This window comes from Girardinichthys multiradiatus, chromosome 21 (assembly GCF_021462225.1).
Source record: "Girardinichthys multiradiatus isolate DD_20200921_A chromosome 21, DD_fGirMul_XY1, whole genome shotgun sequence".
NCBI classification, from domain to species: domain Eukaryota; kingdom Metazoa; phylum Chordata; class Actinopteri; order Cyprinodontiformes; family Goodeidae; genus Girardinichthys; species Girardinichthys multiradiatus.
This window is the reverse complement of record NC_061813.1, coordinates 42,436,792-42,580,970: the sequence shown is the minus strand read 5'-3', so window position 1 is coordinate 42,580,970 and position 144,179 is coordinate 42,436,792. Positions and strand designations below refer to the sequence as shown.

The following is a 144,179-nucleotide window of genomic DNA, read 5'->3' as shown; positions in this document are numbered from 1 at the left end:
AAAGTGGTTCACCGGGCTAGACCACCAGGCAGAACAGGACAAGATGTTTTAACTTACAGGAGACCCCATAACAATTGGGGTGGACAGCCAGATCAACCTTCACGTCAGCAGCGTGATTTGGGAAATCGGTGTAGACCACCAGACAGGACAGAACAAGAGGTTCCTACTCACTGGAGACACCAAAACAATTGGGTGGGCCAGATGGATCGAACATCACGTCAGCACCCTAATGTGGTGCTGCGGGATAGACCACAAAGCAGACCAGATGAAGCTGCTTCCACTTATTGGAGAACCAGAAATGACTGGGGAAGAACAGGGGGGCGACAGATAGATCGACAGCCTGAGCAGCAGCCAATGGATCCGGTAAAGGGTGAATTGGTGCGAAAGCTTTGCACTTTCATCAGACTGGTGCACCACCTCCAGAATGTGACCCCTACAGAGGGGAAGAAGGGTCCGCGGATGATTGCCCGCATGGTTGAAAACTTGACCACTATGATTATGCCAGCCCTACCAACTTCGGAAACATTGGAAAGAATCAAGGACAATGCTGAGAATTGGGGACATGACACCCTTCTAATTCTGAGCAAGCATTATTCTGACAGGATTAAGGACATTGAAGCGGAGTTTTCTAGGCAGACAGACTTGGACTGGAAAGAAGCCTTTCAGGTAGCGGTGAGCAGGGCTCTTAGAGACCTACCTCACATTTCAGAGGAGGCCATTGAGTATGTGAAGGCTTTCATGACTCTAGGTGGTGCTGATACAGGTAAAGTAGAAAGGGGTGTAGGACCATCACCAGAGGATGAGCGGGGAGATGACAGGGCCTCAACTAGCCCTGAACAGACTCAGGAAACTCAGCAAACTGACCCTCAGCCCCTGCCCCAGATTGTTTCTGCTCAGGTGCATGTTTCCAGGGTGCACCTTCAGGATGCTGGGACAATGACAGAACGAGTTTCAGATTGGTCACCTGTGCCACCGCAGGAACATCAGGAAGAGATGCTTGGGGGCCAGAATGATGGTCAGGAGAGTAGGGAGCCAGTTCCCTTACAGCAGAGAATTCATCGTTTGAGAGGGAACACAAATGGCTGTGTGGTTTCTGATGACAACATGTTGTTGGTTGAAAACTCTGATTCAGATTCGCAGCATGATGTAAATGAAGCTCAAGACCCACAACGCAGAGTATTGGAGACGGACAATGGGGTCAGAGGGGACAAAACACTCATTTTAACTCCGCATAGAGATGCAACGGTACAGGGGGCGGACACAGATCCTCAAATTGGGGATTACTCCACCTCTTATAATGAAAATCCTCCTCCTGGTCCAAGTATTACACAGAACCTGACCTCGACACCCATACAGTGCTTTAGAGTTAGAAAACATCAGAATTCAGAACGGAAGATGATAGAATGGGGATTACGTGTGGACAGAAAATGGTTAATCCTGGGAGACTCAAACCTATCACGGCTCCCGGGTTACATGATCCCAGACCTACAGATTGATAGTTATCCAGGTGCTAACTTTCGACATGCTGAAGCCCTGATGAAGAAAGCAATTTGTCACATTGTGGTGGAAAAAGTAGTGTTGGCATTTGGCTTGAACAACAGAGGCCAGAATGCAAAGGAAACGGCAATTAGGCAAATGTTGTCAGCGGTGAGGGCAGCAAAGAGACGTTTTCCGTATTCTGAGATTTGGATTCCTCTTTTAAATTTCTCCCCTGGTCTTAGGAGGGAGGAGCTGGTTACCCTGAAGACCATGAATGCTTACATTTCCAGGAATCTGCCATTTATCCCTAAACTTGAGGATGAACTATTTGGGACTGAGGGGGATAAGATTCACTGGACACCGGCAACCGCTAAAGCCATGCTTAAACATTGGATCTCGTATTTAAACTTGAGTCCCCCTTAAGCCTGTTTCAGGAGGGGCAGAGAGGGATTCAGCCCTTTATTTCACAGAATGTCGTTAATTTGACACAAAACTTTACCCTTACGAGGGCCCAATTTAGTTTGTTAAATAGAGGACTTACCTTTGTCCCTATGATTGATATTCATAAAAATCAAAAAACACAACTTCAATATGACCTTCAAAACTATCACAGAAAAGTAAAATTGGCTGTTTACTTCAAACATTCAAAACAAATGAAACCTCCATTTTTGGGATCATCAAATTGGGTACCACCACCAGATAAATTGCCACCGGAGGTGAATCTCCTAGTTGATAAAGATTTTCAGACTTTAAATCAATATTTTCGGATTAGGAGAAAGCCTCCTAATTTAGCGACGGAGGAAGTCAGAGCTCTTAGAGAGCTAATTCATAACCAAAATATTGAAATAAAACCAGCCGACAAGGGAAGTTCTGTCGTTATTTTGTCCCGAGAACAGTATGTTTACGAGGTTCATAGACAATTAAGTGATCAGACCTATTATAAAAAATTACAAGAACCAATTTTTTTGCAAACAATACCCATGGTCACTCGTATTTTGGATAGTTTATGCGATCAGAAATTTATTAGTAAAAAACAAAGACAATATTTAAAAGGGGAAGATCAACCTAGGCCTAGGAGGTTTTATATTCTCCCAAAAATCCATAAGGAACCGGAAAAGTGGACCATTCCTTTTCAAATCCCACCTGGGAGACCTATTGTTTCTGACTGCGGTAGCGAGACCTACCAGACAGCGGAATTCATAGAATTTTATTTGAATCCTTTATCTATAAGGCATCCATCTTATCTGAAGGACACATATCATTTTATTGAAATAGTTAAATCCCTGTTGATCCCTAAGGACTCGTTATTTTTTACTATCGATATAGATAGTTTGTATACCAATATTGATATCTCAGCAGGATTACAGGCTGTTAGGGAAATCTTTTTGAGATACCCAGACAAAAATAGACCAGATAAAGAAATTCTGGAATTATTGGAGATTAATCTTAGGAGAAATGATTTTGAGTTTAATGGGGAATTTTATTTACAAATTAAAGGAACGGCTATGGGGAAACGTTTTGCCCCTTCGTATGCGAACATATTTATGGCCAAGTGGGAGGCAAAGGCCCTAGAACAATGTCAAAAGAAGCCTCTTTACTATTTTCGTTTTTTGGACGACATTTGGGGAATTTGGAGTTATTCCTTGTCAGACTTTGATGATTTTATTAAGATTTTGAATTCATCTGACGAATCAATTAAGTGTAAATTCTCAGTTCACGATAACAGAATAGATTTTTTGGACACCACAGTGTATAAAGGTCATCAGTTTGAACAAGATAATAAATTGGACATTAAGGTTTATTTTAAAAGCACGGATACACATGCCTTATTATTTAAGAGCAGTTTTCACCCTAGGCATACATACCGTGGATTGGTTAAATCTCAGCTGATAAGATTTCAGCGTATCTGTACAAGGACAGAAGACTTCTGGGAAGCAGTCAGGACTTTGTTTAGTGCTTTAAGAAAGAGAGGATACTCGAGGCAATTTTTAAGACATTGTTTGAAAACCTTTCGTGATCAAAAAGTGCCAGAACCAAAGGAGAAGATCCCATTGATCACTATATTTTCCTTGCCTAGCACAACAATAAACAAAAAAATTAAGGACAATTTTGATTTGTTTATGTCAAATACTGGGGTTCTCCCAAATAGCACAGTTATTTCGGCATATAGAAGACACAAGAATCTGAAAGATTATTTAGTTAGAGCTAAGTTGACAGTTAGGAAATTTGTCAAACCGACGGTCTTGTCAGGAAATTTCTGTTCACTTAAGTTTGTTAAAAACAGACTAAAAAATACTGTTTTTGCTGTTCATCAAGCCTTCACGGAACATTCCAGAAATTGTGTTTATATAATTTTTTGTATTAAATGTGGAAAACAATATGTCGGTGAGACTAAAAATTCACTTGCAGTCCGAATGGTTCAACATAGATATAACATTAGAAACAAGAAAGAAACACAAACTCCGTTGGTGAATCATTTTATTTTGCATGGTCTTCAGTCTCTCAGAGTTGCTGGACTTCAAAGGAATTTCCTTTGGACAGATATGGAACGGAAAAAGTTTGAGAGGATGTGGATCTATCGACTGGACACAAAGGAACCTGATGGGTTGAATATTAAGTACAATTGAGTTTTGTTAGGGACTTCCTGTTTACCTAACATTATTCCATTTTTATTCCTTTATTGTTTTACTTATCCCTAACCTATTTCTTTTTTAACCATAACCTCTCATCGGATATATGATATTCCTTCCATGATACTCAACCCTAATTGATGGCTGACCCTAAATTTAATTTTTATCCTGACCCTGATACTTTTACCTAACCCTAAGATCTCATTTATTTTATGCCTAACCCTAATTTAAAAAAAATGTTTTCTACCTAACTAAAATAATTTATCCTGACCCAGATACTTTTACCTAACCCTAACAAGTTAGTTACTCTATGCCTAACCCTAATTTCTTCTATTTTATCTATAAACCCCTGACCCACATACCTCACCCTAATTCTAAAATGATGCTAAAACAAATTTTATCCTAACCCAAACACTTTTACCTAATCCTAAAATCTTAGTTTTGATACGCCTAAACCTAAATTTTTGATTTCTCTATAAATTATTCCTCAAACTCCAAGATTCACTTTTAAAATTCATAACACTTAAAAAAAATTTTAAAAAATATTTAAAAACAACTCTTAACATTCATATTGTTGATGATAAATAGTTAAAACGAATAAATGCTATCTAAAAAAATTATTTAAAAATAATTATTTTTAAGGAATAGCATTGAACAATTTACATAAAAATTTAAGGTTAATAAATTTATCCTATTATTTCATAGGGATAAGAACAATTAAAATGATAACATACACAATAATGGAAAATTTATGGGAGGGGACTAAAATTGTAAAGCAAAAGAAAGCAGAAGGAAAACAGAAACCTAAATAGAGAAAATAAGGGGAGGGTATAAATAGAGCTACAAGACTGAGAACGGCATTTCACAATTTCACAGCATTGGAGCAACATCATTGAGACTGCAGACCTGCTTTTTTCGTGTTTTTGGTGTGCTATAGCCTGAAGAAGGCTCTTTCGAGAGCCGAAACGTCGCACAAGCACACCTTTGATTTATACCTTTTTAAAAAAAAATTCACAAAACAATTTTTTAAGTTTTTTTTGTTTACTTTTTGTTAAAAACCATTTGTATTCATTTTGTTTTACTAATCTCATCAATTTAATTTGTTTTATTAGTTATAATATAACATTTAACTATCACCCTTATGGGTGACTTTATGGATGAGGACGGGTGGACTACGGTTCGCTACGGAAGACGCCAGCGTCGTCCAAGGCAAGCCTGGAACCAAGGGCCTAGGGTGCCCCAGGGGATGGACCGTGCACCGACCTTCTCTTACGGGAGAAGGAGTCAGTCCCCTTCCCCTAACCCTAACCCCCCTAACCCTAACCCTAACCCTAACCCTAACCCTAACCCTAACCCTAACCCTAACCCACCCTTCTTCATAGTGGAGATCAATATCAAAGACAAACACTACAAACTTAATTTTCACATATCTTATAGAGCTCTTCGAGCCCGATCCAACCCTGCTACTCCCAACTCTCTAACACGCTCACTTCAAGAGTTACGGACAAAGGTCACCAAAGGTCAAGTCACCTCAAAACACCTACTTCACCTCTTTTAAACCCAAAACACTCATCTATCACCTCACATGACCCTTTTTACTAAACCTAAGGTCACAGGACTGCTGGCAAACTACCACTAACACTTGGACACTCCCACTCACTTCAGGACACACCCACTCACCCACCCACTCACACTTGGAACCACCCACTCACACACTTGCACTAACCCACTCACACTTGGACACACCAACCCACACTTGGACACTCACAATCACGCACAGGAACGCCTACTGGCCCTCACACACGCCCACAACCGCTTTTCCCACACTTTACCACACTCTAAACACTTGGGACAAAAAGCGACCGATCCTCACACCTCTCAGAAATAGGCCATGTAGGGTGTCTATCTACTCGCCACGAGGAACTGAGCATCTGGGCAAACTCCCAGCCCTGTCGGACCATCCTACGGAGACTTATGTCCTCAGCGACCGATCCTTTTTGCCCAATTTTGGACTATCTCGGGAACCGTAAGTGCTATCGACATGGGGTCTTCACTGGGACGTCCGGAACCCCCCAAAACCCCCCCCCTAGACACTGGTTCCATCCCTCTACCACTTTCCGTTCACGAGTTATTTGCCGACTGACCGATCCTCAGGTGGTGTTCTTGCCTTAACCTAACCCTAACCCTAACCCTAACCCTAACCCTAACCCTAACCCTAACCCTAACCCTAACCCTAACCCCTAACCCTAACCCTAACCCTAACCCTAACCCCTAACCCTAACCCTAACCCCCCTAACCCTAACCCTAACCCTAACCCTAACCCCCTAACCCTAACCCTAACCCTAACCCTAACCCTAACCCTAACCCCCTAACCCTAACCCCTAACCCTAACCCTAACCCTAACCCTAACCCTAACCCTAACCCCTAACCCCTAACCCTAACCCTAACCCCTAACCCTAACCCTAACCCTTCCATGATACTCAACCCTAATTGATGGCTGACCCTAAATTTAATTTTTATCCTGACCCTGATACTTTTACCTAACCCTAAGATCTCATTTATTTTATGCCTAACCCTAATTTAAAAAAAATGTTTTCTACCTAACTAAAATAATTTATCCTGACCCAGATACTTTTACCTAACCCTAACAAGTTAGTTACTCTATGCCTAACCCTAATTTCTTCTATTTTATCTATAAACCCCTGACCCACATACCTCACCCTAATTCTAAAATGATGCTAAAACAAATTTTATCCTAACCCAAACACTTTTACCTAATCCTAAAATCTTAGTTTTGATACGCCTAAACCTAAATTTTTGATTTCTCTATAAATTATTCCTCAAACTCCAAGATTCACTTTTAAAATTCATAACACTTAAAAAAAATTTTAAAAAATATTTAAAAACAACTCTTAACATTCATATTGTTGATGATAAAATAGTTAAAACGAATAAATGCTATCTAAAAAAATTATTTAAAAATAATTATTTTTAAGGAATAGCATTGAACAATTTACATAAAAATTTAAGGTTAATAAATTTATCCTATTATTTCATAGGGATAAGAACAATTAAAATGATAACATACACAATAATGGAAAATTTATGGGAGGGGACTAAAATTGTAAAGCAAAAGAAAGCAGAAGGAAAACAGAAACCTAAATAGAGAAAATAAGGGGAGGGTATAAATAGAGCTACAAGACTGAGAACGGCATTTCACAATTTCACAGCATTGGAGCAACATCATTGAGACTGCAGACCTGCTTTTTTTCGTGTTTTTGGTGTGCTATAGCCTGAAGAAGGCTCTTTCGAGAGCCGAAACGTCGCACAAGCACACCTTTGATTTATACCTTTTTAAAAAAAATTCACAAAACAATTTTTTAAGTTTTTTTTGTTTACTTTTTGTTAAAAACCATTTGTATTCATTTTGTTTTACTAATCTCATCAATTTAATTTGTTTTATTAGTTATAATATAACATTTAACTATCACCCTTATGGGTGACTTTATGGATGAGGACGGGTGGACTACGGTTCGCTACGGAAGACGCCAGCGTCGTCCAAGGCAAGCCTGGAACCAAGGGCCTAGGGTGCCCCAGGGGATGGACCGTGCACCGACCTTCTCTTACGGGAGAAGGAGTCAGTCCCCTTCCCCTAACCGGCCTGTGCCTCCTCAGGGAGCCCGGGGCCAAAAATTTGGTCCTCCACCTAGATCCTATGCTGATGTGGTTCGCAAGGTTAGACCTAGAGGTGAACTTGGACCAACTGGTCCCACTTACTGGAGACCCAGAAATAATCAGAGAAGGCCGCTTGACAACACATCTCGCAGGCAGCAAAATATGGTCCCCCTGGAAAGAGCTGAAGAAGAACCAAGACAAGATTCTTCCACCTATTGGAGACCCAGAAACAATGGGGATAGGCAGCCGGGCCAAGCATGGCGTCGGCAATATGATGTGATTTACCAGGAGGGAGTTCGAAGTGAGCCAAGACAAACTGCTTCCACTTACTGGAGACCCCGAAATAATTGGGGTGGGCAGCTGGATCAACCAGCACGTGAGCAGCCTAAAGTGGTTCACCGGGCTAGACCACCAGGCAGAACAGGACAAGATGTTTTAACTTACAGGAGACCCCATAACAATTGGGGTGGACAGCCAGATCAACCTTCACGTCAGCAGCGTGATTTGGGAAATCGGTGTAGACCACCAGACAGGACAGAACAAGAGGTTCCTACTCACTGGAGACACCAAAACAATTGGGTGGGCCAGATGGATCGAACATCACGTCAGCACCCTAATGTGGTGCTGCGGGATAGACCACAAAGCAGACCAGATGAAGCTGCTTCCACTTATTGGAGAACCAGAAATGACTGGGGAAGAACAGGGGGGCGACAGATAGATCGACAGCCTGAGCAGCAGCCAATGGATCCGGTAAAGGGTGAATTGGTGCGAAAGCTTTGCACTTTCATCAGACTGGTGCACCACCTCCAGAATGTGACCCCTACAGAGGGGAAGAAGGGTCCGCGGATGATTGCCCGCATGGTTGAAAACTTGACCACTATGATTATGCCAGCCCTACCAACTTCGGAAACATTGGAAAGAATCAAGGACAATGCTGAGAATTGGGGACATGACACCCTTCTAATTCTGAGCAAGCATTATTCTGACAGGATTAAGGACATTGAAGCGGAGTTTTCTAGGCAGACAGACTTGGACTGGAAAGAAGCCTTTCAGGTAGCGGTGAGCAGGGCTCTTAGAGACCTACCTCACATTTCAGAGGAGGCCATTGAGTATGTGAAGGCTTTCATGACTCTAGGTGGTGCTGATACAGGTAAAGTAGAAAGGGGTGTAGGACCATCACCAGAGGATGAGCGGGGAGATGACAGGGCCTCAACTAGCCCTGAACAGACTCAGGAAACTCAGCAAACTGACCCTCAGCCCCTGCCCCAGATTGTTTCTGCTCAGGTGCATGTTTCCAGGGTGCACCTTCAGGATGCTGGGACAATGACAGAACGAGTTTCAGATTGGTCACCTGTGCCACCGCAGGAACATCAGGAAGAGATGCTTGGGGGCCAGAATGATGGTCAGGAGAGTAGGGAGCCAGTTCCCTTACAGCAGAGAATTCATCGTTTGAGAGGGAACACAAATGGCTGTGTGGTTTCTGATGACAACATGTTGTTGGTTGAAAACTCTGATTCAGATTCGCAGCATGATGTAAATGAAGCTCAAGACCCACAACGCAGAGTATTGGAGACGGACAATGGGGTCAGAGGGGACAAAACACTCATTTTAACTCCGCATAGAGATGCAACGGTACAGGGGGCGGACACAGATCCTCAAATTGGGGATTACTCCACCTCTTATAATGAAAATCCTCCTCCTGGTCCAAGTATTACACAGAACCTGACCTCGACACCCATACAGTGCTTTAGAGTTAGAAAACATCAGAATTCAGAACGGAAGATGATAGAATGGGGATTACGTGTGGACAGAAAATGGTTAATCCTGGGAGACTCAAACCTATCACGGCTCCCGGGTTACATGATCCCAGACCTACAGATTGATAGTTATCCAGGTGCTAACTTTCGACATGCTGAAGCCCTGATGAAGAAAGCAATTTGTCACATTGTGGTGGAAAAAGTAGTGTTGGCATTTGGCTTGAACAACAGAGGCCAGAATGCAAAGGAAACGGCAATTAGGCAAATGTTGTCAGCGGTGAGGGCAGCAAAGAGACGTTTTCCGTATTCTGAGATTTGGATTCCTCTTTTAAATTTCTCCCCTGGTCTTAGGAGGGAGGAGCTGGTTACCCTGAAGACCATGAATGCTTACATTTCCAGGAATCTGCCATTTATCCCTAAACTTGAGGATGAACTATTTGGGACTGAGGGGGATAAGATTCACTGGACACCGGCAACCGCTAAAGCCATGCTTAAACATTGGATCTCGTATTTAAACTTGAGTCCCCCTTAAGCCTGTTTCAGGAGGGGCAGAGAGGGATTCAGCCCTTTATTTCACAGAATGTCGTTAATTTGACACAAAACTTTACCCTTACGAGGGCCCAATTTAGTTTGTTAAATAGAGGACTTACCTTTGTCCCTATGATTGATATTCATAAAAATCAAAAAACACAACTTCAATATGACCTTCAAAACTATCACAGAAAAGTAAAATTGGCTGTTTACTTCAAACATTCAAAACAAATGAAACCTCCATTTTTGGGATCATCAAATTGGGTACCACCACCAGATAAATTGCCACCGGAGGTGAATCTCCTAGTTGATAAAGATTTTCAGACTTTAAATCAATATTTTCGGATTAGGAGAAAGCCTCCTAATTTAGCGACGGAGGAAGTCAGAGCTCTTAGAGAGCTAATTCATAACCAAAATATTGAAATAAAACCAGCCGACAAGGGAAGTTCTGTCGTTATTTTGTCCCGAGAACAGTATGTTTACGAGGTTCATAGACAATTAAGTGATCAGACCTATTATAAAAAATTACAAGAACCAATTTTTTTGCAAACAATACCCATGGTCACTCGTATTTTGGATAGTTTATGCGATCAGAAATTTATTAGTAAAAAACAAAGACAATATTTAAAAGGGGAAGATCAACCTAGGCCTAGGAGGTTTTATATTCTCCCAAAAATCCATAAGGAACCGGAAAAGTGGACCATTCCTTTTCAAATCCCACCTGGGAGACCTATTGTTTCTGACTGCGGTAGCGAGACCTACCAGACAGCGGAATTCATAGAATTTTATTTGAATCCTTTATCTATAAGGCATCCATCTTATCTGAAGGACACATATCATTTTATTGAAATAGTTAAATCCCTGTTGATCCCTAAGGACTCGTTATTTTTTACTATCGATATAGATAGTTTGTATACCAATATTGATATCTCAGCAGGATTACAGGCTGTTAGGGAAATCTTTTTGAGATACCCAGACAAAAATAGACCAGATAAAGAAATTCTGGAATTATTGGAGATTAATCTTAGGAGAAATGATTTTGAGTTTAATGGGGAATTTTATTTACAAATTAAAGGAACGGCTATGGGGAAACGTTTTGCCCCTTCGTATGCGAACATATTTATGGCCAAGTGGGAGGCAAAGGCCCTAGAACAATGTCAAAAGAAGCCTCTTTACTATTTTCGTTTTTTGGACGACATTTGGGGAATTTGGAGTTATTCCTTGTCAGACTTTGATGATTTTATTAAGATTTTGAATTCATCTGACGAATCAATTAAGTGTAAATTCTCAGTTCACGATAACAGAATAGATTTTTTGGACACCACAGTGTATAAAGGTCATCAGTTTGAACAAGATAATAAATTGGACATTAAGGTTTATTTTAAAAGCACGGATACACATGCCTTATTATTTAAGAGCAGTTTTCACCCTAGGCATACATACCGTGGATTGGTTAAATCTCAGCTGATAAGATTTCAGCGTATCTGTACAAGGACAGAAGACTTCTGGGAAGCAGTCAGGACTTTGTTTAGTGCTTTAAGAAAGAGAGGATACTCGAGGCAATTTTTAAGACATTGTTTGAAAACCTTTCGTGATCAAAAAGTGCCAGAACCAAAGGAGAAGATCCCATTGATCACTATATTTTCCTTGCCTAGCACAACAATAAACAAAAAAATTAAGGACAATTTTGATTTGTTTATGTCAAATACTGGGGTTCTCCCAAATAGCACAGTTATTTCGGCATATAGAAGACACAAGAATCTGAAAGATTATTTAGTTAGAGCTAAGTTGACAGTTAGGAAATTTGTCAAACCGACGGTCTTGTCAGGAAATTTCTGTTCACTTAAGTTTGTTAAAAACAGACTAAAAAATACTGTTTTTGCTGTTCATCAAGCCTTCACGGAACATTCCAGAAATTGTGTTTATATAATTTTTTGTATTAAATGTGGAAAACAATATGTCGGTGAGACTAAAAATTCACTTGCAGTCCGAATGGTTCAACATAGATATAACATTAGAAACAAGAAAGAAACACAAACTCCGTTGGTGAATCATTTTATTTTGCATGGTCTTCAGTCTCTCAGAGTTGCTGGACTTCAAAGGAATTTCCTTTGGACAGATATGGAACGGAAAAAGTTTGAGAGGATGTGGATCTATCGACTGGACACAAAGGAACCTGATGGGTTGAATATTAAGTACAATTGAGTTTTGTTAGGGACTTCCTGTTTACCTAACATTATTCCATTTTTATTCCTTTATTGTTTTACTTATCCCTAACCTATTTCTTTTTTAACCATAACCTCTCATCGGATATATGATATTCCTTCCATGATACTCAACCCTAATTGATGGCTGACCCTAAATTTAATTTTTATCCTGACCCTGATACTTTTACCTAACCCTAAGATCTCATTTATTTTATGCCTAACCCTAATTTAAAAAAAATGTTTTCTACCTAACTAAAATAATTTATCCTGACCCAGATACTTTTACCTAACCCTAACAAGTTAGTTACTCTATGCCTAACCCTAATTTCTTCTATTTTATCTATAAACCCCTGACCCACATACCTCACCCTAATTCTAAAATGATGCTAAAACAAATTTTATCCTAACCCAAACACTTTTACCTAATCCTAAAATCTTAGTTTTGATACGCCTAAACCTAAATTTTTGATTTCTCTATAAATTATTCCTCAAACTCCAAGATTCACTTTTAAAATTCATAACACTTAAAAAAATTTTAAAAAATATTTAAAAACAACTCTTAACATTCATATTGTTGATGATAAAATAGTTAAAACGAATAAATGCTATCTAAAAAAATTATTTAAAAATAATTATTTTTAAGGAATAGCATTGAACAATTTACATAAAAATTTAAGGTTAATAAATTTATCCTATTATTTCATAGGGATAAGAACAATTAAAATGATAACATACACAATAATGGAAAATTTATGGGAGGGGACTAAAATTGTAAAGCAAAAGAAAGCAGAAGGAAAACAGAAACCTAAATAGAGAAAATAAGGGGAGGGTATAAATAGAGCTACAAGACTGAGAACGGCATTTCACAATTTCACAGCATTGGAGCAACATCATTGAGACTGCAGACCTGCTTTTTTCGTGTTTTTGGTGTGCTATAGCCTGAAGAAGGCTCTTTCGAGAGCCGAAACGTCGCACAAGCACACCTTTGATTTATACCTTTTTAAAAAAAAATTCACAAAACAATTTTTTAAGTTTTTTTTGTTTACTTTTTGTTAAAAACCATTTGTATTCATTTTGTTTTACTAATCTCATCAATTTAATTTGTTTTATTAGTTATAATATAACATTTAACTATCACCCTTATGGGTGACTTTATGGATGAGGACGGGTGGACTACGGTTCGCTACGGAAGACGCCAGCGTCGTCCAAGGCAAGCCTGGAACCAAGGGCCTAGGGTGCCCCAGGGGATGGACCGTGCACCGACCTTCTCTTACGGGAGAAGGAGTCAGTCCCCTTCCCCTAACCCTAACCCCCCTAACCCTAACCCTAACCCTAACCCTAACCCTAACCCTAACCCTAACCCTAACCCACCCTTCTTCATAGTGGAGATCAATATCAAAGACAAACACTACAAACTTAATTTTCACATATCTTATAGAGCTCTTCGAGCCCGATCCAACCCTGCTACTCCCAACTCTCTAACACGCTCACTTCAAGAGTTACGGACAAAGGTCACCAAAGGTCAAGTCACCTCAAAACACCTACTTCACCTCTTTTAAACCCAAAACACTCATCTATCACCTCACATGACCCTTTTTACTAAACCTAAGGTCACAGGACTGCTGGCAAACTACCACTAACACTTGGACACTCCCACTCACTTCAGGACACACCCACTCACCCACCCACTCACACTTGGAACCACCCACTCACACACTTGCACTAACCCACTCACACTTGGACACACCAACCCACACTTGGACACTCACAATCACGCACAGGAACGCCTACTGGCCCTCACACACGCCCACAACCGCTTTTCCCACACTTTACCACACTCTAAACACTTGGGACAAAAAGCGACCGATCCTCACACCTCTCAGAAATAGGCCATGTAGGGTGTCTATCTACTCGCCACGAGGAACTGAGCATCTGGGCAAACTCCCAGCCCTGTCGGACCATCCTACGGAGACTTATGTCCTCAGCGACCGATCCTTTTTGCCCAATTTTGGACTATCTCGGGAACCGTAAGTGCTATCGACATGGGGTCTTCACTGGGACGTCCGGAACCCCCCAAAACCCCCCCCCTAGACACTGGTTCCATCCCTCTACCACTTTCCGTTCACGAGTTATTTGCCGACTGACCGATCCTCAGGTGGTGTTCTTGCCTTAACCTAACCCTAACCCTAACCCTGACACACCCACTCACCCACTCACACTTTCACTCATTATGGACCATTTCAGGAAGGGCTTTCTACCCACCCATGTCAGGTGTCCTTTTACTCAGGGGGACCCCCTGAGCACCAGGAACCACCTCCCAACTCCATAGCACCTTCCTACCCACAGATACAACAACACAAAGGGGCCCCATAATAAAGTACTTATGTCTCCAAATGGAGTCATGTTTGTACTCAAACAACTCGGCATCCCATGACAAATACAACCACCATGTCCTTGCCTGAATCCCACCTTTCTATCCCAAGTTATGCCCAATCTACAGGTTCTAAAAGGCCTACGGAAACCAACAAAATATATGTCATTCGGACTCACCTACGGTACCCCAATATACTACTTTCATACCTCTACCCCTTACTATAAGCAAATGAAAAATTAAAAGACACTCAAATTTCCACAACTTTCACCCCTTCTAGCAGCAAAGTGGAACCACTTGCACACACCATTCCACTGCAGCCACACTCAGGGAGACAAGGCCTTTCCATACATGCCTCACTTGTCATCCTACCACCTACCGTGCCAAAGTTCACAACCCTCACACACTCCCACAACAGCCTCTCAGGTCCTTCGCACCCAACACCCTTCCTCATAGTGGAGATCAATATCAAAGACAAACACTACAAACTTCATTTTCACATATCTTATAGAGCTCTTCGAGCCCGATCCAACCCTGCTACTCCCAACTCTCTAACACGCTCACTTCAAGAGTTACGGACAAAGGTCACCAAAGGTCAAGTCACCTCAAAACACCTACTTCACCTCTTTTAAACCCAAAACACTCATCTATCACCTCACATGACCCTTTTTACTAAACCTAAGGTCACAGGACTGCTGGCAAACTACCACTAACACTTGGACACTCCCACTCACTTCAGGACACACCCACTCACCCACCCACTCACACTTGGAACCACCCACTCACACACTTGCACTAACCCACTCACACTTGGACACACCAACCCACACTTGGACACTCACAATCACGCACAGGAACGCCTACTGGCCCTCACACACGCCCACAACCGCTTTTCCCACACTTTACCACACTCTAAACACTTGGGACAAAAAGCGACCGATCCTCCCACCTCTCAGAAATAGGCCATGTAGGGTGTCTATCTACTCGCCACGAGGAACTGAGCATCTGGGCAAACTCCCAGCCCTATCGGACCATCCTACGGAGACTTATGTCCTCAGCGACCGATCCTTTTTGCCCAATTTTGGACTATCTCGGGAACCGTAAGTGCTATCGACATGGGGTCTTCACTGGGACGTCCGGAACCCCCCAAAACCCCCCCCTAGACACTGGTTCCATCCCTCTACCACTTTCCGTTCACGAGTTATTTGCCGACTGACCGATCCTCAGGTGGTGTTCTTGCCTTAACCTAACCCTAACCCTAACCCTAACCCCCTAACCCCTAACCCTAACCCTAACCCTAACCCCCTAACCCTAACCCTAACCCTAACCCTAACCCTAACCCTAACCCTAACCCCTGGGACTCTATGGCAGCTATATGAAGGGAGTCACCTAGAGACGCCAAACTTCCTGGGGACCTGGCAGCCCCCCAGGGGAGTATACACACCAACTTTGGTCCATATGAGCATCATAGTTTTTGAGTTATTCTAAGTGAGCAATTTTTCAAATCAATGGGAGTCTATGGCAGCTATATGAAGGGAGTCACCTAGAGACGCCAAACTTCCTGGAGACCTGCGGGGGGCCCAGGGGAGTATACACACCAACTTTGGTCCATATGAGCATCATAGTTTTTGAGTTATTCTAAGTGAGCAATTTTTCAAATGAATGGGAGTCTATGGCAGCTATATGAAGGGAGTCACCTAGAGACGCCAAACTTTCTGGAGACCTGCGGGGGGCCCAGGGGAGTATACACACCAACTTTGGTCCATATGAGCATCATAGTTTTTGAGTTATTCTAAGTGAGCAATTTTTCAAATGAATGGGAGTCTATGGCAGCTATATGAAGGGAGTCACCTAGAGACGCCAAACTTTCTGGAGACCTGCGGGGGGCCCAGGGGAGTATACACACCAAGTTTGGTCCATATGAGCATCATAGTTTTTGAGTTATTCTTAGTGAGCAATTTTTCAAATGAATGGGAGTCTATGGCAGCTATGTCAAAGGAAGGTGCTACATCCACCAAATTCACAGGGTCCCTGGGGGCCCCCTAGAGGGTGCTACAGCCCAAGTTTCAGCTCTCTACCACCTTTAGTTTTTCAGTTATTCTTAGTGAGCAAAACCATTTTTTGGTTTTTATCCTATAACCTAACCCTAACCCTAACCCTAACCCTAACCCTAACCCTAACCCTAACCCTAACCCTAACCCTAACCCCTAACCCTAACCCTAACCCCTAACCCTAACCCTAACCCTTCCATGATACTCAACCCTAATTGATGGCTGACCCTAAATTTAATTTTTATCCTGACCCTGATACTTTTACCTAACCCTAAGATCTCATTTATTTTATGCCTAACCCTAATTTAAAAAAAATGTTTTCTACCTAACTAAAATAATTTATCCTGACCCAGATACTTTTACCTAACCCTAACAAGTTAGTTACTCTATGCCTAACCCTAATTTCTTCTATTTTATCTATAAACCCCTGACCCACATACCTCACCCTAATTCTAAAATGATGCTAAAACAAATTTTATCCTAACCCAAACACTTTTACCTAATCCTAAAATCTTAGTTTTGATACGCCTAAACCTAAATTTTTGATTTCTCTATAAATTATTCCTCAAACTCCAAGATTCACTTTTAAAATTCATAACACTTAAAAAAAATTTTAAAAAATATTTAAAAACAACTCTTAACATTCATATTGTTGATGATAAAATAGTTAAAACGAATAAATGCTATCTAAAAAAATTATTTAAAAATAATTATTTTTAAGGAATAGCATTGAACAATTTACATAAAAATTTAAGGTTAATAAATTTATCCTATTATTTCATAGGGATAAGAACAATTAAAATGATAACATACACAATAATGGAAAATTTATGGGAGGGGACTAAAATTGTAAAGCAAAAGAAAGCAGAAGGAAAACAGAAACCTAAATAGAGAAAATAAGGGGAGGGTATAAATAGAGCTACAAGACTGAGAACGGCATTTCACAATTTCACAGCATTGGAGCAACATCATTGAGACTGCAGACCTGCTTTTTTTCGTGTTTTTGGTGTGCTATAGCCTGAAGAAGGCTCTTTCGAGAGCCGAAACGTCGCACAAGCACACCTTTGATTTATACCTTTTTAAAAAAAATTCACAAAACAATTTTTTAAGTTTTTTTTGTTTACTTTTTGTTAAAAACCATTTGTATTCATTTTGTTTTACTAATCTCATCAATTTAATTTGTTTTATTAGTTATAATATAACATTTAACTATCACCCTTATGGGTGACTTTATGGATGAGGACGGGTGGACTACGGTTCGCTACGGAAGACGCCAGCGTCGTCCAAGGCAAGCCTGGAACCAAGGGCCTAGGGTGCCCCAGGGGATGGACCGTGCACCGACCTTCTCTTACGGGAGAAGGAGTCAGTCCCCTTCCCCTAACCGGCCTGTGCCTCCTCAGGGAGCCCGGGGCCAAAAATTTGGTCCTCCACCTAGATCCTATGCTGATGTGGTTCGCAAGGTTAGACCTAGAGGTGAACTTGGACCAACTGGTCCCACTTACTGGAGACCCAGAAATAATCAGAGAAGGCCGCTTGACAACACATCTCGCAGGCAGCAAAATATGGTCCCCCTGGAAAGAGCTGAAGAAGAACCAAGACAAGATTCTTCCACCTATTGGAGACCCAGAAACAATGGGGATAGGCAGCCGGGCCAAGCATGGCGTCGGCAATATGATGTGATTTACCAGGAGGGAGTTCGAAGTGAGCCAAGACAAACTGCTTCCACTTACTGGAGACCCCGAAATAATTGGGGTGGGCAGCTGGATCAACCAGCACGTGAGCAGCCTAAAGTGGTTCACCGGGCTAGACCACCAGGCAGAACAGGACAAGATGTTTTAACTTACAGGAGACCCCATAACAATTGGGGTGGACAGCCAGATCAACCTTCACGTCAGCAGCGTGATTTGGGAAATCGGTGTAGACCACCAGACAGGACAGAACAAGAGGTTCCTACTCACTGGAGACACCAAAACAATTGGGTGGGCCAGATGGATCGAACATCACGTCAGCACCCTAATGTGGTGCTGCGGGATAGACCACAAAGCAGACCAGATGAAGCTGCTTCCACTTATTGGAGAACCAGAAATGACTGGGGAAGAACAGGGGGGCGACAGATAGATCGACAGCCTGAGCAGCAGCCAATGGATCCGGTAAAGGGTGAATTGGTGCGAAAGCTTTGCACTTTCATCAGACTGGTGCACCACCTCCAGAATGTGACCCCTACAGAGGGGAAGAAGGGTCCGCGGATGATTGCCCGCATGGTTGAAAACTTGACCACTATGATTATGCCAGCCCTACCAACTTCGGAAACATTGGAAAGAATCAAGGACAATGCTGAGAATTGGGGACATGACACCCTTCTAATTCTGAGCAAGCATTATTCTGACAGGATTAAGGACATTGAAGCGGAGTTTTCTAGGCAGACAGACTTGGACTGGAAAGAAGCCTTTCAGGTAGCGGTGAGCAGGGCTCTTAGAGACCTACCTCACATTTCAGAGGAGGCCATTGAGTATGTGAAGGCTTTCATGACTCTAGGTGGTGCTGATACAGGTAAAGTAGAAAGGGGTGTAGGACCATCACCAGAGGATGAGCGGGGAGATGACAGGGCCTCAACTAGCCCTGAACAGACTCAGGAAACTCAGCAAACTGACCCTCAGCCCCTGCCCCAGATTGTTTCTGCTCAGGTGCATGTTTCCAGGGTGCACCTTCAGGATGCTGGGACAATGACAGAACGAGTTTCAGATTGGTCACCTGTGCCACCGCAGGAACATCAGGAAGAGATGCTTGGGGGCCAGAATGATGGTCAGGAGAGTAGGGAGCCAGTTCCCTTACAGCAGAGAATTCATCGTTTGAGAGGGAACACAAATGGCTGTGTGGTTTCTGATGACAACATGTTGTTGGTTGAAAACTCTGATTCAGATTCGCAGCATGATGTAAATGAAGCTCAAGACCCACAACGCAGAGTATTGGAGACGGACAATGGGGTCAGAGGGGACAAAACACTCATTTTAACTCCGCATAGAGATGCAACGGTACAGGGGGCGGACACAGATCCTCAAATTGGGGATTACTCCACCTCTTATAATGAAAATCCTCCTCCTGGTCCAAGTATTACACAGAACCTGACCTCGACACCCATACAGTGCTTTAGAGTTAGAAAACATCAGAATTCAGAACGGAAGATGATAGAATGGGGATTACGTGTGGACAGAAAATGGTTAATCCTGGGAGACTCAAACCTATCACGGCTCCCGGGTTACATGATCCCAGACCTACAGATTGATAGTTATCCAGGTGCTAACTTTCGACATGCTGAAGCCCTGATGAAGAAAGCAATTTGTCACATTGTGGTGGAAAAAGTAGTGTTGGCATTTGGCTTGAACAACAGAGGCCAGAATGCAAAGGAAACGGCAATTAGGCAAATGTTGTCAGCGGTGAGGGCAGCAAAGAGACGTTTTCCGTATTCTGAGATTTGGATTCCTCTTTTAAATTTCTCCCCTGGTCTTAGGAGGGAGGAGCTGGTTACCCTGAAGACCATGAATGCTTACATTTCCAGGAATCTGCCATTTATCCCTAAACTTGAGGATGAACTATTTGGGACTGAGGGGGATAAGATTCACTGGACACCGGCAACCGCTAAAGCCATGCTTAAACATTGGATCTCGTATTTAAACTTGAGTCCCCCTTAAGCCTGTTTCAGGAGGGGCAGAGAGGGATTCAGCCCTTTATTTCACAGAATGTCGTTAATTTGACACAAAACTTTACCCTTACGAGGGCCCAATTTAGTTTGTTAAATAGAGGACTTACCTTTGTCCCTATGATTGATATTCATAAAAATCAAAAAACACAACTTCAATATGACCTTCAAAACTATCACAGAAAAGTAAAATTGGCTGTTTACTTCAAACATTCAAAACAAATGAAACCTCCATTTTTGGGATCATCAAATTGGGTACCACCACCAGATAAATTGCCACCGGAGGTGAATCTCCTAGTTGATAAAGATTTTCAGACTTTAAATCAATATTTTCGGATTAGGAGAAAGCCTCCTAATTTAGCGACGGAGGAAGTCAGAGCTCTTAGAGAGCTAATTCATAACCAAAATATTGAAATAAAACCAGCCGACAAGGGAAGTTCTGTCGTTATTTTGTCCCGAGAACAGTATGTTTACGAGGTTCATAGACAATTAAGTGATCAGACCTATTATAAAAAATTACAAGAACCAATTTTTTTGCAAACAATACCCATGGTCACTCGTATTTTGGATAGTTTATGCGATCAGAAATTTATTAGTAAAAAACAAAGACAATATTTAAAAGGGGAAGATCAACCTAGGCCTAGGAGGTTTTATATTCTCCCAAAAATCCATAAGGAACCGGAAAAGTGGACCATTCCTTTTCAAATCCCACCTGGGAGACCTATTGTTTCTGACTGCGGTAGCGAGACCTACCAGACAGCGGAATTCATAGAATTTTATTTGAATCCTTTATCTATAAGGCATCCATCTTATCTGAAGGACACATATCATTTTATTGAAATAGTTAAATCCCTGTTGATCCCTAAGGACTCGTTATTTTTTACTATCGATATAGATAGTTTGTATACCAATATTGATATCTCAGCAGGATTACAGGCTGTTAGGGAAATCTTTTTGAGATACCCAGACAAAAATAGACCAGATAAAGAAATTCTGGAATTATTGGAGATTAATCTTAGGAGAAATGATTTTGAGTTTAATGGGGAATTTTATTTACAAATTAAAGGAACGGCTATGGGGAAACGTTTTGCCCCTTCGTATGCGAACATATTTATGGCCAAGTGGGAGGCAAAGGCCCTAGAACAATGTCAAAAGAAGCCTCTTTACTATTTTCGTTTTTTGGACGACATTTGGGGAATTTGGAGTTATTCCTTGTCAGACTTTGATGATTTTATTAAGATTTTGAATTCATCTGACGAATCAATTAAGTGTAAATTCTCAGTTCACGATAACAGAATAGATTTTTTGGACACCACAGTGTATAAAGGTCATCAGTTTGAACAAGATAATAAATTGGACATTAAGGTTTATTTTAAAAGCACGGATACACATGCCTTATTATTTAAGAGCAGTTTTCACCCTAGGCATACATACCGTGGATTGGTTAAATCTCAGCTGATAAGATTTCAGCGTATCTGTACAAGGACAGAAGACTTCTGGGAAGCAGTCAGGACTTTGTTTAGTGCTTTAAGAAAGAGAGGATACTCGAGGCAATTTTTAAGACATTGTTTGAAAACCTTTCGTGATCAAAAAGTGCCAGAACCAAAGGAGAAGATCCCATTGATCACTATATTTTCCTTGCCTAGCACAACAATAAACAAAAAAATTAAGGACAATTTTGATTTGTTTATGTCAAATACTGGGGTTCTCCCAAATAGCACAGTTATTTCGGCATATAGAAGACACAAGAATCTGAAAGATTATTTAGTTAGAGCTAAGTTGACAGTTAGGAAATTTGTCAAACCGACGGTCTTGTCAGGAAATTTCTGTTCACTTAAGTTTGTTAAAAACAGACTAAAAAATACTGTTTTTGCTGTTCATCAAGCCTTCACGGAACATTCCAGAAATTGTGTTTATATAATTTTTTGTATTAAATGTGGAAAACAATATGTCGGTGAGACTAAAAATTCACTTGCAGTCCGAATGGTTCAACATAGATATAACATTAGAAACAAGAAAGAAACACAAACTCCGTTGGTGAATCATTTTATTTTGCATGGTCTTCAGTCTCTCAGAGTTGCTGGACTTCAAAGGAATTTCCTTTGGACAGATATGGAACGGAAAAAGTTTGAGAGGATGTGGATCTATCGACTGGACACAAAGGAACCTGATGGGTTGAATATTAAGTACAATTGAGTTTTGTTAGGGACTTCCTGTTTACCTAACATTATTCCATTTTTATTCCTTTATTGTTTTACTTATCCCTAACCTATTTCTTTTTTAACCATAACCTCTCATCGGATATATGATATTCCTTCCATGATACTCAACCCTAATTGATGGCTGACCCTAAATTTAATTTTTATCCTGACCCTGATACTTTTACCTAACCCTAAGATCTCATTTATTTTATGCCTAACCCTAATTTAAAAAAAATGTTTTCTACCTAACTAAAATAATTTATCCTGACCCAGATACTTTTACCTAACCCTAACAAGTTAGTTACTCTATGCCTAACCCTAATTTCTTCTATTTTATCTATAAACCCCTGACCCACATACCTCACCCTAATTCTAAAATGATGCTAAAACAAATTTTATCCTAACCCAAACACTTTTACCTAATCCTAAAATCTTAGTTTTGATACGCCTAAACCTAAATTTTTGATTTCTCTATAAATTATTCCTCAAACTCCAAGATTCACTTTTAAAATTCATAACACTTAAAAAAAATTTTAAAAAATATTTAAAAACAACTCTTAACATTCATATTGTTGATGATAAAATAGTTAAAACGAATAAATGCTATCTAAAAAAATTATTTAAAAATAATTATTTTTAAGGAATAGCATTGAACAATTTACATAAAAATTTAAGGTTAATAAATTTATCCTATTATTTCATAGGGATAAGAACAATTAAAATGATAACATACACAATAATGGAAAATTTATGGGAGGGGACTAAAATTGTAAAGCAAAAGAAAGCAGAAGGAAAACAGAAACCTAAATAGAGAAAATAAGGGGAGGGTATAAATAGAGCTACAAGACTGAGAACGGCATTTCACAATTTCACAGCATTGGAGCAACATCATTGAGACTGCAGACCTGCTTTTTTCGTGTTTTTGGTGTGCTATAGCCTGAAGAAGGCTCTTTCGAGAGCCGAAACGTCGCACAAGCACACCTTTGATTTATACCTTTTTAAAAAAAAATTCACAAAACAATTTTTTAAGTTTTTTTTGTTTACTTTTTGTTAAAAACCATTTGTATTCATTTTGTTTTACTAATCTCATCAATTTAATTTGTTTTATTAGTTATAATATAACATTTAACTATCACCCTTATGGGTGACTTTATGGATGAGGACGGGTGGACTACGGTTCGCTACGGAAGACGCCAGCGTCGTCCAAGGCAAGCCTGGAACCAAGGGCCTAGGGTGCCCCAGGGGATGGACCGTGCACCGACCTTCTCTTACGGGAGAAGGAGTCAGTCCCCTTCCCCTAACCCTAACCCCCCTAACCCTAACCCTAACCCTAACCCTAACCCTAACCCTAACCCTAACCCTAACCCACCCTTCTTCATAGTGGAGATCAATATCAAAGACAAACACTACAAACTTAATTTTCACATATCTTATAGAGCTCTTCGAGCCCGATCCAACCCTGCTACTCCCAACTCTCTAACACGCTCACTTCAAGAGTTACGGACAAAGGTCACCAAAGGTCAAGTCACCTCAAAACACCTACTTCACCTCTTTTAAACCCAAAACACTCATCTATCACCTCACATGACCCTTTTTACTAAACCTAAGGTCACAGGACTGCTGGCAAACTACCACTAACACTTGGACACTCCCACTCACTTCAGGACACACCCACTCACCCACCCACTCACACTTGGAACCACCCACTCACACACTTGCACTAACCCACTCACACTTGGACACACCAACCCACACTTGGACACTCACAATCACGCACAGGAACGCCTACTGGCCCTCACACACGCCCACAACCGCTTTTCCCACACTTTACCACACTCTAAACACTTGGGACAAAAAGCGACCGATCCTCACACCTCTCAGAAATAGGCCATGTAGGGTGTCTATCTACTCGCCACGAGGAACTGAGCATCTGGGCAAACTCCCAGCCCTGTCGGACCATCCTACGGAGACTTATGTCCTCAGCGACCGATCCTTTTTGCCCAATTTTGGACTATCTCGGGAACCGTAAGTGCTATCGACATGGGGTCTTCACTGGGACGTCCGGAACCCCCCAAAACCCCCCCCCTAGACACTGGTTCCATCCCTCTACCACTTTCCGTTCACGAGTTATTTGCCGACTGACCGATCCTCAGGTGGTGTTCTTGCCTTAACCTAACCCTAACCCTAACCCTGACACACCCACTCACCCACTCACACTTTCACTCATTATGGACCATTTCAGGAAGGGCTTTCTACCCACCCATGTCAGGTGTCCTTTTACTCAGGGGGACCCCCTGAGCACCAGGAACCACCTCCCAGCTCCATAGCACCTTCCTACCCACAGATACAACAACACAAAGGGGCCCCATAATAAAGTACTTATGTCTCCAAATGGAGTCATGTTTGTACTCAAACAACTCGGCATCCCATGACAAATACAACCACCATGTCCTTGCCTGAATCCCACCTTTCTATCCCAAGTTATGCCCAATCTACAGGTTCTAAAAGGCCTACGGAAACCAACAAAATATATGTCATTCGGACTCACCTACGGTACCCCAATATACTACTTTCATACCTCTACCCCTTACTATAAGCAAATGAAAAATTAAAAGACACTCAAATTTCCACAACTTTCACCCCTTCTAGCAGCAAAGTGGAACCACTTGCACACACCATTCCACTGCAGCCACACTCAGGGAGACAAGGCCTTTCCATACATGCCTCACTTGTCATCCTACCACCTACCGTGCCAAAGTTCACAACCCTCACACACTCCCACAACAGCCTCTCAGGTCCTTCGCACCCAACACCCTTCCTCATAGTGGAGATCAATATCAAAGACAAACACTACAAACTTCATTTTCACATATCTTATAGAGCTCTTCGAGCCCGATCCAACCCTGCTACTCCCAACTCTCTAACACGCTCACTTCAAGAGTTACGGACAAAGGTCACCAAAGGTCAAGTCACCTCAAAACACCTACTTCACCTCTTTTAAACCCAAAACACTCATCTATCACCTCACATGACCCTTTTTACTAAACCTAAGGTCACAGGACTGCTGGCAAACTACCACTAACACTTGGACACTCCCACTCACTTCAGGACACACCCACTCACCCACCCACTCACACTTGGAACCACCCACTCACACACTTGCACTAACCCACTCACACTTGGACACACCAACCCACACTTGGACACTCACAATCACGCACAGGAACGCCTACTGGCCCTCACACACGCCCACAACCGCTTTTCCCACACTTTACCACACTCTAAACACTTGGGACAAAAAGCGACCGATCCTCCCACCTCTCAGAAATAGGCCATGTAGGGTGTCTATCTACTCGCCACGAGGAACTGAGCATCTGGGCAAACTCCCAGCCCTATCGGACCATCCTACGGAGACTTATGTCCTCAGCGACCGATCCTTTTTGCCCAATTTTGGACTATCTCGGGAACCGTAAGTGCTATCGACATGGGGTCTTCACTGGGACGTCCGGAACCCCCCAAAACCCCCCCCTAGACACTGGTTCCATCCCTCTACCACTTTCCGTTCACGAGTTATTTGCCGACTGACCGATCCTCAGGTGGTGTTCTTGCCTTAACCTAACCCTAACCTAACCCTAACCCTAACCCTAACCCTAACCCTAACCCTAACCCTAACCCCTAACCCTAACCCTAACCCTAACCCTAACCCCCTAACCCTAACCCTTTCCGTTCACGAGTTATTTGCCGACTGACCGATCCTCAGGTGGTGTTCTTGCCTTAACCTAACCCTAACCCTACACTAAATAGTTTGTCTTAACCCTAGCCCAACAACCCTGCACCACTCAAACCTTAACGCCTAACCCACTAGACTTCCCTAACCCTAAGTCTATCCACTTTGTGCCAAACCAATCCTGGATTTTACCCTAAAGAATACTAACTTTAATTTCAATCATGGCAACCTGACCACAATTCTGAAAGCAAATATAATGGCAATATTGACCCTAACCCTAAGCCCCGCCCCTTTCCGGGACCCCGCCTTCATTTTCTATAACAACTCGTGCCCTCACTCACTAGTGCAAGCACAAAAAGCAGGTCAATTTTAGCAAGTCCCATTGCTGGGAATGCTCTTGGCCACGCCCACTTTTGTGATCCCACCCCCAATTGCCTTAACTCGCCCACAGAGCGTCAAAGTATGGGGAGGAACAGTTATGGCCAATCCCATGCTGGGAGGACCCAAATCAATCCCTTCAGGGACTTGCAGAAGCCCAACTCCAGTGGGAATACATATAAATGCAATAGCCATCTCTCTCATGGTTTCTATATACCCAGAATGCCTTGGGAGTTTTAACACCGTTTTTGGGCATTTTCACCACTTTTAATCCTTTTTAACCCCCTACAACCATATATTGGCGTGTTCGTCTAATCAAGGGCTTTCCGTTGACATACATATATCCCACCTATAAACCACCTTACAAAACAGTCGAACCAAAAACAAACAGAAATTTCCCATGATGCCGCTGGACTCCATATAATTATAGAATGCAACCATGAGTGAGAGTACTCTATCCCGGAGAGATCTAAAACATTTTCTAATGCCGACCTTCCAGGGAATCGGGAAGATACCTTTTGAGGTAAGCTTCCTCACATGATTATTACTTATCATGTGACTTGATCCTGGGGTCGTGCGGTGTATGGGGCACAGGATCAAGCTTAGCACTCCAGGGGTTGTGCGTTGTATGGAACACTGGAGATGCTGATTCCCTCTACTTGATCCTGGGGTCGTGCGGTGTATGGGGCACAGGATCAAGCCTAGCACTCCAGGGGTTGTGCGTTGTATGGAACACTGGAGTTGCTCGTCCCGGCAAGTGTCCTTCCCGGAGGACGGACGGACCGTTGCGGCTTGCTGCGGCCGGTCTGGTTCGTTCTCTTGGGGGACACCAGGGCACGGGGGGCCGTAACGACCTAGAGAGGCTTGCTTCTCTGGGGGGGCCCCTCAATCCCCTGAGATGAGACCATTTCTCAACCTTACTTGGGCAGGCCGGAGTAACCTCACGGTGTCAACAACCGGCCTGTTTACCGAACGGTTCTGGGTAAGGAGGTAAGTATGCGGCCCTCCTGCGTTCCACTCTGGAACAGCACGCAGGATGTGGTGGTCCAGGGCGTCAGGACCTTAAACGTGGCCCAGTCTTCTATGAGGGTTAGCCTCGCTCATGCACGGTCCATTTTGCACCTCACACGTCCAATCCAATCCGTCCTCTAAACTGTTGTTCCACTTCAGGGTTCCAGGGTTCCTGGAGAAATCCAGGTCCCCGTTACCTATGGCATTGGGATGGTGGCGGCTTGCTGCTGCCATTTCGGTTAGCCTCTAGGTGATAACCCTCACATTGGTGGTTCAACAATTGGGCTCCTTCAAATTGTCATCTCCCTCCAAATTTACATCCCCTAACCCAGCTTAGAGGGTTAGGCCGTGGATGCACTGGACAACCATTCCCTTTGTTTATTCAGATTATTTAAATTTTTACTAACTCACTCAGATAACGTTTTTCAAAGCTCGAGCTTTAGTATATTGTTTATTTTCTATATTAAATTTTACTCCCTGCAGTATCTCATTTTAATTCCAAAATTAGAAGGTCCTATTGAACAATTTTAAACAAAAACCAATTGGTCTTCATGACACACACCAAGGCTTGATCAACCTTGGCTGGGCCTTCCTCGGGTAGGGTGTCTAGTGATAATGGCCGAAACACCCAATGATCCCGGGGTCCACTACTGATGATGTGTCTCAAATTTCTATTTTTAGTTCAAATTTTACTTTAATTTTAGTTTTACATTTAATTATCCCTTTTAACTTACAATCTCTAAGATCAGAATTAAATTTATATTGCTGTTTCATTCGATTTTTAAGCCAAATTCTTAACGTTCCCATTAGCTTAACTTTAAGTTTTTATTCCCTCCCGAACAATTTACCTACAACCTCCTGCATTGGGGTTGTGGGCGGGGGTGTGGGGACATGGGTAGAGTGGTGGTGGGGGTCCTGGGTCGGTTTGATTTGTCATTTGGGGAAGAAACTCGCCGTGGCTCCATTCTGTGACCGGTTGTCCTTGGACTACTGGGGGTTCCTAGCCGGATTGAATTGCGGCGTGGGGGGTTCATCCGAGCCCCTTGCTTAGCTTCTTTCCGGTATTGGGTTTTCATGGTGGCTCGGGGATGCCGGCCAGTTTGGTTGCCTGCGGTGGGATTGAAACTTGTTGTGGCTTCATTCCGTGGCCGGATTTCCTTTGTCTGCTATGGGATTCTTGCCGGTCTGTGTGCGGTGCGGAGAGTCTGTTAGGACCCTTTGTTAGCTGCATTCCGGTACTGTTTTCCTTTGGTGGATGAGGGATCCCGGCCGGGGTTGTTGCTATACGACGGGCGGAGACCTATCGCTGCCACTTTCCGATGTTGGGTTTCCTTCGGTGGCTGGGGGATCCTTGCCGGCTTGGGTGTAGCCAAGGGGGCTTAATCGAGCCCCCTGTTGGCCCCATTCCGGTACGGGGTTTATCCAGCGGCTGTGGTTCCCAACTGGTTTGCTTGGCTTTGCGGCGGGTGGAGGCCCCTCCTGGCTTCATCCGATTCCTGGAATTACCTGCACGATCTTTGCCTGGTTCCTGGGCCCTTGCTCGCTCCCTGATGTGGTATTAGGATTGTGTTATTGTGTACCTTCCACCTGGGTCTAACATACGGAGATGAGCTCTTGAGTGACATGCGTCGGCCCGTGCCTTGCCTTTGACTCCCTACACCAAACTTTTTCGGTCATTAGACTGAATTAGGGGGATGTCATCGTGACACTAAACTCACCCTAACCCTCTAACCCTCACTACTAACCCTAAAATACAAGATAGTTGCCCAAACCTAAGGTGGTAAACCCCTAGCACTGGGACCTCACTTTGGACCCCTCTTTTACAGAATAATTTTAATTTTTCTGATATATCGGTGGGTGTTTTGAGACCATTTTTTTTTCAGATTTATCCTGGGAAGACAACACACTTGATTTAATCTGTCCTAGGTTCAAATAACCTCACTCTTCTATACTGTTTGTATTTGCAGGTCCACAGTTTGAAGTTAAAAAAATATATATTTTAATATGAGTGTTGTTACCAACTTTTACCAGTAGATGGCGGCATTGGATTATTTTTGGACCGATATCCTCTTTAACACAAGGGGAGCTCCTCAAGTGTTGTTGGATAAGGAGTGCGATGTCTGTTTTCACTCACAGACCTTTTTCTTTTTAATGTATTGTTATTATATAACTCACATTCTACGTGTGTGCGTATATATATACATATATTTGGGAACACTGTGCATCTAATTTTTCCATATATTTCACGGCCATATGACCACTGTATGAACAATTAGTGACTTAAACTCAATACTGTAGGTTTTCCTGTAGTACTCTTGGATTTCTTTTGTATATATGGAGTCTGTAGTATGGGAATGCTGACTGGAATGGAGACCCTGCTGTGTGTAAACGTTTAGTTTGCATTTATTAAGTGCCGGGCGCTCAGATGGACAGCAGAGGGAGCATGGACTGTGAAGCATTAACCACTCCCTAAGCGCAAGCAGCCTGAAGAAGGTTCTTTATGAACCGAAACGTCGCGAACGCTTGCTGTTTTGTATGCTTGTAAATTTTGTTAATAGTTTTTCATTAAAAGTGCCAATTGGCAAAAGTTTAAGTTCCGGTTTTACTTCTTTTTATTTTTTAGTATTTTAACACTAGCTACCTGCTTAGCATAGTCAGTTTGCACCTGTTTTCAAACACCTAACCATCATCACCATGACGTGGCGAGACTACGGAGGAGAAGAGGACGGCTGGACAAGGGTGTCATACCACAGAGGCCGCCAACGCAACTGGACACGACCGGAGGAGAACCACAACGCAAACAGGTGGGGACAGGGAAACCGAAGCCGATCCTGGCGAGCATCCCCCCAATATGAACGCAGATCATATGCGTCAGTTACCCGGTCACGAGTCACTACAGACCGGCCATCGCAGTATGTTAGGAACCGCAGCAGAGGCACCGGTAATCAGCAGCGACAGCCCCGCCCCTCCCTCCGGGCGCAACAGTTCCGTACAACAAACGCGCCATCTCAACGGCACGTACGACCACACCCGACCCAACGCTCCAACATGCCACATAAACCACCGCAGTCTGATGACCCGAACTTTGGTGACAAAGTCAGATCCTGGCACAGACTAATTAAAGCTCAACATCACCTTGAGAATGTATCTGATCTTTATAATGATCCGCCAGCCATCCAACGGATCACTGCACACTTAGCTGAAGTAATAAAACCAGCCCATTCTAATGACACAACCAGACTCTTAATAGACGGCAATGCCAGAAATTGGGCTCATAACACTATGATCATCCTCAGAGAACATTATGATGACACCATTAAACTTGAAAAACATAGATTGCTACAGTTTGGTGAGGAAGATCTTCTGGCTCCATTTGAAATAGCCACAAAATGGGCCAGACGAGCATTGGGCAAAAGACTTAAAACTGAGACATTGGAGCGGGCCCAACTTAGATTGCTGGAGGAGACTCCCTCCACCCCGGGCTCGTCCTCATCCTCTTCCTCCTCCTCATCATCCCCCTCGGCACCTGCCATTCGAAGGCCCCAGCCTGCAGAAGGAGGAGAAAACTCAGAGACAACATCACACTCCACTCCTGAACGCACACAACCAACGCCACCTCCCCCCTCTTCCCATCCCGTCATGACAACCACTGCCACCATAACGGAGCCACTCAGCAGCGGTTGGTCTCCCTCATCACAAGAGGACGACATTGTGGCTTTACCACCATCTCCACGGGCGACACCACCGGCTTTCGACGGCCCAGCTCGGCAGCAGAGCCCCCTTCCTCCACGGGAGCAGAGAACAAGAGTCATCAATCAAAGGAGTAAACCACTGGTCCCGATGACATCACTGGGAACTCCCCTCCCTCCTGCAGCTCGTGCCCAACCCGGCACAGCACCTCTCACCTCTCGGGACAGAGCAATGCTGATCTTCGCAGACCTCCTAGAAGAAGAGGCAAGGAGAGATCCGGCCTCAACCTCTCCTCCACAAGTTTCAGTCCGCTCTGGTCCAGACCTTCTGGGGCCGGCTCGGAGGCCACGTGTAATGAAAATGGGACCCATCCTTCGCCGCAGACTGGAGGCCAGCACTCAGAGGCGTCTCCCCTTCCGGCTCAAGCCCAGAAGGGCGACCTCCACACTCAGCTCATCCACCACTACACCTTCTGATCAGGTAAACGCTCCTGCAAGACACATGAACACTTTTTATAAATCACGTGATTGGGCACTCAGCCTGAAACATAAATATGCTATCTTGGGCGACTCTAATGTGTCCAAGTTCCCAGTCCTGGACCACCCCGAGCTGCAGGTGGACAGCTACCCCGGAGCCAAGTGGAAGCACGTCACCCGACTGTTCCAAAAAGCACCGCGAATGGAGCAGGTGGAGAGACTGATCCTTTCCTTTGGCATCAACGACAGATCCCAGAGAGACAAAAAGCTGGTTGTGGGGCAGATGATGGCGGCCCTTTTGACAGCCAAAAATAAATGCCCAAATGCTGAGATCTTTGTTCCCAGAATTAACTTTTCCTCCTCCCTTCCTTATAGAGAGCAGGTAATTCTTACACACCTTAACCACCACATTGCTCACATGGCCAACCACATCCCTGAACTGCAGCAGAAGGACTTTAAGCTGACCAAGGACCATGTCCACTGGACTAGGGCTACGGCGGTACGCATTCTGCAATCCTGGTGTGAGTGGTTAAAATAAAGAGCCCTAAGAGCCTGCAACAAAAGGATGGGCATGGTATTGTAAATAACAATGTTTGTAACTTATCTAAAAACTTTATTCTTTCCGATGCACAGTGTTCCCTATTAAATAGAGGCTTAACTTTTATCCCCACACAGGGTTATAATAATTATAATAAAATTAGATTTCAAACCAGATATGACATTCAAAAATACCATAGAAGAATTAAGCTAGCCATTTACTATCAGGGGGATGTGGATAATGAAGTTAATAAGAATAATACCAAACCTTTCATGCCTGAATCGGACTGGTCTCCTCCAATGGGCACTCTCCCTCCTGAGGTTGGTCAACTGATTGATAAAGACCTCCGTTATTTTGACAAAAAATTCAGGATTAAGGACACCCAACATAACCTAAGTTTAGAAGAAACTAAAGCACTTAAAGAACTTATAGAAAATAAACATATTGTTATTAAACCAGCTGATAAAGGCAGTTCTATTGTCATCATGGACAGAGAACAATACATATGGGAAGGTAATAGACAATTATTAGATACCACATATTATACTAAACTAAATGAACCTATTTTTTATGAGACTATCCCCATAGTAATGAAAATAATAGACAATCTATATAAGAAAAAATTCATTAATGCTAAACAGAGGAATTATATTAGGGGCTCCTCAGAACCCAGAGCCAGACGGTTCTACTTATTGCCAAAAATTCACAAGGAGCCTGCAAAATGGAGCAAGCCACATGAAATCCCTCCTGGAAGGCCCATAGTGTCTGACTGTAGCAGCGAGACCTACGGCACAGCAGAATTTATTGAATATTATCTAAACCCACTATCTATAAAACATACCAGTTATATCAAAGACACTTATGACTTTGTTGAAAAAATCAAGCAAGTCCACTTACCTGAGGAGTCCTTTTTATTTACTATGGACATCGATAGTCTATACACCAATATAGATATTACAGAGGGCATCAATTCAATAAAAAACATATTTCACAAATACCCGGATAGTCGAAGGCCTGATAAGGAACTACTCCAATTGCTCGAGATCAATTTAAAGAGGAATGATTTTGAATTTAACGGCCAGTTTTACCTCCAAATTAAAGGTACAGCTATGGGGAAGAAATTTGCTCCATCCTATGCCAATATCTTTATGGCAGAGTGGGAAACAGAAGCTCTAAATAAATGTAAAAAAAAAACCTTATATTATTATAGATACCTGGATGACATCTGGGGGGTCTGGACCCATTCCGGGGAGGATTTCCAGGAATTCCTTCAAACATTAAACACACATAATGCATCCATCAAGCTCAAGTCCACCACCAGCGTCACAGCAGTGGACGTCCTGGACACCACCACTTACAAAGGCTTACACTTCAGCACCACACACAGATTGGACGTTAAAGTCTATTTCAAACCCACAGATACACATGCTCTACTATTCAAGACCAGTTATCATCCGAAACACACATGTGCAGGCCTCATCAAATCACAATTACTTCGCTTCCACAGAATCTGCACTCAGACAGCAGACTTTCAAGAGGCCACTAGGACGCTGTTTCAAGCCCTATCCCATAGGGGATACTCCAGGTCTTTCTTAAGGAAGTGTAAGGCATCCTTCTTAGAGTCCAGACCCCTTGATATATCCCCTATGCTTCCCCTTATAACCACTTATTCCACCTCGGCAGGCCAACTCATTTATAATATAAAGCAACACTTCAATAAATTCCAATTGGATACCTCCCTCCTAAAGAATTACAGAATTATTGCAGCATACAGGAGGAACAAAAACTTAAAAGACTTCCTGGTAAATGCTGAGATAAAACCACTACAGAAACCCAAGGTCAAAGGTCAAGGGGACTTCTTTAAACAACTACAATGGGTACAAAACCAATTCAATAATACTATTTATGAAACCAATTGCAGAGGGAATCCCAAAACTAAGAATTGTATCTATTTAATTACCTGTAAAACTTGTGGTATCTGTTATGTTGGGGAGACGGGTAACACTATCCTAACCCGCTTTACCCAGCACAGATACAATATTATAAAAAATAAGAACGTACACATACCATTGGTACAACATTTTATAGCCCATGGGTGGGAAGCCTTAACAGCCACCGTCCTGCAGTCCAACCCTACCTGGTCCGCAGCCCAGCGCAGGAGGGCTGAAAGGATTTGGATCTCCAGATTAGAGACCACTATTCCAGGCGGACTCAATGAGAGGTAGAGCACACGGGGGGATTCCCAGTAGGAGTGCCTGTGCACAACACTTTTCTATTTCAGAATCCCTAACCCTAACCCTACAACAACAGTGTCTTCAGTCAGAGGGTTCTTCAGATCTGATGTTAGACGGACACTACAGCATGCACCACAGCATCAGCATCTACAACGGCTCTGAAGAAACCTGCAGAATATGAGCTACAACAACATTTAAATTCCCTTTGGGATTAAGAAAGTATTTTTGAATTTGAATTATAAATGAGGTCTGTAGGTTGTTTTATGTAAGTCTGTGAAGGACGTTCTTCTCATTCTGAAGTTCAGTTGCCAGTCTGTCACTCCAGTTGTCAAAGATATGCTGCTACCTTTTCTTTCTGCTCTAGGTAGAGGAGGACGCTTTTACTCTGTCTCCCGCATCGTCCCATATCTGCCCTGCTTCAGCTCTGTGTCTTGTCTTCTTTTTGCATATCTTCCAAATTCTTAGTTATGGATTTGGTCAGCTGGTCTCTCAATGCAATTGATCAAATTTTCTCGAGGAGAAGATGGTGAAGGAGAGCCCAACTTGTCCGGACGGGACGTCTTTCTCTGGATACACAATGGACTCCTGGCAGAAGTGGAGGATTGTGTGGTTGTCAATGATGTCAGTTGAGGATGTGGAAGATATGTATATAATTGGATGTTTGATATCAGGATTTCTGCTTTTTGGAGTCAGCGGTTACCTGGCATATCGAGAAATTTAGAGAATGTCAGCAGCTGTTCTGGCTATTGTAAGGCTGCCTGGCATGTATGATGGGATCTTCAGAGCGATCAACACTCAGACTGAGATGTTACGTGAGCTGAATCGCAGACTGGATGTGATCCTTAGGATCGCAGGCAGGTTGTGGTTCCTGGACTCAGGGGTGAAATGGGATAAATCTTGGAGAAAGTTGTTCGCTCAGATCTGGTGAAAGACCAGGAATTTGGCTGTTTGGATTCACCTTTGAGAAGAACCAGCGAGACTCTCAAGGCTGACAGAAAATTAAGAGTCAGCCTAACCCAAATAATTATTGTTTTTCTGAATCTGGCTCCCCTGCACGGCCTTGATGGCTGGTTATCTTCAACTTCTGGAAGTTATGTAAACATGACGCTCTGCTCCCTCTGCCCCCTCCCTTCACTGAGGACATCTGTGGACCTGCTCAGAACTTTGTGGCTGTTTGATGAACATTCCAAGGAACCATCAAGGACAATGGCCTCTGGGACAGTGCTTCATGGACTTACTTGCACACAATCACTTGCACACACACACATGCTCAAGATAAACATATGCACCCCCTCACACCACCTTCACCGTTCCCAGCATGATGTTGTTTTGTCAACTTGTTGCTACTTTGTGCTGAGGTTTTTTTTACAATCTCAAACTGTATCCTGCTAAGGATAAAGTGTGAAATATATTTTTTTTCCCTTTTCTTACCTAATGTGGCCTCTTTTCTCATCTAACTAAATGTGTGATTTCATTACTTTTCATAGATTTTCAGATTTCTCAAGATTACCAGCGAAAGCCAAATATTAGTATTTGAAATTTGACTATAGCTGTTTTTACACCAATGACCAGAGATTTTTAGATTTCTTAAAAGGATTGTATTACAACTATATCATACCAGTGACAGCCAAACATTATTAGCATTTAAAAAGTTTGGACTAAAAATTTTTTATATCAGTGACCCAACTTATTTGAATGATGGGACCACAGTTGCCTCATACCACCGACCTCAAGGATTAATATGATAATTTTTCTTCTAGCACCGGATGAATTTCTTACCACAGAGGACTTAATGAGCTAAATACCTCTATTAGAAAGGTTGGATCAGAACCAGCTCTTACCAGTAAACCTCCAAGGATTATTAATGTCATTTGATTTGTTTTTCTGTGTTTGATTTTCTGTATCATTGTAATGTTTTTCATCATGTGCAGCGCTTTGAGTGCCTTGTTGCTGAAAAGCTCTTTATAAACTTGACTAAATAAATTATTCTTATCCCCTTTGATGTCTGTAGACAGTACAAATCACCTGGACTTTGTTTTTCAAGTGTCTGCCCGTTTTGTTCTGGAAAGTGTTTAGAACAGACAAATGAAGATTAAGGACATTAGGAGCTTCTTCGCATCATTTCATCTTATTGAATAGTTCACTGATAAAAATGACACAAAGCTGGTTTAAGATGTAAAATATTTTATTTTTTGTAAATGATTCTAAATTAGACTCACCATATTTTCCAAAAACATCACTCTGTTTACATCCATTTATTTAAAAAAACAAAACCAAGACTTCATGTTGTTTTCCTGTACACAGCAGAGCCTAAATAAAACTTCGTATATACACGGCAGCAGGACCAGGAAAGGATCAGAGCAGATGCCTGCAGCCCAAACCCTGGGTGAAGTAACACAGACTGCCCACAAACAGGTGGGGAAGAGGGGGGTGAGTGATCTCTGAACTTTGTGTCTGGCTTTTTACTTATGGTACAGATATTTACACGCTGCCACATTGGACCCCAAATGCATCGCAGTTTTAGAAAATAGCTTTATTCAGTAATAAATACAAAAAGAAGATCTCTTATTTAACAGGAGAGGCAGGGGAGGACCAAGCAGTTGAATCAGGTAGGTCTGTGATTTTTTGTCATTTTGTGTTTTAGTGCAACTTGAAGGACGACACATAAGCTTTATTTCAGTGGCGTTTACACTCACATTTACAGCTTTGCTCATGTTTACAAGCAATTTATACTGAGGACCAGCCTCTTAGTAAGCACCAACCCCCATCTATCAATCAGTACTGACTCCACCCACAACATAGCCATTGTCCTATTTGTAAATTAATTAAAAAGTATAATCTTTATTTCCTCTGATCTAAATTATCCATTTTATTACCATGATGACGATGTAATATTAGCTCCACCCACAGAGAGAACCTCCATGCACTTAGTTCATCCACTTGCGGCAGTTCACAGCTCCACAGTGACACGGGATCTTGTGCTGGTCGTCCTCCAGGTCAAACTTGTAGTCATAGCACAGCTGTGAGGGGTGGAGTCAACATGGTGAGCCAATCACATACAGAGACTGATAGATAAATGGACTGATTATTTCACTGATTGTACCTCCTCTCCTCTCTGGATGCGTCTGCAGGAGCTAATGATGATCTTGTTCTCCTTCTCCACCGTTACCACTTCAGTGATGCAGTTCGGAGCACATGAGTGGTTAATGTACCTGTCAATCACAGAGCAGGTATTGCCTCCAGGATCTGACTGCACAGTTAACATCATCACATTTCCAGCTGCAGCTACTCTTACCTTGCCGGTCCCCCGGTGATGGTGGCGTCGATTACATAGTCGTTGTCGATGCGGAACATGTACACGCCTCGGTTCTATAAACACAACAAAAAAATTTAATCAAAAGGAGAAAGCTGCAGTCTGGATTAAAACCATCTTCCAACCATAGGGCTGTGATCATTTCACAGCATTTCCACTGCAAAGATGCATTATTATCACTTCGGTCAGAAGACGGTTGTAACCTTCACAGATATTTGCAGCAGCATTTTTTTCTTCAAACAGCTGTTCTGCCTGTTTTATTATTATTTCTCAGAGATTAAACGGTTTTAAACTCTAAAATATCACTTCAAAGAATTCCCTACCGCTGTCGGTGTAGACGGCTATAAACCGACAGTGATTTAAAAACTATTACAGTCACATTTCAGAATCAAAATCAGCTTTATTGCCAGGTTCATACGTACAACAAACAAGGAATTTGACTCCAGTACACTTTGCTCTCTGGGTTTCTTTTTTGTTTTTTTGTGTTATAATATATATTCTGCATATATCCTTATGTCCATAAATACATATATACAATATACACATATTCAAAGGTACATTTGCAACATCTGTTGCTGTTGTTTTGTTCTCTATTAAATGTTCATCAGAGAAACAGCCTGGGGGAAGAAACTGTCTCTGTGGCGGCTGGTTTTAGTGAACAGTGCTCTGTAGCGCCACCTGAAGGTAAAGCTCTGAACAGTTTATGTGCAGGGTGTGTGGGGTCTGCAGAGATGTTAGCAGCTCTTTTCTTGACCCTTGACCTGTATACGTCCTGGATGGAGGGAAGGTCAGCTCTGATTATTCTCTCTGCAGTCCTGATTATTCGTTGCAGTCTGGACCTGTCCTGTTTGGTGGATGATCCAAACCACACTGAGATGGATGAAGACAGGACAGACTGAATGATGGCAGTGTAGAAGATGACCAGCAGCTCCTGTGGAAGGTTGAACTTCTTGAGTTGCCTCAGGAAGTACAGTCTCTACTGGGCCTTCTTTCGAACAGTGTCTATGTGTGAAGACCATCTCAGGTCCTCAGAGATGGTGGTTCTTAAGAACCTGAAGTGGTCCACGGCCGATACGGTGTTGTTGAGGATGGTGAGGGGGGTGTATGGGGGTGTTGTTCTCCGAAAGTCCACCACCATTTCCACAGTCTTGAGTGGGTTCAGTTCCAGGTAGTTCTAACCCCACCAGTGGACCAGCCGATCCACCTCCTGTCTGTATGCAGACTCATCACTGTCCTGGATCAGTCCAATGACAGTGGTGTCATCGGCAAACTTCAGGAGTTTCACGGACGAGTCCGATGAGGTGCAGTCATTTGTGTACAGAGAGAAGAGGAGTGGGGATAGAACACACTCCTTTCCCTGTGCAGATTCCTGAGGTGTGGAGTAAACCATGGCTTGTTATTCCCAAAGGTGCAGAAGGTCTTGGTCTGCACACACATGTCCTCACAGAAACTGATGTATGATGTCACCACATCAGTTAGTTGGTTTAAGTCAGTGGCTGAAGTTTCAAAAACAGTCCAGTCTGTGCATTCAAAGCAGGCCTGTAGCATCTGCTTTGATTCCTCAGTCCACTTCTTAACAGTGTGAACCTTGGGTTTAGAAGCTCTTAGTCTCTGTCTGTAGGTTGGGATGAGGTGGATTAGAGAATGACCCGAAAAACCCAGAGCAAAAAACATGATTTTTAGACTTTAGAATTTTGACCTGTTATCACAGTTATCTAGACAAAAATCAACCCTGTTCCACTCCTCAAAGGTGTCCATCCTCAACACTCATTCCAAAGGTTCCTGGTCAATGAAAAAATTCCCTTCTCGCCCCTTTTCTCAGTAATATTCCACCTTGGTTATCAAGGTGGAAATTTTCTCAAGACAGACACAGAGATGAGGTGTGGCTCATTGGGCTCCACTTCTAATCCTCCCCACTGGTTTAACTACAGCCCACTTTAATATTTTTATAGTTCATGCAAAATTCACCATGAAATTTCAGTCATATTAATTAAAGGTGATTTAACAAAGATGCATCTGTTGGGAAATTAACATGCAGTGTAAACTTTTAACACACAACATCAAACAAGCATTTCAAAATGGTAAGAGTAAAACAGTCAAATACTGCTGATTCTACTACTTAACCAAAGGTATTGATCTGAATCCTGGACCTGATTAGGGATGTCTCAATCTGATATTGATATTGGAAATCAGATAACAGTCAAAAAATGCGCATGGGATAATATTGGCCTGCGTTTAAATCTCCGTTGATAGAAGCACTCCGCTCCATAATTTAGTCCGCTCCAGCATTTCTATCCCACAATAATTATATCCTGCAAGCAGAGCCCATGTGATCACAACAATGGCGTCTGCTAACAGAGTAGTAGACGCTACGCCACTTGAGTAGGAGCGATGTCGGCAATGTGGCGGTACTTTTCGTCAAAGTCCAAAAAAGAGTGCAAAACCTCCCATGGTTTCCAGTGGTGGCACAAAACCGGGGAAGTTTAAACCACCAACCTCATTGCTCATTTGAAGCAGCATCCCAAAAGTCATCATGAGGATTTTTCCAAAGACCACGGAGGTAAAGAAATAAACCCCTGGCTCCCTCAAACAGCCAACGCTGTGCCAAACATTTGTAAAGCGTGAAAAACTCACACAGGATGGCAAAAATGCATTGTGACAGACAAGATAGCCCAGTTTATTGTGCTTGATGACCAGCTCCTGATCATCAAAACGTATCCTCAGTTGTTCCCACCATATAACAGCACCAGGCTGGCACGGAGTTCAAAAATAGTGAAGTGACCTTAAATGTTTTTTTTTGCACTTTGAAAGTATAATTTGTCTTTTATTGGATTTAATGAAGGTTTTTTTAGGGTCTTCTAATTTGTTATTTTTTATTTCATTCAATGGGGGGTTTTCACATGACATTGTGGTCATGTGACAGCACCTCGGGGTCGCCATCTTGCATGGCCGCTGCAGCCCGTTTTCCTTGTTTTAGCTGTTCAGTGACAGAAAATTCCAGACCATTTAACTATGGGAAAAACTTGTTTAATTGTGGGCTGTGCAGCGCCTGGTGGTCAAGACCAGCGTTCAGTCTATCGTCTGCCAGCCATGATAGAAAATCCGGGTGAGAAAACAAAATCACTGAGTACACGTCGAATACTGTGGCTGAATCGGATATCCAGGGCGCATTTGGACGGCCTGATCCTCACTCACAGCCGAGTGTGCAGTGCAGATTTTGTGACAGGTAAATAAATAATGTTCGTGTACATTTATTGTAATAATTTTCTAGAAAGTAGTCTGCCAAGACCGTGAGCTGATCAGTTGATTCTGAGCTGGCAGCACTCAGCGCTGCGACCAAGTTCAGTAAGCTGCACTCTCAAGCCTTGACCAGCCAGATGTAGGCTGCAATATACCTTTACTGATAGACTGTAAATATATTAACTAGTAATATAACTATTATGTAATTATCCTATAAAAGGCAATATTGAACTTACCATAGATTTTGGCCTATGTTGTGGCTATGAAAAATAGTTGTGCGGCCAATCGTCCGGATTTGCGCTAAACAAACCAATAGGCAGTATATATGGATCCACCTTGTTGATAATCACAATTTTCTTGAGGTACGACTAGATACTTATCTATGGTCGAAAAAGCATGCAATGTAGCATAGTGGTGAAAAGCCTGAAGCGATACGGAAATGCCCAAGGTGGCGGATCGAAGTGAGGCTGTGACTTCAGTGACGTCAGTGAAAGCCTCCATCGTTGAATATTCTTATGTTGAAAGTTTATTTAGCCAATGGGTTAATAATAAATGGCTCAGTTGTTGACTATTGTTCTTTCAGGTTAATATCACTAGATCATCACTTTTTTAGCATTCAACACTACAAAATAAGTAATAAAAGTATGAATTATTCATGCTGATATTGTATCGGGTTAATATCGGTCTTGGCCAATACCATATAAACCATAACCCTATACATACCAAAACTGCAATATCGGTATCGTATTGAAAGTGAAAAAGTTGTGTTGGCACACCCCAACACCTGATCAGCACGTCTGCTCTCAATCGCTAATCCATCAACTAATACCTGGACTGGCTGACCAGTTGCCTCCATCACCATCAAATCTGGACTTGGTGGAGTTCCAGTGTTTGCTCTGATGTAGCTGACTGTGAGCCAATCAATGACCTCCTAAGAGCAAGACCAGCTGACCCCGACACCACTGGCTCTACGAACTGATGGAATTGCTCTGATGTTGCTGACCTGGGGGCGGCATCTCGTCCAACCTGTGTGTAATTGTGATCATTGCCAAGAGGTCAGGCTAGAAGAGCTGATCTTGGAGGAGCAGCTTATTACAAGGTTTCTCCATAATGTAGCCAAGTATAGACAGTTTGGAGTGTAGACGTGTTCTACAGTTACATAAAAAAAATTGAAATTTCAATAAATTAAACTAGGTTGGTCTTTCAAGCTCAAGGTAGCAGTAGATTGGAGTAGCTCTGTTTCTTTTTGTTCTCATTAATTCTTTTTAAGAACTGAAATTCCTCTTGTGATGGATAAAAATAGATTTTTTTGCATGATTATCCCACCCTCCTTTGACCCACAGCTTTCCTGTCACACCTCAAATGTTTTATCTTCCACCTCAGCCATGGACCTTCTGCTTCTACACGTTTGCCTTCAACCAAATCAGAAGACGCGGCTGCTACCTTTGCTTCCCCTTGGGAGGCAACTGGAGAGACTGAATCGGAATAAGGCTGCAGGTCCAGATCATGTCTTCCCTAGAGTCCTGAAGGTCTGTGCAGAGCAGCTCTGTGGGATTCTGCAGCACCTCTTTAATCTTGGCCCGGACCAGAAGGTTCCAGTATTGTGGAAGACCTCCTGTCTTGTTCCGGTACCAAAGAAAACTCAACCATCAGTCCTCAATGACTATAGACCTTGTTGTCCTGACATCTCACATCATGAAGGTCCTGAATAGACTCCTGTTGGCCCACCTGAGTAAGCAAACAATAATCAGGACCTCCTTCAGTTTGCTTATCGCTGTGGAGTTGGAGTTGAAGATGCCATCAAACATCTGCTTCAACAAACCCACTATCATCTGGACAAAGCCAGCAGCACTGTGAGGATCATGTTCTTTGATTTCTCCAGAACATTTAACTCAATCCAACCTGATTTGCTTTGTCAGAAACTCCAGAAGACTCAGGTGGAGGCCTCAACAATCTCCTGGATCAAAGACTACCTGATCAGTTTGAGAGACTGGAGGGTTGTGTGTCTAACCAGGTAGTCAGCAGAACATCATGGAGAACCCTGAGCATCATCTTCATCAGAGTGTCAGAGGCTTCTTCAGATCTGGTGTAAGACAGACCGCTAAAGGAGACACTTCCTGATGTAGAGCCATCAGCATCTACAACAGCTCTTTGAAGAAACCTGCAGAACATGAGCTATAACAACTTTTAATTTCCTTTATAGATAAATCAAAAAAATCTGAATTGAAATGAATAATGGGTGAAGAGTTCTCAGGAGTTGCCTCCTACCCAGGGAGAATAGTTTGATTTTATGTTAAGAAAATATGGGCCTAAAAACATAGTGTCTGTAGTCCAACTCTTTTCTACTTTCCAAGCTACTGCAATGTACTTCGATTTGCCTTGGAGCTGAAATGTTCTATAGGACAAAAAACTTGCCTTGTCTTACTTTATTTGATCAATATCATCTTTTCTCATATGACCTTCTTTCTGACAGTATGGATACAAGACAACAAAACACACGCTCATAAAATCATAAGCTCTTAAACCTAAGAATAAGAAGCAAAATTGTTACCATCAATGTCAGGTTTTGAAAAAAATATTCTTTTGGAAGATTACTTGATTTTTGTTTGCTAAAACTGATCTTTAAGTGTTTAAATAAATCGGCACCAAAGCAGCCCCCTGCTTTAAGGATGACAGCAGAATTACTAGAAGCTTTGTTCAGAACCACAGTTGGACAATCGCTATTCTCCATTAAAAGACTCCTCATTTGGAATACCAAGCCCAATGAAATAACACTGATAACAGATTTCAAAACCTCTAAAGAATCTCTTCTAAAAACAGGCTAAAAATGAAACAAGACTGAAGCCACTTTTAATGTCAAGTCTCTTCTAATTGAGTTGGACTCTTGTAGTTTGTGTGGCCGCACTGTTGTGCATTATTAATATATGTCAAATAGGGTTATAAAACAGTTATACTGCATATCATCAGATTAGGTCCACCGTGTTTAACTGCATTGTCACTCATAAAAAAAGGAATAACAACAATAGGTAAATAGAGCTGGTTTCTGGGAAATGTTTGGTTTGAGGTGAGGAAACATGTTGGTTTTTAACTAAGCTGCATGGCCACTCATCAACTTCAGACATAAACAGATTTTAAATCAGTAACATCTGTTTAAAGACTGCACAGCAGCTCAGCTGGTAGCACAGTTTCCTTGGAGCCAGAAGGTCCTGAGTTCAAATCCCCGAGGTCTATCTGCATGAAGTTTGATTTTTGCTATAGAAACAGATACTGCTGCAGCTGCTGTGTGGTTATTGTTCCTCGTCTCTCAGGATTCAGGAACCTGTAAATGTTACATATTTCCTTTGAGTTATATCTGGGTTGAAACATCTAAAACAACCTGATACCTCTCAGCTACAGGAGTGTGCTTGCCAGGTGTGTGTTACAGGTTGATCACCTGGGTCTCGTAAAGCCTCTCTTTGCGGTTGGCCACCTCACTCCTGATGATTGTTCCGATGTACTCGATAACCATGGTGCACTTCTCAATGTCTCTGGCGGCGTACAATCCCAGTCCCTGCATGTGCACAAAAACATACAAAAGGTGAGCTGACGGGCCTGGAGACAGCGTCTCCTTCTCTCTGAGCTGCAACCATCTCACCTGGATGCGCGAGCGAGCCAGGTACACGTTGCTCTTCCACTCTGCCTTCATGCGGCGGTACTGGGCTGACTTGGAGTGGCGCCCCTGATAGGCGCCAGCCACCGACTCACTGGGAGACAGGGACAGTACTCCGGGAACGAGGCCGACAATGGAGCCCACAGATCCCTGACACCTGGGGGCGATGCTGGTCAGCAGGTAAGGCCTGACAGAGACAGCACAGTTATTACATCACTGTGTCTCCCTTCCTTTCAATTAGTGGGAACCCCGACCTTGAAGGTGAAAGTAAATTTTACTTTCTCTACAGCAGCAAATCATATCTGAAGTTAAGGATATGTGTCCTATAGAACAGGTCTCTCACCTCTCATTAATAAACAGCCTCGGTATACATCTTATTTATCCAACAGTAACTTCTGCCTCTACTGGGGGCCCATCCCTGATGATTCATCAGCTGATTATTGTTCTCAAGGCAGAGCACGATTTTCAAAGCTTTTTAATCCACAAAGGTTTCCGTAATACTATTATTACGGATTAAAGACCAAGCAAGATGGCTGAGAAAGCACCGGAGCAGAACTCTATGGAGCAGGCACTCTTCTACGGAAAGTGATTTTAGCATTTGATATTTAGAGAGAACTTTGCTCAAAATATCTATAAATCAATAAAAAATATTAATATATATAAATGGCCCCCTCTAGCCAAGACCTACAACTGGGGCGGTTCGCAGCCGAGTGTGAAGCGGCTGGGATGAAGATCAGCTCCTCCAAGTCCGAGGCCATGGTTCTCGACCGGAAAAAGGGTGGCTTGTCCTCTTCATGTTGGAGGGGAGTTCCTGCCTCAAGTGGAGGAGTTCAAGTATCTCGGGGTCTTGTTCACGAGTGAGGGAAGAATGGAGCGGGAGATCGACAGACAGATCGGTGCGGCTGCCACAGTAATGGGGGCGCTGTGCCAGTCCGTTGTAGTGAAGAGAGAGCTGAGCCGAAAAGCAAAGCTCTTGATTTACCAGTCGGTCTACGTTCCTACCCTCACCTATGATCATGAACTTTGGGTCATGACCGAAAGAACGAGATCCTGGATACAAGCGGCTGAAATGAGCTTCCTCCGTAGGGTGGCCGGGCACTCCCTTAGAGATAGGGTGAGGAGCTCGGAGTAGAACCGCTGCTCCTCCACATCGAGAGGAGCCAGTTGAGGTGGCTCGGGCATCTATACCGGATGCCTCCTGGACGCCTTCCTCGGGAGGTGTTCCAGGCACGTCCCACCGGGAGGAGGCCCAGGGGACGGACCAGGACACGCTGGAGGGACTATGTCTCTCGGCTGGCCTGGGAACGCCTTGGCCTCCCCCCGGAGGAGCTGGAGGAGGTGTCTGGGGAGAGGGACGTCTGGGCGTCTCTGCTGAGTCTGCTGCCCCCGCGACCCGGTCCCTGATAAAGCAGATAAAGTTCTACATTCCTTTAGGTAAACAAATACATGCGTGGTGTCCTTTAAAATGTCGGAGTCTTGACTAACCCACTTCTAGGAACACCAAACAGTTAAAACTACAAGCAGCTGAATCAGAACGTAATCAAACTCCACATGATGAAACTGCAGACAGCAGAGACCTCACAGATTCTGAAAGTTTAGTCACAATGCGCCCAGTATTTACTCAACAAGCAGCAAAAGAAGTCCAGAATCATCACTCACGGTTGAAAAACATCATCTAAAAACTTTCTTATCTTCGTAATTTTGTCTCCCAAACGTATAATCATTTGTTTTGTTTTCATTTTTATCTGCTAACTACATCTCCCAGTGTGGTTTCCAAGCCAAATTAAGCCATTCCCTGGTTCCTGGATGCAAATACGCGGTTTGATTAGAAAATTACACGAATATAACATACAGCTGGTGATTGGTGGGACTGACGTCAGTCTGGTTTGTATAGTCTGATTCTATTGGCTCTACAGATAAAAAGGAGGGGCCGTTTGTCCAATTCGAACCAACCAAACTCAAGTTATTACCCTGCATAAAGCTGCCTGCAGGTGAATGTGAATGCTGTTGGAGCAAAAGAGAGCAGCAATTGCTGAGAAAAACTCAATTAAATTTTACATTCAGCAGGTACTGTTTCCATATTGTCTTCCATCTCCAGGTAAAGCTTAGAGCGAGCCACTGATTTGTCTCAGCACCTGAGACTGAAGCAGAATACTCATCCTCACAAATTTATCCACCGAGCATCAGTCACCTGAACCAGCTGACTGATTTCAAGCAGAGTGAACACTCGCCTGTGTTTTCTACATCAAGAAGCTAGATGACATTATTATGATTGTATGATTATTATTATATCACTGGTTTTGGTCCAACTATTGATTTTAATAATAATAAAGCTATTTCGGTTTTACATGAAAGCTCCAAGCTAATGTTCCACAATTTTGTTTTGGTGTTAATACCATGAAACATTTGCTGTTTCTGTGCCTGCGGTTCATTGCAAAGACTGGTTGTCCTGCAATTTGAGGGTTGTGGGTTCGATTCCAGCTTCCTCCAAGCACATGTTGATGTGTACGTTACTGAGTGTGTCTGGGTGAATGTGGCTCTAGTGTGAAGTGCTTTGAGTGGTCGGTATGACTGGAAAGGCGCTATATAGGTTCAATCCATTTACCATTTAACAGAACCAGCTGTGAGAAGAAAGCGGACCCAGCCATCATGAATACCAGGATGCCTGGAAGTATATAACAATCCAAATCCCCTAACCCAAAAGGCTGTTGACTCAAATGAAAAACATTGTGGGGCTCTACCTGGATCTCTTCAGAAACAGGAATGAGGTCTTTACCTCTTGGCTTGGCAGGCTTTGGGTTCGGAGCGAGCTGATCCTGATGGGTTGAAGGCCAGGGGCCACTCCATGAGCGGGTTCCTGCCGTAACGGAAGGTGTAACGCTCGCAGGCCTCTACGCCAGGCAGCTGTAAGCAGAAAAAGAGAGAAAGGAACAGTAAGAGAGACACAGACGTGGATTGGGGCCAAGGAGTACCACAGGGTTCAGTGCTTGGGCCAATTCTCTTCATTATACACAAGTGGAGAAGATTGTTGGTACCCCTCGGTTAATGAAAGAAAAACCCACAATGGTCACAGAAATAACTTGAATCTGACAAAGGTAATAATGAATAAAAATTCTATGAAACAAATGAAAGTCAGACATTGCTTTTCAAACAAAATTATTGTTAAAAATAAACTCATGAAACAGGCCTGGACAAAAACGATGGTACCCATAACTTAATATTGTAATGGAAATTATTTTATTAAGTATTCCAAAGTGTGTGACCTTTAGGTTACCTCACTCCTCAGAACATCTGTGTTAGAGGAGGAAGCTGTAAAGCCATTATCAGAAGTTTAATGGTTAAAACTCATGCTTTAGGGTGATATCTCGGGAAGGACAGATGGGTTCCTAGATAACTTTGTCACCTCTGAACCCGAGAAGGGTCTGGGGTCATAAAACACAGACTCTTTGAAGTTGAGATAAAACTGTCATGTTCTGGTATAAATACTGTGTGTAAATGTTGATCGGGGCTCCGTTTCACTGTCTGACCTCAGTGTCAGAGTCATTCAAACGCTGAATGCCTTTGAATAAAACTTATAAAGACAAAGTCCGGATTTTCTCTTGTTATGAGTCAACTTCTACCCACTTTGATAAGAAAATTCCACTACAATATTTTGTTGCACAACCTTTTGAGGCAATCAGACGATTCCTATAACTGTCAATGAGACTTCTGCACCTCTCAGCAGGTATTCTGGCCCACTCCTCATGAGCAAACTGCTCCAGTTGTCTCAGGTCGTCTCCAATTAAGTCCACTTTGCCTCAAACGTTGGATGGTGCGATCTGACACTGATGTTCCTTGAGTTGAAGTTCACCTTTAATCTCTTTAGACGATTTTCTGGGCTCTTTTGTTACCGTTCGTATTATCCGTCTATTTGTTTTGTCATCTATGTTCCTCCTGCAGCCACGTCCAGGGAGGTTGGCTACAGTCCCATGGATCTTACATTTCTGACTAATATATGCAGCTGTAGTCACAGGAACATGAAGCTGCTTGGAGATGGTCTTATAACCTTTACCTTTAACATGCTTGCCTATAATTTTCTTTCTATTATCCTGAGACTCTTTCCTTGGCTTCTTCTGGTCCATGTTGAGTGTGGTACCATGTTACCAAACGGCACAGTGACTACCTGTATCCCTATATGTAGGCCCACTGACTGATTACAAGAATGTAGACACCTGTGATGCTAATTAATGGACACACCTTGATTTAACATGTCCCTTTGGTCACATTATTTTCAGGGGTACCATAATTTTTGTCCAGGCCCGTTTCATAGTTTATTGTTTAACATAATTCTGTTGAAGCTTGTTTGAAAAGTAATGTCTGACTTTCATTTGTTCATTTTCATAAAATTTTTATTCATTATTACCTTTGTCAGATTCAAGTTATTTCTGTGACCATTGTGAGTTTTTCTTTCATTAACCGAGGGGTTCCAACAATGTTGTCCACGTGTGTATATATATGCTTCCAATAGGTACAATTATCAGGCAGCATGGGATAAATGTTCACTGTTACGCTGATGATACTCAGCTTTATTTATCCATAAATCCTGATGAACCCAACCAGTTAGATAGACTACAAGCATGTCTTGAAGATATAAAAACTTGGATGACTTTAAATTTTCTGCTTCTAAATTCAGACAAGACAGAAGTTGTCGTCTTTGGACCGGAGTCTTTAAAAAAGAAACTGCTTAGTCAATCACTTAACCTGGATGGCATTAAATTGACCTCTGATAATAAAGTAAAAAACCTTGATGACCATATTTCTCCTATTTTAGCTTCCCTTCATTGGCTCCCTGTTAAATCCAGAATAGAATTTAAAATTCTCCTCCTCACATATAAAGCCCTTAATGATCTAGCTCCATCATACATCAGAGATCTGATTGGTCCACATGTTCCTAACAGAGCACTTTGTTCTCAGACTGCAGGTTTACTGGTGGTTCCTAGAGTCTCTAGAAGTAGAATGGGAGACAGATCCTTTAGTTATCAGGCTCCTCTCCTGTGGAACCAGCTCCCAGTTTTAGTCTGTGAGGCAGACACCCTGTCTACTTTTAAGGCTAGGCTTAAAACTTTCCTTTTTGATAAAGCTTATAGTTAGAGTGGCTTAGGTTATCCTGAACTATCTCTGTAGTTATGCTGCTATAGGCTTAGGCTGCTGGAGGACATAATGACCACTTTCACCGTCTTCGCTACTTTCTCACACTACTCTCCAATTCTGCATTATTTGCCGTTATTTCAGCTTTTAACTTTGTTCTCTTTTCTCTTCCTAGAAGCTACACCTGGCCTGACTCTGTGTCTACCTGTGACACCTTTCTGGAGAGGGGCATCATCCGAGCTTCTGCTGGCAACAACTTAATGCTCACCTTCTACAGATGATCCACATGGCCCTGTCTTTCAGTGTTTAATCCTTTCTCTCTCCTAGACATGGCTACTGACTGAGCTTCTACTGTAACTAACTCTATGTTCTCTCTTTCAGACTCTAACCTTGAAAACTGGATCAGAGTTTATCTGTTCTTTCTTTCTAGATGAAACGACTAAAGGAGCTACATCCATTAACATTTACTTTTCCTTCCCATAGAAAGTACTCCTGGATCAGTGCTTCTTTGTTCTCTTTGTGTCTAAGCTCTGTTCTCTCAAACTCCCAGTCGGTCGTGGCAGATGGCCGCTCACACTGAGCCTGGTTCTGGTTCTGCTGGAGGTTTCTTCCTGTTAAAAGGGAGTTTTTCCTCTCCACTGTCGCTACATGCATGCTCAGTATGAGGGATTGCTGCAAAGTCAACGCCAGTGACTGTCCACTGTCTCTACATGCTCATCCAGGAGGAGTGAATGCTGCAAGTCACTGACTGGATGCAATCTGCTGGGTTTCCTTAGATAGAAAAACTTTTTATCCAATTTGAATAAATAACTGAATCTGACTGTTTGATGGTGAGGATTAATTGGAATGTATGAACCTGACTGAAAATCTACTTATATGATTGAATTGACTTTGGAAAGAGCCTTGAGACGATGTGTGTTGTGAATTGGTGCTATATAAATAAACTGAATGAACTGATATAGAAAGAGAGACAGGGTGAGAATGAAGTGGGTCACTGTGTGTGTGTGTGTGTGCGTACACAACATACAGACTCGATGATCCGGGTAACTGCAGACGCGGTCAAGCCAAACAGATCTTCTCCTTTCAAGTAAACTGGAAACAGCTTCAGAGTCCCACTGGCTTTCCTCATCTGGGCCACTGGTTCCAGTATCTGGGCCCACACAGCTGCATGGAAACAAAGTTGTGTCAGACTGTGCAAAACCAGCTACTCACCTGCTCCAAAATAACATGTTAATTACCGTTGGGTGTGGGTCCTGTCAGGACAACGTCTTCGTGTCCTTTTTCCACCACCTTCACCTTGAACAGTGGCTGGGCATCACGTTCCTCGATGTAGCACAGGTACTTGCAGCGTCTGCAAGAGGAACCATCAATCAGTCATGTTCCAGTCAACAGAACCATCAGTAATGCTCTGGCAAAGCGTTATCTCATCAGAGACGACCTGAATAAATATAATTTCAAGGTTTCTTTCCACTTACAGGAAGAGGGGATGCTACACACCTCCTTTGGAGTATCCCTGAAAAATGAGTCTAAGAAGGCCGCAGAGTTAAACACCTACGTGTCCCCAAAGTCCATGGGACCTTCATAGGGCAAGCAGAGCACTAAATGGCAGTGTGAGGACTGATGTGGGCCTGCATCTGCCACTGGCAGAACCACCAGAACTCTGAAATGTGAGTCTACAACCAGGGAGAAACCACCTGTACATAGTTTCTTATTTTGGCCTCTTTTTGCACATTGAAAGACTAATTCTCCATTATTTTATGTAAATATGTTTTATACTGTTCACATTTTAAACTGGAAAAGTCCTAATAGAGCACAGACCTCCAAGGTAACAAGGGCATTTAGGGCATGTCAGCTGTTTTCTATGCTGATGAGCTCTACTCTGGATGTCTTCTGGCCTCTGCATGTCTGCTGCTGACAGGGTCAGGAACCATGTGGGAACTCCATGGCGTCACACCATGGTCTGGAAATGATAAATAATCCTGGATCCAGATGGTGCTCCGCATCGCCACAAAAATACATTAGAAAATTCAGATTATCTAAAGCTACATTTTCTGTCATTTTGAATGTAACGAATATTTGCAGAATTATTGTCATTATTATCCAAAGTTCACATGAAAACCTGAATTCATCTCTACCTGCTTATAGACCTTATCTCAACACTATGAACCTCTTTTAATAAATTGTGTATTTTGAGCAAAGAATTAGATTTTAACATGTCAAACAGTTGGTTAAACAACTGGTTTTGAAGCAAAACCACCAAAAAGATGACAGTGAAAACAGAAGTAGCCGAAGCCTTACGTAAGGTTGCCACTGGGGGGCAGCGTGGCTGGGGGGTTGCTGAGACCCCTGCTCCTAAGCTCTGTCCTTTATGACTACAGATTGACTACAGAATGAGCCAAGAATGATTGTGGCCATTCATATTTCTTGTAAAAAGGACGGAACGTAAACAGATTTAACAGATGTTTGTCCGAATGTTACGATCAAAGCGCAATCTAGCGTCTTGTAACTCGCCACTCTGTTGCATCTTGCTTAATGTTCATCTGGAGGATAAAATTGATGGGATTTTTAACCTCTGTTAGAGGAGTTTTAGCAAGTTTGTCTGCTTAGCATGGATCTGAGGGACATCTCTGAGCTAAGACCGGACTAGACGCTGGAAGCAGAGGGGTGCTGCTTCGACATTTGGAGACATAACAGATACCAATCAGTTTGTTTAAATTCACACTTGTTTTATGTTGGGACAAAAACTCGGCAGCAGAATGTTTTAGCATACTCCCAACGAAACAACAAGCAAACAAAGATAAGATGTCATTTACGGATAGTAATGAAAAAAATGTACCGCCCCTTCATACGGCTCGCTGTGCTGCAATATAGGTTTTGTTTTCAATGGAAAATGTCTCCCACATTTCCCATACATGGTAAAGAAGAGTTATTTTTATCTTTCTCTTAACCCAATAAAAGTTTAGATATGTGTTCATTTGATTTGTTGCAGTTCATTCATAGTTGTTTTGCAGTGTAAAAAATAACTGGCAAAAGATCTTTAATCCTGCTGATAAACATAGGAGTAGACTAAACTTTAATAAGCTCTAAGTCTGGAACTCACAAACAATCCTGGTACCAAGGGTTCATTCACCAGGCGTGCCAACATGATGGCTGAGAATCAGAACTGAAAGAACATGTGTGGAAAATGTCTGTTTTTTCTGTTCTGGATTCTTTAGAGCTGCTCTGGTCCTGGTCTTAGCTTCAAGACAGTGATCACCTGTTGCTGTGGCGCATGCTCCAGTAGAAGCGATTGGCATGATAACCAACTGGGAAGATGGCGGTCTCATTGTGGAAGGCACCCATCTGCTGTGGGAGGAGCCTGCCGACAGCTCGAAACAGCAGGCTGCCAACCCGGAAGGTGTGCTGCCGCTCTCCTCGCTGTACAATAGCGGCGATCTGCCGCGCCTTGTCCCGTTGAACAAAGACCCGTCGAAACACAGCAAAGCATCGCAGCTCCGAGTCATACGGGTCGGAACATGAAACAGGGTCAGAGGTCGGGCCAGGTGTGGAGAAGGGGGAGGAGCTGGAGGACCTGTCACCACTCAGAGGAAGCATCCTAGGCTTGTGGAGGTGACAGAGCATGGTCTTATCCTGCAAGATGAGGTGAAGGATAACTGAGCATGATCACAGACAGGTCAAGCAGTTAAGCGCTGGTTGTGTGTGTGTGTGTGTGTGTGTTACCTTAAAGAAAGTGCAGTGGGCCTGCAGGGCGCATGTGAAGTGGTAGGTGTTGGTGCAGCGCAGCCGGTTGCAGCCGGTAGTGGCGCCGGTGCGGGTGCAGTGAGCGCAGCGCAGTGTCAGGCCCCGTCTCAGAGCCAGCTCCACGTTGATCAGGGCACCTGCCTGTGTCTCATACACCTCGCTGGACCACAACGCGCAGTTCAGGTGCACCTGAAACATAACGCAGGTCAATCTGCAGTTCCATCCACAGAACCAGAACTAGGTCTACAGCTGCAGCACTTACCCATAGATCCAGGTCCAGGTTTAGAAGTCTGGCTGGTCCGTCCGTCAACCCGTCTCCCTGCTGGTGGCAGAAACAACATCTCCGCTGGTCTTTAGGCAGTGGGTCAGGACGTAAGCACGCCCCGAACTTCTTCAGAAGCTCGTCCACTTCCTCCTCTGTCAGCATGGCAACTGCCTTGTTAGGAACACACAGACCCCTGATATAGAGGCAGGGAGAATAACGAGCTTTTTTGAGATTTTAGTCAAAAGATAAAGATGGACAACCAGGACGGGTCCAACGTGAAAAGGGAGTTTAACTTGTACTCAGAACATTTAAAAAAGAACCACAATCCAAAGAGCCGAAATGCAGAGTTTTCACGGTTCCTTTATCTAGAACATTCAGTGTCAAGCCTACTGTTTGGAAGAAACTTTACAGAGTTAGCCTTCAGAAGAGACCAGAGTCAGATGGTTCCTGCTAAAGGTTCTGGAACAGAGCAGCCAAAGACAGTTTACTTACTCTTTAATCTTATAGGTCAAACAAACATTATGAACTCTCTAAACTCTGCTCTCCATCCTTCCCAGTTTCTATCTGGTCTTAAGCTTGGAGCCTTTCAATGGAGTTGCCCTGCCCAACATGGCTGACATTTTCCTTCAAGGAAAGGACATATTCAACTCTAACCTGCTGAGTGTGATGCTGAAGCTCCAGCGTCTCCAGCGAGACATTTTCATCTTCTTCAAGTTTTGGGAACACAGCGAGTCATCACCTGACACAGTCCGAGGGCGCGGCTTTAACTTCACTTTAACCTGTCAACCAGTCAGAGCGAGTCTAATCAATGAGCCACCTGATGGAAGGGTACCTGGAAGGGTTAAACTGCTGACCTCTCTCACCTTAAGGCTGTCTGGGTAGGGAATCGTCTCCATGGTGATAGCGGAAGCAGGGGGGAAGGCGAATGGCGGTGAGGAGGAGGAAGACGACAAATCAGCATGGGGGAGAGAGTGGATAGCGATGGAGGACATGTTGTTGGTGTACTGGTGGTGTGTTCTGCTGAGAGGAGGAGCACACTCAGAACTGGTCAGCACCACTGGGACTGCAGGCTGAGGACATACAGAGACAGGTGCATTAAGGGAAACGTAGTGTTCATGGAGGCAGATGAGCAGAAACTTGACAGGCCTTAGAAAGTTCACCTTGATTTGTGCAGAACGGCTATGCTGCTCTGATCCAAACAGAGCAGAACAGGTGGGACTGCAGAACACCAAACTGGATCTGTCTTTGGACTCACCATCCTGTAAAACACACAGTCAGTTCCTGTCCCATCATGCAGATCCAGTTACCCTTCTCCACCAAGTCTCACCAGTCTGTAGTGGACTGCGTTTCCCAGCAGTCCCTTGCAGCGGCTGCAGCGGCCTGGCTGGTTTTCTGCAACATGTGGCGTCCTTTGCAATCTGCCAGTTGCTGAACCCTGAGAGCACATGGAGTGGTCAGCAAACACTCAGCACTCAGTGGGTTCATTTTTTACTGCTGTTCACAGGCTTGAAGGTTTTAAACATCATTTCATCCAGCTTACCTGTCTATGATGTACATGTGTGTTGCATACAACAGCTCTTCATTTATAACATCTGTGACACCTTTTACATTACATTATCCTGATTTAACAGCATCATATGTTTTCTACAAATGAAAATGTAACTGATGCTATTCATACAGCTCTCTTTTTCCGGTTGGATTCAGCAGCATCTTATACATTGGCTAAGAAACAGAATAAAGTAGAAGTAATTTTGGGTGTGACAGTTAAATCAGAATGTTCTAAGCCCAAATGTATTCAGAGATGCCTTCATGTTATACTAACTAATTAATGAGTAATTAATGTTGGAACTTAAATGATCAAGAAAAGTTAAATCCGATCATAAAACATCATGGAGTTCCTCATGGCATTGTATAAAGTCCTCTACTGCTCATTGTATATAAAACAGTTAATATTTTTGTCAGTTATAAACAGTTCAAGCCTAAGACATTTTATTCAAAAATTTGATGTTTAAATGCAGTGATGTAGTTTGTATACAAATCTGGTTATTGTTTGCCAGTTTAAAACATGATGAAATATACACCTGCATCAGCGGCACACTGACTCTGGCCAGCAGGGCCAGGGAGCTCTGCTCGAGCCCCCCCACTTGGTTCAGCTGGTAGTTGATAGAGCCGGGGACCCTGAGGAGTGCCGCCACCGCTGCCATCACACCCGAAACGTTCTGTAAATGGTAAATGGACTGAATTTAGAACAGGGATTTTTTTTTTAACGACACTGGTCAATTCAGTTTATTTCTATAGCGACAATTCACAACACATGTCGTCTCAAGGTTCTTCACAAAAGTCAGGTTCATACATTCTAATTAATCCTAATCATTGAACAGTTCAGTCAGATTCAGTTATTTATTCAAATTGGATAAAAAGGTTTTCTGTTTAAGCGACAGCAGAGAGGAAAACTCCCTTTTAACAGGAAGAAACCTCCAGCAGAACCAGAACCAGGCTCAGTGTGAGCGGCCATCTGCCACGACCGACTGGGGGTTTGAGAGAACAGAGCAGAGACACAAAGAGAACAAAGAAGCACTGATCCAGGAGTCCTTTCTATGGGAAGGAAAAGTAAATGTTAATGGATGTAGCTCCTTTAGTCGTTTCATCTAGAAAGAAAGAACAGATAAACTCTGAGCCAGTTTTCAAGGTTAGAGTCTGAAAGAGAGAACATAGAGTTAGTTACAGTAGAAGCTCAGTCAGTAGCCATGTCTAGGAGAGAGAAAGGGTTAAACACTGAAAGACAGGGCCATGTGGATCATCTGTAGAAGGTGAGCATTAAGTTGTTGCCAGCAGAAGCTTGGATGATTCCCCTCTCCAGAAAGGTGTCACAGGTAGACACAGAGCCAGGCCAGGTGTAGCTTCTAGGAAGTTATTTTTCATTATTTTTTTCCTAAGTAGACAGACAGAAAATGGGGTGGAGAGAGAGGGAAGACATGCAGCCCAAGCCCCCAGGGTCAGGACTTGAACCCGGGACAGCTGCCTCAATGACTGAGGCCTCCGTATATGGGTGGAGCAGGGATTTTCTAATCATACTGACCACTCACAGTGCTTAACACTAGGGTCACATTCACCCAGTGGCACACAATCGCACACACATAAATAGGGGAGCAGGGGAGGAAGCTGGTAACGAACCCTCAAATTTCTGATTGCATGATCAGCATGCATCATATGAGTGGAACTATGAATGACTCCACAGACATTTACCTGAGAGGCAGCTGGGTTCAGAGTGATTGCTATGGTAACCAGGTCTGTGTTCGAGCAGGTGGACTGAACCTGGAGGTGTGATCCCGTCTTCACTTCCTGTTTCACTGCAAAGTCCGAAAACAGATGAAACATATCATCACAGGTGTGGAACAGAAAATAAACACAATTAAGTAGCGTCACCTAACTGACCTTTTCTCAAGGTGCAGGGAATGATGGGTATTGTAGGCGACGGGCAGGGTGAGGGCAGCTCCAGCTTGATGAAAGACAGATCAGGGTACCTGCTGACCTCCATGTCTACTACGCTCTCCGGAGATGATGATGGCACAAAACCATCCGGACTGTGGCACTCTAACGGCTCCTGGACCCTGGGAAAACCCATGCAGAAGAAAACCACTCATTGAATGTATTTGCTGCACACGTTAACTCTGTCAAGTTGGTGGGGCTTACCTGAGCTCCTCCTGGTTGTTGTGGGGCGGGGTTGGCAGGGACGCTGGGACATCTACAGTCTTGGACACATGGTTTAGATTTAGAAGTTCCTCCTCTTTGTGCTTCACTGTCGACAGGCCTTTCATTGAGGTGAGAATATAGGTGTTACCAGCAAAGGTAAACACTCCAGGCTCCTGACAAAACAGGCACTGAGCGTCTAACCCTCACCTTCCTGTTCGCTGATGTCCTTTCTGCTAAGCTCCTCCATTGTGGCAAAGCCGTTGGCCATTTTCTGTCTGTTAACAGGTGGAGGGGTGGGGGGCAGGGAGGCCGGTGGTGTGGGGGGGTTACTGAGGTTATTCTGTAGGAGAGAGAGGAGACACAGCAGGTAAGTGATTAACAGTTGCTGTGGTGTCACTGTGGGAGTGGCGCAGCTGTACCTTATAAATGAGCTGGGAGTAGAAGTCCGAGACGCCATCCAAGGAGGCGTTCCCAAAGGAGCCCCTCAGCCGGGAATCTCTGCCTAGAGTGGAGTTGCCGAACAGTGGTAAAAGGCTCAGATCCACCCGCAGGATGGGCTCCATGAGTGGCAGCACCGACAACTAAGGGGAGGACAGATCGAGGACCAGAGTGCATGTGAATGTAGACATGTTTAATCAAAATGTGAGCTTTATGAAGGAGGCAGGGCTTTACCTGTCTCAGCTGGGACCTCAGTGGGTCAGGGAAGCTCTTCTCTTCCTCTTCCTCCTCCCTCTTCCTCCTCTTGGACTTAGGTGGAGCTCTGTCTTTGTCAGGATGATTTGGTCTCTTACTGCGCTGAATTTTCTTTGGACCAGGACCATCTGTCAGCGCCACCTGACGCAAACAGACACAGAAAACCTGAGCAACACAAACACCATTCAGAAGAGTTCTTGTAATGAATCTGCTGATTACTCACTGTGTTGAAAGGGAAACCAGATCCATCCTTCTCTATGGACCGCACACTGTCATTGAACAGCTGGCGGTGCGCAGTAGGTTGGGTATGTCTGGTAGGGGATGGCATCATTACAGGTGAAGTCTTGTCCCTCAACAGGTGTCTGAGCAGCTCTTTCCCTCCATCTCCCCACTGAGAGGCAGGGGGGGAGAGGTTATCACACCCACCCTCCTCCATCTTCACAGGATTTCTCCAACAGGCCTGTGCCTCCATTTGCTCCTCCTGCAGGAGGGAACATTAAACAGGCTGTTGTAAGACTGATAGATCACTGTGGTACTACTTGGTATTGGCACAGTGTGAACACATCACCGACACACACTTTAGCACATTGCTGACACAGAAAGCAGAGAGTGAGCAGGAACAATTCATCTGTCAGAGGTCCCGCTTCATCGTACTATAACTCATGAACAAGAGACCAAGATACTCAACTTCTCTGCTTGAGGCAGAGACTGACCCCCAAATAAGATGGGGCGATCCGCCTTTTTCCAGTCGAGAACCATGGCCTCAGACTTAAAAGGGCCTGACTCTCATCCACTTCAAACTCTGCAACAAACCGTTCGAGTGCACACTGCAGGTCATTGCCTGAAGAAGCCAACAGAACCAAATCATGGGTTAGGGTTGAGATCTTGTACACCACAAACAGTATCATTGACAAGGGGCACACCTGGTGGAGTCCAACGTACACTGTGAACAGTCCCAACTTCCTGATACGACTCTTCCTTTGGGAATACAAGGATTGGATAGCTCTTAAAAAGCCATCCAGGCAACCCATACTCCCGCAGCACCCCGCCCCAACACTCTTCGTGTACCGGGTGGTCCCTCCGGCCACCCGGTACCTGTCAGTTGTTTCAGGGGTCCCTGAGGACAACCAAGCCCTTAAGACCTTCTTCAGCCTGACAGCTTCCATCACCACTGGTGTCCACCAGTGGGTACTCTGTTTGCCACTGCACAGTTCAGGAAAGCCAAATCCACATTGATGGTCCCTGAACCTCCCTCAGGACAGGAGAGAAATTCTCCCAGAGGAGTGAATTGAAGATCACTCGGACAAGTTCCTCTGCCAGACGTTCCCAACTCACTCTCACCACTTGTTTGGGTTTGCTGGGTCTGTCCAACAGTGTCTCCTGCCACCGGATCCAACACACTACCAGGTGGTCACTGGTTGACAGCTCCACCCGTGTCTTCACCCGAGTGTCCAGGATTAAAATCGATCAACCTTTGGCCCAGGCCGGTCTGGTACCAGGTATACTTTGTGCTCAAACATGGTGCTTGTTATGGACATTCCATGCCTTGCACAAAAGTAAAACAACAAAACAACTCGGGTTCAGATTGGGGAGGCCATTCTTCCTGATCACACCCCTCCAAGATGACGCCGTAGCTCTCTATATTGGCACTGAAATCCCCCTGGAGCACCACTGAATCACTAGAGGGCGCCCCTTCCGGGACACCATCCAGAGACTCCAAGAAGGCCAGGTCATCTGAACTGCTGTTTGGTGTATAAGCACAGACAACAGTCAGAAACATCACCCTTGGAACCTGAAGTCGCAAATAGTTGACCCTCTCATTCACTGTGGAGAAAACGTAATCAATCAAACCACTAAGCTGAGGCCTTGTGAGTATCTCCACCCCCTACCCGGCGTCTCTCTCCCTGGGCAACTCTGGAGTAGAAGAGAGTCCAGCCCCTATCCAGCAGTTGTGTTCCACACCCCAAGCTGTGTGTAGGGGTCAGTCCAAATATTTTTACCGGCTACTGTTCATACAACAGCTCTGGCTCCTCACCTGCCAGAAAAGTGACATTCCATGTCCCTAAAGCCAGATTAAGAATTAGCACACCAAGGCTTCTGCCTTCACCTGTCACCAAACTTGGGCAGATGAAAAGTATATTATTATTATTATTACTCCTGAGTAATACCACTTATGGGAGTACTGATATACAATCCTGATATAGACCCAGTGGAGCAGAGCAACAGTAGAACTAAAATTACTGACCTTGACCTCCAGGCAATTTACAGATAGGTGGTCTATCTGGCCCTCCATGCCCAAGATGTTGCCTCTCTGCTGGAATGTTGAGCTTGCTGGTAGCTGCCTCTCTAAGTCAGGGGACAGAGCCAGGCCAGAGAGGGGGACATCTGATTGGTGGGTGGGTGTGGAGGAAGACTTGTCTGAGACAGCCGGAGTAGGTGGGGCTGTGATGTCAGAGTGTGGTGACAGAGGTGTTCTAGCTCCTGCTTCTTCACCTCTGTTGCTTCTTCTGCTATTCTTCTTTGGTTGGTTATCAGGGATGATGTCAAAGCTGAGGTTGATGAGGGAGTCAGGACCTCCAGAGGAGGGCAGTGGGGTCAATGGCGAGGATGAGGAGGAATCATGTCCAAAGAGATGAGGACTGATCCTTGTTGGATGCACTTGTCCCAGCAGCCTTAGTCTGGACTGGAGGGTGGGTGCAGCCACATCCTTACCTCGCTCTGCAGCAACTGCAGGAAGTACCCCTGCAGTGGGAGAAGCTCTGGGGTGCAAGGATCCTCCTGTGAAGCCTTGATGGAGGCTTGTCTGAGGGGGTAAGGGTCCTCCTGCAGGCCCCTGGACTTTATGTGGAGGTCTGGAGGCTGAAGAGGACTGAAGAAAGTCCAGTCCAGGCTCAGAGCTGCAAAAAGGTACCTGGGACACACTGTCCTCACTGGCGAATGGTGGTGGTCTAAATGATTCACCAGGAATAGGTCCTCGTATTTGTGTGATGCATGTTCCAGGCACACCAACTGCTGCAGACCCAAGAAGGTCTTGCTGTTCCAGACTCTGCTGCAGGGCACGTTGACGCTCCACCTGAGAGGAAACCAACACAGAAATGACTAAACGACATCTAATGCCCCTTTTCCATTAGTACTTACTCAGCGAGGTTCATCTCGGGTCAGTTCTACTCTGCACAGTTTGGCTGGTAACCATTACAACTGATACCATCTCAATGTGGGTGGGATTGTCAAAAGCGAAGTGGCCCCACAGTACAAAAAAGTAACGTGATGTAATTTGTAGTTAAAGAAACACAACAACAATGGAAGACATACTGCTTGGTCTTTAGCTGTTGTCAGACTCAGAGTGAAGGAAGAGCCCGAGATGCTGCGGGCTACAAGACGAAGCACTCTGGATCAGGAGAGGGAGGGAAGCCATGGAGCGGTACCAGCTAGAGAACGTGTGAGGGTAAGCTAACGCTACCTAATGCTAGCTTGCTATAGTGCTCATATCCACAATAAGCCGAGGCTACAACGATTTAAAGGTTTCAATTCAATTCAATTCAAAAATACTTTATTAATCCCAAAGGGAAATTAAATGTTGTTGTAGCTCATATTATGAAGGTTTCCTCAAAGAGCCGTTGTAGATGCTGATGTTTGTGGGCAGGAAGGATCTCCTGTAGCGCTCCGTCTTACAGCAGATCTGAAGAAGCCTCTGACTGAAGACACTCTGTTGTTGTAGGACAGTCTGATGAAGAGGATGCTCAGGGTTCTCCATAATGTTCTTCATTTTATGAAGAATCCATCTTTCCACAATGATCTCCAGAAGTTCCAGAGGAGTCCCCAGAACAGAACCAGACTTCTTTATCAGCTTGTTGAGCTTTTTTAAGTCCCTGGTTCTGATGCTGCTTCCCCAGCAGATGATGGAGAAGAGATCAGATTCTCCACAACAGACTTATAGAAGATATGCAGCATCTTGCTGCAAACAGCAAATGACCTAAGCTTCCTCAAGAAGTACAGTCTGCTCTGTCCCTTCTTGTAGATGGCTTCACAGTTGCATCTCCACTCTAGTCTGTTGTCCAGGTGAACACCGAGGTATTTATACTCCTCTACCACCTCCACTTCTTCTCCCATGATGGAAATAGTTTTTGACTTATTCCTGTTTCTCTTAAAATCTACAATCATCTCCTTTGTTTTAGTCACGTTCAAAATGAGATGATTGTTTCCACACCATGCCACAAAGAGGTCCACCACCTTCCTGTACTCAGCTTCTTGTCCATCTCTGATCCACCAACAACTCCAGAATCATCTGAGTATTTCTGCAGATGACAGGAGTCTGTCTGGTCCTGGAGGTCTGAGGTGTACAGAGTGAAAAGGAATGGTGAGAGTACAGTCCCCTGTGGTGCTCCTGTGCTGCTGACTACCTGGTTAGATTCACAACCCTTCAGTCTCACAAACTGTGGTCTGTTTGTCAGGTAGTCTTTGATCCAGGAGATTGTTGAGGCCTCCACCTGAGTCTTCTGGAGTTTCTGACAAAGCAAATCAGGTTGGATTGTATTAAATGTTCTGGAGAAATCAAAGAACATGATCCTCACAGTGCTGCTGGCTTTGTCCAGATGACAGTGGGTTTGTTGAAGCAGGTGTTTGATGGCATCTTCAACTCCAACTCCACAGCGATAAACAAACTGATGGAGGTCCTGATGGTTTATTGTTTGCTTACTCAGGTGGGCCAACAGGGGTCTCTCTAGGACCTTCATGATGTGGGATGTCAGGGCAACAGGTCTATAGTCATTTTATTTATATAGCACCAATTAACAACATATATCTTCTCAAGGCACTTTACAAATTAAATTTAATCAAAAACAGATTTCAAGTCAAGTACATGCATTCACGGTTGAAGATATTAGTTATAATACGCGTGCTGTGACTAGTGACGCTGTCCCCTACCAAATCAGTAATCGACAGTTTTCTCAGATCGCATTCCAGCACAAATCGGAACGGTTAGATCTGCAAGCAAGCATGCAGGTACTGAAGACAGTAATGGTTCCACATAACCATTGCCAATGGGAAAGCCTAAGGTGAGTTGGGGTGTGCTAAACTACGCTGTGTAGGGACTAGAAAAGGGACTTAAACAACAAACCTAAACAGCTCCTGATCTGCTGGTAGTTTTACAGGTCTGTTCTGTTTGTACCAGATCATAGTCTGTGACGATATTATCTACAACCTTAACTCAGTCTACTGAAAGGAAATGTAAAAGAGCACCAAATTATTTGTTTTTGCGTAATAAACAGAAGGCTGGGTAAGAAATGTGGGTAAGAAATGTGAATACAAATAAATCAACTTGTTTTAAAATTGGTCCTCAGTCTGAATCATAGTAAGAGGAACTCCTCCATGTTGCTGATGGTGCTGTGGTGTTATACCTCCTGCATCAGCTGAACTCTCTGCCGCTCCTGCTGCTCTTTGAAGCGCTCCCGCCTTTCGCGCTCAAGGAAACCTTCGCTGAACGGGTTGTTGTCATCAAATTTAACCTGCAGAAGAGGCCGAGATATGAGCATGACAGTGCATGCAGAGCTCCAAATGTAACCTTGAAACCTTTTGTGAGCCAAACAACAAGCAGTTAAAAACTAAGTTGATGTCGCAGCACTCAGAAAAACCTTGACCACTTTTGGCTTTAAAATACTGTTGTGGGGATTTAGAGCATCTATCCTAGGGGTTCTCTCCATAGGTCAGAACAATAAGATGTTACACAACAGGTTTTGTTTGAAAGTATTTAGTCCATATAGTTTTGTTTTATGATGAAGATCTGTGAGGTTTCTCTATGCTTTAATTACTCAGACTAAAACAGTCAGAGTTACCTGAGGTTGGGGTGTGGCTCCGTCCCCTGAAGCTCCATGGGACCCCACTAAGGGGCCCTGAGGTTCCATAGTGAAATCTGGTGTTGGAGCTGTGAGGACAGGCCTCATGGATGGAGGGGTCTGGATGTGTGTGGGACCCTGGGGGTTGTTAGGCAGGGTGGGTGGCAACTGGGATGTAAGATATGGAGGTATCCTCTGACTCATGGGCCCTGGAGGACCAGACCCTGGAGTCCAGCCAGGGATGTTTGGAGGTTGGACCGGGGTTGGGTCGCCTGTGTGGAACTTTGAAGGGACCATGGTTTGTCCCAGGGGATTCTGGGTGGGGATCTGCAGTATCCTTTGCTGTTGTTTGGTCCTGTAGTCTTCAATAAGTTCAGTGTGGTCCTTCTGCTGCTTCCGGATCTGAACAAAAAAAGAAAAAACAAGTTATACATTGAGACACCTACTGGGTCTAACAGAGCCAAACAGTCAGACTGAGTCAAAGTCCAAAGGCACACAGCCTAATGAGGATAAACAGAAACTGGGTCACACAGACTCACAGAGTAAAATACCCACACCAATTCACAGAATCAAACCGACTCACACACCAAATCACAAATTAGTCACACTGTCTACCTGTTGCTCAAGAGTCTGAGTCACACACTACACTTAGCCAAGTCAGTCAAACGAGTCGCACTCGGTCAAACAAAGGTCAAACCAAGTTACGCAGTTATACAGAGTTGAACCGAGTCATACATATTCCAATCAAGTTAAACAGTCACGTACAGCCAAACGATGTCGCACAACGAGTCACCCATTAAGTCTAAGCTGCGTACCTGCTCCAGCTGTTTCTGGACTGCCCCCTGCTGCTCACTGATGCACCGCAGCTGAGCAGCATCCTCTTCAGCAAAGGCTCGGCCTGCCCTCTTGGCCGATCTCTGCTTAGCTGACATAGCCTTTTTGGCTTTGCGGTGAACTGCAATCTGGTCCTCCAAGAGCCGTTGTTGCATCTGCAGGAGCTGTTGCGTCTCCCCGAGCCACTCCTCGTACTGTTGCCTTTGAGACTCATCTGAAAGAACACATTTTGGGAATGAAAAGTTGGATCTGCCCAGTGTTTAAGACCTTCAGTATTCAGTTAAACTTGCAGGTTTTATGTTTTAAATCTTGTGATAGTAACCCAATAGCTGATTAATTTAAGATATAATTAAAAATACACATGCAGGAGTTTCAATAAATAGGGCAAAATGACCCCAAATGTATACACAAACAACCATCTCCTGACAAGTTCATATTACCTATTCACATGGCTCTATGGACAAGAATTTCACTTTCCTGGGGCTTTACTTTTAAGGGTAAAGTGTCCTGGTCTGAGGTTCGACTTTTCAGATTTCCCCGGTATTGTTAAGCAGGCAGGGTTGTGTGCATCGAGGCTTGGCACCAGCAGCTGCAGTAATGGTGCAGGTAAGTGTACAAATGTAGTGTTTGTATACCATTAATGTGTCACAAAAAGTAGTTTTAATATGTTTTAAGCGATAAAGTAGACCTCAAAACTTAATCTGTGCAGTCAGGTTTTTATGAATGAGGCTACTTTGAAATGTTCTTTCTGAGTTTTCGGAGCAGCGGAGCGCCACTTCCAGGCTGGTCCGGCTGATAGGCTAAGCTAAGCTAACCAAACCAGGCTGTTGGATCTTGGCATGATCTCAGCCCGGCACTCTGGGATTTCCCGCTACCTGTTATCTGTCTCTGGTGGCTGAAAGTGAATATAAAACGTTTAGTAGGTATGTTGGGAATCAACGGAAGTACCAGAGAATAAAACTGAATATTTGTGGCCAGAAATGTTTCACATTTAAGTTATTTTGGTATTAATTATTAACCGTTTTGCCACAGTTCTGTAAGACAACTATTTTAATGCAGTACCGATGATTGTGCACTTTAGGCGACTGTGGCTCAGTAGGAAGAGTAGTCGTCTTGCAATCAGAAGGTTGTGGGTTCGATTCCAGCTTCCTCCTGCCATATGTCGATGTGCCCCTGGGCAAGGCACTTAACCTCAAGTTGCCTACCGATCTGCGTATCGGTGTATGAATGTGTGAGCGTTAGTGAGTGTGATTGGGTGAATGTGGCGCTAGTGTAAAACGCTTTGAGCGGTCTGTATGACTGGAAAAGCGCTATATAAGTTCAGGGGAGAGGGACGTCTGGGTATCTCTACTGAGTCTGTTGCTCCAGTCCTGGATGAAGCGGAAGATGACGAGTACAAGTTTTATGCAGACGGGTCTGCAGGAAGAGAGACCACAGTTCCAGGTTTGGATTTCCAGAAGTTCAGTGATCTTCATCCCCATGTCCTGCCATTCTCTGCTATACCCTCAATGAATCTTCTATTTCATATAAATATTTGTTGGGAGCTACGGAGCTCCCAACAGTTGATGTTTATTTTCCCTTTGCAATCTGTGATCATTAGCGCAGCATCTGGTGTGTTATTTATATACAAGGAAATACATTTTGATACGTTATGTACTCACTGATTAAGAAGAGTGATGACATTATTTGTAGTGGCTATGTGGCAAAAGTAAAGAACATGAAGCACTACCGCTAGAGTCCAACATAATTGAAGATAAAAGCACAGCAAAAGATGAACAGCATGAGCTAAAAGCCGTTTATTTGTTGATGGGCTTAGCCTTCATTTACGAGATACTTAAGAGTGAATATTGCTGGTTAAACAATTGTTTTAGTTAGTATGGTTTTCCTTTTTTACACCAAAACTTCTACTTTGGAAGCCGTCATTCGCCTTTATTTTCAATAAGTGTTTTTTTTGTTTACAGCTCAGTTGAAATAACATTTTTGGACCAACTTAATAATAATAAACTTCATTAAAACATGAATAAACGTTTCCTATTTAAAATAACTCTAATTCTAAATAAACTAAAATTCAGTTCTTTGTAGCCAAGTTTTTAAACTCAAACCTATTTACTTAACCAATTGCTAACATTGAAAAGATCACTTTTACTTTTGTAAACTGTAAAAACAGCATGTAGGATTTAGATTCTTTTGTAAAGCTAAAATGTTTGTATTTCATGCAGCTTCAAACCTCACATTTATACATAAAACATCAAGTAATTGAAGCTTAAATGCATTAATCACTGATTTACTTGTACTGCAGTAGCGTCATCAGTAAGGATAAACTGCCCCTTCACAAAATTAAAAAAATGTTCAAGTTTTTTCATACTTCAAACTTGAGACTTAAAGTGTGTAATACCTGTAAAAGACAGCCAGCGTTTAACTAATACGCCTCAATAATTTTTAAGTTAATATGAAATGTTTTATTTATCATCTGTTTTTGTACTTAAAACCAAAGGTGATGTTTGAATTTATTTTGCATTTTAAGCAATAAAATGTTATGTAAAAACTAATTGAATTTGAACTTGCATTTTCTTTTACATATACTTCTACTGTAAAGCAAAACAGAATTTTTTATTCCATTACTCGATTAATTGTCAGAATACTCAATAGAATACTCGATTACTAAAATAATCGTTTGCCCGACCCTATTTGCATACATGTAGAATTGTTTATTATGCGTCTCTGGTGTGTATCGTTATTGTTCTCACATCAATACACAGGCCCCGCCGTTCTCTCTAGGCGTCTTCAACTTGCCCATACCTATTAAAATGAAGCTGCTCACATTTTCATGGTCAGTTCATTATTGACACATCTGAACTCTTGCATGAAAAAGGGCATACGCTATGTTTTTGTTTACGAGCCCCTTCAAGGTGCTCCTCATGGTTTCACCTAAATAAAGAAGCCTGATGGCTTTAGGCTGAGGAACTCATCAACTAGGTTGGTGATCAGTGATCAATGATGCAAGTTTGTTTTAGGGAAAAAAGATGCGGTGGATCGGAATAATTGGTTAGATAGTGTGGGACTGTAGAAAGAACATCGTTCCTGATCTGAGCCCAGACCGGAGACAGCATGGGATCACTGAATCAACAAGGAAATGTCCTGGACTGAATCTCCAGCAATCAGTAGGCCTGATGTTCTCTCTAGATCGTTTGGGAGCAGATATTAGCTGCTCGGTAATAAAAAAAAAGAGGAGGTCCCACATTCCTCATGGATTTCTCTAATTGTGTTTTATATACTCAGGAACATTTTACATTTCAAAACGTAAAATGGGATCTAGGGTCAATTATATATAATATTATATATAATATTCATTTTAACTGAATACATGTGGCCCTCCCAGGTTGAGGTAAAAGAGTGAACTATAAAACGATTTCTGGAAGGACATTGTCATTTTTTCCTTTTGTGATTGGTAAACAGGTAAACTGGTCTTTGGCTGTTTAAAGAAGAGCTCCCATGGGTGCAGTTTAAGCTGTTCTCCATTTAAAGTAAATGTTTTTAATACATTTTGTTTGTAAGTCAAGAAATAACCAAACCAGGTAGAAACTGAAATCAGAGGTGTTACAAAAACATGGAGATTCTGAAATGTCCATCCATCACCTGCTTATCCACGATAGGGTTGTGGGGGTGACAGGTCTGGGAGGAAAAAGTGGGACGTCCCAGGAAAACCTCAACAAGAGATCATCCTGATTAAAATGACCACCTCAATAGTTTCCTTTGAATGTAGAGGAGCAGCAGCTCTGTGTCAAGCTCCACCAGTGGGACTGACTAATCACTGTAGGATTGAGTCCCATCACTGCACAGAAGAAGCTAATTTTAACTGCTTCTTTCACTATGACAGAGCAGAGCAGCGGCCACATGGCTGCAGATGAGGCCCCGAATCAGCTATTTATCTCCCACTGAATCTCACCATTGATCATGAACAAGATACTTGTGGAGGATACTTCAACTCCTCCACTTGAAAAAGACCTTGACATTCGACCTAGAGGGACCGGTTCACCTAAAACAGCCTTACACTTAGAACTGACTCTCATCCCAGCTGGTTGCAAATCATAAATACAGAGTAAAATATATTTTTTTTTATAAATTCATTTTAAAATGACATTTAATTATTGAATTTAATGATTTAAATACTATATTTATTTAATTGACACAATTGTTTAATTGTGCATTTCATAATTTAATAATATATTCAGTTCTTTAATGCATTAAATAAATAATTTATGGCACATTTATAGATTTCATGATATATTAATTTATTTAATCGTGTCCCTTTTGGCCCTCCACACTCCTAAGGGGTCACATCACAATGACTCTGAAAATCATCTTGCGACCCCCCACTTGGGTGTCCTGCGACACCTGGGGGGTCCCGACCCCCACTTTGGAAACCCCTGGTTTAAAGAACAGCATTATCTGCAAAAAGCAAACATGAGACCCCAATGTCTCTGAACCAGACACCCTCCTTTTCAAGCCACACAGGTACTCAGTATTTATGAAACAGCCCCCACAAAATACCTTAGGGGACAGCCATAATCATTCCCCAGATCCAATACAATGAATGTGAACTGTACAGTCAAACCGGCCCCCGGTCAATAATTTAGCACTGCTCCTTCCCAGGTTTTGACAATCAGTTGGTGTCTCCTTTCCTCCAAATCAGAGTAAACCATTCCTGGGAGACAGAGATGTGTTATCCCTCGATAGCTGATAGATGGATAGTTTGGCTTCTTCAAACACACAAGCTTCAGGCCCTCTGGACACCCAGTGCCCTTGTTTTTTTTATTCAGAAGTCCTCCGAACCAAGCAAGCACCCACCCTAAAGGTTTTTTTTTAAGCTTGACTGTTTCAATTACCATTGGTGTCCAGTAATGTGTCCTTCGGTTGCCCTGCAGATGGCACCAATGACATTCACGCCCCTGCCCCTGGAAGCTGCATATCCAATGGCAGCTCTGAAAATAGAGCAATTCAGACTCCATGGCCCTGACGTCCCCTGGTACGTAAAAGAAACTTGCTTGATTCAGAATAATGCTACAGGTGTGATGATACTGTGACAGCCTGATTTCTCTCCTTTTAAGCCTGAACTGCACACAAGCTTATGGCCACACCCCACTTGTTCTCGTGAAGTCAGCATCTAACCCCGGACTTCTGTGGGGGCGCCCAGCTGTCATTTTTAAGAAAAGAATTTCAGGAAAGATCTGTCGACTCCATTTAGTCTCATTTAAGCAATTAAACCCTACGCAACAGTCAAATCTGCAGCTAGTTTAAATCTCGTTCAGGAGGCCCCCCTGTGAGGAGCTGAACACCGTTTAGGGGGAGTCAGTGGATCTTTCCACCCTAGGAAAGTAGCAGTGACATAATGGATGATAACAGCTGACAGAAGATCATATCTGCTTGCCCTTTTTAGAAAATGACAGCGGGCCTCACATCCCTGGAACTGCTGATCCAAATAAATGTAGAATCTGAGCGCGCTGACTCAACAGAAGGCAAGTGGCGCGTGACCTTAAGTTTGTGTGCAGTGCATGTTTAAATATGGCAATCACGTTGTCACAATATGATTACAGCATTGATTGTCAACCTTTGACCCAAAGTGGCTTGGTAACTAGTACTAGCACCTTGTGCTTACAAATTGTGTTAGTTATGGACTCTACACACCTAGCACAGAAGTCCAATTACTAAACAACACAACTGATTCAGATTAGGGAGGCAGTTGCCACCATCATTGTCCACACGGGCACTGAAGCTCCCCAGGAACAACACCATATCCAAATGGCACCCCTTCCAGGACACATCCAGAAAATGGGTAATCTGCTATTCATCTGCTGTGCATAAGCACAGATAGTCAGAACATTCCCCTGGTGACCCTTTCACTTTCTGGGCAAATGTCCGACACCAAGGTCATGAGCCTGGGGGTTCTGTGTATTGCAAACTCGTCTGATGCAGGTCAGATCCCATACCCTCTATAGATATTGGATTGCAGAGTCTAAACTGTGTGTCTATGTCAGACTATGTAACTCGTATCAATCAACCTCACACCAGATCTGGTTCATTTCCCGTTAATTGACGTTCCACATCCCACAAATGTATCTAGTTATTAAAAACCAGGCGTGGAGGAGCATCTATAAGTGGAGCACCCGGGAAAACACTACAAGGCAAATCATTTTTACCAACTCAGTAAAACGTTGTGAAATTATTAAATCAATTGATTTGTGCTCTGATGCTCACTGATGAGGCCGGGGCCAAAGCTGGGGGGGGTTCGTCGTACAAGCTGAGGGTTCAACTTCCCATCCTGACAGAAAAAAAACAAAGATGTTTAGTTTCCAGAGGACTATGATTAAGATGATGGGACCTGTTGGGTAATTGCCGAGGAGCTACGTACTTGTCCTAGGAGGTGAGGAGACTGAGGAGTTAACTCAGGGCCCGGGGTCCCTGGAGTCTGCTGGAATCTGTGTTAATAGAGGATACAATAAGAAATAGAGTCCACAATACAAATACCAAACCCTGGAAGGTTCTGATGAAATTATTCAGTACCTGTTGATGACTATTGGGTTCAGGCCCAGGTTCCCCTGACTCATCACTCTGTTGATACCTTTCAGAGCCTGCATCTTGGCCTTCATGATCGGGTCAGAGATGGACTCGCAACCTGTAGAACACAGAATCACAGAGTTCTAAAGGTTCAGGGACTATAAACTCACCACACTGACTCCTGAATGTCCAGACATCAACTAATCATAGTAACTCCTAAAAGTTCAGAGATTAAACTAACCACACCCCTGAAGGTTCTGAGGGTAAACTAACCACACAGTGCTGAAGATTTTTAGGCTAACCAGACAGCAATCCTGTCATGGAGCAAATTGGCTCGACGGTCAGATTCTGGTTCAAGTTCTGCTTGGGTATTGGTGATGAATCCAGTCAGTGTAGAGTTTGAGACGTCTGATTTGCTGGTCTTTTATAGTTTATAGCCTATATGGTCTGATGGATTCTAGTCTTACCTAGGTTGGAGAATCCAGACTCAGAACCAGACCTCTGTCGGATCAGGGCCTGCATCTGCTTCTGCTGCTGTTGCTCTTGCCGTTCTTGGTCCAGCAGGTCCTGCAGGAGGAGCGGCTGCTCTTCCAGCAGCAGAGGCCTTGTCTTGTTTTGGTTCTCCACTGGAACCTGGTGTTCAAGAAAGCTGACAGAGCTCACACCCTGGGTTTCAGTGCCTGGATGGGGAGGCTGATTCTGGGGGTTCAGAGGTTGAGGCTGAGGAGGATGGCTTGACTGAATTTGAGGCATTGTGGGGGAACTCTGAGGAGTCGGACCCGAAGGAATCGGGCACTGACGTTGGAGGATAGGTGTGGATCCAAATGGTCTCTGGTGATGCTTAAATACAGATGGCTCCCCTAGTGAAGGAGGAGAGACTCGTCATCATGGATATATACTTCATCACTTGAAGCGGTGGTGTTTATTGTGTATATGTGTGTGTGTGTGTTTGTGTGGGGGTTACCTTGAGACATTAGGCGGTGAACAGAGGACAGAGTTTGCTCTTGGTCTGGGACAACTGGAGCAGGGCCTGAAACAGCACCAGAGCCCTCCAGCTTTGTCTGGAGAGAAATTAAATTAGAAATAAATCATCTGTTCTGTGACTGGTCCAAAATTATAAAGCAGTCAATGATCTACCTTGTTCATAAAGGCAGATGGAGCTCCTGGAGGTCTACTGGTAGCCAAAGGAAGAGGTGCTGGCGTATCTGCTTCAGCCTTCTTAGCTTCCTTCACTTCCTGTTTTGCACGGCATGGAAAATTGGCAGGGCCATCAGGTTTCCTGAAGGCTCGGCCCCCCTCCCGGTCCTCTGCTGGCTCCCCTAGGTCCAGCTCCTCATTGAACATGTCTTTTTTGTCCTCCAAGTTGAGCTCTGGGTCAGCATAGGCAATCAGGTCGAATTTACCGGTCAGAAGAAAGTCGTCCAGATGTAAATCATTAGGACCCAGGTCCAGGTCTTCTTTACCTACAATAGAACCAGTCGGACTGATTTTTTGTAACAAGCAGACAGAGTAAACATCAAAGGGAAACTGATTTTGAGCATCAGGCTCCAGCCTGCAGGCTCATACCATCCTCCGGGTCCAGGTTCAGATTTAAGTCCACCAGGTCCTTGACCTCAACATCTTCTAGGTCCTTGACGGCCGAGTCCTCTCCTTCCAGGTGCTGCTCAATCCCATCAGACCTGGGGAGTGCAGCCTCACCGGGACCCAGGTGCTGCTGGTCCAGTTCCACAGTTTGCTGGTCCAACCCTGCCTCTCCCATCTTAACTGAGCCAGGACGTGCTGCAGAAGACTTGTTGGGGTCTCTGGTGGGCATCTGCATGGCCTCCTGTGGCTCTGGGGGTGTTGGCAGGGGGAACGGCAGCCTCAGACGATTCTCTGCGGCATGGTGCCGGAGCTCGATGTAAGGCATGATGCCATGCTGCTGAGGGGGCTGAGACCGTGGGACGATGAGCTGGGGGACACCTATGAGAGTCAAAGATGGGTAGACATGAACCAAGACCTTTCCAGAGTTGAACAGGTTCTTATTCAGTCATCAGTTCAGACCTGGCATCACTGGTCCGGCAAGGTTGGGATGCATCAGTGACCGAATTCCAGTGAATGCTGCAGGCACCGATCTCAACTGGCCCAGGTTTCCCTGTTCTAGGGATGGACGAACTGAGGGGTCCTGAAGGCCTACTGGAGTTCCCTGAGACACACCAAACCTGGAAAAAGGAAAAGAAACTGTAACAGAAACAGATCCGACAGTCAAATAATCTGGATCTAGTTCTGTTGTTTTATACCTCACAGCTTGTCCTCTCACACAATGATCTCTACGGAGGTTGTGTCTAGGGATGGGAGCCTCCCCTGAAGTGAAGCCACTCATCTGCTCGCCTGTGAGACGTCCAGTAAACCCGGGAGCAGGAGGCCTCACTGTCCCAGGGTATGGCGGGGGAGGGCGTCCAAACGGGTCTGCATGAGGAATGGTGGACAAGTCCTCAGAGGGCCAGCTGTGAAGAGGAGTGCCAGAACCACCAGGTCCTGAGGTGGGTTCCAGCAGACCTTTCTCTTGCCGTAGGGCGATCTTTTGGTTCTGCTGGTTCCTGAGGATGCGCTGTCGAAGCCACAGACGCTACACAGGACGACCACAGAGGAACATCATACATCCATAGAAAGAGTTAAATTAAACAGTGAAGAACACCTGCCCTACCTGTTGCAGTTTCTCCTCAGAGTCATCAAGCTGAGGCAGTATGCTCATCACTCCCTCCAGAGAAGACAGGTCACCAGTCCCGGACTTCTTCATCGTTGATGGGCCGGCTGTTATGTGACCCTTTTCCAAGGCGTCCTGACCTACTGTGTGGAAGACCCCCTCTTCAGGCATCCCAGAGTGCTTCCCGCTTTGACTGCTGCTGGTTCTGGGAAACAAGTCGTGTTTTCGTCCTGGAGACTGATGAAGCTGAACAGAGAAGAAACAATCAGGACCAGAACAGGACAAAAAAAGACGTTTGTCAGGATCCCTGGTTGTGTTTCATCTGACACCCAGACAGGGAACAGGAACCAGTCTGACAGAGTGGAACCTGGTACCCACCCTAAAATTGAGAACAAAGAAAAGTCCAATCAGAGTTCACATGTGCCAGAACCGGGTCGAGCACAGATGTGAGGCTGTTCTCAGAACCAGAGGTTCGACCTAATTAGTATAATGATTCACAGGAGTGATAAGTCCTAAAGATTTTTCAGTTTAGTCAGTAAATATCTTAGTTTGTAAAGGAAAATGCAGACAATGTTATTTAGTTGAACCAATGTTGATTTTTCATCATTTTCTCGAGTAACTGATTACTTTTTCTTCTGGTTTGACTTAGAATATAATGTGCTAAGTTCCCAGTGAATGGAAATAAAAACTATTCAAAGGATTTTGAGCTTTATTCACGTTTTAAAACACACTGCTATTATTCTGAACACAACTGTACATTTGGTTCTACTGCCTCAAACACAACTGACCAATAAATAGACTGGATGTTCTAGTCTGTATAATAAAATAGCTAAAAGTAATGTACATTACCGTTTCTCAAGGAGAAACAACTTCCATAAGGCAAGACATCATGGTGTGTTCTCCATCCCAGAACATTCTCCACTGGGTCCAAAACCCGACATAATTACTATAAATTTTAAATCCATCTCATATTTAACTGCCTAGATTTTTCAGCAGCACTCGTCTTCCGGTCCCCAGGCTTCTAATTAAAGTAAAGTCGGTGGTTTGGCTCTGCGCATCAGAAACAAAAGACCCATAATACTGTTAACGTACAGATTTGTGCTGCAGACAAGCTGCACCTCTCCCCACACTGTTGTTGGATGGATTTGACACTAAGCCCCTTTGCCATTGGGCGTTTTCAGTAGCACACACAAGAAGCAGGGAAACAGAATCAGAACTAGTTTCATTAGCCAAGATTATGTGCACAAACAAGGAATTTGACTTCGGTTTCCAGCGCTCACATCGTAGCATTAACTATAAATATATAAAATTTAAACAAAATAAAAATAATGAAGCAGTATGTAGATGTATGTGTATGTACATCACTTTTTCTCAAAGAAAAAATAAATGCAGGTTATAATAGTGCAGATGTGCATATTTGTTTCCAGCAGAGTTGCTGACTACTCAGGCTGATCAGAATCAGAATTAGCTGAAATATTGGTCCTATTTGCAAGGGGAAAGTGTCAGTGGGGGATCAGGACCTTGTTAATGAGGCTAGCTGCAGACGGGAGGGAAGAAGCTGTTTTTGTGGCGAGAGGTTCTGGTCCTGATGGATCGCTGTCTCCTGCCAGAGGGGAGACTCAGAAACAGTTTGTGTCCAGGGTGGGAGGGGTCAGCTGTGATCTTTCCTGCTCGCCTCCCAGTCCTGGAGGCAGTTCCTGAAGAGAAGGAAGATTGCAGCCAATCATCCTCACTGCAGAGCGAATGATACGCGGCAACCTGCCCTGGTCCTTGATGGTGGCAGCAGTGAACCAGATGGTGATGGAGGAGGAGAGGATGGACTCAATGATGGTGGAGTAGAAGTGCACCATCATTGTCTTTGGCAGGCTGAACTTCTTCAGTTGTGGCAGGAGATAAATTCTCTTCTGAGCCTTCTTGGTGAGGGAGATGATGTTCAGCTCCCAGTTGAGATCCTGAGCGATGATGGTGCCCAGAAAATTATGGTAGTCCACCATGGAGACTGGAGAGTCACACAGGCTGATGGGGGTGAGTGGGGCTGTACTCTTTCTGAAGTCCATGATCATCTCCACTGTTCATGGTGTCCATTAGAGAAACAGCCTGGAGGAACAAACTGTCTCTGTGGCGGCTGGTTTTAGCAGACAGTGCTCTGTAGCGCCACCTGAAGGTCAAAGCCTAAACAGTTTATGTGCAGCGTGTGTGGGGTCTGCAGAGAGGTTAGCTGCACTTTTCCTGACCCTTGACCTGTATAAGTTCTGGATGGAGGGAAGGTCAGCCCTGATTATTCTCTCTGCAGTCCTGATTATTCGTTGCAGTCTGGACCTGTCCTCTTTTGTGGATGATCCAAACCACACTGAGATGGATGAATACAGGACAGACTGAATGATGGCAGTGTAGAAGATGACCAGCAGCTCCTGTGGAAGGTTGAACTTCTTGAGTTGCCTCAGGAAGTACAGTCTCTGCTGGACCTTCTTCTGAACATTGTCTGTGTGTGAAGACCATCTCAGGTTCTGAGAAATGGTGGCTCTTAGGAACCAGAAGTCGTCTCCAGCTGACACAATGTTGTTGAGGATGGTGAAGGAGGGATGTGGGGGTGGTGTTCTCCAAAAGTCCACCATCATCTCCACAGTCTTTAGTGGGTTGAGTTCAAGGTAGTTCTGACTGCACCAGTGTACCAGCTGATCCACCTGCTGTCTGTATGCAGACTCATCAGCGTCCTGGATCAGTCCAATGACAGTGGTGTCATCTGCAAAGTTCAGGAGGTTCACAGACGGGTCCGCTGAGGTCCAGTCATTTGTGTAGAGTGGGGAGAGAACACACCACAGGGGGGCGCTGGTGCTAAAGGTTCCTAAGTGGTAGAAGATGTTCCCCAGCCTCACCTGCTGCTGGTCAGTCAGGAAGCTGTTGATCCACTGACAGGTGGAGGATGGGACTTTGAGCTGGATGAGCTTCTGGTGGAGGATGCCTCGGTTGATGGTGTTGAAGACCGAGCTGAGGTTCAAAGACAGGATCCTGGTGTACCTCCCTGGGTGGTCCAGATGATTCAGGATGATGTGTAGACCCTAGTTTACCGCATCGTGTGCCAACCTGTTTGCCTGGTGAGCAAACTGCAAGAGATCCCAGGAGGGGGCCTGTGACATCCTTCAAGTGTTTCAACGCCAGATGCTCAAAGGATTTCATGACCAGAGACGTCAGAGGAATGGATTACTTAGAGATCGGGATGATGGTGGAGTGTTTGAAGCAGGGAGGAACGACACGTAGCTCCAGAGACCTGTTAAAAATATGAGTAAAGATGGGAATACCATCAGGTCCTGGAGCTTTCCTGGTCTTCTGACGCTGAAAGAACCTATCATCTTTAAGTGATCTTTAGTGCAGGTAGAGGCACAGAGAGGAGAGGAGAGGAGAGGGCATTGTAGAGTTGTTGGTGGAGGGTGCAGATGGTCCTTTTGTGTAGAAGCGAGGTGTGAATGGTTGCCTTTCAGACTTACTGCAGAAGCTGTTAAGGTTGTCTGCCAGATGAGGATTCTGATCAGGGTGAGTGGACGGGCTGCCAAGAGCTCTGCGCTGCGGTTTGCTTGAAATAGCAGGAGGCTGTCCCAATTGTGTTCACCGAGCCAGGTTTCGACGGAACAGAGAGTGGCAGATCCGCGGGACGTCCGAGATTTTAGAGATGATAAGCAGCAGTTCGTCCATTTTATTCACCAGGGAGTGGAGATTAGCCAGATGAATGGAAGGCATGGGTGTGCGCAGTCCCTGCTGTTGAAGCTGCATGAGTACACCTGTCTGCTTACCTGCTCTGTATCCCCGTCACATCCCATAAAAAGTTGCTGGCCACCAACCAATGTCTCAGTAAAGTAGGGGTCAATGATTAATGGAGAAAACATGCCCAGAGAGGACTGTCTGATGTTTAGGAGTTCCTCTCTTGTGAAAGTGACCAGAACATGGTAGCATAGAGCAGAATAAGCACACAAAGTACAAAGGCTGTCATCCACGGCGCCACCTTGGGAAATACAGGAGAAAAACTGCAAATACAGCAGCAACATTTGCAACATTTGAGGAAAAGATTTGTTCCTGGACCTTCCATGCATCAATTTTATTCAGAAAAGTTGGTATTCATATTCAATTCAATTCAATTCAAAGATACTTTATTGATCCCCGAGGGGAAATTAGAAGTCCAGTACAACCCATCCAAACATACATCATGACACAAGACAAGGGGGGGACGGGTCACCGAGGCTTTGCTGCCCACTCACAGGCGCTGCCCTTGTTAGATGAGAAAAGAGGCCACATTAGGAAAGTAGAGGGAAAAAAATTTATATTTCACACTTTATCCTCAGCAGGATACAGTTTGAGATTGTAAAAAACCTCAGAACAAAGAAGCAACAAGTTGACAAAACAACATCATGCCGGGAACGGTGAAGGTGGTGTGAGGGGTGCATATGTTTATCTGGAGCATGTGTGTGTGTGTAAGTAAGTCCATGAAGCAGTGTCACTGAGACCATTGTCCTTGATGGTTCGTTGGAAGGTTCATCAACCGGCCACGAAGTTCTGAGCAGGTCCACAGATGTCCTCAGGGAAGGGAGGGGGCAGAGGGAGCAGAGCGTCATGTTTACATAACTTCCAGGAGAAGTTGAAGATAACCAGCCATCAAGGCCGTGCAGGGGAGCCAGATTCAGAAAAACAATAATTATTTGGGTTAGGCTGACTCTTAATTTTCCATCAGCCTTGAGAGTCTCGCCGGTTCTTCTCAAAGGTGAATCCAAACAGCCAAATTCCTGGTCTTTTGCCAGATCCGAGCGAACAACTTTCTCCAAGATTTATCCCATTTCACCCCTGAGTCCAGGAACCACAACCTGCCTGCGATCCTAAGGATCACATCCAGTCTGCGATTCAGGTCACGTAACATCTCAGTCTGAGTGTTGATCGCTCTGAAGATCCCATCACACATGCCAGGCAGCCTTATAATGGCCAGAACAGCTGCTGACATTCTCAGAATTTCTCGATATGCCAGGTAACCGCTGACTCCAAAAAGCAGAAATCCTGATATCAAACATCCAATTATATACATATCTTCCACATCCTCGACTGACATTATCGACAGACACACAATCCTCCACTTCTGCCAGGAGTCCATCGTGTATCCAGAGAAAAATGTCCCGTCCGGACAAGTTGGGCTCTCCTTCACCGTCTTCTCCTCGAGAAAATTTGATCAGTTGCATTGAGAGACCAGCTGACCAAATCCATAACTAAGAATTTGGAAGATATGCAAAAAGAGGCTCTAAAAAGAAGACAAGACACAGAGCTGAAGCAGGGCAGATATGGGAGGAGACAGAGAAAAAGCGTCCTCCTCCACCGAGAGCAGAAAGAGGGGCCATATTCGTATTTGGGGGTTCCACAGCAAATGGCTCTTAAACCACAATCACTATGAATCAATCTGAGCTTCATGCTGTATTGGTCTGATTTCAGAGTCTTTAACCACATTGTGGGCTGTGCTGTTGCAGTAGGCAGAGATTTGAGATCCCAGAATGAAGCAACACACATGCAGGAGGCCACACTCAATCTATCAATCTATGTAAACTGCCAGACACTGGATCAACCGGAGCGGAAATGAACACAACTGATGAACAGCATAAAAATCAATACAGGTTGCACAACCCTATTATTTAATTTACCTTTGGGATTAATAAACTATATTTGAATTTAAATTAAATTGCAAAACACATCGTTAAAAAGCTAAATCAAATGATGAACTAGTTCTGTCTGCAAGGGGAAGGTAGAGATGTTGTTACCTTAGGGCATACAGGGTTGAAAGTCCCCACCTCAGGCATCAGTCCTGGACCCAGAGTGGATGAACCTGATGCTGCAGGCTGAGTGGCGAAGCTCTCTCCCGGGGCCAGCTGCGGTCGTGGGGTGGAGGGCTGCTGCAGGTACAAATCAGGGGAGGGGTGAGGTGTCCCTGCAGGGTGGGAGAACAAGTCGGTGCTTTGCTGAGATCCTGGTGACCGTGGGAAGCGCTGCAATGGGTGGGGCGTTCCTGGGTTGGAAGCGTAGGAGTCTAGCGATAGGTTGGACGGTGACGGGCGCTGGCTAATCTGATCTAGTCTCAGTCCAGGTGGGGTGATGTGGTAGCCGGAGTCAGAGTGGGGGTGTGGCGTACCGGGTGTCTGAGGGTCTCTGTAGGGGTCAGGTGAGGGCCGGGAACTCAAAGGGGACTGCTGAGGAACGGGGTCACCTGGCTGCTGGCTATAATCTGGTCGGGGGGTCCCAGGGGTCTGAGTGTAGGGGCTGCGGTTGGGGGAGCCCAGGCCAGACACTGGGCTAGAGGGGAAGGGAGGCTCCAGGGTCAGGGGGAAGCCCAGGTCTCTCCTTCCTCCTCCTCCCAGCTCCTGGTGAGGGGGCATGGGGGCTTTAAAAACTCCACCCTGCACTGCCAAGTTCGTCCTCTGGGAGGATTCAATTGGTCGTAAAGGTCTGATGGACAGATCAGAGGGTGAGCCAGAGGATGGACTCATCATCCCTACCCAGCTCTGCTGCAAACCTGCAAAGAGAACACAGGAGGAGACATTAGGAGGAGTAAAACTCAGGAGGACATCAGAGGGAGGCAACAAAGAGGAAGGGTTACCTAGCTTGGAGGAGTCAGGGGACAGCGCAGGGGAGCCCGTGGCATCGTCGGCAGGGGAAATGCTGCAGAAACTCATACACTGCTGCTGAGGAGGAGGAGCACCTGAGGGACGGGGAGTCCCTGCTACTTTACCGTTCAGGTCCCACGGCGAGGGGGGGCGGGAGGAGGGTGGGGAGGACGGAGGCTGATGCATGGGAGAGGATGACATGGGAGAGTGAGGGAGGGAGGAGATTCCAGAGGGAAGAGGGACTTGAGGTCTAAGGAAGATGTCATCCGCCATCCCTGAGCTCCCCTCCTGCTGGAGTTGCTGCCTGCTTGGAGCAGGCTGCATAGGTGAGGTGTCGCCTCCAGCGACTGGCTGGTGGGCAGTGCTTTCTGGGGAGAGACGTCCAGACTGGCGGAGTTGCTGTTGACGCTGCTCGTTCTTGACCTGCTCCAACTTCTGAGTTGCCTCCATCTTTGCCAGCTGCTTGCTCTTTTGACGCATGATCTGAGAGTAAAAGTGCAGGAACAGCCTGACCAATCAGAAGCTCTGTCGCACAAATTGTTTTTATTCCCAATAAAATACAGGCCTCAAACACAGGCCAACAATGACTTCTGTCTCTTTAAAAAAATCTTTCTGGTGTTTTTTGTAGAGTATCAATGCTGTCAGAGGGACACATGATGATCAGATTTTACACCTAAAGCTCAACAAGCTTTGTTGACAACAAGTGTCACAACACATTCAGGCTCTGACACCCCACAGCAGCTGCTGTGTCATCTCCTGCTTCACATACCGTGAGAATACACTGCTCACCTGTCTTAACTTCCACTCCTGCTCCTGTTCAGACTCTCTAGGCCTCAGTGGGTCTTTGAACCCTGCCTCGGTCTCAGTGGAAATATGGTCAAAGACCCCGAGTGGCTGCAGTGGTTGCTGTGAGGGCTGCAGGCGTTTTAGCGTGTCATCGGACAGTTGCACCTTGTTTATTCGCTGAGCCGCCCGGTTCTCCCGAGCTTTTTGCTGCACAAAAAGAAGAGGTGTAAAATTATGAGGGGGTTAGGGTTAGGGATACATCTAAATTGTTACCATTATCAGTTTTATTCATCAACCAAGCCACGAAATTCAATCAGGTGGGTAGCCTACAGGCATGTCTTGGAGACATAAAAGCCTGGATGACTGTGCTGAGGGAGGAAGAAGAGCTGAAACTCACTACGAAGGGTGCTCTGTCCTGAGAGCTGGCCTTCCTCCACAGCTTGTTGATCTGCTTCACTCGGCTGGACCAGTCTGAGGTGCAAACACAACCACACACAAAAGTGGTCTTAAAGCAGGCTTCATAGAGCAAGATATCTGTTTCTTTCAAACATGTTTGGACAAGCCTTTCATTTGAAAATGATTCATACTTTACAGATTTTTATTAATAAAAAATGTTGAAGTATGGTGTGCATCTGCATTCAGCTCTGAGACAATACATTGTAGAACCACCAGTGGCTGCAGTTCCAGCTGCTGTAAAATCACTCAAACTCAGTTAGGTTGGATGGAGAACGTCTGTGATAATCAGTTTTCAAGTCTTACCGCAGATTCTCAGTTGGATTTAGGTTCTGGACTTTGACTAGGCCATTCTAAGGCATAAATATACCTACTTGTGACACCTTTCTGGAGAGGGGCATCTTCCAAGCTTCTGCTGGCAACAACTTAATGCTCACCTTCTACAGATGATCCACATGACCCTGACTTTCAGTGTTTAACCCTTTCTCTCTCCTAGACATGGCTACTGACTGAGCTTCTACTGTAACTAACTCTATGTTCTCTCTTTCAGACTCTAACCTTGAAAACTGGATCAGAGTTTATCTGTTCTTTCTTTCTAGATGAAACGACTAAAGGAGCTACATTCATTAACATTTACTTTTCCTTCCCATAGAAAGTACTCCTGGATCAGTGCTTCTTTGTTCTCTTTGTGTCTCTGCTCTGTTCTCTCAAACCTCCAGTCGGTCGTGGCAGATGGCCGCTCACACTGAGCCTGGTTCTGGTTCTGCTGGAGGTTTCTTCCTGTTAAAAGGGAGTTTTTCCTCTCCACTGTCGCTACATGCATGCTCAGTATGAGGGATTGCTGCAAAGTCAACACCAGTGACTGTCCACTGTCTCTACATGCTCATCCAGGAGGAGTGAATGCTGCAAGTCACTGACTGGATGCAATCTGCTGGGTTTCCTTAGATAGAAAAACTTTTTATCCAATTTGAATAAATAACTGAATCTGACTGAACTGTTCAATGGTTACAATTAATTAGAATATACACTCACCGGCCACTTTATTAGGTACACCTGTCCAACTGCTCGTTAACGCCAATGTCTAATCAGCCAATCACATGGCAGCAACTCAATGCATTTAGGCCTGTAGACATGGTCAAGATGATCTGCTGCAGTTCAAACTCAGCATCAGAATGGGGAAGAAAGGTGATTTAAGTGACTTTGAACGTAGCATGGTTGTTGGTGCCAGACAGGCTGGTCTGAGTATTTCAGAAACTGCTGATCTACTGGGATTTTCATGCACTACCATCTCTAGGGTTTACAGAGAATGGTCCAAAAAAGAGAAAATATCCAGTGATCCAGTTCTGTGGGCACAAATGCCTTGTTGACGCCAGAGGTCTGAGGAGAATCGCCAGACTGGTTCCAGCTGATAGAAAGGCAGAAGTAACTCAAATAACCACTCGTTACAACCAAGGCATGCAGAAGAGCATCTCTGAACGCACAACACATCGAACCTTGAGGCGGATGGGCTACAGCAGCAGAAGACCAGACCGTGTGCCACTCCTGTCAGCTAAGAACAGGAAACTGAGGCTACAGTTCACACAGACTCACCAAAATTGGACAATAGAAGATTGGAAAAACTTTGCCTGGTCTGATGAGTCTCGATTTCTGCTGCGACATTCGGATGTTAGGGTCAGAATTTGGCGTCAACATCATGAAAGCATGGATCCATCCTGCCTTGTATCAATGGTTCAGGCTGGTGGTGGTGGTGTAATGGTGTGGGGGATATTATCTTGGCACTCTTTGGGGCCCTTAATACCAATTGAGCATCGTGTCAACGCCACAGCCTACCTGAGTATTGTTGCTGACCATGTCCATCCCTTTATGACCACAGTGGACCCATCTTCTGATGGTTACTTCCAGCAGGATAACGCACCATGTCATAAAGCAGGAATCATCTCAGACTGGTTTCTTGAACATGACAATGAGTTCACTGGACTCAAATGGCCTCCAGTCACCAGATCTCAGTCCAATAGAGCAGCTTTGGGATGTGGTGGAACAGGAGATTCTCATCATGGATGCAGCCGACAAATCTGCAGCATCTGTGTGACGCTATCATGTCAATATGGACCAAACTCTCTGAGGAATGTTTCCAGAACCTTGTTGAATCTATGCCACCAAGGATTAAGGCAGTTCTGAAGGCAAAACGGGGTCCAACCCGGTACTAGCAAGGTGTACCTAATAAAGTGGCCAGTGAATGTATGAACCCGACTTGAAATCTATATGATTCGATTGAATTGACGTAGCCCATTTTAATCCTTTCACATAATTCAACAGGAAACAACACTCTCCAATTATTCTTACCTCCGTCTTCTTCCCTCCCTGTTGGATGGAGTAAGGGGGAGTCAGGTTTAGCCTAAACCGGCTCAGTTATGGTTGAGGTGCAAATACACCCTCCATTTCTGCTACCTGTATGACCCCTTCTCTTTTCCAATGGTTATAATCAGTCACAGTTCTTTGTTATTTTAGCTGTTCTCTCGCATAAAATCCTAATAAAACCAACTGAAGATTCTAGTTGGGCCGGGCAACCTGAGGAGAACTTCAGGGGGTGGGAATACTTTTACGAGGCTTTGCATGTGCTTCTTTCAGATGGTCTAAATATCGGTGTGTGACTGTACCAGGGTACTGCTGCTTCAACTGAGGGAAGTTGGTGTTGCAGTACAGAACCGGAGCAACAGTCGCCAGCTCTCCCAGACTCTCCTCCTTCTCCCACTTCAACATGCTCCTTTGAGCCGTTGACAGCACGTCCTGCTCGCCCTCCCCTGCTGACAGCTGACTGACTGAGGCTGAGACCGGGCCGGGGTCATCCGAAGGAGGCGATCTGAAGCCCAGAAGACAGGTAGCTCCACTGGGAGCAGGGGGTGTGCTTGGGAGGGGAGGAGCAGCGGACATCAGGCCGTTCATCATGGACAGACGAGGACACCTTGCAGCTGCTGAGATAGAATACAGCAGTCACCTGAAGAGTCACCAACCTGTGCGAGAGTGGAGTAGAAGTTGCAGTGTACCTAAGCCGTGGGTCTTTCTGGGCTCCAGCTGGTTGTTGTTGCTGCTGCAGCTGCTTGGACTCAGAACAGCTGTGAAGATCTCCTCCACATCCTTCCCCTCCAGTTCTGCACAAACACACAGGTTTGTAACTCGTCATGTGACCACCAACGTGTTCCACCAGGTGAGCAGGGCACCCAAGTCTTACCTGGGATCTTGTAGAGCCTACTTAGGATCCCTCCTAAAACAGCAACATGAACATGTCAGATGGCTTTCAGCTTATTGTTAGTTTGAGGTGAATCTGCTCAGACTCACCATCTGTGACCATCTTATCCAGCTCAGGACTCAGGATGGCATCCAGAGGCTCCTCCTGTGCCATCCTCTGACCATGACCAGAACCTTCAGGGGGCTCAGAACACAGGGACGGGGCATTGGTCACTGAGCTATCCAGACCGGCTGGGAGAAACAGACAGGAAAACATGGAGAGGTTAGACAAACCGAAGGATGAGAGAAACAGACAAAAAGGAGGCCAGGAGGATGCAGGAGCTGGCAAATCTGCAGAAGAAGAAAAATAAATGACTCATCTATCAGTAAGAGAAGAGGAATGTAGAGAGAGAGCAGACTGACCAACTCCTGAGAGTTGGTCAGGAGGAAGAAGAGGAGACACAGATCACTCTACCTGGAACTGATCTAGATTTAAACACGACACATGTATGTGAAAGTCAGACCAGTCCCCCACCCCTACAGTAGTGATGATGATGATGATGATGATGTGTCTGTACCTGAGTGTCCTGTCTCCAGAATGCAAGGGTCTCTATTCAGGATGTCAGAAAGATCCACCAGAGCTTCCAACGACATGGCTGAATGGTAACACACACACACACACACACACACACACACACACGATTGACAAACATGCCTGATCATGTGACCATACGCATGTTCTGCCTCTGATTCAACCTAAAACTGAATCCAGAGTTGTTCTGGACTCATCTAGAGCAGGGGTCCCCAATTAAAACAGCAGGAGGTCCACTCCCTCCCTCATTCAAACACTTTGGGGTCTGAACATTTCAAATCAACAGACAGAAATATTTTTTTTCATCTTTATTTGACATTTAATTAACAGAGTTTGAACTATGTTTCATCTGTCCATGAAATCATCTGCTGAACAGAAAAGAGCAATCCAATTTAAGTACCTACATTAAACACACTGAATGGCTCAGCCCAGCTGGGTCAGTACATCTTGGTAGAACAGTTTTGCTCTCCTTGTTAGGGTTAGGGTGGGTCCTCTCAGTGAACCCTCCATGCTCCCTGCTTCTGTCCATTCATCTTTAAATGTGTGATTTTCCACTTTACATATTTTTGATGAAGCCATCTTCTTTTACTCACTCGTGTGTGCACCAAGTCACTGTACTATCAGCAAGCGTGAGCTCCCAAGCTAGTAACTTAGCAACCCGCAATGCTTCTTTGTTGTTTTCTGGTGGTTGGCGTACAATGTTGTGGTGCATTACTGCCACCAGCTGGCTGGGAGTGTGGACCAGAATGTCAATGACCTACAAGCTGCTCGTCGCGCCTGTTCAGAAGTCAGACACTGCAGCTTGCAGGAATAAAATGTTTATATCTACACAGTAAATGAGGAAAAGCTTTGGAGTTAGGCTAGCAGCAGCAGCCCTGACTGAAGCAGCTCATTGTGCAGCCTGGGGGCCGACGCTCCACACAGCTATACCATGTTAACACGAGACACGGCGCAAGTGAAGTTGCAGTAATATATAAACGTTTAAAATCAGGTTGGGTCTGGATTGGACGGCACGTGGGTCCACTAATCCGTGACCTCTGATCTAGAGGATTAATATCTAGCGCTAAGGTCGCAGCTACACACTAAAACCAGCAGGGGGCATCTTTGGACATAAACTGATTCAACGGTGATGGCTAAAGCAGAACAATTCAGACAAAGGACTTCCAGGATAAATCCTGAAGCAGCATGGTGCTAGTTGGAACTACTCACAATCCAGGATAAACAAAGCTTACTTGCTTCTACGTTCCTTCTGATGTGCATCTCTGTTCACCTACAGCTAACTAGATCCTGGTTTTCACTTAGCAGCGATGCTCTACGAAGCCAGAGGTTGGTTCACTTATATAGGTCTCTATTCCCTGATGTCCCTCAGCAGATGACATCTCATAATCTACACTTGCTACTGGTCCAAGCTTTGCCATCTAAATAGGAGTACTAATATCTGTTTAAAACCCTGTTTTATTTTTTCAAACTGACAAGCAGCTTAAAAATATTCTAATGTAGAAATATTTATTAGTGAAACCACTTCCATAATGACTGTCCAACATGCACAGTCATGGTCCTAAAATATTTCTTCGTTTAGGGTTAGGGTTCGATAGGTTAGATAATATTACATAAATAGAAAAGTCCCACATTTTGTTGGGTTTTTTTCCACTTCAGCTCCTAGCTGGGCTATTTTTGCTGCCCGATAGGAAAAAAAGATGAAATACAACAAGATTTTAGTCACATTTTATAGAATACAAAGCACCATCCAGAACAGAACAAAGATGACCTTATGAAGCGATGTGGAACCCAGTACAGGTCAACCTTTAGGCTGATTGAAAACAAAATCTAGGGAGAAAACGACAAAAAGAAAATTTAAACTTACGCAACGCTCCATGTTTCCTGCTGGTTGTCATGGTGCCCGAAGGCTGCACAGAGGAGGCAGGGCCTGGTACTCTGTGGGAGGGGCCTTTAGTGTCACTCGCTGCTGACCCTGACGGACTGCTGCCTGAGGTCATTGCGTGTGTCCTCCCCTCCATTTGTCGGCTGCGGTCAAGGAGATCCCGGCCGAAGAAAGCCTCCTGGACAGAGAAAGGGAGGGCCAATCAGAGTGCTGGAACTGAGAGACTTAGTGTGTAGGTGAGAGTGTTACCTGCAGGTATGATGGGAATGACTCCTCCAGCTTTGTCTTCTTCTTCCTGTATCTCTTCTTAACTTTCTCCATTGCCTGCTCAGCAGCGGACGTTGTCTCCATGGCGACATCAGTCTCCAACACACCTGGGAGGTAACCAAGGATCAGGCTCTGACATCACAACCTGTTAATGACAGAGGGGTTATGGCCTAATGTGACTCACCTGAATCTCGACTAGAGACCACCTCTGACGAGTCCTTCCTGCCCTGTCCAGCTTTTCCTCCACGCTGCCGCACCATAAAGCCCCCAATGCCTGAGGACAAGATGAGAGGAGAAGGACGATGGAGAGGGAGGTCAGGAAGAAGCAAGGGGTGAGGAGGAGGAGACAGGAGATGAGTGGAGGACAACAGAGGAGAAGGAGAAGACAAGAGGAGGAGACATGGGGACAAGAGGACATGTGAGGAAGAGGAGACAAGAGGAGGTACTAAGTGGTAAGAATCCTCCCCTGCTTTTTTCCACCTGGCCTATAAGGTTTCCTCTTCCTCTTCTTGTTGTCATCGGTGATGTCAGTCTCTTTGATGTCATCAAAGTGGGCGGTGTCTCGCTCAGGACTGGTGTCAGATTTCATGCCACAGTCCATGTCACCTGGTACAAAATCTGTGATGTCAATGACAGATATTGTGTTTACATGGGTGTGTTAGACTCCCAAGCCCATGGGGATTTACCTCGGTTCTGGTCCGGTTCGGTGGGTGTCTCTGGGTCTGGTGGGGTCTGCAGGACGGAGACACTGTTCTGGTTGATGATCCTCAGCTTCAGCTTGGGTTTACACCTGCAGGATGCAGAAAGAACGTAGTTTTCAGTCACACTCTCCTGATCATCTTAGCTGGGCAGAAAGGACAGCAGGCCTTACCTGCGATATTTGCGCTGCGTCGTCAGAGGTTCAACCAGGGACTGCATCTGGGTCAGACCGGACTCTGTGAGGCAGACTCCATCCTGAGTGTATGTCTTCAAGTCTGTAAACACACACAGCCATTTCATGAGGCTGGATATCTTACTGTGAATCAGAATGTTAGAACAGCAGCTATGATACTGACCCAGTTCTCTTGTTCTGGGGACAATCTGAGCCATAAGGGGACCCAGAGTCTCAGACCTCACTGTAACAAACACACAGATCAGAGTGAAGCTTCCTTCAGAACAAAAACTGTCGTTTCAGAATAAAAGCAAGCAGACCATAGGAGGCGCGGCCGTGTGTCTGGCACAGCGTGCAGTTGAAGCCTTCATCAGCGGCGAGCACCACCTTCTCCTCCGAGGTCAGACCCTGGCACACACCGTGAACCCACCTGCAAACACACAGGTGATGAGACGTCATACTGCCCCCCCTGCAGCTGTGTGAGCTGGGTCCGGGTGTTACCTGTCGCACTGAGAGCACTGCAGGATGAGCTCGTCCTGAATGTAACATTGCTGACAGACAGGACACCGAGTGAGGCTGCTGCACGGCCCGCACAGGCTGTAGTTATTCAGCCAATCACAGCGCAGCCCGGGGGAGGAGGAGCCGCACTGCACGCACCACACACACCTGTAGACAAACAACAGGCCGTAAGACAGTCACACACCCAGACACCTAACCACCAGATGGACGAACGGCTCCACATACCACTTGCACTTCCATGACCCTTTGGGCACCGTAAGGAGGGGAGGGTCCAGGCAGTAAGTGTGGTAGCTGATGTCACAGTCATCACACAGCAGCAGACGGGCGGGGTCGCAGGCATCGCCGCATGCTTCACACACAGTGCACTCTAGACAGCGCCATCCTTTGGTAAGGACCACCCGGGTAATCTGCAATCACATCACAGTGTAATGAAACTGGATGGAAACAGATTCCAGAGGGACAGTAACCGGATCACAGAGGAGCCACCTTGACATTGACGCAGTAGGGATGGTAACACTGGCCACACTGGGAACAGGCCAGCAGTCGTCCCTCTGCTCCCTGACCAAAGCTGCCACACACCACACACATGTCCTGCAAACACACAGACACATACAGAGACAGGTTTCTGGGATAGCAGAGCAACATGCCTGCTCTGTGTGTTTCAGGTGACTGTACCTGTTTGAGAGTGAAATGGTCAGAGGTCGAGAACATCACCACTGAGTTGTGCATGGAGTTCTCCTCCTCCTCCTTCATCTGAAACGTTTCCGTGCAGCTGCCCTGACACGCACAGCAGGGAGACGTGTTTCACACCTGTTACCATGGTGACACATCTGTGTGCGTGTGCATGTTCTTACCCCAGGTGCCACAGTAAGACTGTCCTGAGTTTTCAGACGACTTCTTCCTCTCCCTCCTCTTCCTCCACCAACACCTCCACCTCTGGACCTCCTCCTGCCTGGAAACCCTGAACCGCGACCCTGAGGAGGAGAAGGGGAGAGAACAGAGGGAGGAGGAGAGAAAGCAGGAAAAAAAGAAGGGCTGGGGTCAAACAAACTATCCATCATTCCGGCGTTACCATGATGTTAAAAATTAGGCAGAAGATGTAAAATCTTTTTGTGCCCCGGTCCTTCAGCTCATTTAGTGTCAGGGCTCCTTACGGTCTAGTTAGTGGTTAGTGGGAAGGGAGGCAGCAGAGAGTACCAACAGAGTCTACTACCAATCCTCAGCAACACTGTGTCTAGAGACTGTACTTCCTGTTGCAACTCAAGAAGTACAACCTTCTACAGTCGATCACTTCTGGTTCTAGGAACCACCCCTTTCTCTGGACCTGAGATGGTCCTCACACACAGTCATTGTTCAGATGAAGGCCCAGCAGAGACTGAATTTCCTGCTGCAATTCAAGAAGAACTAACTTCCACAGGACCTGCTGGTCATCTTCTCAACTGCCATCATTCAGTCTGTCCTGTCTTTGTCCATCTCAGTGTGGTTTGGTTCATCAACAAATCAGGACCTGTCCAGACTGCAACAACCAATCGGGTCTGCAGAGAATCATCAGGGCTGACCTTCCCTCCATTCAGGATTTGTTCAGGTCTAGGGTCAGAAAAAGAGCTGCTAACATCATCTACTTCCACCTCGCTGCCTGCTCAGACGCTTTTAGCCTAAGCTCCCTGCTTTCTTGCTTTCTTTTACTTCTAGCTTTTTATCTCTTAGCAAAAATTATGGAAATATTGGACTAAAATGACTTCTTACCAGCGACTCCCAAGGATTTATTATAGTTTTTATTTATTTCTAAAGGATTTTGATGTTTTTATAATCGAACTCGAAAGCAGGACAAGTTGACGCCAGCTAATCAGCACAAAATGCCTCCCTTCACCACAAAGGACTTTGACAAACTTTTACAGAAATTGGTTGTTTTGGAGATGAAAATCCATCAACTAGAAGTGAATGTGGAGGTGAATATGAGGTACAACGATGATTCAACTCTGACTGTGATCCCAAACAGTGATATCCAGCTCAACAACTCAGCCGTCAATCAGAACACTGAGAATAAACCAACCAGCAGACCCCCCTGGCATGTTTTAGGGGCATGCCCAAAAAATCAAAGTGGACGTCTCATTGGAAGATCTCAGCAATTAAATAAATTAGAATGGCCAGAATTATGTGTTGATTATGACTGTTTAATTATTGTGGGAGACTTCAACATTCACATGGACAATCCTGAAGACAGAAGTCCAATAGATCTATGTGACACTTTTAGAAATGTTGGTTTGACTCAACATGTTAAACAGCAAACGCACAAACAGGGACATATTTTGGACTTGATCATCACTAAGGGTCTAAACATTTCCAAGGTGTCTATAACTGATGTTTCTCTATCTGACCACTTTTCTGTTATTTTTGAAAGCATCATCTGCAATGACTCAGTTTGTCAAAGAGACATGATAAGAAAACACATCTTTAAGGACGGTGCTGCTGAAACCTTTAACCAGATTTACTCTTCTACCTCCACTTTGCCCTGTAACACTGTAGATGAGCTGGTAGATAACTTTCATTCTAAAATCTCAGACATCATTGATTCAATTGCTCCAATTAAAGTGAAAGTCGTTTCTGGGAAGAAAATGTCTCCATGGAGAAGTGCTCCACCAGTCAGAAGTGAAAAAAAAGGAGTGTTGAAAAGCTGAATGCAGGTGGAGAAAGACTGGACTCCAGGTTCACTATATTATCTATAAAGAGAGACTATACAAATCAAAAATAAAATCTTTGACATACTCCTGAAGATGATTACTTCATCCTCAGCAAGTGAGACAACATTGGAAATAACTGCAGAACCTGATTTGTGTTTGGACTGTTCTGATCCAGTGAAGCTTCCTAAGTTATCAGAAATATTAGCTTCATCTAAACCTTCAACTTGTATGTTAGACCCAATCCCAACCAAATTATTTAAGGAAGTGTTCCCTCTGATTACCAGCCCCATTTTAGATATGATTAATCTATCTTTAGTAAATGGATCAGAACCACAGGCTTTTAAGTTAGCTGTAATTAAACCTTTTCTTAAGAAACCTTCGATTGATTGAGATGACTTGAAAAATTACAGACCTATATCCAATCTTCCATTCTTATCTAAAATTCTTGAGAAAATAGTTGCTAATCAAATGTGTGAACATTTATACAGCAATGACCTGTTTGAAGAGTTTCAGTCAGGTTTCAGAGCTCATCATAGCACTGAAACAGCTCTGCTGAAAGTCACTAATGATATTCTTATGGCCTCAGATAATGGACTTGTGTCTGTTCTGGTTCTGTTAGATCTCAGTGCTGCATTTGATCCAGTCGATCATAATATTCTCTTAGAAAGGCTGGAATATGCTGTAGGGATCAGGGGAACAGCGCTAGGCTGGTTTAAATCTTATCTGTCTGACAGATTCCAGTTTGTTCATGTAAATGATAAATCATCTTTAAACTCCAGGGTTAATTGTGGAGTACCACAGGGTTCAGTACTTGGGCCAATTCTCTTTACTATATATATGCTTCCAATAGGTCAAATTATCAGGCAGCATAGGATAAATTTTCACTGTTACGCTGATGATACTCAGCTTTACTTATCCATAAATCCTGATGAACCCAACCAGTTAGATAGACTACAAGCATGTCTTGAAGATATATAAACTTGGATGACTTAAAATGTTCTGCTTCTAAATTCAGACAAGACAGAAGTTGTCGTCTTTGGACCGGAGTCTTTAAAAAAGAAACTTCTTAGTCAATCACTTAACCTGGATGGCATTAAATTGACCTCCGGTAATAAAGCAGGTGCGCCCCGCGTTAACGTGACAGAGGGCCAGCAGCAGAACTTTGAAGGATGCTTATTTCGTTACGCCCTCTCATGCAGATAGACCAGTAGCATGTGTTGCTGAGCCCGTAGCGTTATTAGGGAGTTCAGTTCACCATGATTAGAACCTGCCGCAATTTCATCCTGGGTGCTCAGAAGACAAGCGAACTATTACACTACTGCTTTTTTTGCTAAACATCATAAAATAGCAAAGAAGGAAGTACTTCTGAGGGAAATTTGATAACTCTGCGCATCTCAGTGGTTCTATTCTGAATAAGGCCATGTGCATATAAATCCACATCATCATCAGATTGATTGATTGTGTGCCCATATAAACGGTGCAATCCGATTATTTTTTTGGTTTTAGTCTGAATACAGTTCATTCTGATCGTGACATTGTGTGCATGTAAACATAGCTCCTGACAGTTGTTGCTAATTGGCTTATTCATTCGTTACCGTTTCCTTTATATCTCTGTCTATCTCTCACTATATATGTCTGTCTGTGATTCTGTCTTTCTGCCTCTTCTCTCACTGTCTCCTTCTCAGACACACCCCCCCTAGATACTTAAACAGCTTCTACTGTTGTTCTAACACCTGGACAACAGTGATTTATCTTAAAGGGCAATTTCATAGACTTTTGCATATAGGCTGTTATAAGTATTATACATGACCTAAGTTAATTTAAGCTTAAATGGTAACTCTACCATGTTGGCTAACATTAGCATTTAGGCTAATTTTCACTGATAGAGCTAAACATATTCAATGGAGTGAGGCAAGGGTAGCCAACATGTTAACATTAGCTATTCAGCTAATGTTAGCTTATTAACTATTGATGTCATACAAGACAGACCAAGACTATGGTTGTCAACATGCTACTGATAGAATCAGAATCAGCTTTATTGCCAAGTTCATACATACAAACAAGGAATTTGACTCTGGTACACTTTGCTCTTTTGTTCTAGGAATTTTGGGTTTTCATGAGCTGTATGCCAAAATCATCCGTATTAAGACAATAAAAGACCTGAAATATTTCAGTTAGTGTGCAATGAATCTAAAATATATGAATGTTAAATTTTCATCATAACATTATGGAAAATAATGAACTTTATCACAATATGCTAATATTTTGAGAAGGACCTGTACACATATATAATAAAAAAGGTGCATTTGTAACATCTGTATGCTGTTGTTCTGTACTCTATTAAATGTTCATCAGAGAAACAGCCTGGGGGAAGAAACTGTCTCTGTGGCGGCTGGTTTTAGTGAACAGTGCTCTGTAGCGCCACCTGAAGGTAAAACTCTGAACAGTTTATGTGCAGTGTGTGTGGGGTCTGCAGAGATTTTAGCAGCTCTTTTCTTGACCCTAGAACTGTATAAGTCCTGGATGGAGGGAAGGTCAGTCCTGATTATTCTCTCTGCAGTCCTGATTATTCGTTGCAGTCTGGACCTGTCCTGTTTGGTGGATGATCCAAACCACTTGGATGGATGAGCCAAACATTAAATGCTAATGTTAGTATTTAACTAACAATGTAGTTGCTATTTTTAGTTTATACATTGCTGTTAGCATACTAGATGTAGATGAGAAGTTATTGTTAGTCCATATGCTAATTTTAGCTTTTCTCCCTCATTGCTGCCTCTTTCTCTTCAGTCTTTGTCTCCTTTGGGTTTCTTTCTCTCCTCCTCTCTCATGAGCTGGATCTCTAATAGGCAAGGAGAAATGTCCCACAGAGATACCCAAGCTGAAACCTGTACACTGCAATTACACACCTCCACACCCCAGAGGGGAGGAGACACAGACACTGCCTGGGCAAGGCAGCGCATTTGTAGAGCACCATTCATACATGGAGTCATCACAGTGCTTCATAGGAATAACAAAGGAACAGAGATAAAAGGAAAAATACATGAAAACATGAACCAAGCATCACATAAAAGGATGAAAAAATGACAAAAATCGCAAACAGAAAATTTTTTTAAATGTCAAAATCTAAAATCTACGGCATTACATAAAAGATAAATTTGTGGGTGTTTATGGGTAAGCTGCGGTATTGATTGACTGATGATTTTACTTAAGTGTCATGCACCTTTAGTGACCAGCCCACACTCCACATACAAAACAAGATGGTTGCATACAGATAACATGCTTCACAAAAGTGTCATAACATTTTTAAATTCAAGCAGGATATACTCTAACACTCGCTGTATTATTTCAAATTATTATGTATAATTATTCATCGCTGTATTATTACAAATAAAAGCAACAAATGCAAAAACCTCCCTATCATACATCCAGACTCAGAAACAGCTTCTTCCCTGAAGCTGTCAGAGACTGCTGAACTCGAGCTGCGCTCTGTAGACTCTCTCACTACACAATGACCTGCACTAAACGCTTCATCCACCAAAAGGTGCAATATTTTACTTACCTATGGGTGCAATAAAGGACTAAGGACTAAAGTTAATTTCAGCTTCACTATTTAACTGTATATTTCTTGTTTGCTCTTCGCTGCATAGATTTTTACTGATTGCTGCTTGTTGTTATATTTAGCTTTGCTGAGTCTAAATTTCATATCTTAACATGTAAATGAGAGCTGGTATGACAATAAAAATCCTTGAATCCACTTTAAAATTTTATCCTTAGAAAGCCTTCTTCTAACTTTTTCAACGCTGTTTTTTAAAATTACCAAGGGGTGTTAATAAATCTGACTCTAAAAGCTGTGTTTACCTCCCATTTTCCAGCATTTGTTGCTAACAGGAGATCAGCAGATTAGGATTGTGAGGCGTTCACAAGCTCTGCTGGTTGTCAAAGACAGCCATAATAAACTATGGTGGTAATGTTATAGCATTTGTTCATAAAAATACTTGGATAAAAATTATTTGTGTACTACAAGATAATTTAAAAAGGTAGACAAATTGACTCCTTTTTGATGGAAAACAATCTCTTTAATTTCGGTCAGGATTTCGACCACAACAGATCATTGAGTCTGCACTGGTAAAACATCTCATCGACATATCTTAGTGACTCATAAAAAAACGTTTACTAGATCTCAGTGCTGGTCAGGATTGTTTGGATTGTCAGGATTATGCTAAAATGGTTCAGATCCTGTTTGACAGACTGGAACCATGTGTCATTTGGTAATTACAAATTGGATCACACGTGGGATACCTAAAAGCTCGATTCTTGGCTTACTTTTATTCATTATCTATATAATCCCACCAGCTCAGATTATGAAGTACATCTCCTATAATATTTATGCTAATGGCACACAGCTTTATATTTCTGTCACTACTTGACCATAGTCAATTACACTCACTGAGTCAGTGTGTCCAAAAAACCCATGACTGCATGGGTCCGAGCTTCCTCCAGCTTAATACAGAAAAGACAGAAATCCTTGTTTTTGGTCCCAAAAATGCAAGTTTAGAACTGAACTAGACTCCATTAGGCAAAAGACCACAAAGGATACAAAAAACATATAGTGTTATGAAGGAGTCAGACCTGAACTTCAACAACCAAATAACGTCTATCATCTTAAAACGCTGCCAGAATAAAGGTTTTCGGTCTAAATAGGAAACAGAAAAACTGGTGCCTGTAGGTTAGAGTACAGCAAAACTGTGATGGACTGGAGACCTGTCCATGGTGTCCCCCACATCTTGCCCAATGACTACTGGAGATAGTCACCAGCTCCCCCACAAACCTGCATGGACAATCAGGTATAGACAATGGATGAATGGTCACACCACTGCAACAACGTCTTCACTGGTCTCCGTAATGACAAAGAAATGAGCTGCAGCTCATCCAAAATGCTGCTGCCAGAGTCCTGACCAACACCAGGAAAATGGATCACGTCAGAACCAGTTCTTAAATCACTGCACTGGTTCCCTGTTTGTCAAAGAATAGATTTTAAAATTCTGCTTTTGGTCCATAAAGCTCGAAATGGTCTTGGGCCAAAATACATTTCTGGGTTGCTGGTTGCAGGTAGGACCATGTAGACCCCTCAGGTCTTCAGAGACTTGCTTACTCTGTTCTCAGAACCAGAGCTAAACAAGATGAGGTAGCATTTAGTTTCTATGCTCCTCAGATCTGAAAGAAAGTGTCTGAAAACCTGAGCTTTCACCAAAAAAGGTACCCTTCAGCAGCTTTTTTAATCATGTCTCAGATTATTATTTGTTTACATTTTAAATTTTCTCCAGATGTGATGCTAAAATATTTTACTGCTTTTCTGACACATTTCTTGTTTTTAATCCGATATTGTTCTCACCATTCCTTTCAAAGTTAGGGTACACTTGTTTCCCACACCTTCAGTAACTACACAGGACATGGACAGAGGGCTTCGTCCATATGCATCTGCATTTCGAACGTTGCGCATAAATACGCTGTAAGGGTGTGCTCATTTCTCACACCTTCACATGTTACTGGCTGACAATGTTAGGGTGTGCTTATTTACCACTTTTATGCTCCAGAGGGGAGAGTCTAGTAGTTGGGGTTTTGGGCTATTCCAATCTCCCTCCCCCATGGAATCCTGGGAGGATGAGGGAGGGCTCAGCGACCTACGACTGCTCCACCACGATCCCTGAGTCATGCCGGAGGAGGAGGTGGAGGAAAAGGAGGAACATTAGAAAGGAAAGAAGAGGAAGGAGGAGGGGGGGGACAAAATGCAGCAACATCAATGCAACAGCCACTAAAAGTAAAAGTTAACTTAAAATAGCAATCATAATGTAAAATGATACCATGACAACCACATGCAGCTCAGCTCAGACAAGTCATTCAGAAAGTTAAAACAGCTTCATGCCTTAACAACATGCTGCAGCCATGTGTGTGTGTGAGTGAAGCAATGTGCTGCTGGCCTAATTCTCAGGGACTGATGAATGAGGTTCTGATACTCAGTGAAGTTCTGAAGGTGTTTCCTGATCGGACCGATGACACCATCTTACCTGTCTGGCCCGCACCCTGCCGGGGGAGAATTTCCTTTTTGAGATGGCTGGTTTTCCCATGCCGATCTTTGGGGAGAAGAGGAACGCAGTGGTGGGCGGAGCCTAAAGACAGGACATGAGATCAGCTAGTGGAGAAACACTAGCAGGAGACATCAACACCTGTTGCAGTTATATTACCTGGGACAGAGGAGACTCTCTGGATGAGGGAGGAGAGGGTGGAGTAAGAGGAGGAGGTGTGATGGGGGTTCTGGTAGGCGAGGTCTCAGGAGAGGCCTCAGTGGAGAAGGGAGACTGCCTGAGGCGGATGGAGAGGTCGTCTGAAGGGCGGGAGGAGCAGGGAGGAGGCCTCAGGCGCCGTCCATTTCCTCTACAGGAGAAGGGGGGAGGGCTGGAGGAAGACAGCTGCAGAATACAGGAGGGAGCAGTAGAGGTCATCAACTCCATCACCTCCATGTCCAAGGAGGTGTCCAAGTCCAAAGCAGGGCTAACTAAGGTCTCCTCCTCAACATTTATTTCCTGCTCCTCCATCAGCACCACTTCCTCCTCTGCTTCTTGCTTCTCTCTTACTGTCAGTTGTCTGTCTGCTGTCCTCATCTCCTGCTTCTCTGAAGTCTCACCGTGTGATTGCCCTAAATCTTTGGTTGTTTCTGTCACCATGGAAACAGGATTTTTCAGGCTGTGTGATTGACTGCTCTCATTCCCCACTTCCTCCACGTTCCCTCTTTCAACTTCTGGAGGGCAGTCTTCTTTAGAGGGCGTGGCCAAAGAGCAGACAGGTAAGGAAGACCTGCAAGGAGAGGAGGACAGGGGGAACTCCGGAAGGCCAGTTGGAGGATAAAATGGGGAGGAGAGGCAGGGTGCTGGAGGGACGGTGGAGACTTTGGAGTCTGAGGGTTCAGTCAGTTGGACACCTGCAGAAACAAGAACTGGACAGTTATACGACAACACAACACACACTCTGTGTAAACCTGTTGGAACCTTGGTGATCTAGTCAAAGCTTCGAAACAATGTGGGATAAAACAACTTAAACCACTCTAAACCAGCCTAAGGAGTTCCAAATCATCAAAACCAGAGTGAACCAGTGATTCAAGTCTGGTCTGCTGAAGATGGATGTTGTCAGGACACCTGGTGTTTTCATAGCTGGTAAAACTCAGTCATTCTCACCTAACGGAAGACAGACTGGAACCAGTCTGAGCTGACACTTCTTGTCTCCTCCTCCCATCTCAGCAGGCTTGTTGTCATCTTCTGGATTCTTCTTCACTGCCTGAGCTGGTTCTTCTCGCTCCTCTGTCTTCCTCTGGTTTACTGCAGGAACAACATGAGTTTAGAAAACCACATCAGTCTGATGTCACGTCAGTGTTGGACTCTCCAGGATACTCACCTTCAGCAGACATACACTCCTTCACAATTTGCTGACCACTCCCAGAATCAGGCTGTATTGGGTCAGAGGGACCAGGGCTAAGGCTGATTTCAGACTTCCCAAGTATGTCAGGAACAGGGCTAACAAGATCCACACTAGAACTAACCTCCTCAGATACAGAACCAGCACAATCGACATCGGGATCAGAGCAAGTCTCTGGCTGAACACTATCACCAGGCGCGTGAGTAAACTGTGGTTCTACAGAATTAGTGGGACCAACATTAAGATCAGGACAAGGCTCTGGAAGCAAGGGACTAACAGCACCAGTATCAACACTTGCCTTCAGCTGCACAGGGCCAGGTATGGGTCTAGGCTGATGACTTTCTGAATCAATAGTCCCAACGACAAAACTTTTTCCTGAGTTACTCACAGAACTGCTTGGAGCTTGAAACATTGAGGTAAAAACTCTGAGAGGAGGGCTAACCTGTGAGTGGGCGGAGCCTAAAGGGCTGGCTGGTGAGTCACTGGTGATGACAGAGCTATGTACTGCAGTGTCAGAATACAGAGGGCTGGCAAGGTTTTGAGTAGATTCAGCAGGGCTATCAGGACTCTGTGATCCATCTTCAGGATCAGCTGGGACGGGACCACTATCAGATGGGTTATCAGGCCTGGAGCTGGCTTGTGATGGGCACATTTCCACATCAGAATCTGCACTTTGGACAGCACTATCATTCAGCAGAACTTTAGAGGGTTTTTGGACAATAAGACTGACCCCCAGGACTATATTGGAGTTAGAAGCCGAGCTCAGTACAGCTTGAGGAAACCTGGTACTCATTCCAGTGTTGGTTGTGGGCCTGTTCCCATCCTGAGCTGGGTTAACAGAGTGAGGTGGGCTAACCAGGCTGGGAGTCTGTGTTTGGACTACATAAACAGGACTAGCTTGACCAGCACAACTAGTCCTTGGTGAACTGTCACCACCTGAGGTGATACTGGTCAGACTAGGGGTAACACAGCTACTGGCTGGACCAGTATGGGTAAAATGTGGGCTGCAAGAACTGTGGACATCTGTGAGAATGTCAGTCTGTAACAAACTAAGACCAAGACCAGTGACAGTCTCTGTAGGGACTTGTCTTTCAGGGTGAACCTCTATATCTTTATCCAGAATGGAAATGGTGGGGGCAGGTTGAACCAGTTCCATTCTGGATCTTACAGGAGGACACTCTGGGCTGTCTGGTTGTGTGGAGGAACTGGATGGTATGGAACCAGCTGGCTGTGATGTGGGAGCAGTCTCTGTTGGCAAGACGCTCTCACAGATTTTGAGACAGAAGGCAGGATTTGCAGGCACTGGCTCAGCTTGTGTGGGACTTTCACCTGCTGCTTTAGCAGCTTCTGGGCATGGTGATGGACTTCTGTGAGGACTCTGGTTTACCTTTGTGTCCTGCACAAAAGGTGAGCAAATTAGGCTACTGTGTTCAAGTGAAGTGCTACTGTTATCAAGGCTTTCTGGTGTCTGTCGGGCAGAGACATGAGGCAAGCAGGGGTGGACATAGGTGCTCCCAGCAGAGGGCACTGTAGATGGGTCAGCGGTGGAGTTAAGATTTGCTGAGCTACATTGTAGTTTTAGTGTCTGTCCATCAGAGTCAATACTTTGCCCTATGGTGATCATTAAATGCCTGACAGTCTGGTTATACTGAATCTGAAATGGACTTGTAGGTTGTGAAACGCTGTGGAGTCTAGGTTTTCCTAGGGGACGATTAGGGCTACATGGAGCTGAACAGGATCTAAGTGCCTTCTTGGTAGATGTACAGTAGACCTGTGGGGCTTCAGGATCCTGAGTACAGACATTTTGTGAAGGATCTGATCTTGGTTGTGTTCCCTCTGTGGGACTCTGAATACATGATGTGCCAGCTTCTAGTGGATTACATAGGTTAGGACTGTGCTTAGGCTGTGAGATCATGATACTTGTGGGACTGCATGGGCTCTGCAGCTGTGTCTCAGGGTCTGGATAGTTCCTAGACTTTCCAGAGCCTGGTTGAAATCTGGAAGGACTAAGCCCTGGTTGAGTCAGACTCTGTTGTGGAGGGCTATGTGCAGGATGTGTATGCAGAGATCGATGAGCCAGTTCTGGACTCTGTTGATCCTCTGTTAATTCCTGTTCAGGAAGGGCAGAGGTCAAATTGAGCTTATAAGAACTCTGAAGTGCAGGGGCCCCATGTGTAGGACTTTTAAGTTGCTCAGCAGGGCAAGGATGAGTTGTGACTGGACCAAATTCAAATTCTGTTGCACCTGACTGACACTGAGCAGGGCTTTCAGGTTTAAGTTGGTGTGGTGTGGGACTTTCCCGGTTTTCTGATTGAGAGTGAGGTAATGAGGAAGGTACCTGCATCTCAGAGCGAGCAGGCTGAGATGATGTAAGGCTTGATATACACTTTGCATGACCAATGACAGACAACCTGGACATGTCGTGGTGATCTCCAGTACTTAAGTTAGAATGGATGGAACCTTCTTTAAGATTTTGTGGTTCAGCAAGACAAAGCAAATGACTTTGATGGATCTTTTTGGGTGAGAGATCTGCAATTTCTGGGAGGTTTACAGAGGTTAATTTGGAGCCGTCTTCAGTCCTTTCAGAAGATGGTGCGAGATCTTTTTTGAGATTTGTAGGAGACATAAGACTCGGGAGAACAGCTTCTGGGGGTGGTACAAAACGTCCACTTGTGTTCTCTAAACAGGGTTCCTGAATCTGGCAAGTCTCCTCAGGAGGACTTGTAAATATGTGGCCTGGGGGTGTTGGAGCATTATACTCATGCATGCCCTCTGATGATGGAGCCACAATTTCATTTTTCTCACAAGGAGACGGCACAGGCTGATGAGGCTTTGAGGGAGATAATAAAGACGTTTGCCTAAGTTTTGCTGAACTTGGTGAAAATTTCTGATAGGTCTCCACTGGAGAGGATACAGGACATTGATTGACTGCATCAGAAGAAGATAGCAGACTGGGACATGTTGCCTGTAGAGAGGATGTTGGACTTTGCAGAGTCTCTTTTAAATATGGTGCCTGGTTACCATTGGTCTCCACTGAAAATAGTGCAGAAACCTTTTGAACCAAATGGGTAAACTGATCCATACTTTGTTGGATCTCATCTGATATTGGGACAAGATTTTTATGAGGTTGGATCTTCTTTAGAGATGGTGGAAGACTTTCATGAGTCTTCTCTTGTGATGGTGAGGAACTCTGACAGGTCTCTTCCAGAGATGGTCCATCATTTTTATTGGGATCCTTCATAAGGGTTAAGGGATTTTGGTGGCTCTCAGTAGATGATACTGGGATTTGAATTTGATGTGTCTCTTTAGTAGAGGGCGCAAGAATCTGATGGCTATCCTCTGGATATTGTGTTGGAATTTGATAGTTTTCCTCTGGAGATGGTGCAGGACTTTGAGGAAATCCCTTAGGAAGTTTTGTGGAACTCTGAGAAAACTCATCAGTAGGTGCTGCAGGACTCGGACAGGTCTCTTCTTGAGGTACTGCAGGATGCTGAAGCAGGGTCTGTGGAAGATGGTTTAGGAGTATGTTGGAGCTCTCCTCCAGAGACTGTATATGTATTTCATTGGTGTCCGTAACGGATGAAGGACGTTGGTGAATTTCCTCTGGGGATGGTATAGAGATTTGATGAGTCTCCTCTGATGAGGACTGAGGATTTTGATGGGTCTCTCTAGGAGATGGGGCTGGACTCCGCGGGGTCTCCCCCGGAGGCGCTGCTAGACTCTGAGGGGTCTCCACCGGGGGCGCTGCTGGACTCCGAGGGGTCTCCCCCTCATGCAGGGTCTCCCCCGGAGGCGCTGCAGGACTCCGAGGGGTCTCCCCCTCATGCAGGGTCTCCGCCAGAGGTGCTGCTAGACTCTGAGGGGTCTCCGCCGGGGGCGCTGCAGGACTCTGAGGGGTCTCCGCCAGAGGTGCTGCTAGACTCTGAGGTGTCTCCGCCGGGGGCGCTGCAGGACTCTGAGGGTTCTCCGCCAGAGGTGCTGCTAGACTCTGAGGGGTCTCCGCCGGGGGCGCTGTTGGACTCTGAGGGGCCTCCGCCAGAGGCGCTGCTAGACTCTGAGGGATCTCCGCCGGGGGCATTGCAGGACTCTGAGGGGTCTCCGCCAGAGGTGCTGCTAGACTCTGAGGGGTCTCCGCCGGGGGCACTGCAGGACTCTGAGGGGCCTCCGCCAGAGGCGCTGCTAGACTCTGAGGGGTCTCCGCCGGGGGCGCTGCAGGACTTTGAGGGGTCTCCGCCAGAGGGGCTGCTAGACTCTGAGGGGTCTCCGCCGGGGGCGCTGTTGGACTCTGAGGGGCCTCCGCCAGAGGCGCTGCTGGACTCTGAGGGGTCTCCGCCAGGGGCGCTGTTGGACTCTGAGGGGCCTCCGCCAGAGGCGCTGCAGGACTCTGAGGGGTCTCCGCCAGAGGCGCTGTTGGACTCTGAGGGGCCTCCGCCAGAGGCGCTGCAGGACTCTGAGGGGTCTCCGCCAGGGGCGCTGCTGGACTCTGAGGGGTCTCCGCCAGAGGTGCTGCTAGACTCTGAGGGGTCTCCGCCGGGGGCGCTGCAGGACTTTGAGGGGCCTCCGCCGGAGGTGCTGCTGGACTCTGAGGGGTCTCCGCCAGAGGCGCTGCAGGACTCTGAGGCGTCTCCGCCAGAGGTGCTGCTGGACTCTGAGGGGTCTCCGCCGGGGGCGCTGCAGGACTCTGAGGGGCCTCCGCCAGAGGTGCTGCTGGACTCTGAGGGGTCTCCGCCAGAGGGGCTGCTGGACTCTGAGGGGCCTCCGCCAGAGGTGCTGCTAGACTCTGAGGGGTCTCCGCCAGAGGCGCTGCAGGACTCTGAGGGGTCTCCGCCGGAGGCGCTGCTAGACTCTGAGGGGTCTCCGCCGGAGGCGCTGCTAGACTCTGAGGGGTCTCCGCCGGAGGCGCTGCTGGACTCTGAGGGGTCTCCGCCAGAGGCGCTGCAGGACTCTGAGGGGCCTCCGCCAGAGGTGCTGCTAGACTCTGAGGGGCCTCCGCCAGAGGCGCTGCAGGACTCTGAGGGGTCTCCGCCAGAGGTGCTGCTAGACTCTGAGGGGCCTCCGCCAGAGGTGCTGCAGGACTCTGAGGGGTCTCCGCCGGGGGCGCTGCAGGACTCCGAGGGGTCTCCGCCAGAGGTGCTGCTGGACTCTGAGGGGTCTCCGCCAGAGGCGCTGCAGGACTCTGAGGGGTCTCCGCCAGAGGTGCTGCTAGACTCTGAGGGGCCTCCGCCAGAGGTGCTGCAGGACTCTGAGGGGTCTCCGCCGGGGGCGCTGCAGGACTCCGAGGGGTCTCCGCCAGAGGTGCTGCAGGACTCTGAGGGGTCTCCGCCAGAGGTGTTGCTAGACTCTGAGGGGTCTCCGCCAGAGGTGCAGCTAGATTCTGAGGGGCCTCTGCCGGAGGCGCTGCTGGACTCTGAGGGATCTCCGCTGGACTCTGAGGGGTCTCCGCCGGAGGCTCTGCTAGACTCTGAGGGGTCTCCGCCAGAGGCGCTGCAGGACTCTGAGGGGCCTCATCTGCTGATTCCTCTAGGCACTGATCAAAGGAGGGAGATGGTATTAGAGATTGTTCATATTTTGCAGCAGTCAGTGAAGAATTTAGATGAATTTGCTTTGGTGACTGTGCATGACATTGATGAAGTTCTTTGGTAGATGGTGATGGACTTCTTTGCAGCTTTATAGGAGATGGTGAATGACTTTTTTCAAGCACTTCCAGCGATGGTACAGGGCTGGTTCTCCGAGAAGATGGGGACTGTGGAGGAGTGAGTTGAAGGTCTTTCTTAGATGGTCCAGGGATGATTTGCCTTTCTACAGTTGGAGAACTACTTTGATGGTCTCTAGCAGATGGTTTGGGACTCTGCTGGAGCTCTGATAAGTCAGGCTGAGATGTTCCCAAAGTCTGTAGTGATGGTGGACTGTCTGTCCTAGTAGGATACTGTGGTGGCTCTAAACAGATTAGCTGGACTGGACTATGAGCAGGGGGACTGGTGGGTGGAACCTCTCTGTGAGGTGGACCTGGTGACAAGGAACTGTCAGTGCGTGGGACTGGGGTATGACTACGTAAGATTAGCTCCTCCAGGGGGCTGCAGGAGGAGCAGGTGTAAATCTCAGGCCCTGCACTGCCCTCTCCAGCCTTGTTCAAACACTCTGCATGAACAGACCTGAAACGCAGAACAACACATTAAAAACTTGTATCATCGACAGCCAGAAGAAGAAAATCAAAAGACATTTCTATCAAACCCCGAGCGTCTGCTGCATAATCAACATTTAAGTCTATTCTGAGACCGTGTTCCCCAGCTCACATCTTTACTGACAAAACGAGAAAACTAGCCTTTACACAATCTAAATAATGATTTGAAATGATATAGAAAATCTGTGCTTCTTTGGATCAGGACAGCTACAGGAAGATGTAAATGGGTTTACCTGTAGCATCTGCTGCAGTTCAGATTGTCCTGCGCTACAAAGACGTCAACAGCACGATCACAGAGAGGGCATGGAAGGGCAGGGTCACATGAGTCACACAGAAATTGATGATTGGCCCACTGACCCGATGATGTCACCCCACATCGATGACAGACTCTGCAGTTCTGGAGAATAAAGGGTCTATGAATTCAGGAACGATACACCTTTTCTCCTGTACATGTGTCAGTGTTTATCTGACCTTGCAGGTCCAACTGCTACTCGGGGTGTGATCCAGAGGAGGTGTGAGGCAGTGTGTATGGTAAGCTTTATCACAGCGCTTACACACTAGCAGCACAGCTTCATCAGCCCGTAACCTGACACACACACACAAAGACACACACACAGTTTCCGGTTTGTATGTTCCTGCTCATCAGTCTTAGCATCATGTTACAGATAGCATAGATATGTAATCCACTAGATAACAAATTTTTCACATTTTAAGTTCAGCGTGTCCCCTACTATTATCCAAGGGGGGTGCTCCGCCCTGCCCCGCCAACCAGACCCCCCCCCCCACTAAGAAGATCACGACCTGTAGTAATAGTACGTTTAACAGTTAATGTCATTCATTTTATTAGATCACGTTGTGAGCGATTTCTGTTCCTGCGTCGTTGCTACTCTACTTTCTATGGTCAAACTTGACAAAAGCTGGACAAAAACACACTCTTCAGACTCTGTGTTGGAGGAGAACACATGGTCCTGACAGCGGACAGAAGAACATGCCGCTAAAACCCGGAAAGCAGCCAAGGATAGCTGCGGTTTTTAAAAAGCGCCGAATTATATTTTGATGGCAGCACTTCCTCTCCTGTGAGAGGGCTGACTCCTCCTCCTGGTACATATGGCGAAGGTAGAAATACAGAACATAACCCAAGTGTTTCATGGACACGCAGCTAATTCCAGTCACCACAGAATAAAAGGTTCTGACCCGGCTTGGCTGTCGGAGGTGAAATTATCCCCCTGGATCTAAAAGACTGAGCTTGGTAATTAAATACATACTTCATCAGACTAATTTAAATAAATGGTCCTGGCCTCTCTAGGCAATGGAAACAGAACACACACAATTACCTGGGATTCATTTTACCTGGGTAAAACAAATCCCTGGGGCTTTAAATCCTGGGGCTTTCGGTGGAAAAGAGGCTATTATCCTGAAAATGGGCTGAAACTTGTTTCAAGACAATCGTTTAAAGTATTTCTGACATAAATGTTAGATTAGAGATTGATCGATACTTAGACAAAACATCACAATCAAGGGTGGGGTTTTTGGTTTGTCAACAGCAGGTTTAAAGTGCCTGTGACATCCAAGTTTTATGATAAATTCAACTAAATTTATGGAAAGGAAATATTAATAAAATATTTCAAAAAGTAAAATTTCACTAAAGAAGCATTTCCAGACTAGTCCTTTGTGCTTTTTTATAACGTAAAAGGGGAACGCCAAAACGTAAACTGACTGCTGCTATAATGGCAGCAACACAGACAGCAGTGACGAATTTCTTTAGATACATTTCAGTCACTATCAGAGAGGCGCAGCAGAGTCTGGAGAAGAAAGTGACCCTTCATCAGATGGCAGAGCACCAGCGCCGCGGCGTGCGGATTTTCCAAGATGCCGAAGAACGGCCAGAGCCAGTATATGCATAAATCATACCGTACCACCAGGAAACAGAAAGAGCCAAACTTATTTTCAAATTAATTCACTAAAGACGACTAGATCTCACTATATTGATAAATACACACAAATACAGGTCCTTCTCAAAATATTAGCATATTGTGATGAAGTTCATTATTTTCCATAATGTCATGATGAAAATTTTTCATATATTTTAGATTCATTGCACACTAACTGAAATATTTCAGGTCTTTTATTGTCTTAATACGGATGATTTTGTCATACAGCTCATGAAAACCCAAAATTCCTATCTCACAAAATTAGCATATCATTAAAAGGGTCTCTAAACGAGCTATGAACCTAATCATCTGAATCAACGAGTTAACTCTAAACACCTGCAAAAGATTCCTGAGGCCTTTAAAACTCCCAGCCTGGTTCATCACTCAAAACCCCAATCATGGGTAAGACTGCCGACCTGACTGCTGTCCAGAAGGCCACTATTGACACCCTCAAGCAAGAGGGTAAGACACAGAAAGAAATTTCTGAACGAATAGGCTGTTCCCAGAGTGCTGTATCAAGGCACCTCAGTGGGAAGTCTGTGGGAAGGAAAAAGTGTGGCAGAAAACGCTGCACAACGAGAAGAGGTGACCGGACCCAGAGGAAGATTGTGGAGAAGGGCCGATTCTAGACCTTGGGGGACCTGCGGAAGCAGTGGACTGAGTCTGGAGTAGAAACATCCAGAGCCACCGTGCACAGGCGTGTGCAGGAAATGGGCTACAGGTGCCGCATTCCCCAGGTCAAGCTACTTTTGAACCAGAAACAGCGGCAGAAGCGCCTGACCTGGGCTACTGAGAAGCAGCACTGGACTGTTGCTCAGTGGTCCAAAGTACTTTTTTCAGATGAAAGCAAGTTCTGCATGTCATTCAGAAATCAAGGTGCCAGAGTCTGGAGGAAGACTGGGGAGAAGGAAATGCCAAAATGCCAGAAGTCCAGTGTCAAGTACCCACAGTCAGTGATGGTCTGGGGTGCCGTGTCAGCTGCTGGTGTTGGTCCACTGTGTTTTATCAAGGGCAGGGTCAATGCAGCTAGCTATCAGGAGATTTTGGAGCACTTCATGCTTCCATCTGCTGAAAAGCTTTATGGAGATGAAGATTTCATTTTTCAGCACGACCTGGCACCTGCTCACAGTGCCAAAACCACTGGTAAATGGTTTACTGACCATGGTATCACTGTGCTCAATTGGCCTGCCAACTCTCCTGACCTGAACCCCATAGAGAATCTGTGGGATATTGTGAAGAGAACGTTGAGAGACTCAAGACCCAACACTCTGGATGAGCTAAAGGCCGCTATCGAAGCATCCTGGGCCTCCATAAGACCTCAGCAGTGCCACAGGCTGATTGCCTCCATGCCACGCCGCATTGAAGCAGTCATTTCTGCCAAAGGATTCCCGACTAAGTATTGAGTGCATAACTGTACATGATTATTTGAAGGTTGACGTTTTTTGTATTAAAAACACTTTTCTTTTATTGGTCGGATGAAATATGCTAATTTTGTGAGATAGGAATTTTGGGTTTTCATGAGCTGTATGCCAAAATCATCCGTATTAAGACAATAAAAGACCTGAAATATTTCAGTTAATGTGCAATGAATCTAAAATATATGAATGTTAAATTTTCATCATGACATTATGGAAAATAATGAACTTCATCACAATATGCTAATATTTCAAGAAGGACCTGTATTTATATATATATATATATATATATATATATATATATACACAAGTGTATATATATATATATATATATATATATATATATATATATATATATATATATATATATATACACAAGTGTATATATTAGCAGTTAACATTAGATCAATTAGATCAGTTAACTAAGGTATTATAAACCGAGCAATTAAACATTAAATGCACCAAATGAAGCAACAAATATAGCTTCGCTGAACTCATCCATTGTAGAACAAAACACATGAAAATATCTGGATGCATCAAACGAAAAATGAAGCAGTTTAACTTCCGCAGAATGACTTGCTTTGGACTTGCTACCACATTTAACACTGGCTTTTATTGAGTGATCTGCGTATGGTTCTTGGAGCTCCTCCAGGCTTCGCGGCGGACCGGACCGGACCAGATACGGTGTAAATTCAGGGTTACAGTAAATACGCCACTGAGTGAAACAACCGGAGGTGAAACAGCAGCAGCAGCAACACAAGGGTCAAGATCTGAAGACACTACATGGTGTCATTTTTAACTTCATATCAGAACCTTTAAAGAAACATTTATTTAAATACATTGGTTTGTAAAAGTATTCATACCCCTTTAACTTTTCCACATATCGTCACATTACAACCACAAACATAAATATATTTTATTGGACTTTTATGGGGCTGCACGGTGGCGTAGTTTGTAGCACTGTTGCCTTGCAGCAAAAAGGTCCTGGGTACGACTCCTGGCCCGGGGTCCTTCTACATGGAGTTTGCATGTTCTCCCCGTGCAGGTGTGGGTTCTCTCCAGGTACTCCGGCTTCCTCCCACAGTCCAAAGACATGCCTGTTAGGTTAATTGGTCTCTCTAAGTTGCCCTTAGGTGTGTGAGCATAGTTGTTTGCGTGTTGCCCTGCGATGGACTGGCGACCTGTCCAGACCAACACAAAGTGGAAGTGGAATGAAAATTATAAATGATTTATTTTTATTTTAAAAATAAAAAACTGAAAAGTGTGATGTGCAAAAGTATTCAGCCCCCTTTACTCTGAGTGCAACAAATTGCCTTCAGAAGTTGCCTGATGATTGCTAATGACTAAATAGAGTCCACCTGTGTGTAATCTAATCTCAGTACAAATACAGCTGCTCTGTGACGACCTCAGAGGATGGTTAGGAGAAAATTGGGGAGCAAAGAGCATCATGAAGTCCAAGGAACAACCAGACAGGTCAGAAATAAAGTTGTGGAGAAGTTTAAAGCAGGTTTAGGCTATAAAAAGATTTCCAAGCTTTGAACATCTCATGGAGTTCTGTTCAATCCATCATCTGGAAATAAAGAGTTTGGCACAACTGTAAACCTACCAAGACAAGGCCGTCTACCTGAACTTACAGGCTGAACGAGGAGAGCACTGATCAGAGATGCAGCCAAGAGGCCCATGGTGACTCTGGATGAACTGCAGAGATCCACAGCTCAGGTGGAGGAATCTGTCCACAGGTCAACTATTAGTCGTGCTTTGTACAAATGTGGTCTTTATGGAAGAGTGGCAAGAAGAAAGTCATTGTTGAAAGATAACTGTAAGAAGTCCTGTTTGCAGTTTACCAGAAGCCACTTTGGAGACACAGCAAACATGGAAGAAGGTGCTTTGGTCAGAAGATACCAAAACTGAACTTTTTGGACAAAATGCAAAATGCTCTGTGTGACGGAGAACTAACACTGTATATCACTCTGAACACACCATCCCCACTGTCACATATGGTGGTGGCAGCATCATGCTCTGGAGCTGCTTCTCTTCAGCCGGAGCAAGGAAGGTGGTCAGAGTTGATGAGAAGATGGATGGAGCCAAATACAGGACAACCTTGGAAGAAAACCTGTTGGAGTCTGCAGAAGACTTGAGACTGGAGCGAAGGTTCACCTTCCATCAGGACAACGACCCTAAACATGAAGCCATGGCTACAATGGAACGGTTTAAAACAAAACATATTCATGTGTTAGAATGGCCCAGTCAAAGTCCAGATCTAAACCTAATTGAGAATCTGTGGCAAGATCTGAAAACTGCTGTTCACCAACACTCTGCATCTAATCTGACTGAGCTTGAGCTGTTTTGAAAAGAAGAATGGGAAAAAATGTCAGTCACTAGACGTGCAAACTAGTAGAGATATACCCTAAAAGACTTGCAGCTGTAATTGCAGCAAAAGGTGGTTCCACAAAGTATTGACTCAGGGGGGCTGAATACTTTTGCACAATGCCCTTTTCAGTTTTTTGTTTGTAAAAATAAAAAAGAAATCATGTCTAACTTTCATTCCACTTCACAATTATATACCACTTTGTGTTGGTCTTTCACATAAACTTCCAATAAAATATATTTCTGTTTGTGGTTGAAATGTGGCGATATGTGGAGAGGTTCAAGGGGTATGAATACTTTTACAAGCCACTGTATATCGTATGCATGTGTGATTTATCTCATTTTAAGAATAAGAATAATAATTTTGGATTATTTTGATTAATAATAAAATAATAATTTCGTATTTTTAATTAGTAGCATAACTGCCGATATCTAAATGTTTGGCAACCAGGAAGTGTTCTCACCTGCTGAGCCTGGATCTGTTTAGCAACAGCAGCAACAACCTTTTCTTTAGAGATCTTTTCCCATCAGATGCTCTGAACAGCGAGGCTATAGACTCTGCTTCAACGTCCTCCTTCCTCTGCAGATATCTGACCTCTGACATCATTTCTCTGGTCAATTCAGAGGATTCTTGTTCAAAGCAGTTTGCTGAAAAGTCCTTTGATCAGACCTGGCTGTGCTTGGTGGGACCAGCCCATCTGTTCCTCCTCAGTTTTCCAGCTCTGATCCAGGCAGCTCTGATCCTCATCCCTTCAGGAAAGTAGTGCAGACTAACGGCTGCTGTCGTAGTGTTGCTGCCACCACCAGCAATGCACCGTTTCACCATATTAACGCTGTTTTTAACGCAACTTGGCTTCTACCTGAACCGTTTATCATTGACGCACACACAATGAATGACCTGATACTCCCCTTTAGACGTCATTTCCTCGCAAAATTTAACAACACAATATGCTTATTTTGGGTGAATTTTCTCTTATCGTGTCTTTAATTCTGATATAATGTCATTTACTGCCCAGTTCCTTTAACATTAAAATGTTTTCTTTCAATTTCTGCATTTGTGGAAAAAGTGAGTCACAGGCACTTTAAACGCATGTGATCCAAGGGTTAGGGTTATGTAAGGACATTTCTAGACACCGAGGAATCAGACATGAATAGTGTGCCAGCAGAGGGGAGGAAGTGGAGGATATTTTCTCTAAGCAGTCATGTCCAGTGAGTAAAAAAGTCCCCAAGATCATCACAGCCAAACCCAGAAGGAATATAGTGGTTAACTGGATTATTAATGTGAAATAGACACCTGCTGTTGTTCATATTGTTGTCCAATAGTGGGGAATAAAAGGCTTTCCTATACTGCTGATAAAAGTTACACAACTGATGCCATGGAGAAATTGTATTGCAAGCAAAGACCATCTGTCTTATGGAGGCAGCAGTGTTCAGGGCCAATTGTAAGGAAGAAGCTGCAGTTTCTACAGTGCAGTCCAGCTGGGCTGGAAAAGCATAACGGCACAAGATAGGTCCCATTTTTTGAGTATTTATTTGAAAGATTGTTGGGAGTGAATATTTTGTTTGTGATAAAGCATGACCAGATAAGGAAACCTACTGTTAAACATGATTTAGTCACATTTTGCATTGTCCATGACTGAGACTTTAAAGGTTATAAGGAAGTGGTTGGATAATGGTGAGTTATGGGGAAACACCACCATTCAAGTCAACTGTTGTGCCAGAGGTCAGAAGACATGATAATCTTCATCATTTATCTATTAAGGAAGAGCTTTACAAACCAAAGGCAACCAAAGTGCTGTACAGGTTATAAAGTAAAAGGAAGATAAATAGAATAAAATAAGTAATCAATAAGCAATAAAGTACATGGTCAACAAATATGATGCGTAGGTTCTGAAACCATCTGACAGAAGCTCAACTCTAGAGATGAAAGCTATATTAAGGCTGCTGTCATCAACATCCACTTGGATGTTAAAATCCAAGATGTCAGTATCTGACTGAGGCCTGCAGCTTACATCCCATTACTGTCAGAGAATGACAGAAACCCAAACTGGGCGCGCCTGCATTACCTGCAGATGTGACACACTCTGCACTCAGGACATTGCCATCCAGCCCGGCACAGAGGGGAGGGTGTTAGGGCTGGGTCCAGGCAGCTGCCATGGTAACAGTTACCACAGCAACAGCACATCAACAGGCCGTCGGGATCAGCACTGTCCGAACACAACACACACTGCAACGAGCCTGCACAGACAAAGGTTTGTATGTTTCCATGGAAACAGAAACTACATGAGGACTAGGCAGAGCTACAAACCACCGTACCTGCGCGTCCATGTCTCGAGCACAGAGTCCGTCTCTGACTCCATTCCTGATGAACGCCAGCAGCTGCAGCGCAGGGAAAGTGATAGCTCCGCCCACATCCCGTCCCCTGGCAACGCAGCGAAGCACCGAGGCGTCGGCAGAAGCTACACACCTAGACAGGTGAGAGAGGGCGGGTCTTAGATAGGATGTGAAAGACTTACAGACGATATAACAATAAGCCAGATCAGGTTTGACTGATGTATTCTAGATTTTATATTAGAGAAACAATTCAAGCATTTTCCTTCTCACAAGTCAGTGTTTAATTTACTAGGAGAATGTTGATGATGATGTAAAGATCTACATGGTCATCATGAAAAGGGCAATAAAATGTGAAGCACACAGCATCAGAAACCAAACATAGTTAAAATGAATCATTGATTAGTCAAATAATCAGGAAAAACATCGAATACATTGCTGCCTTCATGATCAGCCCTCCACTACGGAGCTTGACAGTTGCTATGAGGTGTTTGTGTTGATCTGATGTGTTTTGTGTCCTCCATCATGGTTCTGTCCATTATGGCCAAACATCTCTACTTTAGTCTCATCTGTCCAGAGGACCTTACTCCAGAAACCTTGTCCTTCGTTTATATGCAGCTTCACAAACCTAAGTCCTACTGTCATTTTGTTTTAACACAGAAGAGACTTTCTCCTTCAACCCTTCCCAGCAGCCATACTGGGTCAGTGTCACAACCTTTAACCTGCTAACTGAGGCCTGTAGAGACTGAGATGGGAGTCTTGGGTTTTTGGTCATTTCTCTGAGCTTCACGCTCTGACCTTGGGCTGAATCTGCTGGGACGTTCACTGCTGGGAAGATTGGAAGTTGTCTGAGATGTTTTCTACCTGTAACAGCAAGCTGTTCTGTTTCATGACTGAACCTGTAAATGACCTGAACACTGAGCAGTAGGCTGTGCTCCTTATCCACTATCCCATCAGACAGCGATCTGTCAGAAACTCACCTGAGTGCTTCCTAAGTCAATGGCTTTGTCGACGTAGAGTAATGATTGGCCATCACCTTGCTGCACACCTTCTGACCAGGCGGCACACTGCATATGAGCGCAGCACTGACCTGCACACAGAGCCAAGTAAGCACAGAGAGGTTGGGGAGGAGCAGGAGGAGGAAGAGGAGCATCAGGAGGATGGGGTACCTGTGGGGTCGAACAGTGATTGGACATTGATGTCGTGTGGAAGGCCGATGGGTCCAAGCTGCTTGATGAACTCAGAGGAAGACTTGTCTTCTGAAATACGACACAGGGAAACAGTCACTGACCTACTGCTGATTCATCAGATGATCAGCTGATCACTTTCATCAGATGTTCCAGTACTCACCACACTGTGCTGGACTGCTGCACCTGAAAACGAACAGATGACTGATTAATCACAGCAAAACAAACACTTTCTTCTTGGTGTCTAAAGTAATCAGGGAGTGAGGTCACTTACGTGGGCAGGGCCAGGTCGCTACGGTAGCAGTGGTCATGGCAGTCATCATCGCAGTCAGAGGAAGTGCGGCGGTTTAGGATGTGGAGCGGGATGTAGCCCGGCGTCGGGCCGAACACCACCAGGCGGCCCTGGCCCAGAGGAGGCTGGTCGCCGCGGTAACAGAAGGCACACTGCTTGAGCCTGATGGAGGACAGGTGAGCAGTTAGGGGACACACTCCCACAAACTCAGGTTCCACCTTTGTCTGCACCCTCATTGGCATCCACCTGCACTGTAACCCTAGCAACAAGCAACACCCTGGTTTTGCTATTTTGTGATCTTTAATCAAGGTCTAGCTGTGGTAATTTACACTTTTCCATAACTCCTCTCCAAGCCATTAAACTATCTGAAATGTTGCTCCAGAACCTTCTGATCCAGGAACAGCTGTTCCGTAATCATCCATATTATCCAGAACCAGCTTTTCGAGAACCACCTTATGGAGCTCAAGCCTAATTCAAAACTACTTGATCCAGAACCATATGTTCTAGAGCCTCCTGATTCCAAACCTTCTGCTTTAAAACCACCTGATTTTGACCTTCATGATCGTAAACCAGGACCATCTGATCCAGAAAGGATTTTTCTTCAACCATCTGATTGAGGAACCATTTGTCCAGATCCAATATAGAACATTCCAATCTAGAACCATCTATTTTAGAACCACCCTATCCATATCAATTAGGAGTAAACCGATTGATCGGCCGGCCGATTATTTTGGTTGATCAGCCGATACTTACACCTGAAACCAATCTTATCGACTTGTCTAGCCTGTTGTGCAAGTTTTGATTTGTTTTGGAACTTTTTATTTTGGACATTTTTACAGAACAAATCCTGACATTTATCCAAGACAGAAATGAAGGAAAAGATGAGACATACAGCCACACATAACTTTGTAGATTCAAGACAGGACACATCAAATACAGTTTCCATTCAGCATTTGTTACAACAACCCTCGATCAAATTACTAGACACACTTCTACACAACGCCACCTTTGATTAAAGAGCTCAGCATTCATTTGTAAAATAGATGTCATGCGTTCCATTATGTATGTTTAACTCTTTGTTTCCACTCTGTCACTTCACAGTAATTATGTTTTTTGCGAACAGCAACAAAATACGTCTATTTTTGATCTGCACTAAAAAGTTTACTTGATACGGCACCTAGTAGATAAAACAGAAGACTTGATGGTACCTCCATCCCCAAAACCTTCTTGAGCTCCTCCTTGACATTTTTCTAGACAGTCGCAGAATATACGCGTATGGTCGCCTATTGTCCCACAATTTCTCCAGCATAATGCAGCCAAAGGCGTTTTAACAAAATTAGAAATGATAAGAGGAGTATGGAAGAAACAAACTTTTAATTTCAGTCAAACTCTTTCCATAATTGGCTATTAATCCCTCTATGGCTGCTTTTTCATAGGTTATCCCATAATTCATCTTCTATTATAACGTTTAACTCTAATTCCCATTTCTGTTTAACATACCAAGTATTCTGGGCAATATCAAGCGAGAGCCTCTTATACAAATTGTCTTTTTTTCAGCAATTTCTTTCCCAGAATGGTAATAAAATCTTTATAAATTCTCTTTATGGCTCATAATATAAAGTCCGATTTATATTATACATATCATTTGCCGGAAGATCAAATTGTTCCCTTATCTGTGAAAAAGACTTAAGGCCGGTTCCTTCGAACAACTGATCAAGGATGGTAAGACCTTTAATAGCCCATCTCCTAAATCCATGATCTCATGTGGAGGGGGAAACTCTATATTACCAACTGTTGGCAGAGCTCCTCCAACATTTTTACCTTCCATCCAGACCTTCAAAGTATGTTTAATCCATTCATTCCCAATATTCAGTTTAGTAATAAGCTTTAACTCAACAAAAGGCAGTGTTGACAAAGGTATACCCCTGGTTTCGCTCTGTTCTATTTGGTTCTAAATTGCCTCCTCGCCTCCTCCCATCCATGTGACTATAGCCACTAATTGGGCTACCCAACAATAATGTTTTACATACAGGTCAGAGATAAAGTTGTGGAGAAGTTTAAAGCAGGTTTAGGCTATAAAAAGATTTCCAAGCTTTGAACATCTCATGGAGTTCTGTTCAATCCATCATCTGGAAATAAAGAGTTTGGCACAACTGTAAACCTACCAAGACAAGGCCGTCTACCTGAACTTACAGGCTGAACGAGGAGAGCACTGATCAGAGATGCAGCCAAGAGGCCCATGGTGACTCTGGATGAACTGCAGAGATCCACAGCTCAGGTGGAGGAATCTGTCCACAGGTCAACTATTAGTCGTGCTTTGTACAAATGTGGTCTTTATGGAAGAGTGGCAAGAAGAAAGTCATTGTTGAAAGATAACTGTAAGAAGTCCTGTTTGCAGTTTACCAGAAGCCACTTTGGAGACACAGCAAACATGGAAGAAGCTGCTTTGGTCAGAAGATACCAAAACTGAACCTTTTGGACAAAATGCAAAATGCTCTGTGTGACGGAGAACTAACACTGTATATCACTCTGAACACACCATCCCCACTGTCACATATGGTGGTGGCAGCATCATGCTCTGGGGCTGCTTCTCTTCAGCCGGAGCAAGGAAGGTGGTCAGAGTTGATGAGAAGATGGATGGAGCCAAATACAGGACAACCTTGGAAGAAAACCTGTTGGAGTCTGCAGAAGACTTGAGACTGGAGCGAAGGTTCACCTTCCATCAGGACAACGACCCTAAACAAGAAGCCATGGCTACAATGGAACGGTTTAAAACAAAACATATTCATGTGTTAGAATGGCCCAGTCAAAGTCCAGATCTAAACCTAATTGAGAATCTGTGGCAACATCGGAAAACTGGTGCAGCAAAAGGTGGTTCCAAAAAGTATTGACTCAGGGGGGCTGAATACTTTTGCACAATGCCCTTTTCAGTTTTTTGTTTGTAAAAATAAAAAAGAAATCATGTCTAACTTTCATTCCACTTCACAATTATATACCACTTTGTGTTGGTCTTTCACATAAACTTCCAATAAAATATATTTCTGTTTGTGGTTGAAATGTGGCGATATGTGGAGAGGTTCAAGGGGTATGAATACTTTTACAAGCCACTGTATATCGTATGCATGTGTGATTTATCTCATTTTAAGAATAAGAATAAGAATTTTGGATTATTTTGATTAATAATAAAATAATAATTTCGTATTTTTAATTAGTAGCATAACTGCCGATATCTAAATGTTTGGCAACCAGGAAGTGTTCTCACCTGCTGAGCCTGGATCTGTTTAGCAACAGCAGCAACAACCTTTTCTTTAGAGATCTTTTCCCATCAGATGCTCTGAACAGCGAGGCTATAGACTCTGCTTCAACGTCCTCCTTCCTCTGCAGATATCTGACCTCTGACATCATTTCTCTGGTCAATTCAGAGGATTCTTGTTCAAAGCAGTTTGCTGAGAAGTCCTTTGAACTCTGTTCTATTTGGTTCTAAATTGCCTCCTCGCCTCCTCCCATCCATGTGACTATAGCCACTAATTGGGCTGCCCAACAATAATGTTTTACAAGTTTTGATTTTAAAATGTGAAAAATGAAAGACTAAACTATGGGAGTGGTGGCCTAGTGGTTAGAACAGGAGGTTCTGAAGGGGACACAGGGGGCCAGGTTCATATCCCACAGATTACCACTCTGGGTCCCTGAGCAAGACCCTTAGAATGCTCCCCGGGCGCCACACAATGACAGCCCACTGCTCCCTGTAAGGGATGGGTTAAATGCAGAGGACACATTCCATTGTAATGTACAATGACCAATAAAGATTATTATTATTAAACGAACAGCAATGAGCCAAACTTTTCATTTATATTTGAGCACCACAACATGTGCAGTTAAAACATGTTTGTCTTGTTTCAGGGGTATTGCTCAATGTTTTTCAATAAAATATGACTGCAACATTGAAGGTGTATTGTGATCTTATGTCACCTGACAGTGTCTAAACCCGCCTGATTCAGAACCAACAGCAGCAAATGTTCTAATGTCTTCTAAAAGCCAACTGTCAATTTTAGGACAGTCAAAATGATTCAGATGTTGGAGAAAACTGAGCAAACTCCAGAATTTGCTTCTCTGGGGAAAGCAGATCAAAACACTGTGTGGTGTCTGACCACTGGTACAGAACCTAGAGGTTCTCCACAGCTTTATGCAGAGGTGAAATGGATCCTGGTTGGTCACCACATAAAGCCTTAAGGCTCAACAACAAGCCAATCAAAAGCAGAGAATCGCCAGAGAAGGTATGTTTCCAAGAAAACATCTAGACTCACCGTTTTTTGGTGTGTCCAAGGCTGGGGGTGGGTGAGCCCCCTGAGTCCTCTGATGGGGAGTGCTGGAACAGGGGGGACAGAGAGTCCTCATCCTCATCCTCATCCTCATCCTCTAGTTGCAAGCCGAGGGACACTGGAGGACTGGACCAGGGACCTATCACTGGATTCTGCTCCATTGGACTGATACCACAACCCTCCTCAGTCTCTGTGGTAACCCTACTGGGACCGCAGCCACTCTCCATGGGGACAGGGTTGTGGCTCAAGCTGGGCTGACCCTCTTCTCCTAGGTCAGGATCTGGTCTGTAATCTGGGGACGGGGAAGGGGGGCAGACCTGAGGACTCTCCTCAAGGATGTGTTCTGTGAACAGTGCAGCAAGAGTCGGACTGGTTCTGTTTTCGTCCTCAGAACAGGGGGCTAGTTTTGAGCTGAACTCTGGGACTGTGGACTCTGGGTCTGCCTCAGGACGGGGACTGAGCCTGGCCTGGCGAGGTTCAGGGTCCTGTTCTGGGCTTGTGTTGGACTTCGTCCTGGTAGTGGACCGACGGCGTCCCATAGGCTTCACTTCCTTCAGCTCCGTCGGCACCTTGGGCTCTGTGGAGATCAAACAGAAGATTCAGTGGAGAGCGGAGAGTTTAGGGGAAGCTCTGAAAATGTTTTAAGGGAACATCAGACAGCAGCTAGTGGTTTTTCTTTTATAGGCGACTATGGCTCAGTAGGAAGAGTAGTTGTCAGAAGGTTGTGGGTTCGATTCCAGCTTCCTCCTACCATATGTTGATGTGCCCCTGGGCAAGGCACTTCACCTCAAGTTGCCTATCGATCTGCGTATCAGTGTATGAATGTGTGAGTGTTAGTGAGTGTGATTGGGTGAATGTGGCTCTAGTGTAAAGCGTTTTGAGCGGTCTGTATGACTGGAAAAGCGCTATATAAGTTCAGTCCATTTACCATTTATGAAGATTTAAATTGTATCTAGATTCTCACTGAAGGCATCAAAACAGTGAATGAACACATATGGAATTATGCAGCAAACTAATAATTGTAAAATATGTTTAAATTTTAGATTCCTTTAAGTAGCTGCCCTTGGCTGTGATGACTGAAATATTAACCTTTGACCTTCTATCAATGAACCTCTGGAGAGTTCTTTCAAGACTCTTTGGAAAACTATTTAAGGTGACCACCTCATAAAGCTCATGGAGAGAACGCCAAGAGAGCAAAGCAGTCATCAGAGCAAATGGAGGGTGTTTGCAAGAATCTGAAATGTTTAAATATTTAGAATTATTTCACACTTTTCATCACAATATAACTCCACGTGTGTTCATTCATAGTTTTGTTGGCGTTGATGAGAATCTACAGCCATTAAGAGAGAAAGTGCATCTGAAACCTTTGACCGGTCGTGTGTATTTGGGTTCTATCTGAACATTAACCTAAATCTTTTTCGAACAAACCGCCTGAGCTGTCGAGAACTAATCATTTCCATTAGGCAGAGCTCTCACTGGTGGTTCATGCTCACCTGTCTTCTTCTGGGGCTGGCTCTGCACTGTATTGCCTCTGCTCACTTCATCCTCTATTTGAGCTCTTCCTCTACTCCGCCCTCTGCAGAACACAGGTCAGCAGGAACCGTTAAAACTCATACAAACTGCTGCATGTGCTGGGTAGAAAGGATACATATTATGCCGCATTGATGCAGCAATTAGGCAAAAGGAGCCCAAACCAGGTACTGAGTGCATAGAAATCCAGACGTTTCTGTTTAAAATATATTTTTATAGGTCTTATGTAATATTTACATCTTTGGAGACACCGAATTTTGGGTTTTTATTATCATAATCATCAAAATTACCAAAAATAAAGACTTGAAATATTTAAATCATTGTCAAAAGAATCAATATACCCTTACTAAATCTTTACTTGTGTGTTGCTTACCCATGCTGAGGTTTTTTTTGTACTGTTTCAGACTCTATTATACTAAGAATAGAGTCTGAAACATGATATTTTTCCTCCTATCTTACTTTACCTAAATGTGTGATTTCATTACTTTTCATAGATTTTCAGATTTGTCATTACCAGCAAAAGCCAAATATTATTAGTATTTTAAAATTTGACTACAGCTGTTTTTACACCAATAACCAGAGATTTTTAGATGTCTTAGAAGGATTGTATTACAACTATTTCATACCATTAAAAGCCAAACATTATTAGTATTTAAAAGTTTGGACCTACCAGTGACCCAGCTTCTCTACTTGGACTTCAGTGAGCAGCCATGACTGTTACTATTTGAATGATGGGACCACAGCTGCCTCATACCAGTGACCTCAATGATTAATATGATAATTTTTCTTCTAGGTCAGGATGAATTCCTACCACAGATGACTTAATGAGCTGATTACCTCTATTAGAAAGGTTGGATCAGAACCAACTCTTACCAGTAAACTCCCAAGGATTATTAATGTCATTTGATTTGTTTTTCTGTATCATTGTAATGTTTGTCCTCATGTACAGTGCTTTCAGTGCCTTGTAGTTGAAGATGGCTATATACATAAACTTGACTTGATAAATACATGAGTTTCACTTTTGGAAATGACCAAAAATATATCTTTTTTTTTATTTTATTTGCAGCACTAGAGGCCTTTATTTTTAATTTTTCGTCAGTAGGTAGACAGGAAAGAGAGCAAAGAGAGGGGGAGACATCCAGCAATGGTCGCTGGGTCCGGGTTTCGAACCCGGGACAGCCGCACCGAGGACTATAGCTTCTGCACATGGTCACGCACTTTAACCCCATCTCATTGTTTAACGTACCTGTATTCAATTCAATTCAGTTTATTTCTATAGCGCCAATTCACAACATGTCGTCTCAAGGTTCTTCACAACAGTCAGGTTCATACATTCCAATTAATCGTAACCATTGAACAGTTCAGTCAGATTCAGTTATTTATTCAAATTGGATTAAAAGTTTTTCTATCTAAGGAAACCCAGCAGATTGCATCCAGTCAGTGACTTGCAGCATTCACTCCTCCTGGATGAGCATGTAGAGACAGTGGAGAGTCACTGGTGTTGACTTTGCAGCAATCCCTCATACTGAGCATGCATGTAGCGACAGTGGAGAGGAAAAACTCCCTTTTAACAGGAAGAAACCTCCAGCAGAACCAGAACCAGGCTCAGTGTGAGCGGCCATCTGCCACGACCGACTGGAGGTTTGAGAGAACAGAGCAGAGACACAAAGAGAACAAAGAAGCACTGATCCAGGAGTACTTTCTATGGGAAGGAAAAGTAAATGTTAATGGATGTAGCTCCTTTAGCAGCTTCATCTAGGAGACAAAGACAGCTAAGAAGATGAACTCTGGGCCAGTTTTCAAGTCTAGAGGATGAAAGAGAGCACATATAATTAGTTACAGTAGAAGCTCAGTCAATTTCCATGTCTAGGAGAGAGAAAGGGTTAAACACTGAAAGACAGGGCCATGTGGATCATCTGTAGAAGGTGAGCATTAAATTGTTGCCAGCAGAACTATATATGTTAGACATATATTACTTTATACCATGAAATAATTACTATTGTTCTTTATTTTAAGGGTTTTATTTTGGGTAACTAACAGGACAGTCAGACAGATAAAGGTTGCATCTCTGGATCAGTATCTAAATGAAGGAGCGTGATCTCAACATCATCTATAACCCACATCTATTAGTTGCACTGTGCCTACAGGCTGCTGAGATGGTCTGACATGTTCATGTCTCCTCATATGAACATCAGTGTGTTTTCATCCCTCCTACATGTTCTGTTCGTTTCTGACCCTGTTTTCTGTCTGTGTTCACACGAAGGAGCAAATAAGAGTGTGAGAGCTAAAATCAGCTTGTGAAGATTTTGTATAGACCTGCAGTCATGCGTATCATACATTTCAAGTTTGGGATTGGCATCCTCCTATGGAGCAGCTTCAACAGAAGAGAACATCTGAGCCACTAAAACTCTCAGTACAGGAAGAACTGAGACAGAACCTGGTGCTACCCATTCCTTCAGAAACACACGAAGCACATGAGCAGAGCGACATCCCAGTCTGTGTGTGGCAGGAAGTAAACCCACCCCAGTGGCTCGTTACCCATCATGCCTCTCACCACTTCCTCCAAACCCTCTCACCACAAAAGCAGTCACAAAACGATCTCTCTGGGGACCCTCAAAGTAACTACCCTCCAGGAAACCAGGCTTAGCAAAACCAGACTAGCTGAGGTCAGGTCTGGACGAAATGTATCATTGTTGCAACATCTCTGTACTAGAGCTGCAACGATTGCTCGAATGACACAAATGAAGGAGGTTCTGATTCAAGATGACAGCCTTTGTACTTTGCGTGTCTTTGTGTGCTTATTCTGCTCTATGCTACCATGTTCTGGTCACTTTCACAAGAGAGGAACTCCTGAACATCAGACAGTCTTCTCTGGGCATGTTTTCTCCATTAATCATTGACCCCTACTTTACTGAGACATTGGTTGGTGGCCAGCAACTTTTTATGGGATGTGACGGGGATACAGAGCAGGTAAGCAGACAGGTGTACTCATGCAGCTTCAACAGCAGGGACTGCGCACACCCATGCCTTCCATTCATCTGGCTAATCTCCACTCCCTGGTGAATAAAATGGACGAACTGCTGCTTATCAGCTTTAAAAGCTTGGACTTCCATGGATCTGCCGCACTCTGTATCACCGAAACCTGGCTCGGTGAACATTTCCAGGACAACGCACTTGTGATTCTGGGCTTCCAGTGGTTTCAAGCGGACTGCAGCACAGAACTCTTGGAAAAAAAAAAAAAAGAAAGCAGGTGGAATCTGTTTTTACAAAAACGAAGGTTGGTGTCCTGATGTCACAGTGTTACAGAGGACATCGAGTTGAGTCCTCACCCAGAGTCATTTTTGTATAAACTGTAAGCCCTTTTATTCACAGATGAAGTTGTCCCACCACAATCCTGCTCATCAGAGGATGAGAAGCTGCTCGCTGAGTTGATAACAGACGAGAAACAAAAAACCCACCCAGTCATTATTAGAGATTTTAACAGCATAACCCTGAACTACCCAAATACAGACAGCACATTAAGTGTCCCAGCAATAAAAAGACACACTGCTACACAGCTTTGAAAGAGGAATATATGGTTGTCACCAGGGCTGCTTCATCTCACTCCAACCATCCGCTTCATCCGGGACCGGGTCGCGGGGGCAGCAGACTCAGTAAAGACGCCCAGACATCCATCTCCCCAAACACCTCCACCAGCTCCACCGGGAGGAGCCCAAGGCGATCCCAGGCCAGCTGAGAGAAATAATCCCTCCAGCGTGACCTAAGCCTCCTCCTGGTGGGACGTGCCTGGAACACCTCCCGAGGAAGGTGTCCAGGAGGCATCCGGTATAGATGCCCGAGCCACCTCAACTGGCTCCTCTCGATGTGGAGGAGCAGCGGCTCTACTCCGAGTTCCTCCCCTATCTCTAAGGGAGGGCCCGACCACCCTACGGAGGAAGCTCATCTCTTCACCACAACGGACCGGCACAGCGCCCCCATTACTGCGATCCGTCTGTCGATCTCCTGCTCCATTCTCTCCTCACTCGTGAACAAGACCCCGAGATACTTGAACTCCTCCACTTGAGGCAGGAACTCCCCTCCAACATGAAGAGGACATCCACCCTTTTCCGGTCGAGAACTAGCTTTACACCCTCTACAGGGTACTCGAGGGTTCATGGGAGTTTTCCCAACCGGTCCACATGTGTTTTGTGGACCTGGAGAAAGCATTCGACTGTGTCCCTCGTGATGCCCTGTGAGGGGTGCTCCAGGAGTATGGAATCGGGGACTCTTTATTAGGGGCCATCCGGTCCCTGTACGAGCGGAGCAGGAGTTTGGTCCGCATTGCCGGCACTAAGTTGGACCTGTTCCCGGTGTATGTTGGACTCTGGCAGGGCTACCCTTTGTCACCGGTCCTGTTCATAACTTTTATGGACAGGATTTCTAGGCGCAGCCAAGGGCCGGAGGGGTTCTGGTTTGGGGACCATAGGATTTTGTCTCTTCTTTTTGCAGATGACGTGGTTCTGCTGGCCCCCTCTAGTCAAGACCTACAGCATGCGCTGTGGCGGTTCGCAGCCGAGTGTGAAGCGGCTGGGATGAACATCAGCTCCTCCAAGTCCGAGGCCATGGTTCTCGACCGGAACCTATAAGAAGAAATTTAAAACTTCCTGTTAGGAAGTAGACTGATGAGTCCAAGCAGAGGCCAGCTTTGACTACACAGATTGGAGTGTTTTTGAAGCTTCAGCTTCTGATCTGAACTAACTCACTGACCCTGTGACATCATCCTAGTTTTGTGAGGACATGTGCGTGCAGTCCAAGACCTCTCACACAAACACTTCAGGTCTTGATGGTATTTCCCCTTCTGCCTAAAAGCCTGCGCTGACCAACTAACACCCATCTTCACTTAGATCTTCAGCAAGTCTGGAGCTGTGTGAGGTTCCCTCCAGCTTCAAACACTCCATCATCCCGGTCCCCAAGAAACCCACCAACACATCATTAAATGACTATAGACCTGTTGCTCTGTTGTCTCTGGTCATGAAATCCTTTGAGCAACTGGTGTTGAAGCACCTGAAGGACATCACAGCCCCCTGCTGGACCCCCTGCAGTTTTTCTATTGGGAAAACAATTCAGGCTAAACATGTGATCATGATGTTGTAGTCAATTCAGGCCTACACTTCATCCTGCAACACCTCGACCATCCAGGGACGTACGCCAGTTTGGGGACTTCAGCTCATCCTTCAACACCATCATACCAGACATCCTCCACCAGAAGCTCACCCTGCTCACAGTGCTGGCCCCCACCTGTCAGTGGATCACCAGCTTCCTGAAGGACCGGCCGCAGCTGCTCCTATGATATGGTCGTAACATTGTCAGCTCCCATTCCTGAACGACTTAAAAGAATGACACAAAGACAACGACATCCATTTTCACTTCTGTTAACAGTGTGCTGCTGTGTGACGTCAATATTCTCTTTCTGCGAATGCGGGTCGCTTTAGGGTTGTGAATCCCAACCGTTCAGACTAGAGTCTGATAGCGATGGCAGTTTTATAGTTGTGTGATCCATCATGCAAAAAAAACAACAAAAAAACAATTTCTGCCGAATGTAGCCATAGACACCGTTTGGAACAAGCCTGGACTTCCTGGAGCAACTCAAGAAGTTCAACCTTCCACAGGAGCTGCTGGTCATCTTCTCCACTGCCATCATTCAGTCTGTCCTGTGTTCGTCCATCACCGCGTGGTTTGGCTCATCCACAAAACAGGACAGGTCCAAACTTTCACCTTCAGGACGGCAACAAGGAGCGCTATCTGCATAAAATCAGCCACCCCAGAGACAGCTTCTTTCCCCAGGTTGTCTGATGAACATTTAAAAGTCAGCGTGCCCACATCCACCCAATGCATAATTGCACTACTTCAACCTTGTCTGCCTCTTTAGTAAAAAAACACCATATATATATATATAAAAAAAATTTTTATCATCATTGTTCTTTTTATGAATTTATACGTAAAATGTCTTAATTGAGAGCAAAGTGGAACCGAAGTCATATTCCTTATTTGGGTGCACAAACCTAGTGAATAAAGTCCAATTCTGATCTATTGTCTCGATTCTTCATTTTCTTTCAAATAATATCATACTTTTCAACAAACAATTTGACAACATTAGAAAAATCATGTAAAAATTAAAATAAAAGGTAGAAGTGTTACAGTGCCAACTTTGATGGAGAGAGACGGGGATAATAAGTGAAAAACTTCAGGGAAAAGTGCTTTTCCACTGAAGGAACTCTCATTGAACCAGCATCGGTTTGCCTTTGAACTTTGGAGTTTTGCTGAGCACCAACGCAGGTTTCCACCAGTGTTGGGAACCAAGCATGAGTCACAACAGGGGACATTATGCAGCATGGAGGAAAGCTTGGTAGCTTGACAGCAGAGCATGCTGAGCTGTGCAATGTTCCTTCTAATGCAGGAAGAGAGCATCTATAAACTACAGTTAATACGGAAGAGGACATAGCAACTCCGTGCAAGAACAATAGTATGAACAATGTTTTCATTTGCATATGTTCAGCATCCATGTGTGTAACAGAAACAGGTGGGTATACAGTACGATGCATGTTTACTGTGTTTTAGCAAAGATATAAATAATGTTTATAAAGAATGTACTTCGTCTTCGCCATCGTCCCTTTTCCTTCTATTGTTTGCAGCTTCAACCCGTCCACAGGTTTCACGCAGAAGAACCAAGTAGTCTGTGGTGCCCAAGTTGAACCAGAGGTCCTGCTCTGGAACCTCTTCCTTGGCGGAAACATGGGTCACCGGTTCTAAATCACATTTGGGAACAAAAACAGGCTCCTAACCGTGTTGGTGGAAAAGGGGTGGCTCAGAAACCCCCAGGCCGTCCCTACACCCACGGCCCCCACCAAATTGGCACAGGCTTGATGGAGGGAGGCAGGGGAGCACTTTGTGCCCCACGAGCACAGCCCCCCACCGCCCTTTGTGTTTTTGTCTATGTGCCTGTGCTAATGTGATGTGTTGTGATGAATGCAGATGTGTATCTCTAAAACAAATCAAATTTGGGGTATGAGACCCCACTGCTTGTTAATAGCAGCATCTCCCCACCTCAACCCCAAAGCTCTAAGTGTCTGTAGTACATAAAATTGAGGTGCTGGATGCGGCCAAACATAGCGGGGGGGTGTTGGGGAGGTGCCCCCCTAAGCCCACAACCCTGCTGTACGGTGTTGCATTTATACAGAAGGGTTAGAGCTGACCCTAACCCTCCTTGGGGCCTAGCTTCCCAACTGTCTTGTCCCACTAGTGTCCACACCAGCCCAGCACCGACCAAGATACGGAACCGGCCAGAGATCCTAAAAGGAGCTACATCCATTAACATTTACTTTTTCTTCCCATAGAAAGTACTCCTGGATCAGTGCTTCTTTGTTCTCTTTGTGTCTCTGCTCTGTTCTCTCAAACCTCCAGTCAGTCGTGGCAGATGGCCGCTCACACTGAGCCTGGTTCTGGTTCTGCTGGAGGTTTCTTCCTGTTAAAAGGGAGTTTTTCCTCTCCACTGTCGCTACATGCATGCTCAGTATGAGGGATTGCTGCAAAGTCAACACCAGTGACTGTCCACTGTCTCTACATGCTCATCCAGGAGGAGTGAATGCTGCAAGTCACTGACTGGATGCAATCTGCTGGGTTTCCTTAGATAGAAAAACGTTTTATCCAATTTGAATACATAACTGATTCTGACTGAACTGTTCAATGGTTAGGATTAATAGGAATGTATGAACCTGACTGTTGTGAAGAACCTTGAGACAACATGTGTTGTGAATTAACCCTATATAAATAAAATAAAATGAATTGAAAAGACACCACAAGGGCACATTTGCTGATCTTCCAGTAGGTGGAGAACCATGTGGAGCTAAACATCACTGATGGCCCTGAGCTCCATTCATCCACAGCAGAGTTCAGACTAAAATTTTACCTTGATATTGGCAACATGTTATCTGACAGGCTGCTCTGCGCTCTTCTGAAGCAGTTTCATGGATATCCTGTCTCTATTGTTTGAGCAAGTGTCTGTTAATGCAAAACTGTGCAGAGAGGCAATAGAAATGAATACATTTCAGGGCGCAAAGAAGCAGGTGCTGCTTAAAGTGTGGAAGACATGAAATGCCTTTACCTGCAGACATAACCCATTGCTGAAGCCACAGGCAGATGGATCATCCAAAAATTAATTAACAAACCTGAGTACAGATGTGAGAGGAAAACCTGTATTGATGTTCTCCACAGATTGATCAGTTAGGCTCTACTCTCACATTTTCAGCAGCCTTGGGGAGGTAAATGAGTTAATTCGTAACGATGCTGAGATGTTTTATAAAGGACTCATAAGTTGGTGGGTGTCTACACTTCCAACTTAGATCTTCATGGAGTTTGCATGTGCTTTACTTTAAAAAATGCTTTATAAAGAAAACAGATAAAACATCGTTAAACATACTGTTACACAGACAGAATCAATATGCGTTTTATGCTATACTTTTTTATTTATTTACTGTATAAAAATTTTATTCTATATATTTATACAAGTGAGCCCCATGGAGACATGAGGTCTCACTTAACAGACACCTGTTTAAACTCATATAATATAAAATACCATTTGTTGCAAACTAATATTATTTGATTTCATAAAACACAATATTTCAGAACAATGTGTCCAGATGGACAGATTAAATTACCTGTAGGCATTAATCTGATAAGTCTATTAATCAAGGAATCAGTAACTACTCAGTTACTAAAATATTGCATAGTTCCAGCGTAATATCCATATCATAAATAACTACACCAAGTGTTAGCTACTAATTTCAGTGCTGTGCATTCAGAGTCTGTATGGCTGTTTGGTACGGTAGTTAATTCGTTAAGGAACTTTCTAAAGTCTATTGATAGATTTTTTTCCAGAAGCTGGAAAGACTTCGACTTATCTCAGGTATACATCTGCAATGAACCTAAAGTAGAAAGTCAAATCTTTATCTCAACATTCACCAATTTTATCTCATATCACAAGTTGTCATAATATAGTCCAAACACACAGAGGGACAGATTTCTGTTTAAAGGCCGAACCGGACTTCAGACCCAGCCCTGAGTTTGGACACAGACAAACCCAGCTAAAATTAGGACCCAATAGGGTGTCTGCAAAGGTCCCAGTACTGGCTACACTTACTTCTTCCCAGGTTTGGGTGACGGAGGAGGAGGAGGAAGAGGAGCAGTAGGCGCTGTGCGGCCATTGCTCCCATCTTTCCGGGGCCGACCGCGGGGCCGCTTCTCAGGGGCGGGGCTTGTGGCTGTGGCCTTGGCCAGCTGAGCGCTGCGTCCAGCCCGGGTGACAGGAGGGGGTGGTCCCCTGTCTCGAGGCTCCTGAGCCTCAGAGGGCATTCTGGGTGGAAACAGACATGTGGTTCAAAGGGATAATAGATGAAGGCATCAACACACATACGTTTTTTAATTCCAGGTTGACAGAAACATGTTGATGGAAAATGGAAAACATCTAGTTCATATTTAAGTAATTTTCCTCAACACTGACACCTACAGGAACAGAGCTGCAACTGAGCAACCTGACCAACCAGAGCCAGTTTGCATCTGGTCACCTCTATGATCCATGTTCTGGGCCCGTATTCCCAAAGATTCTCAGAGTGTCTCAGAGAGCTCTTCTATTAGCCTAAACATTCCTGCCAAGAACTCCTAACTTCAGAGTGATTCAGTTCTCTGCTGAGACGAGGAGATGACAGAAACTCCTCTTAGTGAGGTGTGGTTGACCCTGTTGCTAGCAGTGACACTGTTTTCTAAGGGTTGCAATTGGTTCTTAAATCGAAAACAAATGTGTTCCAAATAATTAATAGAGAGGAATGAACTGATTATAGAATTTAGACTGGATACAGAAAAGTTTAAATCATGTTGATTTCTTATATTTTCTGCTTCTAAATTCAGACAAGACAGAAGTTGTCGTCTTTGGACTGGAGTCTTTAAAAAAGAAACTGCTTAGTCAATCATTTAACCTGGATGGCATTAAATTGACCTCCGGTAATAAAATAAAAAACCTAGGTGTTAACTTTGACTAGGACATGTCATTTAAATCCCATATTAAACAGGTTTCTAGGATTTCCTTCTTTCATCTCCAGAACATTGCCAAAATTAGAAATATCCTGTCCAGGAGTGACGCTGAAAAACTAGTCCATGCATTTGTTACTTCAAGGCTGGACTATTGTAATTCTTTACTATCAGGATGTCCACAAAATGCAGTTAAAAGCCTTCAGCTGATTCAAAATGCTGCAGCAAGAGTTCTGATGAAAATTTAAAAGAGAGATCATATTTCTCCTATTTTAGCTTCCCTTCATTGGCTTCCTGTTAAATCCAGAATAGAATTTAAAATTCTCCTCCTCACATATAAAGCCCTTAATGATCTAGCTCCATCATACATCAGAGATCTGATTGGTCCATATGTTCCTAACAGAGCACTTTGTTCTCAGACTGCAGGTTTACTGGTGGTTCCTAGAGTCTCTAGAAGTAGAATGGGAGGCAGATCCTTTAGTTATCAGGCTCCTCTCCTGTGGAACCAGCTCCCAGTTTTAGTCCGTGAGGCAGACACCCTGTCTACTTTTAAGGCTAGGCTTAAAACTTTCCTTTTTGATAAAGCTTATAGTTAGAGTGGCTTAGTTTATCCTGAGCTATCTCTGTAGTTATGCTGCTATAGGCTTAGGCTGCTGGAGGACATAATGACCTCTTTCACCGTCTTCGCTACATTCTCACACTACTCTCCAATTTTGCATTATTTGCTGTTATTTCAGCTTTTAACTTTGTTCTCTCTTTTCTCTTCCTAGAAGCTACACCTGGCCTGACTCTGTGTCTACCTGTGACACCTTTCTGGAGAGGGGAATCATCCGAGCTTCTGCTGGCAACAACTTAATGCTCACCCTCTACAGATGATCCACATAGCCCTGTCTTTCAGTGTTTAACCCTTTCTCTCTCCTAGACATGGCTACTGACTGAGCTTCTACTGTGACTAACTCTATGTTCTCTCTTTCAGACTCTAACCTTGAAAACTGGCTCAGAGTTTATCTGTTCTTTCTTTCTAGATGAAACGACTAAAGGAGCTACATTCATTAACATTTACTTTTCCTTCCCATAGAAAGTACTCCTGGATCAGTGCTTCTTTGTTCTCTTTGTGTCTCTGCTCTGTTCTCTCAAACCTCCAGTCGGTCGTGGCAGATGGCCGCTCACACTGAGCCTGGTTTTGCTGGAGGTTTCTTCCTGTTAAAAGGGAGTTTTTCCTCTCCACTGTCGCTACATGCATGCTCAGTATGAGGGATTGCTGCAAAGTCAACGCCAGTGACTGTCCACTGTCTCTACATGCTCATCCAGGAGGAGTGAATGCTGCAAGTCACTGACTGGATGCAATCTGCTGGGTTTCCTTAGATAGAAAAACGTTTTATCCAATTTGAATAAATAACTGAATCTGACTGATAGTTAGAATAATTGGAATGTATGAATCTGACTTGAAATCTATATGAATCGATTGAATTGACGTAGCCCATTTTAATCCTTTCACACAATGCAACAGGAAACAACACTCCAATTATTCTTACCTCCGCCTTCCTCCCTCCCTGTTGGTTGGAGTAAGGGGGAGTCAGGTTTAGCCTAAACCGGCTCAGTTATGGTTGAGGTCCAAACACACCCTCCATTTCTGCTACCTGTATGACCCCTTCTCTTTTCCAATGGTTATAATCAGTCTGACAGAGAGAGGTATCCCAATCATTGCGGTTTTTAGTATAACAATGACCATCAGTGGGCTCTAGATGGACAAACTTTATCAGTTTATTATTTATCTTAGTACTCCAACACATAGCCCATTCTAAAATGGCCGAACTCCAACACTCAGTAGTTTATTCTAACCTCCCCAACAACCCGCACCATTACAAACCCTTTGAGAAGAGCCTTGAGACGACATGTGTTGTTAATTGGCGCTATATAAATAAACTGAATTGAAGTAAATGATAAAACTTCATGTAATTAAATTTTTTCTTCATTGTTATTCATTGATCCTTCCTAATATCACCTTACTAGAGGTTGACCTTTAACCTGTCCTGCTGCTGAAACTATTTAATTTCCCCCTAGGGGGATGATAAAGTTAATCTTATCTCTATATTAATAATTATATGATTGTTCTAGAAGGTTCTGTTCTCATTTACTCGACTGTTTAGGAGGTGGATCTCTGCACCATGGAGTTGGTAGCGTTTTATTCATTCACTGTTGTTCATTGGAGGAGAAGATCTCTCCTTTCTCTCTGTCTTTCCTCCATCTTCTCTGCTTCAGACACTCTTAGGATCACTAAAGGTCCTCCTCACTGCTCTGAACATCTCCTCACATTAGGAGCTCTCTAGAGGCCTCAGAAGCTTCCTCAATAAATTTTATCTGACCGAGGGAAAAATCAGAGAAAAATCAGAGGGTTCAAGAAATTCTCTGATTTTTCTTGGAATCACTTGGAGCTACTTTTAGTCTCAGGATTCATTGGGAATACGGACCCAGATCTCCACTGGTGTCTGCGATTTCAGTCTCTGGACTCTTTCTAGATAACCTTCAGATAATAGAAACTGTGAGGAACATCAGATATTGTCCCACAGAAACAGCTAGACCAGAACCCAAACCTGGTTCTGTAGGTCAAGCCTCTCCTTGTGGTGAATGATTTATATCCCATCTTCACAGTCCGGTTCCCTACAGGTCAAAGTAGCCTAACCCGGACCACACCACATCCACCTGCTTTGTGTTTATGGGAATAACTCAGCAGGAAACAGGAAGGCATACAGGTGTGATTCAGGAACAAAAAAACACAAACTTGGTTCCGAAGTATGGATCAACTTCTCTGTGCTCAAATTGGACTGGACCCAGAATCAGTATGGTATATTTTTAACATCCCCCACCACCACCTGTAGCTCCCAATGGTCTCCAGATGGGGCCTTGAATATAAACATGTATTTTGCCAAAAATAATAATGCAGCAAAAACCATATTATTGTAAATTATCATCACCTGTCAGTAGCAGAGGAAGATTACTCTTTATGATAATGAAATAACTGGATTATTTTATTTAATGTTAGACTTTTTAAATTGTATTCTTTATTTTTTGGTTGTTTCTTTATTTTAGAAATATTTTGTTTGGTTTTTATTTTCAGGGTATAAGTCTAATTTTTAAATATCTTATTTTAACTGACATCAATTTTCTAACTCATTCTTTGTGACAGACTGAACCACTGTAGGGATCTGGTAAGAGGTGAGTTGTATGGGCTCTCCAATCTCAGTGTGTCCACAGAGCAACTGTTTTTAACCCGGGTCAGAACAAGCAAGCTAACTTCTACTATGGAACATCTGAGGAGATTCCATAATCTCATCATTTGTTATCATCACAAAACAATCTGGTGACTGATTAATAAATCCATATTATTATATCACATCGAATCATTTAGATGCACAGCATTAAATCTATCCTGAATCAATAGAACATCTTTTACGAGCTAGTGATTCATCCCTGCAGAACCACTGGAAATGGAGATTTTATCTGTACCTGCAGGAATCTGACAGAACCCCACCTCACTAGGTCTCCTGGGTTCTAGCAGACAGCTTAGCATAGCAACATGTGTCAAACAATCATTGTGTTTGATCGATTTTGGGTGCCCAACCATAGTATGTGTTCATATGCTGACATCACCAAAGCCACGCCCCCTAAGAACAAGAAACCACCTTTTTACTTGGAAAGGTCCATCTCTGACCTTCGTGACCTTATCTACTTGATATTTGTCTGAAAACAGATAACAAGTTGGTCTCGCGTGGTTTCAAACACAGAGACTTTTTGCCAGAGAGTGAGGACAGTCGCAGGCGTTGACTTTGCAGCAATCCCTCATACTGAGCATGCATGTAGCGACAGTGGAGAGGAAAAACTCCCTTTTAACAGGAAGAAACCTCCAGCAGAACCAGAACCAGGCTCAGTGTGAGCAGCCATCTGCCACGACTGATATATTATCACATTTATCATTTGATCTGTACCAAATTCAAGATGATCAATCTTAATCCCACCCCTAATGTATTCAGTCAGAGACTTGGGGGGCGTGGCCTAATTCCTCCACAGTGCCCCTTAAGAGCAATTAGGAACAACCAGCCTCAAACCATGCATTTCGTCTCTCTTACAGGTGCCGTATCTGACTGAACTCCTCCTACAACTTTTGACTTACAGATTTCAAAGTGACTCGGTATGTTCTCAAGGCACCTGGGACAAAAGGTCATCAAAAGCTTTTAGCTGCATCAAAGCTTATGGCCGTGGCCAAGCCTCTAATTCTGACTTGTTGCCATAAAAGACGAAGGTTTAATAACTTTAGGTTCAAGGTCAGAGCTTTACCAAACTGTGTGTCATCACAGAGCAGCTCTCAGCACATTCACATGCTCATTTGCTGACATCATATTAGCTCCACCCACTTACAACAGGAAGTGCCCTGTATTACTGGTGGATGTCCTCCTTTTACATTTTCACTCATACAAGTTTCAAGCAGTGTCTAATGACACAGAACAAGGTGATGACTCCTACTCTGAACAGTGAGTGTTGGCTGGACCATGTGGGCGTGGCAGAGTGGCAAATATTCTTGTCTCGTTGTTTGCATACAGTCAGCTCTAAATCACACGTGCATAATCCAATTTTTTCCAAACTGGATAAGAATGATCTTTCTCAACAAACAGCTCAATTGAATTACATTGGAATTTGACTCAACGACGCCCCCTGGAATATCTCTCGCTATATCTCTGATGCATTATCAAATCCACATCAAATATTGTGTGCTTCATCATGGAGGGCTCTTCAACACATTGGTACAGTAAAGTGATGACATCCATTTAGCCCCGCCCATTAAGGACAAAGTAACAGGCTCCGAACATACAGGGGTTGGACAATGAAACTGAAACAGCTGTCATTTTAGTATGGGAGGTTCCATGGCTAAATTGGACCAGCCTGGTAGCCAGTCTTCATTGATTGCACATTGCACCAGTAAGAGCAGAGTGTGAAGGTTCAATTAGCAGGGTAAGAGCACAGTTTTGATCAAAATATTGAAATGCACACAACATTATGGGTGACATACCAGAGTTCAAAAGAGGACAAATTGTTGGTGCACGTCTTGCTGGCGCATCTGTGATCAAGACAGCAAGTCTTTGTGATGTATCAAGAGCCACGGTATCCAGGGTAATGTCAGCATACCACCAAGAAGGACCAACCACATCCAACAGGATTAACTGTGGACGCAAGAGGAAGCTGTCTGAAAGGGATGTTCGGGTGCTAACCCGGATTGTATCCAAAAAACATAAAACCACGGCTGCCCAAATCATAGCAGAATTAAATGTGCACCTCAACTCTCCTGTTTCCACCAGAACTGTCCGTCGGGAACTCCACAGGGTCAATATACACGGCCGGGCTGCAATAGCCAAACCTTTGGTCACTCGTGCCAATGCCAAACGTTGGTTTCAATGGTGCAAGGAGCGCAAATCTTGGGCTGTGGACAATGTGAAACATGTATTGTTCTCTGATGAGTCCACCTTTAATGTTTTCCCCACATCCAGGAGAGTTACGGTGTGGAGAAGCTCCAAAGAAGCGTACCACCCAGACTGTTGCATGCCCAGAGTGAAGCATGGGGGTGGATCAGTGATGGTTTGGGCTGCCATATCATGGCATTCCCTTGGCCCAATACTTGTGATAGATGGGCACGTCACTGCCAAGGACTACCGGACCATTCTTGAGGACCATGTGCATCCAATAGTTCAAACATTGTATCCTGAAGGCAGTGCCGTGTATCAGGATGACAATGCACCAATACACACAGCAAGACTGGTGAAAGATTGGTTTGATGAACATGAAAGTGAAGTTGAACATCTCCCATGGCCTGCACAGTCACCAGATCTAAATATTATTGAGTCACTTTGGGGTGTTTTGGAGGAGCGAGTCAGGAAACGTTTTCCTCCACCAGTATCACGTAGTGACCTGGCCACTATCCTGCAAGAAGAATGGCTTAAAATCCCTCTGACCACTGTGCAGGACTTGTACAGGTCCTTCTCAAAATATTAGCATATTGTGATAAAGTTCATTATTTTCCATAATGTCATGATGAAAATTTAACATTCATATATTTTAGATTCATTGCACACTAACTGAAATATTTCAGGTATTTTATTGTCTTAATACGGATGATTTTGGCATACAGCTCATGAAAACCCAAAATTCCTATCTCACAAAATTAGCATATCATTAAAAGGGTCTCTAAACGAGCTATGAACCTAATCATCTGAATCAACGAGTTAACTCTAAACACCTGCAAAAGATTCCTGAGGCCTTTAAAACTCCCAGCCTGGTTCATCACTCAAAACCCCAATCATGGGTAAGACTGCCAACCTGACTGCTGTCCAGAAGGCCACTATTGACACCCTCAAGCAAGAAGGTAAGACACAGAAAGAAATTTCTGAATGAATAGGCTGTTCCCAGAGTGCTGTATCAAGGCACCTCAGTGGGAAGTCTGTGGGAAGGAAAAAGTGTGGCAGAAAACGCTGCACAACGAGAAGAGGTGACCGGACCCTGAGGAAGATTGTGGAGAAGGGCCGATTCCAGACCTTGGGGGACCTGCGGAAGCAGTGGACTGAGTCTGGAGTAGAAACATCCAGAGCCACCGTGCACAGGCGTGTGCAGGAAATGGGCTACAGGTGCCGCATTCCCCAGGTCAAGTCACTTTTGAACCAGAAACAGCGGCAGAAGCGCCTGACCTGGGCTACAGAGAAGCAGCACTGGACTGTTGCTCAGTGGTCCAAAGTACTTTTTTCGGATGAAAGCAAATTCTGCATGTCATTCGGAAATCAAGGTGCCAGAGTCTGGAGGAAGACTGGGGAGAAGGAAATGCCAAAATGCCAGAAGTCCAGTGTCAAGTACCCACAGTCAGTGATGGTCTGGGGTGCCGTGTCAGCTGCTGGTGTTGGTCCACTGTGTTTTATCAAGGGCAGGGTCAATGCAGCTAGCTATCAGGAGATTTTGGCGCACTTCATGCTTCCATCTGCTGAAAAGCCTTATGGAGATGAAGATTTCATTTTTCAGCACAACCTGGCACCTGCTCACAGTGCCAAAACCACTGGTAAATGGTTTACTGACCATGGTATCACTGTGCTCAATTGGTCTGCCAACTCTCCTGACCTGAACCCCATAGAGAATCTGTGGGATATTGTGAAGAGAACGTTGAGAGACTCAAGACCCAACACTCTGGATGAGCTAAAGGCCGCTATCGAAGCATCCTGGGCCTCCATAAGACCTCAGCAGTGCCACAGGCTGATTGCCTCCATGCCACGCCGCATTGAAGCAGTCATTTCTGCAAAAGGATTCCCGACCAAGTATTGAGTGCATAACTGTACATGATTATTTGAAGGTTGACGTTTTTTGTATTAAAAACACTTTTCTTTTATTGGTTGGATGAAATATGCTAATTTTGTGAGATAGGAATTTTGGATTTTCATGAGCTGTATGCCAAAATCATCCGTATTAAGACAATAAAAGACCTGAAATATTTCAGTTAGTGTGCAATGAATCTAAAATATATGAATGTTAAATTTTAATCATGACATTATGAAAAATAATGAACTTTATGACAATATGATAATATTTGGAGAAGGACTTGTATATGTCATTCCCAAAACGAATTGACGCTGTATTGGCCGCAAAAGGAGGTCCTACACCATACTAATAAATGATTGTGGTCTAAAACCAGGTGTTTCACTTTCATTGTCCAACCCCTGTATGTATATATATATATATATACACATATACTCACCGGCCACTTTACTTACACCTGTTTAGGTACACTTTTTTAGGTCCAACTGCTCGTTAACGCAACTTTCTAATCAGCCAATCACAAGTCAGCAACTCAATGCATTTAGGCATGTAGACATGGTCAAGACGATCTGCTACAGTTCAAACCGAGCATCAGAAAGGGTGAATTTAAGTGACTTTGAACGTGGCATGGTTGTTGGTGCCAGACGGGCTGGTCTGAGTATTTCAGGAACTGCTGATCTACTGGGATTTTCATGCACTACCATCTCTAGGGTTTACTGAGAATGGTCCAAAAAAGAGAAAACATCCAGGGAGCGGCGGTTCTGTGGGCACAAATGCCTTGTTGACGCCAGAGGTCTGAGGAGAATCGCCAGACTGGTTCCAGCTGATAGAAAGGCAGAAGTAACTCAAATAACCACTCGTTACAACCAAGGCATGCAGAAGAGCATCTCTGAACGCACAACACATCGAACCTTGAGGCGGATGGGCTACAGCAGCAGAAGACCACACCTGGTGCCACTCCTGTCAGCTAAGAACAGGAAACTGAGGCTACAGTTCACACAGGTTCACCAAAATTGGACAATAGAAGATTGGAAAAACTTTGCCTGGTCTGATGAGTCTCGATTTCTGCTGCGACATTCGGATGTTAGGGTCAGAATTTGGCATCAACAACATGAAAGCATGGATCCATCCTGCCTTGTATCAACGGTTCAGGTTGGTGGTGTAATGGTATGGGGGATATTTTCTTGGCACACTTTGGGCCCCTTAGTACCAATTGAGCATTGTGTCAACGCCACAGCCTACCTGAGTATTGTTGCTGAACATGTCCATCCCTTTATGACCACAGTGGACCCATCTTCTGATGGTTACTTCCAGCAGGATAAAGCGCCATGTCATAAAGCACGAATCATCTCAGACTGGTTTCTTGAACATGACAATGAGTTCACTGGACTCAAATGACCTCCACAGTCACCAGATAAAAATAAATAATCATTTATATTTCTCGAAGCATTCTTTGTTTATGGCATTTTTTTCACATCTGTTATGATATGTCATTTTATGTCATTTCATAACGATGTCAATCATCGTTATGACGTCAATCATTTTATGTCATAAAATATGAAATATTAATTCTGGTTATAGTATAGATGACCCTTTAATATAACCTGAAGAGATTGTGTTTTCACCTCTCATGATTCTGGAGAAATAAATTGCTGAAAGTGACACAAAAGGATATAACAGAGAAACATTAGTAGGTACTTTGACTCGTTATTTCTCCCAAGAATCTACAGTAAACCTATTAAATATTTTTACATAAACATGTATGTACTCGTACTCGTCGTCTTCCGCTTTATCCGAGACCGGGTTGCGGGGGCAGCAGACTCAGCAGAGACACCCAGACGTCCCACTCCCCAGACACCTCTTCCAGCTACTCCGGGGGGAGCCCAAGGCGTTCCCAGGCCAGCCGAGACACATAGTCCCTCCAGCATGTCCTGGGCCGTCCCCTGGGCCTCCTCCTGGTGGGACGTGCCTGGAACACCTCCCGAGGAAGGCATCCAGGAGGCATCCGGTATAGATGCCCGAGCCACCTCAACTGGCTCCTCTCGATGTGGAGGAGCAGCGGCTCTACTCCGAGCCCCTCCCAGATGGCCGAGCTCCTCACCCTATCTCTAAGGGAGTGCCCGGCCACCCTACGGAGGAAGGTCATTTCAGCCGCTTGTATCCGGGATCTCGTTCTTTCGGTCATGACCCAAAGTTCATGTCCATAGGTGAGGGTTGTAAATATGTCATTAATATAAATGTTCTTAAGGTTACTTTACTGTTTTCCTCTTATTTTCTCAACTGTTGCCTGGGTAGGCGTCCGGTCTGGTCTGTTACCATAATGCACCTTGTCTGGGTTAAGCTAAGCTTTACCAGAGAGCTAACATCGGCTCACTGGACCGCAGTGAACTGTGCTGGGCGACATAGAAAACATAACAGCAATATCCCCGGCGGTTATGCCAGACAGCACTAAAGCCTTTAGTGCTGTGCTCTACATTTTCCATGTGGACGCGGTACTCAATGGTTCTAAGGGGATCCACAATGGCGTCGTCGATGCTAACATTCTGGAGAGCAATTATCATCCCGATCATTTGAAAGATGTCAGCCAAATAACTGAAAATGGCCTCGTATGATAAATTATTCTCCTCCATTTGATCTGCTAAGGTAACCAGAGCTGAATGAAGTTCAAGAAACTCCACCATCCTTCCTACACCTTGAGGTGGCGCTGTAGCTGCTCAGGGAGCAGGTACCCTAGAAACTAATCTCTAAGGCTCAGCCAATGAGGAGGCAGATCCAGCCCATTGATGCTGATAGGCCCACAGTCATTCAGTTGTAAAGTAACATTATGAAATAAATGGCCATGAGGAAAAATCACCCATAAAATAAAAGCTGGCTTTTTGAAATAAAAGCTGACTTTTAAAAAGTGACATTTTGAAATAAAAATAACAAACTGTTGGAATTTTATAAAAATAGCCTCAACAATAATTTCAATTATTAGGTAAGAGTTTTATATGACAATTCTTTTATTTTATAAAGCTGATTTTTAATGGAAAATGAAATATATTTCATAATAATGAGCTGAGAATTTAATACGCATTCAGTTATTTCACAATTTCATTGTCACATTATATCAATATCTATTATTTATTGATGTAGAGACTTATTTCATCATGTTTCATTTATTTATTTAATTTTGAACACTTTGGCGTTCCATATGAACCTGTAGAACCCCTCTAAACAACGAAGAACCCTCAAACTAAACACTGTAACATAACTGGGACAACAGAATGATACAAGTTCTGCAAAGGAACCTGGATATGTAGTTTTAGACCCCGGAACAGAAACATCAGAACCATCTAGATCTCCACTGGAACATTTATCTGAATTGTCAACCTGTTCTAAAACAGGAATAGAAAATCCTTTAGAACCCTGGCACGTCCCAGCTAACCTATGAACTGCTCATTTATACACCATGGACCTCCATAAGATAGGTTGGTGCTGAGCAGAGGTCCAGGAACCCCTTTCGGATCCGTAGTCAGGCGAGTCCTGATCAGGTTGGTGATTACTGATCAGGTAAGCCCTACCTGTGTGGCTAACCCGCTGGCTCCATGCTAACCCATCCATCTGTCAGAGGACCTAAACCCGGCTGCTGTGCGGCCGGTGGACGGCTTCGGGTGGTAGGCAGCAGCCCCCTCAGACCGTAGCAGCCGCCAGAACCTGTCTGAATGTTTGGACTCAAGCTGTTAATGGCAGTCGGAGTAAAAACCAAGCCGTTAGCCGTTAGCAACTAGCCTCGCTCTGCCCTGTTCATTTCTCCCTTAGCGTTAGCTCGGTAGCTGTCCGTCCCGCTGGCAAGGCTGCTGACAGCCGGGCAGGGACCGCGGACAGCCGGGCTCAGCCCACGGCTCTGTGCAGCTTAGCGGCAGGACGATAACAGAAACGGGTCGCTTACTGATTAAATGCGGTTCTGTTTTTCCTCTCCAGCTTTCAGCCAACTTAGAGCGACGTGTTCAACAGCAAACTTCTCCAACAGATAACATCTGCTTCCGTGGTCTGCCGTGCGGAGCTGCTCCGTGAAAACATCCCCGTGGGCCGTGGAAGAAAAAAAACGCAGTTTGGGCGCACACGATCGGTGAAAAATTAAACTTAAATCTGTCGCTCCGTCATGGAGGCCATGTTTGGGAGCGACCGAATCACTACCCGTCAGCACCAGCAGGAAAAGTAGGTCCCAGAAAACATTCTTTATACGCCATCAGGTTGCCGGTCAGTCCTGGATCTACCACACGGATGAAAGCAGCTTAACGCCGGACTGTGGCCCGACCGAGTGTCAGTGTGGCCCCGCTTTCTGTCGGAACAACTTGGTTTGTTTGTGTTGTGTAAAGAGTGTGTGTATGTGAGACTCCGCGGAGGGATCTGCGGAGGGCTGGTCCTGTGAAGCGGCTTCTGTCATCAGACCCGGGAAACCCGGACCGGGTCAGAACCGGCGGGATCTGGACTGCAGCCGCGCGTGCAGTAAACACAACACCGGAACTGGACTGATCCTTGCATAAAGAACCTTCGAGACCGCTCTTTGATTCTTTGGCCAAATTCCGCTTTTTGTTCTGTTTCCTGCTCATCAAGCTGACATCTACCAAGGTTCCCCCAGGAGAAGGTTGAGAATCACTAAATCATTTCTTTTTTTATTTTTTATATTTATATAGCACCTTTCAGCAACAAGGCATCAAGGCGCTGTACATAAGGAAAAACATAATGATACAGAAAATCAAACAACAGAGGTAATTTCAAAAAGAAATAAAATAAAGTAAAGAGAATAGAATAGAATGATGGATGAGAAAATGAAAGGAAAATTGGACTGAAAACTTAACTAATATTTTTTAGATGGCCCAGTCAAAGGCCACTCTAAACAAATATGTTTTTAATCTTGATTTAAAGCAACTTAGGGTTTCGGCGCTTTTCCAGTTTTCTGGCAGTTTATTACAGATTATTGGAGCATAAGACCTAAAAGCTGCTTCTCCATGTTTGGTTCTGGTTCTGGTTCTGCAGAGTAGTCCATGCATTGATTTCTTCTAAGCATTTACCCAGCGCTTGAATGGGTTCATAGTCACCTGGTGACATCGTAACGTATAGCTGTGTGTCGTCTGTATAGTTGTGATAACTTACGTTGTTGTTTATTAAAATCTGAGTTAGGGGGAGCATGTAGATATTGAATAGGAGGGGCCCTAAGATGGACCCTTGGGGAACGCCACATGTGATTTTTGTGGTCTCTGATGTAAAGTTACCTACTGACACAAAGTTGCTGTCCTTCAAGTAGAATTTAAACCAGTTGAGTGCTGTACCAGAAAGGCCGACCCAGTTTTCCAGGCGCTCTAATAAAATGGAGTGATCAACAGTGTCAAATGCTGCACTAAGGTCCAATAATACCAGCACCGTGGTTCTTCCACAGTCTGCATTTATACGGATGTCATTGAACACCTTGACAAGAGCAGTCTCTGTACTGTGGTGAGCAGGAAGCCTGACTGGAAGACATCGAAGCGGTTGGTCGTTGTTAGGAAGTTGTTTAACTGTTGAAACACACCCTAACCCTTTTTTTCACTT

At 44.3% G+C, this 144,179-nt stretch overlaps 1 protein-coding gene across 2 annotated transcripts; it reads right to left on the bottom strand.

Moving 5' to 3' along the window:
* Positions 1-36,820: 36,820 nt before the first annotated feature.
* On the bottom strand, positions 36,821-143,070 carry kmt2ca (lysine (K)-specific methyltransferase 2Ca). Of its 2 annotated transcripts, none has more exons than XM_047350429.1 (76): positions 142,537-143,070; positions 130,378-130,590; positions 121,166-121,248; positions 119,658-120,249; positions 115,336-115,515; positions 115,225-115,247; positions 115,044-115,133; positions 114,855-114,964; positions 113,860-114,010; positions 113,610-113,781; positions 106,302-106,416; positions 106,064-106,227; positions 99,629-105,801; positions 99,412-99,552; positions 98,425-99,158; positions 98,248-98,349; positions 97,761-97,886; positions 90,356-90,475; positions 90,177-90,278; positions 89,988-90,092; positions 89,727-89,908; positions 89,484-89,648; positions 89,303-89,412; positions 89,167-89,226; positions 88,983-89,085; positions 88,798-88,901; positions 88,592-88,729; positions 88,296-88,385; positions 88,094-88,218; positions 87,827-88,022; positions 85,949-86,026; positions 85,482-85,622; positions 85,375-85,407; positions 85,190-85,294; positions 84,803-85,117; positions 82,090-82,163; positions 81,696-81,899; positions 80,900-81,389; positions 80,067-80,815; positions 74,281-74,526; positions 73,874-74,202; positions 73,638-73,795; positions 73,161-73,556; positions 72,732-73,057; positions 72,559-72,655; positions 72,062-72,454; positions 71,601-71,712; positions 71,449-71,515; positions 71,295-71,358; positions 65,021-65,253; positions 64,206-64,607; positions 63,771-63,878; positions 60,620-61,447; positions 58,598-58,855; positions 58,354-58,515; positions 58,101-58,262; positions 57,889-58,021; positions 57,682-57,799; positions 57,424-57,599; positions 57,235-57,338; positions 56,070-56,207; positions 55,316-55,423; positions 55,149-55,247; positions 54,852-55,058; positions 54,643-54,767; positions 53,986-54,181; positions 53,703-53,912; positions 53,239-53,612; positions 51,221-51,333; positions 51,010-51,146; positions 47,632-47,759; positions 44,841-45,042; positions 44,640-44,756; positions 37,949-38,022; positions 37,757-37,865; positions 36,821-37,673 (listed from the first exon to the last, which is right to left on the bottom strand). In XM_047350429.1, exons 2-76 carry the CDS (start codon positions 130,587-130,589, stop codon positions 37,581-37,583), a joined length of 20,259 nt encoding a protein of 6,752 aa, XP_047206385.1. In that variant the 5' UTR covers position 130,590; positions 142,537-143,070; the 3' UTR covers positions 36,821-37,580. The 2 variants fall into 2 exon arrangements, with proteins under 2 accessions (XP_047206385.1, XP_047206386.1); XM_047350430.1 differs by having other exon boundaries at positions 88,592-88,717; positions 142,537-143,069.
* Between the last annotated feature and the right edge of the window lie 1,109 nt (positions 143,071-144,179).

What these genes read in the sequence shown, in the direction of transcription:
- kmt2ca (XM_047350429.1), bottom strand. Translation starts at nt 130,589, where the DNA reads ATGCCCTCTGAGGCTCAGGAGCCTCGAGACAGGGGACCACCCCCTCCT. An exon ending in CAGAAAGACCCACGGCTTAG is followed by an intron (nt 85,118 to 85,189) that starts GTACACTGCAAC and finishes ATTCTATCTCAG; the next exon opens with CAGCTGCAAGGTGTCCTCGT. An exon ending in AACAACCAGGAGGAGCTCAG is followed by an intron (nt 57,600 to 57,681) that starts GTAAGCCCCACC and finishes GGGTTTTCCCAG; the next exon opens with GGTCCAGGAGCCGTTAGAGT.